Source organism: Uranotaenia lowii, chromosome 3 (genome assembly GCF_029784155.1).
Source record: "Uranotaenia lowii strain MFRU-FL chromosome 3, ASM2978415v1, whole genome shotgun sequence".
Lineage (NCBI taxonomy): Eukaryota > Metazoa > Arthropoda > Insecta > Diptera > Culicidae > Uranotaenia > Uranotaenia lowii.
In genome coordinates this window covers 152,803,672-152,930,439 of record NC_073693.1, presented here as the reverse complement: position 1 = coordinate 152,930,439, position 126,768 = coordinate 152,803,672, and the positions used below count along the sequence as shown (strand labels likewise).

The 126,768-nt window shown below is 36.8% G+C and overlaps 3 protein-coding genes across 3 annotated transcripts; 2 read left to right on the top strand and 1 right to left on the bottom strand.

Annotated features, from left to right (window-relative positions):
• The first annotated feature begins 9,085 nt into the window (after positions 1-9,085).
• LOC129757434 (uncharacterized) lies at positions 9,086-88,819 on the top strand. The gene is made up of 4 exons (XM_055754657.1): positions 9,086-10,178; positions 69,207-69,549; positions 79,298-79,469; positions 88,060-88,819. The coding sequence occupies exons 1-4, from the start codon at positions 10,146-10,148 to the stop codon at positions 88,247-88,249; spliced, it is 738 nt and encodes a 245-aa protein (XP_055610632.1). The 5' UTR covers positions 9,086-10,145; the 3' UTR covers positions 88,250-88,819.
• Positions 88,820-101,065: 12,246 nt separating this feature from the next.
• Positions 101,066-107,933, bottom strand: LOC129754647 (serine/arginine repetitive matrix protein 1). Its single transcript, XM_055750823.1, has 6 exons — positions 107,568-107,933; positions 105,665-106,596; positions 105,531-105,604; positions 105,239-105,425; positions 104,614-105,177; positions 101,066-103,210 (listed from the first exon to the last, which is right to left on the bottom strand). Exons 1-6 carry the CDS (start codon positions 107,580-107,582, stop codon positions 101,584-101,586), a joined length of 3,399 nt encoding a protein of 1,132 aa, XP_055606798.1. The 5' UTR covers positions 107,583-107,933; the 3' UTR covers positions 101,066-101,583.
• A 4,487-nt stretch (positions 107,934-112,420) lies between these two features.
• On the top strand, positions 112,421-114,603 carry LOC129753951 (40S ribosomal protein S4). The gene is made up of 4 exons (XM_055749803.1): positions 112,421-112,559; positions 113,006-113,264; positions 113,778-113,875; positions 114,011-114,603. Exons 1-4 carry the CDS (start codon positions 112,557-112,559, stop codon positions 114,437-114,439), a joined length of 789 nt encoding a protein of 262 aa, XP_055605778.1. The 5' UTR covers positions 112,421-112,556; the 3' UTR covers positions 114,440-114,603.
• The last annotated feature ends 12,165 nt before the right edge of the window (positions 114,604-126,768 follow it).

The following is a 126,768-nucleotide window of genomic DNA, read 5'->3' as shown; positions in this document are numbered from 1 at the left end:
TTAAATTTTTTATTATATTTATTGATGGGTTGGAGTTAGGATTTAAAATATTATCATGCATGCAGAAAAAATTCTAACTATGAGCGCTAATAATCAAAAACGAAAAAAATCATTGCCCACTGCTGTTTACGATTCTCGCCTAGGATACATAAACATCCTGGCAAGTGACGTAGGCTTTGTTTACCTTTGTACTTCTTGAATAACGAGTTCTGTATTAGTGTGCGTGTTTCTTCATCACCTTCTTTCCACCACATTGGGATACATGGAGCATGCGATTGATGGCCTAAGGAAAATGTACCGTAAATAACAACAACTATTCTGTTTGGTGCTATACACATAATTTAAACAGCAAGCTTAAGACAACGGCGTATTCAAATTCGAACACGTGGTGGACTGCGGAAAAGTAGGCGAAAAGCAAAACGCACATGGGTTGGGCGGCTTGCGTACGCTTAGGACGCAACGCCGCACACGCGTTCTGGTAGAACGCATAGCCGAAGTTTCTTGGTCAGGAAAGCCTCCACCAAGCCTCTTGGTCTCCGGTTGTGAACGAGTTCAGACGTGCCCAGTAAAAGCTCGAAAATAGCAACTGATCTCAAAGCGAACCGAAAATCCTAGCCGGTGGTGGTCCGAGATGATTCGTGGTGAAACGATACCGATAACGGAGGTGAGCCCAGACAAGCCGTGCACAAGCTTGTAAGTGGTCACCATCGTTTGATTTTTTTCGAAGACATCCACAACACATCGTTCGTGACAATCATGGAGAGCGCAATCGTTTGATCGGAGAGCAAAAAATTGTCAAAATTTGATGTCAAATGAAATGGCCCGTGTAAGGGCAACAAAGCCAAAATCCATTCGAAAAACCTGTGCGTGCAATCCCAAGCAGCGTGTTTCTTGGTGGGATTAGCCAACAACGCCAACGTACCGAACCCGATCAGCCTTGTGTGCATGACATTGGACTCTGCAGGCTTTGATCAGTTGCAAGATCGCTTTACCTGTTTTTCCCGATATTGAAGCTGTGCGAATGTTGGACAACATAGTTGATCGGGTTGTAACAATTAGTTGATAATGCATGTATTAAAGAGAATAAAAACATCGATCATAAGTTTGGAACCAAAACACACCACACGAATCCCCTCAGTGTGGACACACTTATTCCGAATTCCCCTCGTTTGACGAAAACGTCAAAAACAAGTACGAGTTATGAGAGTAAAATTTGATTCAGTGTGGAGAAAAAACGAAAAAACCAGTGACGTGAGCAGCTTGGATTCGACCGGAAAAAACGCGGCAGCCTCCGACGCAGAAAATCCCGGAAGGCAACCGAATTGGCGAGTTCGTCTAGCGTTATTGATTTGCCAGTGTGGCGCATCTGAAGTCGGCCGTTGTGATTCAGGGCACGCGTGGGCGTGCACTTGTAGTCGTCGTAATCAATCATACGTCTCACCCGAGAGAGATCGTCGAGGGAAGCGCTGCCCATACTGAGAGCAGGGAAAATTACTTGCAGTTGTCGCGAGTCAATAAGGAGGGCTGAGAATTTAGCATGAACGGGGTGTCTACGACATTCATCAAGTTTGCCTAAATGACCAACACAATTCCTACGGTCGTCGGGCAGCATCAGGATCCGTTCGTGACACAAAACATCGCTAGTGTTGACATGCAGCATGCAGCGAGGCAGCATTCCGAGCGCGGGCGCTCTTCGAACCCGTGTCAGCTGATGACAACTAGGATCAAGTGAGTTTACCAAATCTCTTTAATGGAATACATGCGAAAATGAAAGTCTAAATTTTGTTTTGTTGTGGCCCATTTCATTATTAGTGCGAGGCTAGCCCGGTTCCTCTTGGCACTTTCTGCGAACATTACTATCGACTTAAGAAAATCTATTACAGGGTACGGATATATTTTCTTTGTTTCATTCATAAGTAATCTTCACTACCACTGTCGATGTCATCATGCATTGCAATGTTCCTTAGGAATCATGTCAATTAACGCGATATCAATTAATAATCAACCCAAAAGAAGGAGGTTCAAATCTCAGTTTTTGTTAACATTGAATCAAACATGATGACAAAATCGAGTCGAAAAAGGTGACAAAATTGGAGGTAGACAAAATAGGGGGGCAGATATAATCGGTGCGTGACAAAATCTGGGATTCACTGTAATAGAGTTAAGCTATTTTACTTTTTCATACAATGATGTATACATACATGGGTTTTGAGTGACGAGCAATTGATTGCAGGTCCATCTCATCGAAGCACAGTACCAGGCATTTTCGTGTAATGTCTTGTCCGATCCAATCCCGGTAACTACTGGAGTGAGACAAGGATGTATTCCATCACCGCTGCTTTTTCTTATCGTAATGGATGAGATCTTGACTGTAGATCAAACCGAGGATTGTCGTGGAATCGTTTGACATTGAAGCAACTAAACGACCTTGACCTGGCAGACGATATTGTTTTGGTCGCCCAAAGACAACAAGACATGCAGAGCAAACTCGACGACCTCACCGAAAGATCCAAGGCAGCAGGTCTTTAAATCAATGTCGGAAAGACCAAGTTGATGGAAATCAACACAGAAAATCCTTCCAATTTTGTGGTAGCTGGGCAACAAGTTGAGAAAGTGGAGTGCATCCAGTATCTTGGTAGACAGATAACGCCTGATGTTGGTACCAGGAAAGACATCGAGACCCGGATCAGAAAAGGCGGATTTGCGTTTGCGAGTCTCCGGCGGTCACGCCAGATCTATCTACGAACGAAAATCCGAATCTTCAATTCAAACGTAAAATCTGTATTGTTGTACGGGTGTGAAACTTGGTGCACATATGCGGTGACGACGCGAAAACTGCAAGTATTTGTTAATCGCTGCCTGCGGAGTACCATCCGCGCTTGGTGGCCTGGCAACTGGATCTCAAATGAGGAATTACATCGCCAGTGTCATCTAAGGGCGCTAGAAATCGAGCTTCAGGAAAGTAAGTGGAGATTGATTGGGCACACGCTGCGAAGAGATGAGAATGAGATTTGCAGAGATGCGCTTGAATTGAATCCAGAAGGACATCGAAGAAGAGGCAGACACAGAAAGTCGTGGCGGCGAAGTCTAGCGGCCGAAACTGTCGACGAGAATCTTGACTGGGACCAAGTAAAGACGCTGGCAACATGTAGTCAACAGTGGAGGTCTTTTACCACGGCCCTATACGCCGTTGAATTGACGCAGGATCATTAAGTAAGATAAGGCTATGATCATTTAGAATCCGGCAGTCACAAACGTGTGTATTTTGAAAACTATTAATTTGATCGAAAAACTTTCTATGGAGGAAATGAAGGTGTTAATATGATATTTAATGTATTGTCAATTGCATGAATTTTTAGACTATTGAGAGAATCTGATTTGACAGATAACAATTCCGCACTCACTAACACCATCACATTCTTTATATAAACTATCATGTGCTAAAAGTTGAAAAGGGACTATATGAAAAAAGGACCAACATCAGAGTTCAGTTACCTCAAATTATTTCTACCAAAAAATCAACTTTCATATGCACCGTTGCCGTCTTTAACAAACTGCGCTGATTGCACCTATTTAGACCCACGTGCAAATAATTTGCGCGCAGTAAAATCTGCTCACAGACCTATACATAGACAATGACACATATCGATATTCTTTACATCTTTGTATAAAATTGAATTAAAAACAATTGCGACTGGTGTGTCAGTAAAAATTGTCAGTGAATCCATATTTTTTGGCTAATTTTTCAGTAATTCGAACAACGCCCGAAATGCATGATTTATTTGTTCCACTTACATTCTTGTACCCAAATGTACAGAATGAATTCTGTTTTCTGTTCGTTTCTTTTCATTTGTTGATCGGTCAATTTTCGTTATTAAACTCCTTGGTTAGCATTTCAATTTTCGCCAGAACAATAACGATTATGCCGTTTGGAAATGTGATTCGAAAATCAGAAGCGAGCAACGGCAGATTTGAAAAACTGACACAGGTTGTCTATGTGTGCGTCAGTGCGAAAATATTTCTGCGTGGAAATTATTTGCACAGGAGTCTAAATAGGTGCAATTTCCGCAATAAAAATATTAAAAAAAATAGTTTATCGTTGATTACAAGAAATACTCTTACTTTATCATAAGATCTCTTTTTAATCTTTGAACACTTTTTTCATTATATTGATCTATTATTTTCACCATAGGAACAAAACCTTTGCAAAATCATGATATTTTTAACAAATTTAACTGGAAAAACCAATGGAAATCACTTTTAGTTATTTACTTGGTGTTCACTAGTCAGGCAACACCTTTTGTCTGCCGGAAATGGATTTACTGCATAGTTGAGAGGTCTGCATTCAGTTATCTCCAATAACCATAGACTTTTTACCATAGTTGAGATCAAGAGTTCCACTCCGATGTTTGGTTTAAACTTCGCGAGCATCCTCAGGTGGCTCCTTACTTTTAAACCTTTTGAGCCTAAAAAAATTCAGAAAAAATCAGAAATTACCTGTTGGTAATGAGTTTTCAAGTAAAAAATGAAGAATTTCCGAGGCGATTGTGCAAAATTATTTTTACCATGTCTTTTTGCATCGAAAATATCTTAAACAAACGTTAACTTAAAAATCTTAAAAAAAATAGGCAAGATAATCCTTTTCATAACCAACACCACGTTGCTAAAGTTTGGAAAAACCGAGCTCTAGTAACGTAGCTATCACCGAAATAAAGTTCCCGGATACTAAATGATCATTTGCTTTAAGTAATCAAATTTTGTGTAAGGGTCAGAAAAAGGCGTCGTCCATATAAAATTTCCAATGTTTTTGCGATATTGACGTTATTTTAAATCGGATTGAGATGAAAATTTGCACATGAGTGTTTTGATGGACGAACAATTGATTTTCGGTATTGATTTTTGGGTCAAGGGTCGGCAAAAGGGTTCTTATTAACTGTTTTGCGATATCGACGTTATGATACATCGGATTTTAATGAAAATATCTATAAGCTTGTACGAAAATTTACACGTGGGAGTTTTACAGCACGGGTAGTTGATATCAGGTGACTCATTTTATGCAAGGGATCGGTAAAAGGGGTCATCCACATTAATTGCAAATGCAAATCCTGATTGCAAATTTTGTATTAGATGACAGAAAGATATGGGTCGTCCATATTAACTGTTTAATGTTTTTAAAATAAGGCTGGAACAAATATCAATTTCTCCTTTGTCACCAAGACCCCCCCCCCCCCCCCTTCGAAATAACCAAAAAACTCGAAGGGGGAAATAAATAAAGTTTGAACAATTTTATGTAAATTTCGAAAAAAAATCAAATATCCGAAAGATTACAGTACCAAACAACAAATTTTGGAAGATGGGAGTTATGTCACCTTTTGTATCCTTGATTTTATTGAATTTTTCGATAATTTTTTCTAGATTTATATATTTTGTGCAATGATACAGTATGCAATTTTGTTGTATAAAAGCTTTCGTGCAATTTATTCCAATTTATTTATTATTCGCGCCCCCTCGCGATGTTCCAACTCCGAGTGACAAAAGAAGGATTTGGAATTTGTTCCAGCCCAATTGCTTTACTATGCATGGGATCGAGACGAAAATTCATGCACGGGAATTTTACAGAACCTACAATCGATTGCTGGATTCGAATTTTGAATCAAACGACAGAAAAAGAAATAGCCCACACTCTAATTCTCCGTGACTCAGATTTGAAGGAAAACAATTCAAAATGCGCCAAAACTGGGAAAACTCAAATTTTGATTAGAACGGCAAAACTCAGAAATGAATAATAGGGGTTTTCGCGAATTCTGAGTTGTTTTTGTTCAGGCTTGCACGGGGGATGACTATGGGTCGACTGAATGAAAATAACTCAACATTTTATGAAATTTTACAGCAATTTCGCATGGAATGTCGCATTTTAATGAGAAATTCAATATTGTACGGTGTAGTCATGTTTTGTTTCATTTATTTTTTTTTCAAAAATTACAATTTGATGTCCGATGTGGAAAAAAAAAAACCGAGAAATTTTCCTCACGGTGGGTGGGAAGTGATTTGAATGCTTCACTTTTACTTCGAAGCTCCTTTTTGACGGTCATCAGATCCATCATCTTCTTGACCCGCTTGAGACACTCCTTTTTGCTCCGGTTCGGCATGCATTCCGCAATCCGATCCCAATGATCCGCGGTACACTCCCTCGGTCATCGGTCGCATCGAATCTGCAATTGAAAAAAAAAAATTCAAAATTAAATTTTCTATTGGACGTTCCGCTAAAACTAACCTTATTTTTTCAGTCCCAGCTCCATGAATGGCTCTCCTTTTTTAAGCCACCAGCACTTCCTGCTGTTCGATGAGGTACACATATTCCCGATGACATAATCGGTCCTGGTTTAGCCGATACCTACGCATATTCCAGTGGTAAAAGTTGCCCGCACGCAGTGGGAACCAACCTAGAGGGGATCAAAATTTGTAAATACAAATTAATTAAACTAATTTGAAAATTTTACCCGTCGCCGTCCGACCAAAAACGTTTGTTTTCAACCGTTTACGAAACGCTCTGAGTTGTTTTCATCTATTTTGCTCGAAGAAGTGTGCGTCTTTGCTAAGTCCAAGGATTTGGAACTCGCTAGATGAAAACAACTCAAAATTTTGAAGGTTTCTCACTCAGTTGTTTTCATCTTCATATATGGTGCGACTCCTGAACCAAAACAACTCAGTCTCTGAATAATTCAAAATTACCGTGCATATTAACGTTTAAATGTTCTGCGATAATTGTGTTACTATGCATCGAATACATATTGACGAAAATACATACACGGGGGTTTTGCGGGAAGGTCGATCTATTCCTGATTTAAAATTTTGTATTGTACGTATTTAGACGTTTTTTTTGATTTTTAGTTTGATAGACAAACAAAAGTGTTCGCATTCGCATAAACAGTTGCCTAAAACATCGGTTGGTGCTACTCGTCAACACCTCGTTTTATGAAATAACAGTCTTTGTGAATTGCACCACCTTCTTTTCTAGAAGACACTTCCTGACTTGAAAATTCAAAAGAAGCAAGTTTCGTTGCCTCAAACTATAGAATCTCTTAAATTGAAAAACTTGCCCCCACAGAATGTAGAAGGTGCCCTGGCCGAACCCTGCGGACTGTGTAGGAAGAGGGAAGGGTATATTAGTCGCTTTAAGTGACTTACGTTTACTTAAACGGTAGATGCAGAGATCTCTACGATCCACTCATAAACGTGGGGAGGTTTAAGAAAGGTAAAGTTGGGGAAGGCAAACCCTGGGAGATGCCAGGTCAGCATTACGGGCAGAGGTGCCAGGTTTCCTGATTTATCAGGATTTGTCCTGATTTTCGAGAGACCGTCCTGATTTTCCAAAAACTCTTGAGTTGTCCTGATTTTTGAAAATTGGTACCTAAAATGTCCTGATTTGTCCTGATTTTCATAAAAACTTCTCAAATACAATCGAATTTGTAGTTTAACTATGAGAACATCGAATAAATAGGTAATAAAATAGCTTAACCCATTCAACAGATGGTAATCTTCGGTTCAGATGATATTTAATTGGTGTTTTTCAATATAAACTACGCAGGCCTGCAAACTGTTGTTGCATAAATCAAGGCGTTTACAGCACCTGAATTACGCCTTTATTTATGCAATCTAAGCAGAAATCCTTATTATTTCATGAATCAAGAAGTGTCCTGAAAAATCCTGATTTTTAGCTTCACGTTGTCCTGATTTTTGACGAAACCACCTGGCACCCCTGATTACGGGTGATGAGTTTTGATAGACAAACAACTCGCTAACTTTCAGCTACTCAGTTCAGAGTGACGGCTACTCAGTTGTCACCAAAACCGCATCTACTCAGTTCTGACTAAACGGCTTTTACTCAGAACTGACTAACAGCCTTTTTAGCGACAACTGAGTCATGGTTACTCAGAATGCGCGAAGATTCTGAAGCGGTTTTTGGCCGCCTTTTTCATGCTAGAATAGTTAAAACCTGTGTTATTTCTTAGACAAATGATGGATTTGTTGATTTGGTGAATAACAAAAGTCAAAATTTTGTGCATATCCATTTATTTTTTAAAAAATCCACAAACTTATTGTTTTTTTCGCCCGTCGGGTTTCGTCTCCCGGGCTGGGACCCTTTATGCCGTACAAGATTAAGTAATGGAAAATTTATTCGGACCATCATCAAAGAACCCTGTAATAAAAATAATATCGGATTAATAGCCAGAAATTTTCTTTAAAATTAATTTTCACCATGTATTTTTTTATCTTTTGCTCCACGAAACAACCAAGTCCGACCGCCTCGCACAAACTGATCAACATTTACTCAGTTGTCGCATTCAAGCACTCGAGTTCTCTGAGTGCCGAATTTTCTGACGTCTGAGTAATTTTTCCGCTGATTTTTGAGTTCATTAAGATCAGCCGTCGGCTGCTTCATATATGTGGCGACGTCTGAGTAAAAGGTAGGCGGGCTCTGAGTATTTCAAATTTAGCGAGAAAAGTGTTGTTCATTAATTATTGTTTATTTATTTAAGCAATACATATTGTCATGAAAATGCAACTCAAAAACCATTCAATCACAAACTCCTCATCATTCCCCATCTTCTCCTAGGACTAGTCTGGGTCTATGACATGTAACGCAACAACATAAGCGAACATTCGTCACTCACATGATCTTTGTTGCAGATGAACCCGATGATCGCGATGATCATCACAACTTAGCTTCTTCGGGAGCATGAACGCGAATGGACTTACCTGTTCGCCGCTAATAAATGAAGTGTGTACGGAAGTGTGGGGTAGCAAAACTTTCTAAAAAGAATATTAAGCTGTAGAATGATTGAAGGTTATTTGTGATTATTTTAAATCAAAACGCAAACGTCTTCCGAGATGCTTCAAGTCAGGTTTTATGAATGAGATATCTGTTTTGCCCCGCTATCTCCTATCGGACACACTTCATCGATTCGGATTTAGAGAATGGAAGGCAATCGGATTCTTTCTCCTTTGAGTTTACTCATCTTTGGATTTACTTGCGGTTTTGGGCTGTCCGGGATCAGGTTGGTCGAAGTTTGCTTGAGCCGTGGTTCATCAGTCGTTACCTGGCGGTCGCACTGGTAGGACGCGTGCATCTCTTCATTTCTCCGGAGCTTCTCAACGAATCAACGAAGCTAGTTTCTCCTTGATCTTCGCAGCGGGAATCACCTTTTTTTTTGTTTCATTGCGTTGCGTGTCTACCTGTAAAGTTTGATCACCTGTTTTTGACCTGACTCGTTCAGTAGTTGTATTCCTGTTTGCACTTCTGTGCTTAGACAAGAGCCTAGATCGGCTCTCCGTTCGTTGGCTTTGTCCCTGTTCTGTGCTGGAGGTGTTCGAATCTCGAGGTGCATTACACTCCTACAACTTTGCATTCCTACAAGCCAGGATCTTTCGGTGTCGATGAAGTTCAAATCCAGGGCAGTTATTACTGGTGTAGCCAAGTGGAACATGCGCTATTAACCAGACTTGGCTAATTGTGGTAACAGATTTATGACCTCCAACAATTATCGCTGCTTGCATCACCATCATCTTCATCACATCGATCGTGTTTCGAACAGGAAGATCTCGTCTTCAGGTTACATAAGAAACCGCCTTCAGCCAACAGAAGTTATAAAAAACTGCCAATCAGAAAACAGTGTTTGTGCGATTTTATGTTTTATTGATTCGAGTGTTCGGGTTAGAAAACTCCAGGAAAAATAAGCGCGCTATCTGGCAAATTAACTCCCAAAAATCGCGGCCCGTGTTTCGAAGCCAAATCATAAAAAAGTGAACGAAACCCGGAGAAACCTCATCAGGAGAAATTGCTGATGCTGAAAGTATTTTCGATTGTTCGTTGCTAATTAAAGTGCTAAAATTGCTGTTTTCGAATTTTGACCATTTTCAACCAGTTTCTGACGGAATAGAGTGGAGTAGAGCGTGTGCTGTGAGGGGTGAGCAATTTTTCGAACGATCAACTCCTGGGCCGGTCTTGTCAAGTTCTTTAACATCTCTAGCTATAGCTGCTTAGCCCTCCAGAAGTAAAGCAACTTATAAGAAGGAAAAAAAAGTTGCGGTATTTGTTTGCAGATATTTCCCGACGAGAGTCAAACGCCAGAAGCTGCTGCAAGATGGAACACCGGTGGATCTATCAGGCGGTACAGGTATGTGGCACATTTTTTATCGCTCCATTAGCCAAGGAGGGTTACTTCCTACTGATTTGATGATTTCTTCATTGATGGAACTGAACAAATTGAGTGGAAGCCTTGATTCATGGTTTCCATCCATTCGTTATTCTTTTTCATCCAGCGTACGTTAAGTGATTTTGAGCTTTTTATCATAATTCAGTTTTATCGCTATGTAATTTAGTGTACACTCGTTGAGTTCGTCTGTATCAAATATCGTTTTTTTAATGGAACATATATTATTTATATGACCTACTAGCTGACCTGGTGGCAAGACGAAAAAAATAAATGAAATTTGTAAAAAATATTGAAATTTTGATTTTTTGTTGGGCATAGTGTAATCTAACTGTCCGAAACTTAATCTCTGAATTAAGTTTCAAGATCTGAATTTTTTACTTTATTTTTATACTTTTCATGATTTCTTTAATTATGCCAATGCCAATGCAAGTATTTTATTTGAATGAATTCTCCCCATCCCCTCTTTTTAAGCGGAAAGGATTCACGAACTATCATACGAAATATTTTCAGCGTCTAAATAACGTCACATGCCACATTTGACTGCATTAGTTTGTAAAGTTTGCGAGTTATGCCAAATGAAATTTAAATTAAAATCTGCTTTCCGATTCCGCACTGAAAAAAGGCAGCGTTATAGTTCGTGAGCAAACAATCTCTCTTATAAAATGTGTTCCCTTTTGCTTGATAAGCCCTCGATTTATGCTAAAAAAAACTTAATGGGAGCTTTCCTTTTCTCTCCCCATCCTCCACTGCTGGAAGGAGGTAGGTGTATCAAATTATCAAACCCATTTGCTTGATTAGTTCTCGAGCAAAAAAAATGTAAGCAAGCCCCCTTCCCCTTCCATTTCTCTAGTAAAAGAAGGGAAGGGTGCCTAATTTCCCTACAACACAGTAAACGAAAATTATTGAAAAGTTTGGTAATTTTTTTTGAAATCCTAACATGTGGAATTCGGTTATTCGTTTGGTTTTTTTTCATGGTAGAGAAGTGACAGCTGTCAAATATTACAGACTTTTTTCGGTAAAAAATTACTGAAACTCGTCTGAAATCATCTGTCAAAATATTGACAGTTCTCAATGTCACAGCTCGTTGAATAACCGAACAACCCGGTAGTTTTCGGTCAAATTTAACGAAAAAACTATAAACGCACGGTAATAGATACCGAGCAACCGGTAGAGTTTACCGAAAAACTGTTAAAGGTTGGTAATATTTACCGAATGACCGGTCTATTTTACCGAAATACGCGTAATAATTACCGAAATGCCGCTAAACGTTACCAAAATGTGCGAAATGATTACCGAAAAACTCTGAAACTAAAGTCGTTGATTTTTACCGAAATAAATGTGTTTCGGAAGGATTTGATTATTCATTGGATTCATTGGATTCATTGGATTTGCAGCGGCGTCTTCTTCAGGCTTGACGCATTTCACCAACCGGTCTAAAAAAAGTCAGCTTGCTTGCATCCGCCATCTGTAAAAAAGTAAAATGTTATGGAAAAAATCGACAAAAAATTTTATAATAAGGTTTACTTACATATTATGTTGCTGAATTTTCTACTTTGCTGACGATAACATTTGGGATTTACAATCGAATATTTCGATTTTTCTACTATTTTTCAGTAGACGTTTTTCATGCGAAGGATAGAGAGATTTTTCATCAGTAGGGGAAAGAGTTTCTAAATGCGCCTAGCGGGTTAAATACGTCTACGGCCGTTCGAAGAAATGGCTGACAAGACAACATGTCTAATCAATGAATTGTGAGCGTGAAACGCTTTGAACATAAGGCAAGAAAGAATTTTATGAATTTATCAACTCCTAAAACTAAAAAATTCATACAAGGGTTTGTTATCTTTTAATAAAATAGTTTGACTTTTCTAAATTATACATTAAAAAGGCTCGAAACAAAATCTTGAGTGGTTTTTGTTTTTTATTCAAATGAACAGTGCAATTCACAATCTTCTCGACCGATTTTCATTCTGAAAATTGCATTGAATTCCTTACAAAAAGTTTGAAAAGACTCAATTTTCGACACGATGTAACGTTTATATGAATCATGAATTGAAAAACAGTAAAGCGTAAACTTGCAGTGATTATTCTGTCATGCTTCAAAGATGGCTTTTTAACATACATAAATGTGCAATAATTTATTTCAAACAGCTAGATTTTTAACCAAGTTATGTTTCAAATTAAGAATAATTGTTAAAATAAATTTATTTTCATACCCAAATTTTTTAAATTCAATGAGAATCTTTTAATGGAAAATGATCCCTGCTCACAAAAAAAAAGGAAAAAAAAGCTTACGAGATCAACAAAAACGATTTAACTTTTAGAATTTCAACGTCTTTTTCACTTTTTAGAACGTCCAAGATCCGTTAGTTTACAAAACATGGTAGAAAATTCTAAAAATTGAAAAAATTAGCAAACTACATGATTTTGAGAAATATTCTTGTTTTGGTCAATTCATTGCATTGTATGCTGTCAGAAATTTTTTTTATCGAGTATTTCTGACTTACAGTCGCGTTCAAAAAACAATGAAATCGCCTAGGATTTTATGTTAAAAATCATTCTAAACTCGCCAAAATATGCTTTTTATGGGTATGTTTTATCACGGCCCATGTGCTCGATATAACGCGCGAATTCTCAACACAGTTTAGTTATGTGGCTTTTGATAAGGTTTTTAAAGATTGAGCTTTTGAAGCAGTTAAGTGAATTTAAGTACCTAAATAGTGAAAAATTATTGCCATTTGTAGAAAACAGTATAATTGGCTTACAAAGTCAGTCAGATTTTGAACTGTTACCTGTGAAAATTGAACCCCATTCCATAAAAAATGTGATGAAATTATGGAATACTAAAAATTGAAAGAAATCTCGAGTATGAAGCTACCGGAAATAAAAGTTATAAGCTTTTAATTTTCAAATGCAGAGTCGAATTCTTTAAATGAAAATGGGAAATAGCGGAGCAGCGTTTCCAATTTCGGTTTAAAATTTAAACGTTGTTTTTAACAACCGAGTCACGTGTAAGTCGACCGAGCATAGAGTGCACGCAAGCCATTTGGTAGGATTGGAAAGTGGCAATAGGTGAATGAAAAATCTATCAAAGGTCAATGCATACATTAAAATTGCATCACGAAGGAACCACCAACAGAAGAATGGATATTATAGCACATTCACTGTCCGCCGAAAATGCCATCACCTCACAACACAGAGCGCTGTTTCGGTTTCACCGGTCGGTCGGTCGGTCACCACAACAACCAGGAAAGCCGAAGAAAGAAAGAAAGTCGTCGGAGTCGGGTCGAAAGAAAGTACCTACCCAATAAAACCATCGCTATTCCACATGCAAAACATATACAGAAGGGTCGTAAATGACGTTCAAGTTGCGGGGGACGACAATCCGGCAACAGGAGGGAGACTCTGCTTAGGGTACGTTGGTCTCGGAAGTAAGTGGCGCGATGGGCTTCGATTTTTTGGCGGCGGTGAATTAGAGAACATCGATTCGTACCTGGTTTTTAAAGTTGATTTTTTTCGACAGGAAGTTCGAACAATTGTCGTGATGTATGTTGAAACAGTTTGATTAGGAAAAAAGTTGTACGAATGCATTTCCTACACTAAAGATACATTCACCATTGAGCCGGATAAAAAGGTCGGAAAAATAATACAAAATCATCCTGCAATCCAAGTCAATGATTAACCCTCATCCGCATTAGAGTGTCATTTTGACAATATTGCAGGTTTGAAAGCTTGTAACTTTTTTCAGAAGCTTCAATAAACAAAAAAATTTTCGGGGACCCTAAATGAATTCAAAGGTTTTTTAGTACTGCATCTTTCCTTTTTTTTATGGACGAACCCTGGAAGCCTGGACAAAAAAACTCCCTTTTCCGACTTAGAGTGTCAATTTGATACTCCAAAAGTAAAATCTATCTAAGTCGTTTGAATTATGTTTAATTTCGTATAAATCTTATATCAATAGAAACCTTGTAATGTCAGTAAAATATGTTTAGAACATTATATATAGCTAAAGCTACTAGTTTTCTCGTTATTCAGCATGAAAGGAAAAAAAAATCCGAAAAAACATGCCTCAGGAAAACTGCTGTAGTTCATATATTACACGTCCAAAAAACAATTTGTCTTATGCTTATGAAAGCTGAAGTTAATGTCTACATCATGGAGCCAAGAAATATAAAAGCGCCGATGTGGTCTAGCGGATAGGCTGGCGCGAGTCTAATTTTGGTATGCCAGGCGTTCTGGGTTCGATTCCCGGTATCGGCAAGAAATCTTTTGGGTTGTGTTTCCTTATATAACTAACTATATAATAAGAATGTTCAATCACTTGCCAGCTGGCCAGGTATATACACGGATGCCGGAATACCTGTAAGTAAACTAGCCCACCTGATTGACTCGTTCTTCCAAAATAATACCTTACATCAACACAATACATTCACTCCACGAAGCCATGGGGTCCGGGTATATAGTGTTTGCGTTGCATTGGAGATTCGCCGAACTTAATAATCTAAAGAATGCACTTGAACACATACTTAGGCAGAATCTGCGGTGAATCCGTGCACCCATGGTGGATAACCAACATACATGCATACATACATACATCATGGAGCCAAGAAATATTTTTTTAAATTTTTTTTAATGAAAGGGTCACAAAAAGTTAAAAAAAAAGTGGTCTGAAAAACCTACTTTTCATTCGATTGCTAGTAAAAACTGTTTGAGCGATGGTAGAGTTTTTGAAAAAATATGAATACAAAATTTATTCTAATTCTAACATTTTTTTGTCTTTAGATTTTTCATGCAGCAAAAATGGAATTTACTGGAATTTTTCAAAGTTGAGTACTTTGCGCGATTTTTTTACAAATTGAAATTTCATCTATTTTTGTGGTCCACCGTCAGGTTGTACCCGGATTTTCAGTGCTTTTACTTAGTTTGGACCAATCAAAAGTATATTCATTGGAAAGGAAATTTAATCTACATTCTAGTGAGGTGCAACAATTCACGCTGTAAGTCACGCAAAAATATGAAAATTATAAACGTAAAATCATTCCTGAATTTCTAGAACCACAAGCAGCACGTCCAGCAAAACGTGTTTGTTTGCTCTCCGAGTAGGTACGGTGGGTGGGATTTGGGCAGAGAGCCTACCTGAGAGCCGAACTAATGATGCGTGTCGTGCGTTTCTTGGTAGGAATTTTTCTATTGATAATAGTTCACGTTTGCTTGTGACGATACGCATCATTATTTCGGCTCTCGGCTTGGCTCTCTGCCCAAATCACCACCCACCGTACCTACTCGGAGTGCAAAAACAAACACGTTCTGCTGGACATGCTGCTTCTGTTTCTAGAAAGCATTTAGGGGGAAGTGTTCCTAAATGCGCATGTTGGGTAAAATGCGCATACAGCCGATTGATGATATGGCTGGAGATTCATCATATCTAATCAGTGCAGTTTGAGGGTAATACGCTTTAAACGCATGGCATGAAAAAATTAAATTGTTATATACAGTCGAAAAAATTTAAAAATTCAAACAAGATTTTTATCAGTTTTGTTAGAATATATTGAACTTTAATTATCGTGCGTACAGATTCTGTGAATAAAAGTTTTAACGGTTTTTCTTTCTTATTCATCTGGATATCGGAAATTCAAAAAATTGATGCTTTTGGCAAAGTTGTGAATGATAAGATATTGGATAAAGAGACAGGTTCTGAATGCCCATATCAAGGCAGGTTAAATGCCTATATTAAGAAAAATAGAATAGTCTTATAATTTTTTAACTTTTCATCACTTAAACATTAAATCTACGCTCAAATCACGATCTTACAGCGAAAAAAGAAGAACTTCATACTGATCCGATAAAAATACGATATGAACAAAATATTACCATGAAATATGGCCAAATGGCATACTCAACTATGTTTCATGCAAAAAAATTAGTGATGTTGAAAATTTCACCAAAATTTCAGCCTTGACGTATGCTTAACATTCGTTTTTACCATTTTCAATTGAATAATATCAAAATATTGCAAGTGTTAATGAAATATAGCTGAAAACATAAATATGCGCATTTAGCCCGCCAGTTTCGGAAATCGGCTATTTTGACTTCTTTTATTATAAAATTATTTTCACAAAAACTGTAAGAGATTTTAACAGAAAAATTGCTCTAACGTATGCAAAACAGATGTCCGCTCATGTGTATATAGTTTTCAGACTCCTATCTTTTGGAATATGGGAGAAAATGAGTGCTTTCCTTAATATGCGCATATAGCCCGCCTCTCCCCTATGCATTTGAACCATTTATGAATTGGCACAAAAACCATAAGCAGGCTCGTTTCCACAGAAAAAAATGATGTTGATTTTCCAGAACAAAATATTCAATTTTCCCATATAAACTCAAAGTTCAAATTCACTCATGTAAACGTGACTTAAAAATTCTGCTAAAATCATGGATCAGTTTTGAACCAAAACGACTTCAGAGTATGAGAAATTAAAAAATTACCCAAAATCGACTCTGTTTATTATTGCAGATACAGTTCTTTCAAATCGGTGAGATTGTGGAAGTTTTCTGAACAGCTTATAAAGAAGTCATATTGACAAACTTTAAATAGCAATTGGTTCAAAACATGATGATATGTGAAAACATGTTAATTTTGTTCCCATACTTATAGAATAAACGACATAACAAGACCTCATCGAAATATAAAAAAAAGGTTTTTATATTCAAAAGGATTATGGCGAACCCAACTTTTGTTTATGACTTTGTACGCATGATGATTTGGCTTCAAATTCAACTGTTTTCCGCATCAAATTCAACTATTTTCCGCAAAAAAATATGTTGCTAGTCTGATACAACGAGACTTTAAACCTAGGTGTATACAAAGGTACCTGGCGCTTTATAAGGATATATTGATAGTTCGGCAAGAAAACCACCTTAACAAAGAGCCTCAGCCCTAACCCAAACCATACATGCTTATGATCAATTTTTGTAAAGGGCGGACGTAAGATGTAATTTGCTCATACAATTCGCGATAATACGCGTTTTACATTGTTGTTAATAGAACTTATATGAAATCCAATTTTCCAATTTCTATTTCCCCGTTGAAAGGTGAAGCCGAGTCTCAAAATTTAATAGTCAGAGAAACATTTTAGGAACTGATAAAATTTTTCTCAACATTCTATCGCACGCCGTAAAACCAAAGAAGCTCTCGACATGAAACGAGAATGAAATCCATTGAATCATCCCGTAGCTAATTTCTTTATTTGAAACGGCTCATACCTTGAGGCTTTAGACGAAGATCAATAGCTTTTAGGGAAAGGTATGTTAGGCTATGATCATTTAGTATCCGGGCAGTTACAAACGTGTGTATTTTAAAAACTATTCATTTTTTCGAAAAACTTTCTATGGAGGAAATGAAGGTGTTGATATGACATTTAATATAAAAATATAAAAAATATTATTTTTCAATGATTTCAAGAAATACTCTTACTTTTTCATAAAATCTCTTTTTTATCTTTGCACACTTTTTTCAGTCATGTATTGATCTATTATTTTTACCACAGAAGCGAAACCTTTGCAAAATCATGATATTTTACACAAACTCACCTAGAAAAACCAATTGGATTCTAGTTGGAACCTTTTCATGAGTAGGCATCTCGAAGAATTTGATCTCTTAAACGCGGTTTTAACATAAATTTCTTCGTTCATCAGGACACATCTGTCACATTGCTTAAAAACCAGTTGCACAGATTGCGATCTAAGGAACTGCTCACTATTAGTTATTTACTTGGTGTCTACTAATTAGTCTGCATTCAGTTATCCCCAATAACCATTGACTTTTTACCATATTTAAGATCAAGGGTTCCATTTCGATGCTTAATTTGAACTTCGTGTGGATCCTAGCGTGGCTCCTTATACTTCTTAACCATTTCGTCCAAAAAAGAATCAGAAAAAAATCAACAGTTTATGAGTTTCCAAGTCGACAATAAAGAATTTTCGAGGCGCAAAATGCGCTAAAGGCGCAAAATGCGCTAAAGGCGCAAATTGTGCAAAATTATTTTTACCATGTCTTTTTGCATCGTAAATATCTCCACATTAACTTTAAAATCTGGCAAAAATAGAAAAGGTAGTCCTTTTTATAACCAACACAACGCTGTTAAAGTTTTGCATATCCGATCTCTAGTAATGTAGCTATCACCGAAATGAAGTGCCCGGATACTAAATGATTATAGCCTTATATTTCGAACATGTAGTCAAAGTTCATCACAGCTAACACATCCCTTGCTGGAACGTCGAGTTGGTTTCCTCGGGTTCGAAGAGCCTCTATGAAGTTCGTTCTGGCGACAAGGTGGTCGTCACACGACCAGGCTTCCGAAAAGTACAGCTTTGCTATGACAGCCTTTTTCTTGTCGAACAAACTGTCTCGGTTTTCCTTACCACTCGGTTGCTGCTGTACCGTCGGTAACGAATCGAAACGCTTCGGCTACATCACACACATGCGGGAACGCAGGCTGTATCTGAACAATCGGCTCAAAGCTTGCGTTGTTGTGCTTTAAGCTGTTGAGCTTTAAGCTGTAGCGACCCAACCGACAGTTCGGTTTTCATCCCTTCAGGCCTCCTGTTTCTAAAATAATTTCATCTGACTGTCGGCTGCAGCTCGTGACAGTTTTGGGCAGGACTGTCACGGTTGACTGTCGTGCCCATACCGTACCCATGCCCGGCCGTATGCGCTGCTGCTCGGTTCGAATAGATCGAACGAGCCATCGAGCAGGAGCATACGACCGAGGCGAAACGCGATGTGTGGTGCCGGTGCAGGTTAGGCGATATGATTACCTTCTATCCTATGGGGTCCTATGAGGAGGGTGATCGTGGTGATCACCCCCCCCCCGCCCCCTTAAGCGAGAAAGAAATTCATACCTACGCTCGTTCGAAATTAACTCGGCCCGAGCGTGGATGATAATCCAAAGCGAATCTCGGCTACAGTCGGACGGAGTAGGTAGTACTGTCATGCGAAATTCAACGCATTGAAAACTGTTACGACGATTTTCCCAAAAATTTCACGAAGCCTAAAAAACTTTCATACCCACGAACAAACTTTCGCATGAGGTAAAACGAGGCCTCGCTGTACATCGCACGACCGCTCCTTTTAGAACTGTCTGGGAAGAAATCTTCGGAAAGCTTTCATCGAGGTGCACGTGCGACGTTCGCAAGAATACTGTCGTTCGCTAGTACTTTTCGGAAGCCTGCACACGACCACTGCAGGGTTTGTGATATAGCTTAGTTGGCAAGTCAGTTGCCTTCTGAGCCGAGTCTGCGAGTGCGATCCCAAGAGTAAACATCGAACACATTTGTACCGGATGAGTTTTTCAATAGCTGTCCACAAGCTGCTTTGATATAAAATCGGGAACGCTAAAAAAATGAGCTGCAAATGAGTTGGTACACGGAAAAAAATGTGTTACTATTCCAAAGACGTTGTCATGATAATTTAACCATTTCTGCGTTATAGTATTTTCAACCACGCAAAATATAACATCAATTTTGTACAAGTGCGCATGAAACATTATTGAAATTACTAGGTACCTGGTAATTTCCGATAACTGTCAATGTTTGTTGTCGATAATACTATGGTCATGATGATTTCATCCTTATTTCTATTACAACTAGTGTCCGCATAGTAATTTAGATATTGTGGCACCAATTCATATCAACAAAATACTACGCACATGGTACTTTTGATAACAAAACATATTTGACTCAAAAACATCAGTGCGTATGATAATTTTACTATGGTTAACATTCTTGTTGTTCAAACTAATTCAGGATCATTAATCATTAAACTCGTTTCATAACTTTCAAAATCTTTCCAGAGCATCGGAAGAACTCACGAACATTGATCGACGTGTGTCAGAAGTGTGAATTTTAATGTTTTAAATAATGTTATAATGCATGCATGCAAATAAACAAACAAACATACATAGTAATTTTATTATTTAAATCAAGCTCCTCGCGCATACTAATCTTTATCATAACAAATACTATGGTTTGCCTGTTGTTCAAATAGCTATGCGTAAAGTATTATAAAAAATAAAACATATTTGACTCAAAAATATGGTTTGCCTGTTGTTCATTTAAAACACGGATTTAGTAGTTTTACTCTGTTTTTTTTTGTGTATAGGTACGTAAGGTGTGTATTCGAAAAAAATGCAACACTTTGTTTTGTGAATAACTTTTAAATGTATGGATGGAAATGGATGGAAAACTTCACCTGAAGCTACCTAGTAATGTAATGTGTACGTGTACAAAATTGGTGACAATCTGTCAAGTTGTTTTTGAGATAGCGTCCAATACTGAAGTTCATTGACAATTTTCTTTAGCAGGATCGAGAAAAATCCATTTAAGTCCCATTGGGAGATCCAAAAACGGCTGGAAATTAACTATTCGATCAAAGTTCATATGGTAAAGTTCGTACCTTCAGAGACTACAATAAAATTTATATACCACTTTTGAATAGGGAACTTAATGCAATCGATTGGGGATTTTACAGTGTTGATGATACAAATATTTTAACAGATTATCTCAATCAAACATTAAAAAACTTATTTGAAACATGTGTTCCCTTAAGAAAATGTTCATCCGTAAGAGGTCACAACCCTTGGTTTGATGCCACTATAGCCAAAGCTATGGTCGACAGGAATATAGCTTTTAGTCAATGGAAATCATCTCGCAGGAATGAGCATTTTACACTTTACAAATTGGTTCGCAATAGAGTTAATACAATTGTACAAGCTGCAAAGAAAAGATATTTCAAAAGATTCCTTGATCCAAAACTACCGTCCAAAGTTCTGTGGCAGAGTTTAAAAACATCTAAAGTAAGCAAAGTAGGTGAACAACCTTTGAATAATTTTACAGCTGACGATATAAATGATACTTTTCTGAAATCATTCACTCGCAATACAACAATTGACTTGACAAGTCTACAATCTAGTTGGAACTCTTTTTCATTCACTCCGATTCAAGAAACCGATGCTATAGTAAGTCTGTCCGAAATCGATTCAAACGCTGTTGGATTAGATGAAATTCCTCTAAAGTTTATCAAAAAAATCATCCCTAGCATAATTCAACCACTTACTTACTTGTTCAACAAAATTATTACAACGAACAAATATCCAAAAAGTTGGAAAACATCAAAAATTCTTCCCATTAGGAAAAAGTCAACTCACAATACTATTGAGAACTTGCGACCAATTAGCATTCTAAGCGGGTTATCGAAGGTGTTCGAAAAAATTTTAAAGAAGCAAATCAGCAGTTACTTGATGGAAAACAAACTAATTAGTGATTTTCAATCTGGATACCGTCAAAACCATAGCACCAAAACTGCAATGATTAGTGTGTTTGATGACATAAGTGTTGAACTAGATAAATCCCATTCGGTTATTCTGATTTTATTAGACTTTTCCAAAGCTTTCGATTGCATAAGCCATAGTGTTTTACTTAAAAAACTTTCCAATAATTTCGGCTTTTCAACTTCCGCGATCAATTTAATCAGATCATATTTATCCAATCGATTTTTCAGTCAGTGTTCAATAATCAACAGTACTCTACCTTCTCACCAATCACATCAGGGGTACCTCAAGGTTCTATACTGGGTCCGATTCTCTTTACGATGTACATAAATGATTTACCAAATGTTCTAAAATATTGCAAAATCCACATTTTCGCAGATGACGTTCAACTATATTTCGAATGTTCTAATCTTAGTGAAGAAACTATCAATGTGCGATTAAATTTGGATTGGCAACATATTTTTGCTTGGTCTATGCGAAATGCCCTTCGTTTAAATGCTAGTAAAACACAAGCCTTGATATTGAACCGCAGTAATTTATCGAATATATCACTATCAATAAATAATACTCCCATTCAATCTGTACCCCAAGCTATCAGTTTAGGCTTCAAAATACAGTCAAATTTTAATTGGGATGCTCATGTTATGCAGCAATGTGGTAAAGTTTATGCTTCTCTAAAATCACTTAATTTAAAAGCTAATTTTCTTAGCACAGAATTGAAACTAAAACTTTTCAAAAGCTTAATTTTTCCGCATTTTATATCTTGCGATTTCTTACCTTTTCAAATTTCTCAAAACGCTTTGAACAGGCTTCGGGTAGCACTCAATTCCTGTGTTAGATTTGTTTATGATATTAACCGTTACGATCACGTGTCACACCCAGGCTTGTAAGTGGTCACCATCGTTTGAATTTTTCCGGAGACTACCACCCCACATCGTTCGTGACAATCGTGGAGAGCGCAATCGTTTGATCGGAGAGCAAAAAAATGTCAAATGAAATTTTGATCTTTTTTGTGGTTAGTCGTTTGACTTTCATCCCTCTTGCGTAGATAATCAAGATAATCATTCCACATTGTTCGACCAACACATCCAAACATCACCCGGCGCTGCAGAGTGACGAATTTTTTTTCAACAGGAGGGAGTGAATAGAAAAGATTGCATTTGCTTATTAAGTTTGTACGTTCTGCTGCGTGAAAGAGATAGGCGATGTCGTAAACTGTCGGGAATGATGGTCGTTTGACCATCAAATTATCCCTCTCGTGTACCAAGACACGAAATTTCGTTCGACAATCACACAAAGAAGAATGAATGTCGTTTCGTTTGATGGTAGTCGACTGTTCGGCAAGTTTCGGTCGCATTCGTTTGATGGCACGAACAATGATACTCATAAAAGCAGGCTGTGCGACTGTCAGAGAAAATGTCGATGGTTTACAAGTCTGGTCACACCTACAAACCCGCCTAATCGGTAGCTCGTTTGAAAATTTTCCTAAAGTAAGATGTTGTTTATTTCTGTTCAAGTTAATTCAAACTAAAGAGCCACAGTATTTATATAACAAATTAATCAAATTAAGAAGTACAAGGTTTATAAAATTTTTATTACCACGTCATCGGACTATACTGTATGGTCACAGCTTTTTTGTAAGGGTTGTAACCTACTGGAACTCTCTACCTAATTCACTAACTTTAGAAAAATCGAAAACATCCTTCAAAAATAAATTGATTGAGCACTTTAATTTAAGTTCTTAAATTTCACTTTTCATATGTTTTTTTCATTAAAAATTTATTATTACCACACGTCATGAAGACATCAGAATTAGTTCTACAAAAACAAAATGTAACAATTAAAAAGAATCTCATTCTTACGTTACTGAATAAAGTCAAAATAAATAAATAAAGTGTTTAGGAAGTATTAGAGGATCCAATAGTGAGCTGAGAATTGAATAAAAGTGAAGAAGTGATTGATTCCGTGAAGTTAATGAAGGGAGAGGTTTTTTCAAGCTCAATCCGTAAATATCAATAGAGAAAGTGATAAATAAAGACGAAATTTTCTAAACGGTACGTCTTACTGACTAGGATCATCACACTAGAAAAGCTGCCCACCGGTAAAATAAACAAAATACGGTGGTCAAATCGTGCGCAAAATATTTGGACTACTAGTGGAGAGATATTTTGAAAAATTTCGTAATGGACAGCAAAACGAACTCTTCAGCGGTCACCTGGCAGGTTTCCAACAAGAAACTTTTCGTTGACAAGTTTCGCATGTATTTCCCGGAGATAAACAAGGAGAAAAAAATGAAAATTTGAATGTCTAGTACTCGAGAACGCTAAAGATCTGTGGAAACTGCAAATCACTTAGTGTTTCATAACGATTGACACGATGAATAGATAAATATACAAATAAGACTGCCTCCAAATGCGACCGTTTTCCCTTCAAAGCACTTGAATAGATCCCACAAAGTTTAAACTGTGTTTAAGTCGGATCCTGCCATTACGCAAAAACTGTGGTGGAGTGGTAAAAAGTCAAATATGGAGTTTTTGTGCCGAAGGAGGACAATCGACTAAGTTTGTTATAACTTCGACCAAATACAATATTTTGAGTTATTCTGAAGGAACCAAAAAACTTTATCAAAAATAGCTATGAATTGAATAAAGGATGGTTAACAGTATGCACAGTATGACGCACGTGTTGCCTAAATATTAAAGACGAAAATCTCATTCATTTAACCATTTACCCAACAGACTCAGCTTGAGTATTTAGTTGGCAAAAAACGGCGGCTAAGTATATAGTAATTTGAGATGGGATTGTTGCTGGCATTTTTTTTTTTATCTGCGTAAACTCAAATTTTTGTCAGTAGTGATAGAACCTATGTAGTGATAAACTCAAGCCTTCATGTATTGTATACCATTTGTATGTGTATAGCATTTTTTGTCTCACTTAAACCCGCTTCTACTAAATGTTAATTAGGATTTTTTACCCCTTAATGATCTTTCAATGGTTACCATATTAAATAGGGTCGTTTATGACGGTGATTTTGCAGAAATTTAATGCTCCCTAAAAACGGTTGCCAACAATTGTCGACCCGATGAATGGAACTGAAAAATGCGTCAGTTTATTGAACCGTACCAGAGCCGAAGAAAAATATTCTCCGCCAATCGGACGTGTGAAGCTAGCAAAATTTGAACTCTCGAATCGAGTTGAACAAAGAAAAAAAAAATGGCAAGAAAAGAAAACGACAGTTCGGACTACTAATTTGGCAAGGCGCGCGGGCAGCGAAAAAAAAAATCGCTTTCACTGCCCGGCAGTCACTCTTCTTGATGTGATTAATCTGCATTCATAATCGGAATCGGAAAATTGGCCGAACAAAATTGAGCGCCAAAATGGTTCCGTCTGTTATCGTGTGGGTTGGTAGTAGGAAAGGAATATCTTTTTTCGGAAATGATATGCTACTTTAATGTAGACCAAAGTCCTCGACGACAACGACGGCTCGTTTGCCACCAACGAACTCGAGGAAGAGTCCGTCGATGTCTCGAAAGCTGCTACTTCATAACTAAATAAAAGCGATATAAACGAATCGTCTGTTGCGGTGAAATCGGGTTCCTCGTCTTGAGCGAGCCGAGATATGTGTATGCAATGTGAAACGCGTTCAAGTCTCCACCATTATAGTTGGTCGCTCTTCGCTAGCTGACCAATTCATTGGCCACTCTGGTTGGACTGCCGACTGGCCAGCGAATAGTCTCCAGCAACGACGTCGGTGGCGGATGAAGAAGATGCTGTTTTAGTACTTTTTTGTGGTTGTTTTTGTTTCAATGCGGAACACTGTACGACATGGGAAATGTGAGATTTACGCATGTTAATTTTCCAACAGTTTGGCTGCTGCTTTTGCTGCTGTAATGAAAGTTTGAATGGATGATGGGGCTCGTCTCGAGTATCATAGAAAATTTGATGGATATTAACTTCCAATACCGTAGTTTATGAGGAAATTAGGTGAACTTATTCGGCTTGGGAGTCGAGCCGCTGCTGTTTTAACTGTAGTTTCGAGATTTACAATTCATATAATCTTCCACCGGAGTAAACGATTGGTTTGTGAAATTTTTCTTTCTCTTGTCCGGTTTTTAAGGGTTAAGCTCTTGGTTTAAGGGGGGGGGGGGGGGGGGGGTAGGGTCTAACGGCTATAAAAAAACACCATTTTCACGATTTTTTTCTAGAGCTATCGTTCAAACAAATGTTTTCAAATTTTTTGCATTATACAAAGCATTGTTAAAAGAACATTTAGTAATTTTTTCGTAGAAAAATATTGAAAAATGAGCCGGTGACGGAGCACTTTCGAGGATGCCTTTTTAAAAACAGGATTTGCGGGGGACACTGTATCTCAGCACAGAATCATCTGAAGTCAAAATATCAGAGCAAAATATTTTCAATAGATGTTTTTCTAGACCCCAACGTTTTTATTTAACTTAAAATTTTCTTTATGAAATTTTTGTGGCTGTTTGAAGTAAAAAATACGATTTTTCACAAAAAAAATCCGCCATTTTTCACCTGTAAAATCTCCCCAAAGTAAAAAAAACAAAAAAGAAAAACGTTGGGGTCTGGTATTTTATATGTAGAAAATATGTTCCAAATTTGAAAAGAATCGGATAAGTTGTTTTCAAATGACGATGTCCACGGACTTTAAAAATGTGCTTTCGAGAAAAACGCGTTTGAAGTTTCTGCTCTTACTTTCTTGCAATATTAGATAGGAGGAGATAAAGGCCTATAATTTCTACAGTTTTGCTTCAATTGACTTGAAAATTTGACACAACATTCTTGAAATGTTTTACAATAAGAAAATAAAAAAATAAAAAAATCGATTTTTTGAAAGTGTTAGAAACTAGTGTTAGAAAGACGGATGTTGAAAATTTTATTTATAATATTTCTAATTTCTACAGGGACATTTTTTAATGTGGCATGATAATTCAAACAGACGTAACTTTAATTCTAAAACATTTCATTGGCAATTTGTGGTGTTTTATCGGGGATTTAATTAATGCTTTTCAGGACAGTTAAAAAACCTTTGCATCAAATTGCTGCTGCAATTGATCTAGAATAATAAGAAACTGGAGAGAATGGAAACATTTCTCTTTGTTACATTTGAAGACAAAGAGAACAAATGATTCCTGTTCGAAAACGCATAGAAAGTAAAAAAAGGGATAACACGGGATGTAATGTAGACATTTTTTCACATTTTTCCTTCAATTTATAATCAATAAACGCATTAAAATCAGTTATAAACGATAAACAGTCGATGATAAAAGTTAGTAACCAAGAAAAATTTGGAGTGTCTTTTCACTTATTTGTTCAATACAACAATGCTTAAGATGGATTATTTGAACATTCTATAACATGACGTGTACCTTTTCGTGAAGAAATTTGGTCAGCCACGTGAGAATTTTTTTTAATACAGTATTGAACAAAGGAAATCTCTCATGTTTTACGAAGGTGACTATGACATCCCTAAACGCCTTAAAATGCTTCCAAATCGTCAAATTTTAACTCCTTAGAGCACCTTCAGAGGCACATCAAGGAAGTTCTCAAAAAATTTGGTTTATCACTAAACATACCGACACTTTGTATATACCTATTTAATGGGGGTAGGGTCTAACACTTTCCAAAAAAATTTTTTTTTCTTTTTGTAAAACATTTCAAGAATGTTGTGTCAAATTTTCAAGTGAAGCAAAACTGTAGAAATTATAGGCCTTTATATCCTCCTATCTAAAACTGCAAGAAAGCAAGAGCAGAAACTTCAAACGCGTTTTTCTCGAAAGCACATTTTTAAAGTCCGTGGACATCGTCATTTGAAAACTACTTATCCGATTCTTTTCAAATTTGGAACATGTTTTCTACATATAAAATACCAGACCCCAACGTTTTTCTTTTTTTTTTACTTTGGGGAGATTTTACAGATAAAAAATGGCGGATTTTTTTGTGAAAAATTGTAGTTATTACTTCAAACAGCCACAAAAATTTCATAATTTTTTTTAAATTAAATAAAAACGTTGGGGTCCAGAAAAACATCTATTAAAAATATTTTGCTCTGATTTTTTGACTTCAGATGATTCTGTGCTGAGATACAGTGTCCACCGCAAATCCTGTTTTCTAAAAAGCATCCTCGAAAGTGCTCCGTCACCGGCTCATTTTTCAATATTTTTCTACGAAAAAATTACTAAATGTTCTTTTAACAATGCTTTGTATAGTGCAAAAAATTTGAATACATTTGTTTGAACGATAGCTCTAGAAAAAAAATCGTGAAAATCATGTTTTTTTTACCCGTTAGACCCTACACATTATAGGTAAACTAAGTAGTTTCACTGAAAATTTTATCGATTTTTATACACGCATTAAAATGTTGATCACAAAGGTATCAGAGAAGGGTTGGCTCAATAACGGCTCAAAAAAAAAACAAAGTGTTTCATTTTTTCAAGTGCAGTTCTTAAACACACAAGCTGAATTCCTCAAAAGAAGTTCCAGAATCTGCTTTAAGAAAGACTATCACTACCAAAAAATCAAACTAAATGTCATACTTGTCATCTTCCAAATATAAGATGCTACAGCAAAAATATTTTACATACATAAATATAAAATTATTTATCAAACAAATGGAAAAGTTAGCAAACACAAAACTTCAAAAGAAACTAAGGATCAGTTGATTAAACACGATTAAGCTAATAAACCGCTACCTACCTACTCTATTTGATCTCGCAATGATGGAAATTTATCTCATCACTTTTTTGTGTGTATCCCATTACTTTTTTCAATGATCGATTAAAAATAATTTATTCATTCAAAGAAATCCAAGTACGATTTTCAAGCGCCGCCCTTTGAGAGGTTATTGGCCGGCAAAAAAATAATTTCAACTATAAAGCATAATACCGCGGTGTGAACTAAAAAAGCCATTAAGCCATTCGATTCCGGCAGTAGATATCTACTTCTTTGCTGTCGTCATGCAAAGGAAGGAAGCCAGTCGGGGCAGGATTGCCTTTCCGATCGGCCCAATGTCGTCGGATGAAGAAGGGAAAAAAACTATTACCGTATAATGGAAGTTTTTCCCGTTACAGATCCAGTACGGTGTGTGGTTGAAATTAGCATGGCCTTGAACAGGTGTTTTGCATCTTGTAACGAATTAGAAAAACATCCTCACTATTTTCCTTCCATTATGATTCATTTGGTCTATATATATATATATATATATATATATATATATATATATATAATAGTGTTATGATTTATAAGTTTGATTGATTTTTGATAATTAGCTATTCCAGAATTGATTAGATCTGAAGAGAATTTCGAATACAGCCTAAACGCGTCCAAATTATGCTAAAAGCTGTTCACCTATTGAAACCTCATGAAATCTAACAAAAAATACAAATACGATACCGTTCACAAAATATGTTCTGCGTTAATCGTATCTTGAAAAACAAGTTTACAGTTTGTTAACCTGCCTAGACTATAGAACAAGTTCATGGAAACGATAAGTTTCGAAATTATAGACTAGCTATTCAGGTTTCCATTACTTCAATTGTTTAACGGTTCTTTATCATTTGCCATACCGTTTTTCGATGAAATTAAACTATTAATTTTCGAACAAAAAGTTTTTTTCTATCCTAAACATATTATTCTGGTTATTTGATTTGTTTTAAAATTTTCAAAAATTGCTTCTGAGAAGTAGAAGATTCATCATTTGGATGAAAAACATATACATAATAACTTAACGACTACTGCTGCATTTTATTTCGCGGTCCACTGCTTGGGAATGCATTTGTGAAACAGATGTTTTCCTGACAAGCTCTGAATAATTCACAGGAATTTGATTTACTTTCTTTAATTTGGAATCAAAAATGCACCCACCACGATGTATGTAATAAATTGAATTAACAAAAAGCTACCATATTTCATCGGGTTCGAAATTCATTCGTCATGCCTGGCCCGCGTTTTTTTCCGAACTGGGTTGGATGGGTGCCGTTTGATTTTTTTTCTCTTTAATGAAAAAAGCTTATTATACCAAGAGAAGTCGCCACCAAGGGGGTTGAATAGAAGGTGATTCGATCTGTCAAATTTCAGAATCAGCCATGTTGAATGTTTGGTTGCGTTTGTTTGCCTTTAATCAACAGCTGAGACCTAGGCTTGCCTTTTCATTTAAGCATATTACTAGTTTGTAAAGAAAGATAAGATTCTTTCCATTGAAGTGATTCAAACGTTTATTTTTCTTATGCAGCAGTTGAGGAATGAAAAATTGACGACCTGTCATACTGGCACTTAATTCATAGTTTAATTTTTCTGAAGTCTAAATGATTTCAGTACCACCATCTATTAAAAATAAAAAAGTTTTATAGAAATACGACAGATGGCATATTTGTATGTCTTTAGCGGAAAAATGCGCAGGAGGTGCGTAAATCGAGCCATTAATATGCAGGTTAGGGTGGCAACCAAATAGGTCATGTCGAATTTCGCAAACCGACATACACATTTTGTAGATTGGTCTTAAAAAACTGACCTGAGCAAATTTCAGCTCAATCGGACTAGATTTAGGGGTGCTTCAAAGCGCCCAAAGTTTCGATTTTGTTTGGGATAAATCATGAAAAGAGAAAAAAAAGTTTTGATTTTTTCACCCTCAAAAATCACCAAAGAAAATCGAAATAAGAAACTTTAATTTTTATGGCAAATGACTTAATAACGCATAAAACGTCAAAATCTGGTGTTACCTCGAAAAAAAAATTGTCAAAAAACGACTTTTGAATTTCAAAAATAACATAAGACAAAAGCCAGAACAAAAGAAATCCGGAAATCGAAAATTTTATTTTCATGCCAAATGACTTGGAAATGCATGAAAATTCGAGATTGTTATCCAGATTTTTTTTTTTCAAAAACCGACTTTTTGGGATTTTGCGTTTAGCGGAAATCCGACCGTTTTTCCGTCCCGGAAAGTCGATCATTTGAAAAAAAAAATTTCGAGATAAAACGTATGAAAATTCTATGACATTGGTAATGTGGATTGCCAATTTTCAAGTTAAAATACTAAATTTATGTATGGCATGACTTTTCGATATTATTCAAGAATATAGCTTCACAGATAATCTTTACAGAGTTTAAGGGTCAAATCTTATATGTACAGTTTTTGTTTATTCAAGAAGTCAAAATTTCGATGTGGAATTATGTCGATAAAAATTTGAAACGCTGACCGACCCATGCTTTACAATTATCAATTATCAAATTTATCAATATTTTAGAACAAAATTGTTTCTCTCGTAAATGGTTTCATTTATATTTGGCACTATTTAAGTGTTAACGGAATTTTTTTTGCTGAAGTTGATAAAATAGTCTGGCGAAGCTTAGCACGGTTTCAAAATAAATACATTAATATAAATTGAATGTACATAACTACAAGTCCTTAGCGCAGAAGTTGGGGATAAGATAAACGGAAAGCGAAAAACTCAATTTCTTGAAGAATGGATAAATATTATGTGGTAATAAAATTAAGAGCACAACTTCGAACCTGACACCCCGAAACATGATTAAGAACCGGCAGAAGGCAATGCAAATCCATAATATTCTTTTTTTGCATCAAGTTCCATCTCCTGTTCTTAAATTTAATTTCTCCAGTTCAACATTCGATTAACATATCATACTCAGCGCTGTCAGTGAACAACAATCAAGTTGGGGAACCGGTTCTCAAGAAATTAAAAGAAAACGAATCTCATAAAACGTTCTCAGAATTTTCATTTTCTTAAACGCTGAAAAAAAATTGCGAAGCAGTTCCCAATGACTTTATGATACCTCCGTTATTTGGACAGGTACATTATTTCGTTTGTTTATTAAAATCATTGACAAGCTACAGGTTTTGTATGCTTTAGTTGAAATGCCGAACGTACTGAAAATTGAAAAAAAAACATACAAACTTTTTTTAATGACACTCGATTTTTTTCATTTAAGTTAAATTTTTGGTTAAATTTTCATTACTAGCTGAGACACTGTCGCTTACTTTCTTCGGCGGATAGATCAAAGATAAGCAATAGCGTCCACCGGTAGCCTGGAAAAAGGGCAAAAGCACCTGTTCTACACGAGATGCACAAACTTTCCCTATAAGAGGGTTAGAAAACCCTCCAAGCAGAAGAGTTAATTTCAAAATATTTGGCCTTTTCTTCTTCATAGGAAAAAGCCGTTCAGTTTCAATACAATTCCTTTCCGAAAATTCCTAGCAAATTGTCGCTTCTGACCCATGTTACCCCATCCATTGATGGTGTGGTGAATTGGGCAGTCGCATTCCAAAAATACTGTCTTCCAGTATTACGTATCCGAAAACAAAAATCTGCTTTTGTGAAAGTACTTGAGAAAGGACAGTAACGTACCTACATACCAAAAATTACATCCTTTCTCCGAGGCCTAACTAACGGCCGCTCACTTTTTGCTCCGGTTTGTATAACTCATTTCTCTCGTTACCATAATTGATAAATGGATCGTACTGTGACGTGAGAAAAAAAAAGTGCCATATGCTGGTGGGTGAGTGGTTTTGTAACAGGACACACACACAAAAAAAACATTTTCCAAAATCGACCCCTTCAAAAAATTAAATATTTACACCCTGTGACTCGTCAATTTCCACAGCTAGTTTGGCGCCAGATACCTGCTTACTTTCTCGCAATTTTCACAATCGATTACTTTCACAATGAAACGCTTATCGGCTAATTTTTGCACATTAAAATTATTCAACCTGGACCCGGACGAAGGTGTGGGTTATAATAAATTATAAATTTAGCGTTCCGAGACGGCTTACCTAAAAATAAAAAGCTGTTCGTTACGAGTAAACTAAACCATTTGCTTCATCAGAAATGTTTAAATAAGCTGGTCTGCGAATCGAAAAAAAAGTCGCACCGGCGTTACTTACCTACCTGTGAAAATCGTTATAGGGTTTGTCCTAAGAAACTCGATGGTTTTATCGTATGTTATCAGACACAAATATCCAATTCGATTGGTGTTGGAAATAGCTCGTTTCATCTTACGGTCTTTGAAGCACTTATCTACTTAACACATTAAGAACCTCAAAAAATCTAAGCCCGAAACCTCTGAAATTTTTAAAAGGTATCACACTTGAGTTATGCTTCTCAGTTAAGCACACTGTAATGTGTTAAAATAACATCTAATTAATAAAAACTTAGTTTCCAAGATCTTCATTAGACTGGTTAAGATTGCTGCTTTTTTCGCAGTCAAACTGCACCAAGTAAAAAAATTATACCGAAAAAAACGATAGAAATTTTTATTGAAAATTCTGAAGAAAATCAGAAAAAATGTTTTTTTTTTAATTTCATTTTGAAGAAGAGTATAGTTTAAAAGTTATCTGCACACACAGAAGAAGATACAAAAATTCAATTCCGATCGGAATTAACTATATGCCTAAAGTTTGGACTCAATTGAATTTTCCAAATTCTTCTTTCAAAAACAAATATACTCAAAAGATGGACAATGTTGCTGCATACGTTTAGGGGCAAAAATTATAAATATTTCTCAATATTTTGTGGCCTCAAAAACAATGTTCATGCAATTCCCTAGATTCTCCCACTGTTCCCATGTTCTTTTTTCTTCAAACTCAACCATTTGATAGAGTTTAGGGTACCAACCAAAGATGATATGATTGAAAAGGTACTACTGGTATAATGACTCGAGCTCCCAAGCAAAATTATGCATGACCGCTACATTCAAACGAAACAAGAAAAATATTTTATGGAATTTTCATCCTATTGGATTGAAGTAAGGAAATGTTTTTTTTTTGCTTTTGTTACACAAGCACAGCGCTCGGTTTGCTGATTGCGTGGTGTTGGCCGGTATTTATTTCCATCCTTCTTCGTCTTGTGATGGGATAAGGAGGGATGTGAACACGTTTTTATATTGTTTCTTTCAGTTATACGCAATGCGATTGCCGGCTGTCTCAACTCGAATCGTCGCCGCTTGCGTTCTTCTCTTATGCCAATTGAGCTGTGTTATCGAGAACTCATGATTGGCGTAAAGGCTGAATTTTGGGTGCATCGATGTATAAAACATGATAATTGGTCATATCGAAACATAGATGTTAGCCAATCCCAAGCAACCAAAAGTCTCATAAAACAGGTACAAAAACGCTTACTCAGCCCTATCATTGATATGAAGTACGTTCTATGCAGCTCATAATTTAAGTTCTTATTGATATTTTCAAGTTTCAAAACAAGTCTTAATGATCTTCTATTCAGCTTCCAGCGGCCTTTTAATTCAGCTTCCAAAAAATCGTAAAATGCGCAAAAAATCTTTCTCTATCTCAACTACACCCTTGGCATCAGTTCATTTCACCTTCTCTTGATTATTTACTATGTTATTTACATAGTGCCGCCTTGATGCCACGCGCCGAATTCCAAACTCGACAAATTGCTCAATTCTTTCCTACATTTCCTACATATATCGCATCAGAATGGTCACTCAATTACCAAATTACGTATTGAGAAAAAAAAACTTGCTCGGCTTGGGCATCGAACCCCGACCTTCGTGATAAGAATCGAACATATGCTACCACAAGACCACGCCTAGATGTTGTTCTAAATGAAACTAAAACTCGAAGTGGTGATTTAATTTTAAAAGCACCTCAATGCACTTTATGTGACTTACCAAATCCCGTTTTGAGCACTTTTGTGCCCTTTACGCGATTTGAGTCCCTTACAAAGTACATATAAATCACTTTTGCAACTTTCAAGTTCATTAATGAGTACATATAGTTTGCTCCTGAGAATTGGACAAAATAAGTCATATACAACGTACATATTAATCACTTTTACAACTTTCAATTTCAATAATGAGTACATAAAGTTCACTCAAGGGAATTGGGCAGTTGATTCTCTTTGTCAGCCAATATGTAACTTTCAAAGCCTTCATTAAATAAATGTGTGACTTTTGGTTGCTTGGGATGTTTTCTAAGCTGTTTAATTTGGAGAAAAATTGAAATCTTTTAAATATAAATATTATATATACTAAAAAAACCATACAAGTTTTTATTTAAAATTATACAATAAATCCGAAAAAAGTCTTTTTAAATAATTTTTTTCCAACAAGAATCTCGCTCAAAAGCTATCTATCGATTGATGAAAATAAATCTATGTCAATCTATCAGGGTTGCTAGCGGTTTTTCGATTTGAAATTCCAAAGTTTTTCCCGGTTTTTTCCTGATGATGATTTACTCGCTTTTTAAATAAATTAGTAAAACGTCTTTTTTTCTTTTTTTCGGCGATTTTTTGTCACAACTGTTTCCCAAAATTTGCTAACCGGTATGAAATCTTTGCAAATACTTCGACGTACGTAGTCTTTTCGCATCAAATTTAAAGGTTTTCATAAAAATTTTAAGACTAATTCAACAAAATTGGCATGCGCCCCAAAATTACAGTTGCGTTCAAAAAAGAATGAAATCGCGTGAAGCTGCGCAGCCACTTCCAACTTTGACAAGCTGCCATTTCTCTCTCGGTTGATATTTTTTCATGAAAATTTCACACAATCTAGTTCAACTATCCAACTAACACTCCACAAAATTTGAAGTTTTTACAATGACGGAAAACAAAGATACAGCTATTCCCGTAAAAAAGGGTAATTTGGAGTTGCTTCACTAAATTTGCTGTATCTTTGACAATTTTCATTGAAAAATCTTGAAATTTGATCCAAAGATGTAAAAATGTTTGATCTAATACTAGGCCAAGTTTTGTCAAAATCGATGAACGTGATCAAAAATGGTGCTGGGTTGAAAATGAGGTTCATTATCGCTCAGCAGACGATTTCATTCTTTTTTGGACGGATGTTTATATGGAAAACATTGTAATCCATGTATTCTTGGTATTTTCTTTCACAAAACCAAAATTTATCACAAAGAATGTTGTAAATTGCTAAAAACTTCATTCGTTCTTTGTTTCGAAGGAGAAAATGTTTCAATAGAGTTCAAAATAAGAAGAACAGAGTTTCAGAAATGACCTGCTAATTATACCGATAAACAAATTTGATCCACAATTTAAGCGAATATTCTAGTCGCTCTTATGTTTCAATACCAGTTCTGTTGGAACAATGTCTGTTCTAAACAAAGCAAGAATAAAGTTCCTAACAATTTAAAACATTCTTTGTAAAAAAATTTGGTTTTGTGGAAGAAAATACCAAGAATACATGGATTACAATGTTTTCCATATAAACATCCGTCCAAAACAGAATGAAATCGTCTGCTGAGCGATAATGAACCTCATTTTCAACCCGGCACCATTTTTGATCACGTTCATCGATTTTGACAAAACTTGGCCTAGTATTAGATCAAACATTTTTACATCTTCGGACCAAATTTCAAGATTTTTCAATGAAAATTGTCAAAGATACAGAAAATTTAGTGAAGCAACTCCAAATTACCCTTTTTTACGGGAATAGCTGTATCTTTGTTTTCCGTCATTGTAAAGACTTCAAATTTTGTGGAGTGTTAGTTGGATAGTTGAACTAGATTGTGTGAAATTTTCATGAAAAAATATCAACCGAGAGAGAAATGGCAGCTTGTCAAAGTTGGAAGTGGCTGCGCAGCTTCACGCGATTTCATTCTTTTTTGAACGCAACTGTATGTAGCATTAGAAAATCACACAGTCAAAAGGAAAGCGATTTTTTATAAGCTATTGCTATTCTACAGAATTGCTTACAGAAACTCTATCCACACAGCTGATCGACGCACGATCAGCTGACGAGAGCAGTATTAAGAAATAGTGAAAGTGATCAGATCCGTATAACCAATAGAAGTAATTCAAAACGTTCAAGTCTAAGGAGTGTATTCGAAAAAAAAATGCAAAACTTAGTTATGTAAATAACTTTTGAATGCATGAATGTAAATTGATGAAATTTTCAGCGAAGTTACTTGGTTATGTAATGTTTACATATGCCAATTTTTGTGATGTTTTGTCTAGTGGTTTTTGAGATGGCGTCCAATGAAACATTTTTCGACTTTAATTCTTGTGCAACACGTGCGCCATCTATAATGCATATTTTGAACCACTTTTTTTCAAATCAAGGCTACTTGATCTCAAGGCTTGACCTTCAAAATAACTCAAAATTTTGAATTTGTTCGAAGTTATAACAAATGAAGTGCTTTGCAGAGAAAACGGTCGCCTTTGGACGCAGTCTTCTTTGTATTTTAAGCCGTTCATCGAGTCAATCGTTATGAAAGATTGAGTAATGTGTAGTGTCCACACATCGTTAGCCTACTCAAGTACGAAACATCAATTTTTCAATATTTTCTCCTCGTTTACCTTCCGGAAAATAAAGGGGGAATTGTTAACAAAAAGTTTCTGGTTGGAAATCTGCCAGGTGACCGCTAAAGAGTTTGTTTTGCTGTCCATTACATTAAGCTTTCCATTATTTTGCGTACGATTTGACCACCGTATTTTGTTTATTTTACCGGTGAGCTACTTTTTTACCTTGAAAAAATGAAGTCAGGCCTGTTTATAGGTCAGCTAAACGAACCAGTCCGAAAAATTTGACTTTTTATCACTTCGTCTATTAATATTTTCGGATTGAGCTTGAACAAACCTCCTCACATTCCTTTCACTTCATGGAATTAAATTATCGATTTACCATGTAAACTTAAGTCAAAAAGTTTATTTCCAGCTGTTTTTGGGTCTCTCATTGGGCCTCTTATGGATTTTCCTTGATCCTGCCCAAATAATGTTGTCAATGAACTTCAGTATTGGGCGCTATCTCAAAAACCACACCCACAGAAGAGGTTGCAAAAAAATACTAAATTTCAGCTCTCTAGGTCTTAAGACGGCTGAGCCTATTGAAGACAAAGACACAAACAAACGGAATTTGCTTTTTATATACAGATACACCCATAGAAGAGGTTGCGAAAATGCAATGCCTATTTAGCAAATCTCTGTGCCGTAATAGTGCTGAAATGTGCACTGTGCCGAAGATGGTATGTTTGAAAAAGCACTACTGGCACAAGGACTCGAGATCTCAACCAAAATGTTGCATGACCACTACATTCAAGCGAAACAAGAAAATCATTTTATGGGATTTCCTTCCTATTGGATAATTCATCCCAGATTAAAAAGGTCATATAATTTGCCACATTTTCGTATCTTAAGATTTTCAAAATACGAAACACAGATTTTTTGACGAATTTTCAAAGTAAGGTATCTGTTTTTTTTACTTTTTGTCAATTTTCAATTTCTCAGTTTTTTGTTTAGCTTAGCTTTTAGCTTGATTGACTACTCACATCCACCTTAAGTCATTGAACCCGAAATGACACCTTAAACTATTACTGAAACTGATTTGTTACTTTTGTGTTTGACTTTATTCCGTCATCATTTATACTTAAACATTTCGGATTCCATAACCGCAGGCATGGCTAAGTAGAACGAATTCCACATCGCCAATGGTTGCTACTCCGTGATTGACAGAGGCCATAAATTTTGTCCAGAGGTCAAAAGAATCGTGTCTGGGGTTGACAGCATACTCTCAATGAACAAAACTGATGCTCTCTCTTTATACATCAATAACGGCGCCGGCCACGTCCTAGTAGTCAAAAGATAGAGGAAAATAAGAGAAAAGGATGAAAGAAAATAAACTTATGCTTTAGGACCGAGGTCACCTCTGCATCCTAGCAAAACAATTTTGGTGTGGATGTTGGGAAAAGGGATATGATCAGGAGACACTTTTGACAAGTGTAAAGATCTTATTTTTGAAACCTATTTCCCTATGCTTCTATTGTTTACTATCAGAATCCTATTAATTGAAAACTCTGAAAAGAGTATGGCTGTCGCCATCTATCCAGATACCCGCCAAGTACGCCGAATGTTTAGAGAAAATGTAGTATAACATGGAAATCATTCTGACATGTGATAAAGTCGCATGAAATTTCTTCTCTCAATCTCCTAAGCTCTCTATTGAAATTTCTGTACATCTGAAGAGATCATATTTAAATTTATCAAGAAGTTTAGATATAGATATTTTTGGCATCAAATTCTTGTACTTAGGTAAAAAAAGTAATTACCTTTCGTTACCTTGAGATTTGGTTTGATCAATCAATACTTTTTGATAAAATTTGTTCATAAAAATGTAGATATTGCTTTTTCCAGCACAAAAATAGTGCCACATTCAATGGAAAATGGAATTTAGATGGTCTTATTTTTTCTTATCTACCGAACTGGCTTGGCTGCCTTTTTTAAAATCTTTTTTTAGACGTTGAAACTTCGAAAAAATAATCAATGTTTAGTAATTTACAAAATACTGAAGAAAATGATAATAATGAAAAACACTTATCTTAATGAGTCCTCCGAAGGTTGCCGTCTTTCACGAATGAATATGATCCAGGGACAGTCCGGAAGGCGTAGCGATAGTTTCCTAAACTTAGCTTAGCACAATTCTCAATTCTTCAAGAATGATTTCATTTTCGAGAGCACAAATTTGCAGCCGAAAAAAAACAGCCGTCATAAACGGCCACAGCCTACCAAGTCCTTTCAATTTCTCAGTTTTTTATTTGCAGTTAAATTCAACTTTGCACCGGATTTTGAGTTTATTAACGCAAGATTTTAGCAATTTTTTTTTTATATTTGTATTACGAGGTATTTGTAGTACGAGGTAAAAAAATCAGTTGGAAAACACGAAAGATATATTGGTTTTAGTCAGGCAGGAGTGTCAAATTGACTGTCCAGGAACTGTAACGGGTAAAAATTTCAGGGACGGAACTTTTACCCTCTGGCTGGCTTTAAGGAATCTATTCATTTCTTGAAGTATCAAAATAATTTCAAGAAAAAATATTCCTTTATTCACTATCGATTTGCTTCATTTTGCTACGGAATACGCGTCAATGAATCAACAATCTTGGAGTTTGATATCTCATTTATCAAATAACAAAAATTGAATAATTTTGTTGTACATTAATTCTTTCAACAGAAAATGCAATGAATAATAAAAGCTACATGCCTCAATTACAAAGCTCTGAATCTATTAACATTTAATATTTATAAATTATAATCAAGATTAGATTCAAACAATTTTCCATTGCTTGATTCATCTCTTTTAATGAATAAAAATTTTCTTTTTCATTCATCGATTTAAAAGATTTATTTTATCGAATGTAAATTCCATTACTTATATAGGGCGAATTGATTTCACGAATAACATTTGCTAAAGGAGCAGATACAAATAGTTCTAAATAAGAAGAAAGAAATTTGATTTAAGTTTATGAATTTCACAGAAAAAATAATGAATTAATGTTTTGAGCAAGCAAAAGTATTGTTGGATGAAATTTCATTAAATATTTCCTCATAAACTTCTTTTATGTAGTGTAGTGATTATATTTCATTCTATTCTACACTCTATTTACATATTAGATCCGAGTGATGTTGCAGCATCATCGACTGAATACCCCCGAACGTAGCATCATCATTTGTAAAGATGCAGCTCAACGACCCAAGCCTGGCCACAAGCACTGATGTAGAAGATGTTGGCCGGCTGGTTATTGGTTAGCCACAACCGCGGAAAAGATAAATTTACCGGTTTTCCACACGATTTCTTCACTTCGGATCTATGTTAATAGCGTATAGGTAAAGAAACACATGTTGAGCAAATTTCTTCAGTTCTTCCTTTCTCTGTGCTGATCCGATGGGTGGTGGCCGCGTTGAAAAACGGATATTGTGCTCGAGGCTATGCTGGACTTAACCAATCATAATAACATCATATACGCGATGCTTGAGTGGAGCTGTGCAAATAAAGCCGTAGTAGAAAAAAACGCACTGTTTGCCAGCTAGTTGCCAACACGAATTTGCATGTAACCTTCCCAAGAGTCAATAAATTAATCTTCCCAGCAGCTGCAGTACACAAATATATAGGTGGTACTCGGTCAGATGAGACCTTATTTCGGATCCGGATCTACAGCCTCTCAGAGGTGTTTTCTGGCGGTACTTAAGCCAGACACTTTAAAGCCAGAAGAGCAGCTTAACCTGCTCGGATTAAAGAGTTCCACATCCTGTAATTAATCATTAAAGTGTTGATTCAAATGGATTGAGCGTTATATGCCGATAATTGAGGTCGTTTATGAAGCAATTAGGTGGTAGCTGTTTGAAGTCGATGAAACCTGATTTCCACCGCGAGAAGAGGCATTACCGCTAATTTGTAATGCTGAACCCATTCATTTTATTGGGCTTTTTAAGATTTGATTTGAACACTTCGGTTTCTCGTTTTCAATTACCAACACAGGAACATAATTTAGTACATATTTTGAATTGGAATAACATGTTCAAACTTTAGAATAAGTGTTCGTATGAAACACACTGAGAGCTGATTCAAATTGAAGTATACTGTACTATTTATTTTTATACTTGATGTTCAGAGTTATATAGATATATATATAAGTTTTTTTCAGTTTAATTTTTACATTCCGAGTAAACATCTTCAATCAAAGAATGATATGAGGCCCTTCGGAGAAAAAAGGGGTATAAGTGCATGAAAGCTTATTTCGAGAAAACAGGCTTTTAAATTTTTGTGCTTGGCAATTTTCCATATATTTTTCGAAAATTTGAATTTTGCTTTGGAACGTAAAAGTATGTAAATAAAATTAAAAAAATCTGAAAAAATCATCAAATATAGTTTTAAATATGAAGAATCGTTTGGCATCATTAACTCAAAAAAAAAATCAACCATTATGTCAATTATACCCTTTGGCTCTGAGGGCCTCATATAATCGGTCAAGCATTTTAAGATTTATAAAACTATTTTAAAATCGGCCTAGTTACATATTTAACTGTTTGTGGAATTGGTTATTCATCAAATACTTTTCTATCAATATGAATTATCATTTTTTCAGGCTCGATCAGATCACGCCGAAATAGGGGAAGTTAGTAAAACACAGCTGATCGGCTTTCGAAGTCCAGAGGCTTCAATGGAAATGAGAAAACCGAATCACTCTCTTTTCTCCTATCCTATCCTCAAGGTGGTGCCTGATTGAGGGTCCATATCGAGTTTCTGTTTACAACAACACGTTTCGGTTTCCGCCTCCCTGTGTTTTGCATTCCACCGTGTATATTTATTTATTCACTTTTCTCATTCCAGTGACCCATATATGAGTGAGGTTGAAGATTTTTTTCTTCTTTCGTTTTCGAAAGCTTAAACTGCAATCATAAACGGAGAGACAGGTCGAACGTTGTCGCTGACTTTGGGCGAGATCGTTCTTCTGGGGAGAAGCTGACGAGAAGATGCTGTTTGAAACAGTCACCGCCCCCGAGAGTCGGTCATAATATTGATTTTAAATAAGCATTCAGTTTCAGGGCTTGTACGTGGATTTAGCATTGAGAATCAGTGCTATTTTTTTTTTTTCTAATTTCGATTGTAAATTATAAATTGAGTTTCTCGAGATTTTGTTATTTTTTGTCATTTTCGTCATATTTGCTATATTTGTTAGTTTTGTTCGATTTTTTTTTTCTAAAATGTGTTCGAAGTCTTTTAAAAACCAACGGCATCTTAGAATTTTGAGTTTTTAAATAAATGGTTGATTTTTTTTCGTCATGTAGGTATGGCTTCGTGCTTACTCACAGACATAAGTAAAGAGCACGGTTTATTGTACGAAAAAATGTTTAATTTGCAACGTTGTGTGATTCTTTATTTTTGTGTGCAGAATGTGGATTGCTCCAGTTTCAAATACATCCACAAATCAGACTCTTCTTCAATAATGAACTACCTTGGAGGTGGAATTATTGGTATACGATTCATTGCCGGACCGGCATTAATAAGCGTTCTTATAACTGGCAGCGAAATCGCATTGCATATCTCTGAAAGAAACCAAAGAGAACTTATGCCATATCCTATCACAAGACAAAACAGGATGGATTAAAAAATAACCCGATCAAACGTCAGACGGCCAATGCAGCGTGTTTTTTGGTAATCGGCGGTGGCAAGTAATATCAATAAACTTTCGATTGCTAACCGACTCTGATAGTGCACTGGGTAAGATATCGAACTGACAAGCCGAGATGAGATGTTGCAGTGTGTTCGATTCTCACTATAGTTTTTTTTGTTGATAGGATCCCATAAAATGTTTTTCTTGTTTCACTTGAATGACCACTATATGCAATAAATATTGGTCGTTTTTCTGCCACAAAAAGCAATTAAAAATTTTGGAAGCGATTCATCCAGTCCTGAAATAGCGCAAAGAGATTTAATTTTGATGAAAAAAAAAAACAAATTTATCATTCAAAAATCGCCAAAGATTCTGAAAAATATATTTTTGGATTTTAAATATTCCTTGATTCTTGCAGTACATATCATGTAAACAATTCTTAATCCGAACTATAACCCAAGAAATGTTATTCGATGTTATGCAAAAACATGTCAAAATGGCATTTTTGACTGCTCATTTAAAAGCTGTTTACCCGTAGGATAAAAAATAAACAATCGAAAAAGACTGCTTTGCATAGATACCTAATAAATTTGTTTATTCATTTAAGCTCAACAAGAACAAGTCATGAACTTGTGTAAGCTCAAGCCAGCAAAACCTGCTACTTTTGAATAATTTTCATTGAATTCAGACTTTTTTATTTTGAAATGTTTATAACTTTTTATTTTATTAAATACTTAGCTTCTTCTCGTGTTACCAAATAAAGAAGAAACTTAAGAATAGACAAAACCATTAATGAAAGACAAATTTCATTTCAATCTTTATTGAATTTTCTGGATGATTTAATACGCAAAAATTTTTTCTACCATACAAATTTCCATAAAAAATTGAAACGCGTTGCGCTGATTCAGGCATCATCCAAATCATCTCAAATTTTACACTGATTCTTGATGACCCAAAAGACATCGAAAAAATATATGGGAGCAAAAAGTCAATTTTTGCAGCGTACTAGTGACCACCTTGGGTTCAGATATCTTCAAGGCATTATTTGAACATTAAAACGATCGAAAATCGGTCAAAATTGAGCAAATGTCTACCCAATAGCTCAGTTAGGCATTTCAACCGACCCACAAATGCAGATCCAGCAACGAAAAGCTTCAGCAGATAATTTTTAAGGCAATAACGGCTCTATACTCAGGCAACAATACTCAGAGTTCCAAAAAACGTTAGATAACACAACTTACCGTTTACAGCACGATTTCAAGTTGTTTTCCAATGATCCGATAGAAAGTTGATGATTTTGCCGAATGATGTGCAAAATAAATTTGAATCGAGTGACGCTATTTTTTTCCAAATTTAAAAAAAAGTCACTTAGGCCGGAACAAATTTCAAATTCTTCTTTTGTCACTCGGAGTTGGAACATCGCAAGGGGGGGGGGGGGGGGGGGGACAATAAAAAATAATGCGAAAAACAAATAAATTGGAATAAATTGCACGAAAGCTTGTATGCAACCAAATTACATACTATATCATTGCATGAAACCTATAAATCAAGTATTTTTTTTAACGAAAAATTCAATAAAATCAAGAATACAAAATGTGTGTTGACTTCCGTTTTCCAAAATTTGTTGAGTTGTTAACTACAGCGTTTTCGGTAATCCCACGCAAGGTTGCCAGCCCTTTCCAAATTCTGATGAACTTCATGGCAGAGTTCTCAGAATCCATCCAGCTGACACTGGTCCCAGCCAAGGCCGTTGTCTCTTTCATGAACGATAAAGACGAATTAGCATCAGCTGTGTTCCGTTGAGTTATACGAATGGAAGAATTCTTCTTAATTTACTCAGAGTTGTTGAGGGCTAGGTTTCAAGGATGATGTTTATCCTTAAGCCGTCTCCATTTCGTGTTTTATGCTCCAAGTGAGCTTGTAGTCAGCGTTGTTGCTTAAATAGCTTGAAAAATAATCTGCTTTGATGTCTTTTGCGTGATAGCGTCCGCGTTATTCTCTCGAGACATCTTCCAACTCGTACAGATTCGCCCCTAGCACATTTGGAACAACTGCTGGCACGAACTTCAGATTCAGCTTCTGGTTGACATGATCTGCTTGCGAGGACAGATTGAACTTCCTTCTCCATACTACATCACCAACCTTGAAATCTACCGTCCGCTTCTTTAAGTTGAATCGCTGCTTGGAGTCTTCGTGACCTTCCTTGATCCTCTTCGTGACAAACTCTTGGATTCACTAGATTCCTGACAGCCGTAGATCCTGTGTGATCTTGGGATCATCCGATGCGTTTAAGTATTGCTGTGTGTAGAATCAAGTCACGGCCGAAGTTCGCGAAGTGCGGACTGACCCCAGTGACTTCGTGCTTCGAGCTGTTGATCGCTGGTAGATTCTCATCCCAGCAGCGATGATATTCGTCTAGCAGCGAGCGGATGCATGTGATAAAAACTCGGTTGGTGCGTTCGGTCTTTTTCACTTGAGGACAGTAGAAGGCATGTTGATAATTTGGTGACGACTGATTCGAACTGCTTGCCATTGAAGAAGACTCTGCCCTGTCCAACGCAATATTCAGGAAAAAAAAATCGATCGGAGGGTTTAGAACAAATTAATTATTTTGAAAATTTGCGAAGGGAATACACGAGCAAAATTTTCAAGTTTTAATTAATAATCTATCCCTAGAATTTCAAATTTTACATTTTTGAACTAGGATGTGTTAAGATTCCTTCGAAAATGAATCAAATATTTTGATAAAAATACGGTGCAACATTCCTGCAGAAAAGGCAGGGTCGACTTTCAGCATTTCTGTAGGGACGTTATCGATCCCAGGCGTTTTGTTGGATTTCATGTCTTTGATTGCCGCCTCTATTTCAGCCAGCGAGGGCGCTTCCGAGTTGACGACTTACTGTTGGCGCTTCGAACGGCGGGTTCTTTGGCCATCGTTATTCCTGACTCGGAATAGTTGTTCGAAATGCTCAGTCCAACGTTCGAGCTGATCTGTTCTGTCTGTCAACAGTTGACCTGCACAGTCTTTCATTCTAGCATTAGTCTTTGTACCGCTAAGGCGGCGAAAAATATCATAAAGTAATCGGATATCTCCATTGGCCGCGGCTCTTTCTCCCTCTTCGGCTAAGGAGTTTGTCCAGGCTCTCTTGTCTAGTCTACAAGCTCGTTTAACTGCCTTTTCCAGCTTCGCATATCGTAAATGGACGGCTGCTTTAGCTGACCCGGTACATGCCTGATCAACGACCATCCTCGTCGTGATAAACGCATTCTTGATTAGACACCACCGTTCTTCGACTTTTCCGTCTGTCGGCAGTTTCGCGGCTCGGAATTCAAGCTGTTCAACATGTGTCCTTTTCACCTGTAGATTCTGCAACCGGCGGACGTCGTATCGACATTCGACTTTCATCTTTCGCCGTTGGACATGCGCAACTCTCAGTCGTATCGCACCAAGGATGAGGTGATGATCAGCAGATGCAAAGTCTGCGCTTCATTTGTTGCGGACATCAAGGAGGCTTCTTCTCCATTTTTGGCTGATGTAGATGTGGTCAATTTGATCTTCTTTTCGGCCATTTTTTGATACCCAAGTGACTTCATATCCAAGCAACAAATTAAGTTTTATAACCGGCTACTAGACCAAGTTTAGGTTTCATAAGAGGCTTAAAGAGTCTTACAAAACAATCAGTGTTACTTGGGTATGCTGATCGATGAGGAGGAGTGATCCACCGATCACCATGTTGTTGTTGCCACAAAGTTCTATAAACAATTTTCTTTTTTTCTCTTTATTATATTGTGGTGAAAAAGCTTTTCTATCATTTCTTAGACGAAAAGTTCACTACAAAAATTTTAGGTCTTTCAAGCAGAAGGATTTATCAAATGTAAATGAAACTTGTAATTTTACACGATTAACATATCTCGCGTGAGCTTTCATTACGTCGTATGAAATGAAATGTAAACAAACAGTTTTATTACGAAAAAAATACAAAAACTGACATAAACTAGTCGCAACTTCTTTGCATTTAGAATATTTGTAGCCTGGACAACATGTTCTATATTTCTATGGCGGATGACTGTAAATATTTTGTTATGTTTCACTAACTTCCAAATAAATTTGAACTGAAAACCATCATATCCAAATTTGGGCAGAATGCCCGCAAGACCACTTGTTTTTCCGCTCAAATTTCTTATTCAAGTTTAAAAGGTGCACTAATATTTGATTCGAAAAAATCATCTGCCCCCATATTTGACTCGACATTAGCCAAGAAATTGAATTTCGTTGCCTACCTGAAGGCGTTTTGCCTATAAGGATATAAACAAATGTATATAATCAAAATAGAGTTTATTAGTTTTTTTCTTTTTAGTAAAACGTAAACCAGATTCCTGAATCTGATGCGTTTATGATTAACTGGTGCATTCTGTACAGTTTTCCCCTACAGTCAGATCTGTGATCCATCTCGACTTATTTTGTAGTTAGATTCGATTAAAAAAACCCAAACCAGCAACAGCTTAATGAATCACTCGGAATTCATTCCATCCGATAGTTTATTCCACGACGATGATTAACATTTGACACCGGCATAGTTTCGAGAAATTTAAATGCACAAAAAGGAAAAGGGAAATTCAGTTTTCTCCGAATCATTAAAACAGATCACATTATTCGGTAGCGCCAAACATTTTCCGACCGTGAAAATCGATTCGACTGGCTAGACCTTCACCTTTTTGTGTTTCATTGTTGGTTCGGCCCCAAAATCACCCGGTAATTCGGCTGTTATTTCTTTCTTTTTTTCTTAATCTTGTGCGATACCTACTATCGGCTTTGCTACTATTCATTCAAGTTATCATCTTTCAACACGGGCGAGTTTCACTATCAACAAGCTAACCTAAAGCAGTCCACAAAGCGTAGAATAATAATAAACTATGTGTATGGCCAGCCACAATGCAGCATCATCATCATCATCATCGTGGAATAGGATCGAGCCCACCACCAGTCAACCACCTGGTAATCTGCGGTCTGGTCGCCGACAACGGGTTCATTCCACCGCTTTTTTTTTGCTTAGCTGAAAATACGAAAAGATTGTTTGCTTCTTTCCCATGAAGAAGCCACTTCCAGCCTTTTTTCACAATATCGCACACCAAAATGCCTTTTTATGGAAACCTCGCTTGAATTCGAAACGCGAGGAAAATCGCGATGACTCAACAGGGCAGGGTTGAGGATCGCTCGTTTTTTTGGAAGATCATAGAGACTTTCCTGAGACTCTAATTAAGAAAGTTAAATCTATTTTCGAGTTTCACTCGTGTGTGTTTTTTTACGGATTTTTATAAGAAGAAGGTTTGGTTTTTTTTTTAGAATAATATTGTACGTACTTTTTTGCTGTCAGAATGGATATTTCAGTGACATTCAAAGGCACATGAAATACGATTCAAACCGCATCCCTGGCTTAAATGCTACTCTAGGATGTGGTTAGAGGAAATCAAAACCTTTGTCGTCTTTGCAGAATGTTGAACTATTCAAACTTATAAATTCAGTAGGAAATTTCTTCGGAAAAGAAAAGCGAATGTGTACAATATCCCGATGCTGGAAAAAAAGCAGCAATAGCTAGATGAAAACGAATTGTGCTTTCGGTTTTCATTGCACAAAAAACCTGTTTAGCCTATGAGCGACGTATCCCCCCTGAGCGCGAGACCCACGGATGCTTTGATACCTTTGTAAGGGATAATATGATGACCCCTATCGACGATTAGCGTTGGAGTTGTTCACAACGACAAAAAAACAATATCACATTTGAAAGTATTTTCTTTTCGTTCATAGATACTTATTAGGCATTTATCTTTTCACTCATTGAAGGGCAATTAACCAATAAGCCGATAGCGCTGAATGCAGTCAGCTATTATGGAGATTTCATTTAGGGGTTTGAGGCACCGCGAGGTGATGCAGATGACTTATTCGTGATGCTGCTTAATCACGAAGAAAAGGGCTTTTACTGAATACTGAAAGGTAGGCAAAAAAATGGAACTCATTGTAATTTCTTCTTTTTGCCATATTTGCTTTGCTAGCCTGTGCCGAGGAACGGCATTCCGTAAACTGCGGTGAAGCATTTTTCGCAATGTACAATAAATTATTCATATACATGCAAACTAAGCGAAGAAAGTTCTTATTATCGTGTGGCGCTGCTGATGGTGACTGGGAACCAATCGCCGCAGATGGGAAAAGTTCAAGCAGTGCCGTTTTTTTCTTTCTAGAGGGTGGTGGTGAGAGAAGAAAGTTCGTCGTTTCTTCAAATGGGGCGTTTGAGTCACTCAACTTTTCTTACATCAGATGAATGGTGCTTACTGTCTTTTTGCTCGAGCATGCCAATTGATCGTCGGTTTTAGAGGTAATTTCACGAAATTACGTCCGCCGAGAAGCAGATTACGTGTCGAAAACATGTTCACACATTGATGGTATAGCTATTCGAAACCATGCAGGCACATACATATAGTGAGGTGTGTTGCATATGTTGCTTGACGTGTTGTGATGATACCGTTTTATAATCTTATGGAATTTAACCCCTTGGTAACAGTAAATACATGAGAAAGACAGATTCAATAAAAAGAAGAGAAAGAAAGTGTGAGGATCATGAGAAAGCGTCACTTAAAAATTTGATAACGATTTCTTTTTGATAAAAAGTCATAAAATATGTCGAGTGCGATCGAGAATATTTACTTAACCTTCCCACGCCGTTCGGGTCAATATGACCCGAAGCGATCTTTAAAATCGTCATAAATTTAAAAAAAAAAAATCGGAAAAATATGAAAATTGGAACATATTACTAAAACCACAAGATATATAAATAATCGGTAGAAAAAGTAACTTCCGGTGAAATTTCAGTTGATTCAACTTATCTGAATGTCTCGTTTTGCTCCGAACGGGAAAAAAAAAACCCCAAAAATGATGTTATCTCAGAATTCCCAAATCTGTTAATCGCTTTGGCGTATTGAAATTGTTTTATAAGTTTTAAAATTGTGAAAAATAAATCTTTTCAAACATATATAAAAATTGAGGATCATATGGAAGTTTCCGCCGCTACCCTGGAATTTCCGAACAAAAAACTTCTCTGTCAAAATTTACAGTTCTGTGGATTATTTAACAGCATATCAAAGTTGAGGATAACAAAAAATTAAGATATTTCAAGATTTGTGATGCAAAAAGATGTGGATATCAAATTAGTGAAAAAGATACAGTTATTTGTTCAACATAATATTGAATTTTCCTCAACATATAATTTCAAGTGAGGTTCTCAGAAAGAAAATTTTTATAGGATTCTGCAAAATCAAACTAGACTAAAAACTAAAGATAAGGATTTATGCAAAAATTTAGTTGAACAGTGGGCAAACAAGGTGTCAAATTCAAAGGAACTCAAAAGTTTACAAGAATACGAGAATAAGAACTACTACCACTACTAAAATATAGAATTAACTTATTTAAAAAAAAACCTAATCCGAAATCTCAAAATTACAAAACATTCATTTCATTAAATTAAAAACTATGCATGAAATTTTTGTAGATCCGTTTATTTCCAAATAGGGTAAATGTACCCGACCTTGGCACCTAAGGCATGGTTTACCCTTTTTTTCAACATTCCAACCTTCCTGTTGAGTGCATCATAGAACATCCTTCGAAGAATTCACTTGCTAACTTGCTTAGAGTTCAACAAAAATATGTTTTCTCTATGGAACTTTCATTAATGTGAGCAAAATGCATGCAAAGTACCGTCAACTGGGGCAACATGCAACAATTTTCAACTTCAATGGCTTCTAAAAAACTTATGTTCACAGTTAATCGTATCCTTTATGCATCAAAAGTTTTAAGGATGCTGGGGCATCAAACTGGCGTAGTTGAAAAAATTATTGGTTTCTTCAGTTATTTTTAATTTTCTAAAAACATGCGATTTTCACACTCCTTAGAAAATGGGGTAACTTGCAACAAACTTTGTTTTTAATGAAAAATCTTATGAACACGTACGAAAATTCATAGTTTTTAATATATTTGCGATGCCTTAAAGACCATTACGCATGACAATACCAATTGCAGTAGTTTTTGGGTTTGTAAAAATAAATTTTCACATTTTTTCTGAAAATAAGGATGCTGCATACATTTAGGGGTTAAATAATACTACGAAAAATTCTACAAGCTGAAATCATAAAAATAAATGTTTGGATGAATGAAATTTAAATGTTTACAAATGCGTGATGCAAAACATTCATACTCCAGCACATGGAAACGAGATTTACAAGGTATTTCTTTGATTTGCATTTTGTTGCATTTAACCCCAGATACCTAACTGAATTTTAAAAATATTCATTTAAAAAAATTGGGTGATTGTTCGAAAAATATTTTTACACCAACAATGTTGGTATAACATGGGGAAACCTGTAAAAAGTTTGTAGGTAATTTTATCAAGCCGATCCGTCATACTGGGTAAAGTTTTTTTCGGCATCAAAAAATGTTAAAATTTGTACATTTATTGCTCGATTTTTCAAATTTTACATAAAAATAAAAAACTTAAGACAACTAGCTTAAGATGCGAGAAATTATGTCATCATCATTCTGTTATCATTAAAAGATAACTTTATTACAATACATTAAATTAAAAATTGATTCAATGTAGTGTTGTATAAATGTTGCATCGAACCCCGCTGTTGCATGATGCCCCGTTTGACGGTACTCACTGCGGTGCTCCAATTACTTGGCCGCCGTACCAATTGTTTGCCGTTTCGATGATCCAATTCTTGGCCACCAGCAATGTGCAATAGATCTTTACCAACAATGCTCAATTGACAGTTAACAGAATCGTTGGCTATTCTGAATATAAGGCCACTGACAGAATGACGTCAGCTGAGCGTAAAGTTCTATGCGACGATGGAACACCGGGCTTCACTCATACAACAAAACTGCTTTTGAAAACATTGATGAAATTTGGTTGGAAGGGAAGCACAAAATAAGCTTTTATTTCAAAAAGTCGGAAGTCCAGAATTTCCGCAATTCTTTTTTTAATTTTTAAAACTTTAACTTTTTACTCATTTAAACAAAGTGATGATTATAAGCACCTCAGGTTGTTTCAGAATATTTGTGTATGAACAAGAATCATTGGTTTATGAATGACAACCAATCCTTCATCAGGGGGACCGATTCAGAAACGAATTATGTCCGCGAGTGGGTTGAACTTTCTCTTTTTTTATGAACATTAAATCCCTTTGATGAAATCTAAACTTAGATTAATTAACTAACATGTTTTGTAAGCAAACTTTCTAAACTGAACACTTCAAAAAATTTCTCCAATATGTATACAGTTAGTTACTCATGAAGAACTGATAAAATCTGAATGAAGTCAATCAATCTAGGAAAAGTATTTCAGATGGCATGGGCTTATCTATGTAGACTAGCACAGGTTTTCAACGTAAAGTTTAAAAAAATAGTTGGTGTGGTCCAGCTGCCAGAAAATTGATGTAAAATATCGGTATCTGGCCCCGATTGATTCACATTCCTCGAAATTTTTCAAAGACATTTCACAGTTCATCATTTTTTGCGAAGTTTTTTGAGACAATGTCATCAAAATAAAAATCAAATACGACTTGAACGGGAGTGATACTGAAAGGTTTGAGCCGTGTCAAATAAACGAATAATTAAAAAAAAAAAACGACTTGAACGTGGTTGTTGTGAAAGTGGTATTGTAACGTCGAATTGAAATATCTTATTTTGAACTTTACTCATCGATTAGATTTTTCCAAATATTGGAAATATTGCTTAGATTTTCTCAGTTCTTTATGGAGAATTTCCTTACTAGAATGATAACTGGACAAATTCAGGAATGCTAAGCCTAACGACAGATTCATTTACGACATTTCTATGGTTCTGCATCATGATGTGTTGTAATTTATAAATCATTGTTTAAATTATTCCTTTTGAGTTTTATAGACCATAAGTTGATAGTAAAATACTCTAGGAGACTTGCGATTGCGACACATAGGGTTGGTTTCACTACCAAACAACTATCTTCATATTGTAGAGTTTGACTTCATAAAGTAAGAAATTGAAAAATTCCTTGAATGGTATTTATAAATTTTCCCTTTTGAATTTGTTAGCTGAGATTTTGAGCTTCTAGCAAGAGCCATCACGAATGCCCGGGGCGTTGCGCAGTGGTTTGACACGCCAAATAGATGTAAGAATGTAAACCTTGCTAAAACATTTTTTTTAATTCGACTCACATCTAATATTTAAGGAAAAATTGGAAAGAAAACGATATTTTTCATAACTTCCAACTTCTGTTTACAAGAAAAAAAAATTAGAACAAAAATCCAAAAAATTAAATCTGAGTATATGGTTCCCAAGCAATAGAAAACGATTCCAAAACTCAATAGATTAAGTGTTTTATATACTAAAGTCATAAATTTCCATCGATCTAACAGTTTTTAGATAAGAAAATCATCTTAAGTCTTGCGAGTTGGTTAATTTCACTTAGTTTTTTTTTTTATTTCGAACCACTGTGTTCTGTAGGAGACCACGTGCTCGGCAGACTGCAAAGCAAATGCTGTTCGCACGCATACCAATGTACCTTCGATTCATGGTTCCCAAATAGCGATTTTTGCATTTAAAATGCTTGGATATGACTTTTAGTTTGTCGAATGACTTAAGTTCTTCAATTTATTTCGAAGCTAAAGTTGATAAAAACGGTCTTATCATACAACCCAATTAGTATGAAAACATTTGTGCCTAGTTTTAAATGAATTTTTAGGGAAAACATCAGCCCAAAAATACCCCTTAAATGAACATGTATAATTTCCAGCTTCCAACACTGGTGGTGTATTTCGATTGAAGTTGCATGCCAAGAAAGGGAACAAAATTAGTTTTAAATTTTTATTCAAAACCTAAATAAATATTCATTCTTTTGTCTTTCTAGTATTTTTAGATTTTTTGCCGAGTTAGACTGGAGGCATGAGTATTTATTGTAAATTTTTCAAATGAATGTCCGCGTTTGAAATCGCATGTGAATTTAACAGTTGCACTATAAAAGTGAGTCCATCTGATTTTCATTCGGTGATTTCTAACATAATTGCCTCGGATGCAGATCGAAAAAAATTAACTACTTTAATAAAGTACATACAATCGAAAATTTCGATATGCACAGATTTGAAACAGATTATTTTCTTCGCAATGAAAACATATTCAATTTTTTTTTAGCTCAATTTAGACCTGAAAAACATGAAAAGACATGTTGGCATGCCAAGAAAAGGACCATGCCAAAATAGGGCTCACTTACCCTAGTTGTTCTCTAACCTAATTCGAAGAAGGTATGACCAAATAATAAACTTTTCACGATATTACTTTTCAAATTTATTCTGAGAGGCTCCGAAAATTTCAAGATTTATCAGGAACAATTGTGATACCGAAAATGACTGTTACATCAACAAGGAACTTGACGGAACTGGACGGTATTTTCAGCAAGGAAATGATGGAGGAATTTGGGGCTATCGAAACTTGATTATTCATGCCTGTCCCGATCCCTGGATTGGCCGATTTCGCTCCCGGAATGCTTTCCATAAGAAAAGCGGATAGCACAAAGCTAAGTACTTTTTTAAATTTTTAGTCTATTAAAGCGTTTTTGTATTTTTCCACTGGCACGGAGGCAGTAGCAAACTTCATAAACAAACAAAATCGCCACCCGGGACACGATGCATACATTATATGCATCGTTCAGGGTGAAAATTTTGTTCATTTATTAGGAAAAAGTGTGCCCCCGTACCAATGGTAATCAAACGAAAACGCTATATGTTAAGTCGGAATATGAAAAGTTACAGTTCACAACGAAACAGTTTTAGCGTTTTAGTGGAAATGGAAACTTTGACTTTCATTTTCGTCGGGTTAATAGAATTGTGTTGATCGTATTGTGTAGTTTGAGTTTCTGATTAACGGCCTTAAGAATCGTTATATTTCTTAATTGCAGTTACATATAATGTATACATTATTATAAAACTAGCTACCTTTTTCACAAAATTAGCTTTAAATAAACTACACAATTAATCGATGTTGAAGTGTATTCCAGAAAATTAAATATCTGCAGAAAGTTGCAGTTTTCATTTGAATTCCAATTTTGGTTGGATAATAAATCCTGGATTCTGATAAATAATTATTTTGGAAACATAATACTAATATTTTCATAAAGTAAAAGTTTTGACAAAATTTTAAAGGGCTTATCTGGTACATATTTTTAACATGATGTCAAAATTTTATATGTAAATGGTTAAAGAAAAAAATACAGTCAAGATTGTTTTACCACCAGATTTTTTTGCACTGATATCTTTTTTTTTTTTTCATTTTAATTCTTCAATATTGGAAGCTAATAGTATAAGAATATGATGTACTTTCAAACTTGCGAGTGTCGTTAGGAAAGAACAGGAGCGTATTACAATGCATAGGATTTTGTTCTTCACATAATTACACTAGTCAAAAGTGTATCCTGCTCATATCCTTTTCTCCCGAACCTCCAACCTTAAATTATTTTGCTAGGATGCAGAGGTGACCTCGGTCCTAATGCACAAAATTGATCTTTCATCCCTTTCTACCTTTTCCAATCTATCCATTGACTACTAGGACGTGGCGGGCACCGTTATTGATGTTAAAAGAGAGAGCATCTGTTTTGTGCATTGAGGATGAGCTGCTAATCCCAAGCACCATTCTTTTGACCTTTGAACAAAACTGATGGCCTCGGTCAATCACGGAGTAGCAACCATTGGCGATGTGGAACTCGTTCTACTGAGCCACGCCTGCGACAATGGAGTTCGAAGTGCTTTAAAAGTAATGTCTAAGCAATAATGGAATCACTTAATGATAAATAAATAAACCTTACTATTAAGGTAGAAATTTATGATGAAGTATTTCGGGTTCCATAGTTCAAGGTGGATGTGAGTAGTCAACCCAGCTAAAGTGTACAATCAGTATCAACACAAATTTGGTTTCAGATGAGACAAAAGTACCCAAGCAACCAAAAGTCTCGTTAAAAAGGTCGAACACAGCTTAATCAGCATAATCAATGTGCTGAAGTTCGTTTTATTCAGCAAATTAAATTTAAGTTCTTATGGAAACTTTGAAGTTCCATCACAGATTTGAACGGCCTTCTATTCAGCCCACAAGTAAACGTTTAATCAGCGAAAACAAAAAATAATTCTCCTCTCCTCTCTTATTTTGGTCACTACCAGCCCATGTGGTGCAGCCGGTTTCTCGGCATCCATCTTTATTCCTCCCATCACCTCCTCCAATTGATCTTATTTAATTGCTTTGTTTTTAACTTTGAGCGATACATGCCGGCACGCACGCCAGTTCTGCTACACAATTATTTGATTCGCTTACTCAAGCAATCAAACAACCTAATGGAAAAAATTTGTCCTGGTACCAGATTTGAACCCGATCCTCCGAGATGATAGCCAAACACGCTGCCACGACGCCACGCCTAGATGTTGCCTTGCCGGCAGCTAATATTCGAAGTGGTTATAAGCTTCCTAGAATACCCGCAAGAGCAGCCAGCGGCCAGCAGCAAAGACGCATGTTGATTATTACTAAGAAACATTACGAAACGGCATATAAATCAATCATCGATTATAATAATATCGGTTGAAAAAATGGAATTCCATGTTTATAACTGTTAAGCATAAAATTATACAAATTCTTGAGTTTAACTTGATATTTAATTAATGAATTGCTTCAATTGACTTTCTATGTGTGACAAATTCGTGGTAAGTAAATACAGTTGGACGAAATTTTATAAAGTCCAAATATTTACTCTTTTCAAAAACAATCATTTGCGAGTTAGCATTAAGTTGTTCTGAGTTGAAGTTTCAAAATAAAATATACATTTCAACAATTTCCAAGCTCCAAAAAATAATTTATTTATTATATGCCCTTTGGTGATGTTCGTTCACATTCCATATTCATGAAATGGCGGACATGTCTCAAAAAAGGCTGTTCGAGGAACTTTATAGAACTTGAAGTTCATAGAAGGCTATTTGAGGAATTTCTTGGAACTTGAAGTTCACAGAAGGCTATTTGAGACCTAATTTGTAACTTTTATACTGTGTGGATGCGATTTACATGTCACAAAAAAAGGTTATTTGAGAAACTTCTTGGAACTTGAAGTTCACAGCAGGTTATTTGAGGAACTTCTTGATACTTGAAGTTCACAGAAGGCTATTTGAGACCTAATGTGTAACTTTTATACTGTGTGGGTGCGATTGACATGTCACAAAAAAAGCTATTTGAGGAACTTCTTGGAACTTGAAGTTCAAAGAAGGCTATTTGAAACCTAATTTGTAACTTTTATACTGTGTGGATGCGATTGACATGTCACAAAAATAGCTATTTGAGGAACTTTTTGGAACTTCATGTCCATAGAAGGCTATTTGAGGAACCTTATGTAACTTTCATGTTCACATTCGAGAAAATTCGGTACCAATTCCCTATGGAACCTTTGTTCAGCGAAATTCGAACTTGGGAGGCACGAGTTTAAGTAGATATGAGACTTTTGGTTGCTTGGGTAGCTAATGCTTTTAATAAATTCTACCTTGATGTATGTAATGAAATTCCTGAACCATCAGAATCATTTGTTCGAGACAGAAATGTTCTAAATCCTACATTTAATTTTTCTTCTGTACTGCAAAGCCATATTTCCAAATTCATTGATGAACTTGATTGCAATGCAGCCACTGGCTTGGACAGAATTTCAACGAAGTTTATGAAAAAATACAAGATATTCTACCTTTCAAAGTATACGACTCTTATCAATGAATGTATAAGTACTTGTAATTTCCCTGATAACTTGAAACTTGCAAAAGTAATACCAGTTTATAAATCAGCTGATAAAACTGTTCTTGGCAATTACCGACCGATATCGGTACTAAATGCATTTTCCAAACCATTCGAGAAAACATTATATGCGCAAATACAAGATTTTTGTATAAGAAATAATTTTATTCACCCCAACCAATATGGGTTCGTACCGAAGTCTAATACCTTATCTGCTGCCATAAACCTAGTAGATGGAATCTCAAGTGGATTAGACAACACAAAATTTGTAGCATGTGTATTTATTGATGTTAAAAAAGCTTTCGACTCTGTTCACCATAAGTTACTGGTCAAAAAGCTCTCTGACATTGGTTTTTCTTATGATGCTCAGCTTTTCATACAATCCTATTTACATAATAGGAAACAAGCAGTAAAAATCAATAACATTACAAGTTCACTACAAACTATCAAACACGGGGTTCCTCAAGGATCCATTTTGGGACCGTTGTTGTTTATCATATATATCAATAGTATCTTCACGTTGCCTCTAGTAGGAAAACTGCAGCTTTATGCTGATGATGCTACAATCTTAAACACTTCTGAAGATTTGGCTACATCAAAACGAAGCATCGAACATGATCTTGGAATGTTAGCCGACTATTTCCTATCAAATCATATGGAAATGAACCTGAAAAAGACCAACTTTATACTATTCAATCTTCGAGGTAATTCCCAAACCCTACAGATCTCTGTACAAGGATCACTAGTGCAACATTTTTTTGACGTAGAATTACGTCTTACGGCAACACTATAGGGGGGCAAATTGAAATTCGCGAACGGATCTCGCGTCACGAAAAACGCCTCTTTCAAAGACATCTTTCTTAAAAGACATACCGAGCCTGCTCAACGTTGATTGGCTAATCGAAAGTGAAAGAAAATTAGGACGCCCCGCCCCTTCTTGAGTTTTGTTTTTTTTTCAGCCTTCGAAAGGTATAAAAGAAGGGGTCGGCTGACGGTTTGTTTCATTTTTTCAGAGAAATTCAAACCTGTCACATGGGCAGAGCAGAGCAGAGATGGTCAACAGCGGCGGGAGCAAGTAGTGATAGCTCAGATCACCCGCGACACCAATTACCCATCTACACCACCTAACATACACACACACACATACACACACACACACACACACACACACACACACGCACACACACACATACACACACACACACACACACACACACACACACACACACACACACACACACACACACACACACACACACACACACACACACACACACACACACACACACACACACACCTTCTATCGCCATGCTACACACACCTCCCGTCACTACCCATGGAACACCACCCGCCCACCGCAGCCTATTTCCCACCATTACCCACCGTACACCTCCCTACCACACTTCCCAACACCACCCACCCATCGCACACCACCACCACCCACTCACCCATCGCACACAACAAACACCCACCCTACCATCGCACACCACCACCACCACCCACTCACTCATCGCACACAACAAACACCCACCCAACCATCGCACCCCACCGACCCATCCATACCACCCCCCATCGCACTCTTTATCAATGAAAGTTAAACGAAAAGTCAAGACTCTCTCTTTTTAAGGTTTTGGCCCTGAAAAGGGCCGTTTTAGAAGTTTGATTGTATGAAAACATAGTTGATCCAACGATTGCTCCGGAACAGGGTTGCCAACATTTATTTTCAAAAATCAGGGACCTTGCGAAATAAAAATCAGGCAAAATCAGGCTACGTAAAAGTAACGGAAATTTCGCTAAAAGTGATGACCTTTTTTTTTTTTTTGGTCATCGCTCCACATTTTCACTCCAATGTGTGTTGTGAGCCTACTTAGTTGAATAATTCTGCTGCATCAAAGCAATCCCTTCAATTCTCTTTTTCACTAAGAATTAACGGGAATCTTTCGATTGCTTTGATTCAGCCACATTTTCACTTTTTCACTTCAGCTATGGTACCTACTCCAGTTCCTTACTACCCATTTTTCATGACATTCGAAAAAATCAGGCAAAATCAGGCATATTTTCAAAAATCAGGGAAAATCAATGGCTTATCAGGTTGTCAGGCAGAGTTTAGAAAAATCAGGCAACGCCTGAAAAATCAGGCACATTGGCAACTCTGCTCCGGAATCCTAGGTAAAAGCAACCTTTTTAGCTAGTGATTGCTACGTGATCTGAAGGGAAATAAAAACAAGATACTGATTCCAACGAGACGCATGAGGCTAAACAGTTTGAAAGCTTTTGCATTGAGTCAAGCGTTTAGATCAAAGCAGTCGTTGTAAACTTTTCTCGCAAGCGTTTGATACAAAACTCGTGTGTTGATCACATTACTTGCATAACTGCCGGGCGCAATCATTTCGACGGCATCTGCCTTGTTTCTGCTTATACTAATATTTAATTCGACTTTTGTTATGCAGTTGAAAATGCTGCATACTATCTTTATGGGTCATTTTAGATCATTAATAGGTATCAAACGACAATTTAGGGAAGAATGAATTTTCTTGAAGATAAATTCCTTTAACAAAAATTCGACATACTTTATTCTAGAATGCTAGTTTAAGACGAAAAGCACATTGACGCACAAAGACATTGTAATTCTACGTAAACTTCTCGGTCGTTTCTTATATACAACCTCCGTAACTTTTTTTTTCAGTTAACTCTGTAAGATATTTGGGTCTGTTTATTGACGAAAATATGAAATGGAATATTCAAACAAAAAAGATTTGCTCTAAAATAACGCCATATCTTTTTGCGCTGAAAAAAGTACGGCCAATAATAACTGAAAATACAGATTGGAAAATATATTTTGGCTATATCCACCCTCATATTGCCTACATGAACTCCATATGGGATAGCAGCGCTAGTATGAATTTGAATCCAATTCGTATATTGCAAAATAAAGCCATCAAGATCATAAGAAACCTACCTATACTACATCCAACTCTTCAGCTTCACGATTCCAGAGTGCTATCTCTTGATATGTTGATTATGCTCGAGTTATGTTTGTATATCTACAAAGTTTTGAATAACATCATTAAACACCAACTAGATCTTACACTTACATCAGAAATTCGTTCACACTACACAAGAAGTTCGGCTCATGTTGATCTCTTTACTCTTTAATCAATGCGAAAAGACATACCCCTGTTAAACAGCTAATAACTTTTTTCCTAATAAGATACGAAGTTACGGTCTTTGACAAAGTTGTCCAGTGGAAAATTTCCTTTGGGATTTTTTTAAATTGGCATAAAAATCATAAGCTGGTTCGGTGTCACAGACGAAACAAAATTGATGTTGATTTTTCAGTATAAAATATTCAATTTTACCATACAAACTTAAAAGTTCAAATTTACTCATGTAAACGTTACTTAAAAATTTTGCAAAAAATCATGGTTGAGTTTTGGACCGTGACGAAGCTTTTTAGACCCCAGGGTTTGAGAAATTCCAAAATGACCCCAAATCGACTCAGTCTACTAGTACAAGGTCTCATGCCAAATTTGGGCCAGATCGGATCACGGGAAGGGCCTGAAGTTTGTATGGGATTTTGGGACATTTTATTCGGGAGGAACACGAAAATCCAGTTTTTCATGAATAAATTTGGTCCGCTTTGGCCGATTTCTTTCGAAAACGGTTTTTCTTAAAGCCTAATCTATGACAAATATTCCATCCATAGACTGCATTTCGATTCAAGTTAAGACACAAAAGTTATTAAGTTTCAAAAAATAGTTATCTTTTTTAAGGGTGATATTCATCACTATTAATGAGAGACACTGCTTCGAACATTTCGACGCAGCATTAACAGTGATGAATATCACCCTGAAAAAAATTACCCCATTTTTGAAGTTAAATAACTTTTTTATTATAAGTCGAATGAAAATGCAGTCTTCGGATGAAATATTTGTCATAGTTTAGGTTTTAAGAAAAACCGTTTTCAAAAGAAATCTGCCGAAGGGGACCAAAGTTTTTCATGAAAAACTGGATTTTCATGTTCTTCCCAAACAAAATGTCTCAAAATCCCATACAAACTTTAAGCTCGTTGAGCGACCCTTTCCCGTGATCCGATCTGGCCCAAATTTGGCATGTGACCTTGTACTAGGCCTAGGATTAATTTAAGCCTTCAGCGCATAACATTTCCCTAGCTTGAAATTTCCCATAAAAATTTGGGTCAGTCTAGTGCATATCTTTATCTACAATTTTGCTCAAAAAACTGTAGAAAATATTCATAAAAGTTAACGTTTTATGAACTGAAAAATAGTGTAATTTGCAAAACATCAGAAATTTTCTGGTTTTTGTGTAAACTTGCCGAAGAAGCAAAAAGGAACTCTTTGATGGGATTGCAAAAAAAAACCTCTAGAGCAGTGGTTTTCAAACTTTTTTCACTCACCGCCCCCTTTTGCTAAATTTTCGATCTTAACGCCCCCCTGGGCAAATTTTTAGAAAATCTTAGAAAAAATGATGATCATGGATCATGGATGGATTGTAGAAAAATCATAAGCTTTTGGCTTTCTGTTGTTGTAAGCCGCCGACCGTGGCCTAGAGCAGGGGTTTTCAGATCGTGCTCCGCGGAGCACTTGGTGCTCCGCGAAGCTTTTGGAAGTGCTCCGCGACATACGCAACGAAAATCATAAACCACCTTTGAAAAACTTTTGATATTTTTTTATCGTTTCATTTTTACCGAAACATGAGGAAAAAAATTCAAAGTGCATATAGTACGAACGAATAAATTTTGTTTACTTGTTGAAGGACTGAGTGTGCAAAACACTCAATGAAAAGGCTGTTCTTGCGCCGTACTTGGCGAGCTACCGATTGGAAAAGCTGGAGAAGCGCATACTATTGCTGAAAACTTAATCAAACCTTGTATTCAAGAAGTCGTACGTATCATGGTTGATAATAAAACAGGTTTTCGGCGAATTTGTGACATGGCTGAAGATGTTGAAAGCGATTGAGAACTTCAAAATTCGACATGCAACTTGACGAATCCACAGATGTAGCAGGACTAGCAATTCTGATGATATTTGTTCGCTATCAAGGTTCTGAATGTTTCGAAGAAGATTTGTTCCTTTGCAAGCTTTGTCAACTTCCACGTCGGAGGCTGAAATTTTCAAGCTAAATAATTGATGATTATGTTACGGACAACAATTTAGTTGGAAATACTTCTGGAGTCGTTGTCAAGATAAAAAAAAAAAAAATAGACCAAAAGTTGCGGTAGTAGTCATTACATCCTTCATCGACATGCACTCGCTATGAAGAAATTATCATCATATTTGAAGGAAGTCTTGGACGAACGCATAAAAGTAATCAACTTTATTAAGGCTCGTCCGAAAAATTCAGGGTTATTCAAGGCGTTGTGCGAAGAGATGGTTAACGAATATTCCACGCTACTACTTCATACCGAAGATCGCTTGTTATCTCGTAGAAAAACGTTGTCTCGCCTGTTTGAATAAAGAAAGACTTCAGTCTTTCAATGCAAGTAAAGGAATGGTAAAGGAATAACAATCTTCGATTAAAACGGCAAAATCATGACTATCAAAAGAAAAATCTAATTTTGAGCAGAATCACTCAAAAAGCGCAACCTGGACAGCTTTCTGAATTTAAAAAGCATTCAATCAGAAATTACCTTGAAGTCATCATCCGAAAAATTCCAAGAATTATGACAATCACATCACTTTTTGTTGATAAATTTATTTTTGTATTCCTTGGTGTAAACTTAAACTAGCAGGCCCACGAATCTGATGAAGTCATTCACAATTACAATGTTATGCCGCAGGATTTCTTAAACAGCTTCCAGCAAAATTTCCCGAAGAATATCATAAAATAATAAAAAGATCGAAGACCTTAAATGCGTGGAACAGCCTATTTTTATGTCAAAGAAACCAGAATCATTAACATGGCAAGAATATGAATGCTTGATAGAGATGAAATCGGATTCAAAGTTTCAGGAAAGATTCGTATCCAAAAAGTCGTTGGAGGAGTATTGGTGTCAACTCAAAAATAAATTTAAAATTTTGTCCGATAAAGCAAAACTTATTCTTCTACCGTTTTCCACAACTTATCTATGTGAGTCTGGATTTTCCACATATATCTCAACGAAGACAAAATACCGATCAAAACTTAAGCAAACTTGTTACAGCTTGAAAAATCGAAGAAAGCGTATTTGTTCTATCGAAATCATTAATTTTTTATGACACATTTTTTTTTATAAAAACAAGACTCTTCAAAGAGTAACCATTCATTACTGATTTAATTGACTACGATGACAAGGCATATCTTATTTGAACGATAAGTACTATCAAGTTTCCAGAACTCGGGTTTCATTCTTTCAAAAATGTAGGTGCTCCGCCAAAATTTTTGGTTTTAAAAAGTGCTCCGCCGAGCAAATGATCTGAAAACTCCTGGCCTAGAGGATAACGTTCCAGTCTTCTAAGCCAGAGTCCATGAGATCGAATCTCGATCACGGCACACATAGTACTCTCTCTGTGGTCTGATGGTTTTAGCATTTGTAAGATGCTAGCCATAATATTGTCGTAATCTGAGGGATTTCCTGGTCCTGGTAGTTGGCCGTCTTCTCGTGGTTGCCTTCTCCCGTTTCCTTGGAGTGATGTTACTTTCCCAAATTCGTTTTAAGAATGACCCGATTTCCACAAGTGCCGTTCTATTTATAGGTAAAAGTTACCGCACAACAATGAACGCAATGAACATATTTTCCAATTGAAGTAGCCAGATTTTCTCTAATTCCGCATGTTGTTCATTTGTCTGTCAATCATTAGTGCGTGTTGAGAAATTCTGAATTATTAAATTAGGTTCATTTCTTCTAACATAAATTATTTGGTTTTATATTTTACATTATCTCATATCTATCCTACAATACTTCCCTTCTGTACTCTCCCAAGTATCGTGTCGTCAAATTATGATGATTCATAAATTTAAATTATTCGTATCATTTTTCTTATGCAAATATATATACTTTTTATCAGAATGGTATAAGCGATTTAATATAGTTTCTTTTTGCTTTTCAATCGGAAATGATTCTACTTCCAGTCGTCTTCCTTCCCATCGAAAACATGAATGATCTATAAACAAATGTTTTTTTTAATAGTTCCGGCCATTTAGTTTTTCAAACCAGTCTTCTGTTTCCTCATAGGAGACATAGCTAACCATTTTCTTTACCTTTACTCATACTTCGAGAGACTGTAAATTATTTGTTTTCATCATATTATTCATCATATTAATCTTTTCATTCGAATTCAACTTTCTATGTTCCGCTTTCTTAACGGGACAAAAATGTGCATTTCTGCACCCTCATATTTTCTATTTTATGTAAGACTTCAGCCTTCTCCATTAGACTTCTATCTTGGTCTTCTGCCTTCTTATCGAAGACACAAATGAGCCTTTCTACCTCTTATATTTTCGATTCTTTGTTAGAGTTTCTGCCTAATCCATCAGAACTCTATCTTGATCTCCCGCCTTCTCATCGGAGACACAATTGAGCCTTTTCTGCTCTTCATATATTCAATTCAATATAAGAGTTTCTGCCTTCTCTATCAGAACTCTATTGCAGACGTCCGCCTTATCATAGGAGTCATACATGTGATTTTCATGATTCTTCCTAGAGTTTCTGCCTTTTCCATCAGAACTCTATCTTGGTCTTCCGCCTTCTAATCGAAGACACAATTGAGCCTTTTTCATGATTCATCCTAGAAGTTCTGCCTTTTCCATCAGAACTCCACAAACTAATAACTTCGTCTTTCCTACCGAAGTTATTTGAACAAATACCGACTAAGTAAATTTCGTCTTTACTTTTGAAATTCACTTTTGGTGGTGTTCCATTCAAACTGAAAAGTTCAAAACATAACCCGAGAAAAGATTCAAACTCTTTTTTTAAGGTTGAGATTTCATCCTAAAAGACTTTTTTCAAGTCTTCTAGTTAGAAACCTATCGGATGGTAGATTCCTAGCGGCTGCCGACTGCGCCATTGTCGTAATCTGAGGGATTTCCTGGTCCTGGTAGTTGGCCGTCTTCTCGTGGTTGCCTTCTCCCGTTTCCTTGGAGTGATGTTACTTTCCCAAATTCGTTTTAAGAATGACCCGATTTCCACAAGTGCCGTTCTATTTATAGGTAAAAGTTACCGCACAACAATGAACGCAATGAACATATTTTCCAATCGAAGTAGCCAGATTTTCTCTAATTCCGCATGTTGTTCATTTGTCTGTCAATCATTAGTGCGTGTTGAGAAATTCTGAATTATTAAATTAGGTTCATTTCTTCTAACATAAATTATTTGGTTTTATATTTTACATTATCTCATATCTATCCTACAAATATCTATGAGAAATGTACGCCTTAGAGCTAAGTAAATTCGATCTCTTCAAAGAAACATGAAGTTTCACTGAGATCCTATATGTGTGTGTTCGTTTTCCTTTATCTAAAAAAAAACAAAAAGAAGACTTAATCTACAAATTTATTTTAGGGCCTCAGGGTCAAAGGGGTAGGGGGCATTATCAGTTTAAAAATGGTCGATTTTGATTGAATACTGCAAACGATTCATCATATTCCGAACTATATTTCGAGATTTATCAAATTTTAGAATTCTATTTACAACATATTTTGCTCAAAAGAAATATGCTAGTTTTCGAAAAATATATGGAAAACGACCAACTATAACAGTTTAAAAGCGTGTTTTCTCGAAATAAACTTTTATGCACGTTTGGCTCCAAGGGTCTCATGCAGCTTCAAACCTCCATAGAACACTCAGTTCAATGTAAAGTTTCCTGGACAATTGCTTAAACTGATTGATTAGTTTGTTTTAAAATAAAATCATGTATCTGAAATTTTGGTAGATAAAATTCTATATCCCCCAGAAATTTGCATTATTGAATACAAATTTATTACTGTCAAGCCCATGAAATAACGTAAAACAATTGTATTATTTCTTGATATCCAAAGTGTAGGCCTGTTCAAATTTATGCGGAATTCGCGAGTCTTAAAGTTTAAATTAGATTTAAAAACTGAAATCTGGCAATGTTAGTTTGAAAGTCCATGGCAAACGGTACAATTATTTTTTTCAATTGATTGAAATAAAAATGAACAAATAAGAACTTAGAATGAAAATTCTCTTACTTAAAATTTTTTTCATATTTTTTTTCCAAAAAATCAATCCCTAAATCTAGGATGACGCCTTTTAATACAGATTATGTTGAAGGTTTTTTTTCTGTTTTGCAGATTTTTTAAACAATACATTTTAGAGATTATCAAACATTGCCATCTAAAATGAGTATGTATTACCCAAAATCATCTTACAAAACAAGATCAACATGGAGAGCGTATACAAAATCTTTGATAATTTAAATTAATCTTTTAAATACATTTTTAGAAAAAAAAATAATTGGAACGCTCTCTGAAACTATAAATATTTTAATCTTAACCCTGATGTTCAGTAACCTAATCGTTTGTTTGTTTCGTGCTTTGTGAAAATGTGAATTACGACCTCACCGCCCCCCTAAGCCCTTCCAACGCCCCCCAAATTCCCAAATTCAGGTCACCGCCCCCTTGGAAGCTCTCAACGCCCCCAAGGGGGCGGTAGGGACCACTTTGAAAACCACTGCTCTAGAGGGTTTATTAGTTTTCACATGTACTTAAAAACCAGCGATGAGTGAGATTGTTTCTGATTTAAGTGTTGCACTGTGTAATGAAACAAACCCTGTTATTTTTTAAAATTCAAATATAAGGATTTTTTTCTTAAATACTCTACTCAAAACACGAATATTTATTTTGAGGGAAATACAGTGCATCGATGAATAATTGTATCATTTTTTAAATTTAAACCATTGCTTTCAATCTACAAAAACACACCATCTTTAGGAATCACCCTCATTTCAAGCTCTTGTAAATTCTTTACAGTGTTGCTAAAAATCCCTAAAGCTATTTCAAGTAAATTTGCATTGGAAATTTTATAATTTTCTTCAAATTTTGCCACGGATCAAGTTAGAAGTTTTTTTAGTTCATTCGTAATTTTCTAAATTTTCGTAATTTTCGAAAAAATTGTAACACACTTAAGCTTTAAAAATTGTAATTTGGAATTTTATGTATAAATTAAGACCACTTATTTGAATTTAAAAAAAAAGTGAATTTTGATAGCTCAGCTTAAAAATAGTGAATCTTTTTCACAACCAGTTCGTTTGATGACAGAAAGTTTTCTTTTTGTTGTTTTAAAGCTACAAAAAGACACAGTGCCGTACTTTAAAATGATTTAAGATTTATTTTAATTGCTTCATTGTCCTGTGTCGAGCTCTTGAACTAAACACTAAAAAAATTATGATCTGTTAAATTCTGACACGGAAAATTAGATTACCCTCCTGGATTTCGGTTTGACTTCCTGATCTTTGAATCAAAAATTAAATTTTACTACCATGTGTATTTTTCCCGGTTTTGGATCTTAATTCCCGGTTTTTCCCGGTTTTCCCGGTACGATTTTCAGTTCTTGTTCTTAAATAATTTAAAATATTTTTAAGAATCATCATTTTGCAAAATAATTTCGATGGCATCTTCTTTGATTTTTACTATTACATACATTTGACATTCTACATACTACTTTCACACAAGTGTGAATGTTTTCGATGTTGATTTCTGAAATGTTTCCAATACATACGTATTGAAATGAGATTTGCTGTTTATATTTCATCTATTGTATTCTTTCTAGGAAAGTAATATAATTTTCATCGCATTGAATTTTTGCTTTTTAATTGGATAAAAAATCTTGACTTCAGTTTTTTTTAACTATAAATAAAACCTGTACAATTTGAACTTAAGTTTATAAATTTATTAAAACAAATTCACACAAAAGGCTTACTCTGTCTTGATTCTTGAACATAATTTCAACTAAACATTATTATTTTGAGCACATAATAGTGCATGTGTGCATATTCATGGACGTATTGTTCCCATAATGTTATGCATGTCGAGCCTGATGTCATTCTTTGGGGGCCACAGACTTTACGGGCAATAAAACGCCACTCTTCGACAGTTCGACGCCTGCCAATCCCACGCTGCCAGACCGTGAAAATACTTTGGCGTTATGATTATGATTTGTCTGCCTGCACTTGAAAGGAAATAACAATCAATTTCCAGTGCACTTGAGGTGCTTTATTCACCTACATATGAGCCCATTGTTTCCCGGTGCGTTGTTGAATGCTTCAAACAAGCGAGGAGCACGCGAGATGCATATCGCATCTTGAAAATTTCAGTCACCGAGATGCCCGAAGTTAATTGGCTTGGGAATTGACGGTGAGTCTTGCTCTTGAGAGCCTTTTCTTTCAATTCACACACCGGCTCAGGCCGTTTCGGAGTCTTTCCCCACGCGCAGAGTGGCATCATCATGTGATCTTTTTGATTTTATCATTTCAAAATAAGGAAAATCAGCGGTAGAAAGAATCAAAAATGGGTCACCCGGTGGAACACGAACCGGTGAGAAATTGATTCGACCGGTCTACACGAAACGGAGGCAAACAGCAGGAAATCGGGTTTCAATCATTTTTCAATCGGTGGGGGCGCTTATGGCTCAATTTCATATGATAGCATAGAATGTTCTTTTTTTTTGGATAAGCTCATTGGTTTCAGGATTGAATTTAATTTTTTTTTTTTATTTCAATTTCTGAATCTGTACAATCACGAATACGTTTCGAAAAGTATTGGGCCACAACTCGTGGAGTAATCAGTTTTGTACACAATTCGTAAAATATAAAGCGAACGAACAGAGAAGACAAATCGTCGCATCCCAATTACCTGGATAAAGTTAATTTGGACCATGTTGGTCCGAACAATGATAAAGCTGATGATGTCACGAAACGGTTCTTTTGTTCGTTATCAATTAACCAACATCTCTATGTTACTTTCTTTTCTCCCTGCAGATATTGACACTGTTACTCACCTGCATACACCTGAGTCGGGCGGCTCAATCTCTGTGGCCACATTTATCAGCAGACAAATGTTCCGGTAGTGGGACTTTCAAGTACATCTCCGGCAATGCTCTAACGGACAGCCCCAATTGTGTAGGACCAAATAATGCTCCCTATCCGTCCGGGCTGGTGGCGCGAACATTCTCCAACAACTGGAATCCCAGCGGGTCGTCCCGGAGAGGCCGAATGAGTCAGCTGCCGACGGTGGACCCCAAGATCATGCAACGCACCCTGCTGCAGGTCTACGGCGACGCCAACGAAGTGACACAGCTGGAAGATGTTCGCTCAAGATACAGTGAGTATATTGAATACATTTTTATCTACTACATGTTTTCAAGATTTTATGTGAAAGCTATATGAAATGACTAAACAAAGAGGAGAAAAATATACAATAAATTAAACTTAACACGTTAAGTACCGCAAAAAAATCCAATTGAAAAAGTTTTAAGAATTCGATTTGTCAACCACTTTTTGAGGATTTAAAACCTTTATTCATCCCATAACCACTTTTATTTGAACCGATTGGTTTTGTAGAATATGTATTACTAAATTCATTGAACTTAAAAATTTATTCATAAACACCAAACTAGACATAATTTTCAAGACTGAGACATGGCTTAGTGAAGCCGTTAGTGATGCTGTAATAACGATAGAGGGTTTCTATTTGGTTAGAAGCGATCGCAACAGGCGCGGAGGTGGTGTTTGCATTCATTTCAGAAACAACATCAAGTGTAGAATTCTTTAGAAATCCGATAATAATGAAGTAAATTGCACTGACTTTATACTCACTGAATTTTTCATAAATGATCGCATACTACAAATAAATGATAAATAAATATAAATGATCGGCCTTTACTACAACCCTCCTAAAAAAGGTTGCTCTGATTTGCTTCTAGCTCATGCACAACAATTTGCCGTTACTTGTAATAGCGCTTTCTTCTTGGGGGAATTCAATACTGACCTTTTTAACAAAATGGAAGAATCCTGAACTTTAGGGATTTCCTGCACAGCACTAACTTTTCCTGCATTAATGAAGAACCTACATATTTCCACAATACCGGAAATTCCTTACTTGATTTGCTCTTATCCGATTCTCCCGATGCTGTAATCCGATTTAGCCAAATTTCATTACCGGGTGTTTTTCATCATTATCTTTCCCTAAAACTGTTCAAACAGATGGATATTGGTTCCGAAACTACAGAAATTTTGACCAAAATGCACTCCATGCTATTCTCAACGAAGTAGATTGGAACGTTTTCATGAGCATAGATGATCCAGATATACTTGTTCACCATTTTAATACATTTTTGTTAGAAATTCAATAGTCGATCTTTCCTCTGAAATTTTCATTTCGTTCAATCATGAAATAAATCACGCAAAAATCAATAGAAACTTAGCATATAATACTTGGAATCGTTCGAAGTCAGCTGACGATAAAAATAAGTACAAAACTCTGCGTAATAAAACGAATTCATTAATTTCTAAAGCAAAAACTATCCGATACAAGAATCGTATAAATCTTGATCTGCCCATTTTGGAATAATTTAAGGTAGTTTGGGTTGTCGAAATCTCCAGGAAACCTAGCTGTATCTAACTTTGAAGTTGAAGAAATAAATAACTACTTTTTATCAAACTTTACTAGTATCGACGTTGATGAATCTCATTATCCTTATAATCCACTAGGTTTAAAATTCAAGGATTTTGAAAACAGCGAAATTATTAACGCAGTTTATTCAATAAAATCAGATTAATTGGGAATGGATGAAATTACAATTAAACTAATTAAGATAACGTTGCCACACATTCTACCTGTTCTTAAACATATATTCAACATCATAATTAAAACCTCAAAATTTCCTTATCAATGGAAAGTTTCTAAAGTTATTCCTATTTCTAGGAAAATTAAAGCTCATGATTCATCGAACTTGAGACCAATAAGTCCCCCTTATTCTGCGCCGCGCATGAGGTGACGATAGTCGATTCGAGTCGGAATCACGTGAGTCTTGTCATGTTATTCCCGAAGCCGATGTGACAGAGGTTCATGCCCAGCTGACTAGATTAGGATAAGAACTCAAAAAGTTCATTCTCAAAGACGTTTCTCACCCAAAGCGACTACTGGAATCGGGTGACTATAGGGTGACTCGACAATCGTCACCTCACGCGCGGCGCAGAATAAGGGGGAGTATCTTGAGCGCAACTTCAAAAATCTTTGAAAAAATTGTCAAGTGTCAAGTAACAGAGTATTTGAATCAAGCCAATATATTATACGAATTTCAATCGGGTTTTCGCCCTTCACACAGTACAGAAACTGCGCTTATGAAGGTGCATAACGATATTGCCTATGCCTTAGATAAGAAAGGAATTGCTGTACTGTTGATGATAGACTTAGCTAAAGCCTTTGACCGTGTTTCGCATGCTATATTTGTCAACAAGTTGATTTCCAAATATAAGTTTTCGAGGCCAGCAGTTGAATTGGTCCAGTCATACTTGCAAGGCCGCTTACAAACCGTTTCATTTAATGATTGCTATTCTGAGTTTGCTCCTATCAAATCAGGTGTTCCTCAAGGATCAATTTTAGGACCTCTGTTTTTTCGCTCTTTATAAACGATCTACCTTCTGCGTTGCAGCACTGCTCTATACATCTTTTCGCTGATGATGTGCAGATATATCTTTGTGAAAAGCGAACTACAAACTTGAAAGCCTTCTTTGGTAAAATAAACCATGATCTCACTAAACTAACTGAATGGTCTAACACAAATCTCTTACCAATCAATCCCTCTAAAACAAAAGCTATGTTCTTCGGAAAACAACAATCATTTTCTGGCTATCCACAACTTACTTTAAATGATGACGTTATTCAATTTGTTGATTACGCCGAAAACCTTGGTATTACATATTTTCGATCGCGATCTCGCTTGGAATCGACATGTGAACGCTCAATGCGGCAAAATTTATGGTGCTTTTAAAAGACTAAACCGAACAACTAGACATCTAGATGTTATTATCAAACTAAACTTATTCAAAGCTTATGTTTTTCCTTTGTTTATTTATAATGATTTTATCTACTTGAACGCTTCAGAAAGATCTATAAGTAAACTACGAGTAGCCTATAATTCCTGTGTAAGATGTGCTTTCAATTTATCACGGTTTTCTCGAGTTTCCAAACTACAGAAACTTCTCATTGGCTATTCTTTAGATAACTTTTACAAGTATCGATCATGCATGATAATGCATAAAATTCTCAACTCAGGAAAGCCAGTTTACCTAAAAACATTGCTCTCTTCTCTGAGAAATTCACGCCCTCGAAATATTTTTTTTTGTGATGGTCCCATGAGGCCCATTTGGGTCCTCCCTCCACCCCATACGCATCTTTTGAAGTGGGAGGGACAATTTATCCTTTGGATACTTGTTCATACATTTCTTTGTCTTTTTCTGTACTACTTGGTCGTCTTATCAACTCCCACGCATGTCCATCACCGTACAGATTCTATGTCTGATAACGCATCAGATTGCCATCACATTATAAAGATCCCATTTGGGATTCTTGCTTATGTTAAAAGGTTCTCTTCACATATAGTATTGCCATTCTTTTGAAGCTGTTCATATTCGAATTATCTTTGATGTCTTGCAGCAGGTTATTATACATCTTCAAGCCGTTGTAGAATATAGATCGTTTTGTCATTTCTTTTTTAGCAATCGGAAGTCTAAAATCACAAGCTCTTCTCGTATTGTAACTGTGAATGCTGTTTCCGAACTGTAGGTCTCGAGCCAAATATGAAGGTAACATTCCTTTTTTCATTTTATGGACAAACAGCAGGCTGTTATAAGCAATACGTTGTTTCACAGATAACCATTTAAGCATGTCGAGCACAAGAGCACTAGGCGTGTATCGGTTGCAGCGTATCACAACTCTCATGATTTTATTTTGGATTTTCTGCAATCGCTTTATTTGTGTATCTGAAGCATTAAGTAGAATTGTCGAACAGTAATCGAAATGTGGCATAATAACCGACTTCACGTAAATGATTTTTGACCAGAAAGTCAAATATCTGTTTATCCGGCAAAGAATACCATATTTTTTGGCAATTTTTTTAATTGTATAGTCCACATGCTCTACAAAGTTTAGCTTATCATCAACTTGCACTCCTAGATATTTTGTTTGACGTACTTTTTCGATTACACATCCGCCAATAAACAGATTTGGGCAATTCACAATTTTGCGGTTGCCAATAATCATCCAGTTGGTTTTATCGAGATTCAAGCATAATTTTCGTTGTTTCAGAAACTCAGTAATGTTTTCCAAATCAGCATTTGCTTCATGCATTATGAGTTCTAAGTTTTTACCTGTCCAATAAGACACTGAATCATCAGCAAACAGTTTCAAGTGACCGTGCTGTAGGCACATTTTCAAGTTGTTGATGTATAAGATAAAAATAATTGGCCCCAGGACACTTCCTTGAGGGACACCCAACTAATTTTCTTTAAACTGAGAGTAAGACGAGCCAAACTTTGTCCGTTGCATTCTATTTTCCAAGTAACTTTTGAACCAGTAACCATGCCACTTAATCCAATTCTTGCTAACACCTCCAACAGTTTCAGTCGATCAATCGTTTCGAACGCTCTCTTAAAGTCAAGGAAAACGGCGCCTGTGTAATTCTCATTTTCAACATTCTCTTTCCATTTTCGAAGTATCGAATTTACCGCTGTTTCCGTGGAATGTTGTTTCCTGAATCCTGATTGTTCCTCAATCAAAATATTTTCCGACTCAATGAACTGTAGCAATTGCCGTTTGACTGCTAATTCTAGCACTTTTTCTTGTAACTCTAACATGTTAATAGGTCTGAATTAGGTGGATTCACGTGCATTGGGCTGTTTCGGTACAGGAATCACTGTTGAAAATTTCCATGTATTTGGCATAGTACCTAATTGCAGACTAGTGTTTATAATTTCCAATAGTGGATTTGCAAGTATTGTTAAAGAGTCCTTGAAAACTCTTAGTGATACATTGTCGATGCCCGCTGTAGATTTCAAGTTTTTTACTATTTCACAAAATTCTTGAACAGTAACGCTTTCGAAGGAGCTCCAGCTTCGATCATTGTAATCTATTTGTCCCAAGCTGATATTTGAACCCGCAACTATACTATCATGAATTTGCATGACACTGTCTACGAAATAATTATTGAATTTTTCCGCAATTTCCGATTCATTAGTAGTTTTAATACCATTAAAACGCACTGATTTAGATTTTAATTCCTCTGCATAATTCTGCTTATTACGGTAAATCATTTTTCGTTCGGGGTATTGTTAATTGGAACAATCTTCCCACAAGTTTAAAATTAATTACAAGGAAATCAGAGTTCAAAAGATGTTTGCTGGAAGAATACATAGAGTAACAACGACATAGATAAAATTAGGAGCAGAAATGGAACGATAAGTATTAGTAGATCCAACGGAATCAACCAAATTGTAACAACTTAAAAGATGTGTATCTTACGTTACATGAATTAATAAATAAATAAATAAAAATAAATAAATTGATATATACAGATTATAATTTTTTCCACACGCATAAAAAAATCTTCTGGAACCCATTATGAATTTATGAGATCTTTTATTTTGTATCATTATGTGTTTCGCGCTTCCTGAAAGCCCAGACGAAAAACTCCTTAATCAGAATTTTTATAACATAAATTTGACACCATGGCCGTAGGAAGAACCGACTCATGGGGGTGAGGGGGCTAGGGGGGTTTGGTTACTGATTTTTATCTATGATTTGTTGCCCAACATTGCATGAAAACGAACAAAATATGTTTGTAACTATGTTACAAACTTATGTAACTATGTAACTAAATTCTTAAAAGTTTTCGTATTAAATTGTAACTTTAGAAAAAATTGGTCCTAAACCTAAAAGGTGAGCTTAATTCGCTTTCATCGATGGTTAAAATCTTTGAATTTGTTTAAGAGTCTGGTAGAACTTAGTTAATTTCGGCATAAAATAAGCGATAAATACGAGATATCTCGTTTTTTCGCTTGCCGCTAGTATGCTAACCTAATACAAACCTCATTCTACAAAATGTTACACAACACAGTATTTTGTTCTGAAACATAAAATGACAAATTTTGATGCCCTGAACTAAGTTTTACAAATTAAGCATTTTTAAGTAACGACAAACGTTGTGTTCAATTTTGTCCACAAAGTTTAACACTTGAATTCAGTCCATTCGAGTTATACTTCGAAGTGTAGCACACTGTTGGCAAGTGAAAAACGATATTTTTCGTTTGGTACGCAATATGTTATGTTCATGATCTTTTGCATTGTTCAACAATTTATGTAGATTGGAAAATTCATATACAAGCTAAACCTTCTTCTGTATTTTGAATCTGAATTCTGAACTTGAATTCAAAAGTTGCGCATTAAATTTGTATCCGAATTTCCATACGATTTTTGAAATGTACAAAAAAAAATAGGATTTCCGAATCTTATTCCAGATTAGCATTTAATGAATAAAGAAAAATATTTTATTTGTTAGTTTTCAAGTGAATATCAACTTTCAGTTATTTCTGGGAATTGTTAGGTTTTCTGTTTTGAAAACAATACAGAAAAATATTGCTATTTCAATATGTTGTTTTCAACTTCCTCATCTTATTCGACACCTGAAATTGACTTTGCAGTCCAATAATCTGAACGTTAAAGTAAATTTATAGTAAATTTTAGTAGATTTTTAGTTCCCTTGCCTATTCAAGTGGATATAAATGAAAAGTTAATATACTTAATTATACAGTGTGACTTCTGATAACGATTTTACCGAGCGATGTTTGACAGCGTGTTTTACTCATCCTCAAACGATTTATATTAAACATTTTAATTATATTAGAAATTTTGAAAACTAATATCATTTCAAACAAATAATACTTATAAAAAAATTAAAAGCACTACGTTCAAGGGCAAAAAGAAAAATTTTCTCATGATCAAATTTTTTCAGAAAATAATCTCGAATCAAACAAATTTTGAACATGACAGCATACGTAAATTTACCGAAAATTAACAAAACGTCCATTGTAAACTAAAAAAATGATAATAAAAAACAACACTTATCTTAATTAGTCCTTCAAGGGTTACCGTCGTTCACTTAGGAAGATGATCCTGACCAGTCCGGAAGGCCTAGCGCTAGTCCTTTTGACTCAATTCAACACAAATCTCAATTTTTCAATTCACTTTCGGGAGTAAAAATTTGCAGCCGAAAAAAAAACACCCGTCATAAACGGTCACAGCCTACCAAGTCTCGATTGCCATTTTGAAGCTTAATTTTGTGTAAAAACTATGTTCAAGAATTTCGAATTTGAATATTAAACAAAATTTCTCTTTTTTCGTATTCGGAAAACTATTATCAAATTATTTAAAATGCATATCATCTCGAAAAACATGATTCAAATTTGATATGAAATGTAAAACCAAATTTGAACCAGGATTTCAAAGCAGCTTTTCATTTCCAATTTCTTATGATTATTCGAACTGAAAATCAACAGTCTTGAATTGGATACAGAATACAAAATTCGAAAAACTTTACGATTAATACAATCAATACGGAATTATGGAATCAGAACCTCCGAAATGAGTTTGATTTAATTCGAAATTCAATATTCAGACTAGAATTTCGATGAAAAAGTGAGGGACTTGGGTTGGGGTTTTGAAGTTTTTAGTCTAGATTGTTACTGTTGATTAACCTCACTCTATTATTATATCGCTTGCTGTTTTGAATCCCCTTTGGGGGAGGTTTAACCAAACTACATTAGTGGCTATAACTAAATGTTTGATACAAAACCAGATTTCATGTTTCGGGGTAACTTTGATCACTATGGTTTCAACGTATCTCAACATCTCCAAAATTATTGTTTGGATGCCAATTAGCACAGAAGGCTTAAAACATCAACAACAATAATTTTTTGTTTGGACTCAATTGAATTTTTCAACGTTTTCTTTCAAAAAAAAAAAAAAAAATACTCAAAAGATGGACAATGTTGCTGCATACATTTAGGGGCAAAATTATAAACATTTCTTAATATTTTTTGGCCTCAAAAACAAATGAAATTTTACCTCCATGTCATTCTCTAGGTTCTCCCACTGTTCCTATGTTCTTTTTTATTCAAACTTAGCCATTTGACAGGGTTTTCAGCCATTTGTTTTATACAGGCTTTCTCATAGAAAATGTCCATTTATTTAAATATCCGGAAAATATCATAGAATGACCATAAAAATAACTCTAAAACTATAGGGGAGAATGAGGATACTTGATCCCTGGGGATACTTGATTCCTTAGCTATATCTCGAAACTGGAATGTCTTACAAAGACCAAATGTTCTAGAAAAATGTGCCAAAATGAGCAAAATAACAATGCTTGTAGTTTAAATTTTTTTAACAAAATAATTGTTTGAGTAATTGATCTTTGTTTGAAATATTTAAAAAAATGTAACTTGAAGATCTTTTTGCATCACTTTAAAATGTTCCTTACATGGGAAAATTAAGAAAAAAATATTTGTTCCAATGTATCAATCGTTCGAGCGTAAAATGAATTTCATAATGCCATATTTTCAAAGCAATGGAAAACTCTCAACTTTTTTCAGAAAAAGTTTTCTAAAGTGTTGATTATGGGTACAATTGATCCCCTAGAGTTGGGTAGAATTGATCCCCCTTCCAAATGGCATATTCTTCTTCTGAATTGATCGTTATGATTGCTGATTACGAAATTACTAATATTTATCCAAAAACTAATATTTATCGAACAATTGTCTGAAGAAAAGAGCAAAAATAATTAATTTTCTCTTAACTATATAAAATAGCGCCTTGAAGTATGCAATGTTATTAGCGTTGAGACAAAGTTATAGTATTTTCTTCTTATGTCTGCTATAAATTGTGAAATGAGAACAAGCATGACCAAAATAGTCAATTAACATTCTATCTTGGGGTTTTGTTTGATTTTTATACAAGGATTAGGGCTTCCTGAATAAAAGATCAAGACTTGACTTAGTCTCCTTCAATAGGGGATCAAGTCTCCCCTAACTTCAGAAAAATCGCAATTTTTTTACTCCCACGAAAATGCTTCTAGTTCATCAACGGGCTCAAGTATCATTCTAATTTTTGGAGCATAGAAACTTGAAGTTACAAGCTGTCAGAAAATGTCAAAGACGGTGAGTTGCTAATTTTTTTCAAAAAGATATGGTGAAAATAAGAAAAGGGGATCAAGTATCCCCACTCTCCCCTACCTATACAAAACAAAAAAGTTTAACTTTCATATAAAACAACCCATGTGCTTCTAAATTCCATCATTTTATCAGGAGAGATGTTTGTTTGTGAGTTTTCGAAAAAAAAACAGATATTTTAAAACTACATTTTAAGTAATATACTAAATCTCCAACTGCAAACCAAATTTAGCCTATTTGAAACTCAATTTATGGGCTTTCAAACGTAGAAAACAATTTTCAGATCTGTAAATTTCAGACTTAATTAATGATGATTATCTGCAAAAATTTCATTTTGATCAAAGTTCCCTCAGTTAAAAGTTTGTATCAGGAATTTATAACTAGAAATATGATAACATTTTTTTTTAATTAAACGTGAGATTTAAAAATAATTGTTAAAAAATATTGAGTATCGTATGTCTACAATATTAGTAGAATCCTAAATTGGTTCTTATTAAAAAAAATTATTTTCCCCTCAAGTTTTATATTATTCAACTTGTTTTTGTTTTTAACAGCAATGCTTGAACTTGAAAACGTTATTGTGTTTAATACCGCGTTACTAATATGTACTTCAATGATTCTGAAAAAAGCATCACAAACGATTGGATATTACGATCTGCAAAACATATCCTGCATATTAACGACTTTAAAAAAATCTAAACGATAGAAAACGAAACCACGGAGCAGCATGAAATTATCATGCCGCTTACGTATCCACACATTGACGAACAACAACAAAAAAAAAAAAAACAATCCTACTCCGAACTATAATTTCGTATCCCTTTTTTTCTGCGTTTCGTTTGAAGGTCGCTCTCTGGACAGCATGCAGCAGTGCCGCGATACGCCCGCCCGGTTGTGCAAAACGCGCTATAACACTACCGCCCCCATGTATGGCGTGAGTCTCACTTCCGGCCAGCCCGTAACGATCGTGCAGAAATTCCCCGACCTCCTGCAGCAAGTCGTCTTTGAAGTTTGCGAGTGAGTATATGAACATACCTGTAATTTTCTTTCGCCTTTATTGATTTTTCAGTTTTGGTCGGTGTTTATCTTTGGCATCGTTTTGGCCTCGGACGTTTCGCGCCATTCCTCCTCCTATTGTTGTTTATTGTGATTCGAAAATTTCTCCAAACTTTAGGCTTGGAGCCATGCGAAATGTTTCACTTTCGATTGGTATGAGAGAGTGTTACGGGATAAAGAAAAAAAACGTTGGTTGCGTGCTGTCATTACATGGTGCCAAAATGAAACACTTCTATTGGCACATTATGCCATACCGATTTTAATGATCAACTTTAAAGTATATGCACATCACATTTCATCAATCGAAGTTAATGTGTTTCTTTTTATGAATCATTTTCCAGTGTTACAGTGTGTAGAGCGTTAATCAAAAAGAGTATCTCTCCATGCTTGCAATACTTGATCCTATACTTTTAAATTAACTTTTTTTTTTATAAGGGAAGAGTTACACGGAAAACAATGAAAAGGTAAAATTTGCCAAGATAAAAATATGCTCGTGAAATCCAAAAAGTTAACTTTTATCTCAATACTGATGTTATGAAATCGTTTTGGTACATCTTTGTACCTGAAAATAATCACATTTTCGTAGATGACGGAAAGAATTAAAGAAACATAAGCTATCAAAGAACGAAAGAACATAAGCCGTAAATATCATGAATTTTTCGAAAAAGATACAACGGCTCACCGGCAGGACTTGAACCTGCAATCTCCGCTTCAGTACAACGGCGCGTTCAGTATTGATTTCAACAGAGCAACACCTCCCTGTGTAACTGGTCTGCTCGGAACCTTGAGCAGCACTGATTGTTTCACATCTGACCGTAAGTTGCGGCAAACCCGAAGCAATCGACCATGTGCTCGCTCGGCTTAAATCCCGAGTCGATGGGTGGGGTTAGCGGTTAGATAAACAAGAGATATCAATAGCGGGAAAGATCACATGCGGGATATACATTGTGTTTTCGATAGAAGGTCCAGCAGTTGATCGGCAGAGCTCGATTGCTCGGGTTCGCCGGTTTCATCATGTTCACCGTGGTGAAATTGGCTAACGCGCCGTTGTACTGAAGCGGAGATTGCAGGTTCAAGTCCTGCCGGTGAGCCGTTGTATCTTTTTCGAAAAATTCATGATATTTACGGCTTATGTTCTTTCGTTCTTTGATAGCTTATGTTTCTTTAATTCTTTCCGTCATCTACGAAAATGGAACTTTTATCTCTCGATGAGAAACAACGAGGTAAAGTTTACCCAAATCGAGCTGAAAAAATGTACAATTCACCTCTAAAAAAGGTAAATTCAAGTAAGATAAAACTTACCTCGTATCAAGGTGAATTCTACCTGAATAGAGCCGAATAAAAAGGTACAATTCACCTAGAATAAACGTAAATCCAAGAAAGGTACTTCCTACCTCTTCGAGATAAAGCTAAGCTAGTAGCGAGGTGAAGTGGTTTGAGCTAAAAAAATTTGGAGGAGTTCTGTCTGTAGTTCACGTCTGTAATTTCCGAAAACGTTTATTGAGGTTGAGCTGTTTTTCATTCGTGCGCAAAATTTGAAAATTCGAGTAGAATGGTTAATTTTGTTGTGCTTGTTCTCATCATAAAACTTTACTATAACAGGCCCTGTTTCCCGGTTACTTTAACATTTTTTTTTAATTTCCCGTGTAGTACACTTGATCCCTAGGGTGATCTGATTCCTCTGCCACATCCGCTAACCGGAATTCCTAACAAAGGTTTAATCTTCTAGAAATTTGTGCCAAATTGAGCAAAACGATATTTTTACTATGTTTGTAAATTTTTATAAAACGTCACTAGATCTTTTCTCATAGTTTTCAAATTCTTAATGAAGACATTTTTTTTATATGTCTATCGTTAAAGAAGAATATAAAGCTTGAAACAACATATTTTCCACAATATTCCCTATAGGTTCAATTGATTCTCAAACTTCAAAGAGATTATTTTCTCGGTGATGGTTCTAGATCGGTGCTAGGCTAGGGTTATCATGTTCCGTTGCTAAACCATGCTAAAAAAAGTACAATTGTAATTTTTTCCCAAAACATCAAGGAAAACTTCATAAAATCAAAAAAAAAAAAGATGTAATTTAAAGTCATCCAAATACTGCCAATTTGTTGGAAGTAGTATAGGTATGACTAAGATTTCCAGATTGCCTATTTTAACTGGGCTTGCCCGGTTTTTCAAAGAAAAAAAAAGAAAAAGACCATTTTCATAAAGAAAAGCCTGGATTTCAGTCAGACCTGCCCGGAACGTGCCCGGTTTTTAACTGAAAATTTTAAAATCCAATGCCCCAACTAAGCCCAGAAAAAAAATCTGGAAGGCTTAGGTATGACGTACATGATAATTCAAAATTTTCTCTTAAAATTTTTTCAAATCATGAAAAAGAAAAATCGGAGGCTGAATATTCCTATTTGGATTATCGAAGGAAAAGTAGATTTGATGTTATGCTGACAACCCCCACAAAACACGATAAAATACTTGATTTCAAATAGAGATTTAAGGTGCGTATATTTCCTTTGAACAAACTATATGTTAAATTTGTACGCTACGAAGCACTTGCGTATTTTGGTTTTGTGCTATTTTATAACTGTTTGGAGATTTATTGCATACTCAAAGGCGCTCATTGTAAATAACGATTCAAAGATGTCTTCATGAATACGATGATATTAAGGTAAGGTATTGAAAGTTTTTGTACGTTGTATTTCTTCCGTATTTATTGTATAAGATGTGGAAAACATACTTCCATACTGAAACAAACAAGTTTATTTTTCTGATTAAATGGCTGTCATAAAAAAGTACATTTCGTAAAATTTCAAAAAAAGAAGAGTACGCCCATTTCTCGATTGAAAAAGAGTACATGTAGGGGAGAGGCGGGCTATATGCGCATATTAAGGAAAGGACTCATTTTCTCCCATATTCCAATAGAAATGAGTCTGAAAACTCTATACACATGAGCGGACATCTGTTTTACATACGTTAGAGCAATTTTTTTTATTAAAATCTCTTACAGTTTTTGTGAGAATAATTTTTTAATAAAAGAAGTCAAAATAGCCGATTTCCGAAACTGGCGGGCTAAATGCGCATATTTATGTTTTTAGCTATATTTCATTTACACTTGTAATATTTTGATATTATTTGATTGAAAATGGTAGAAACGGATGTTAAGCATACGTCAAAGCTGAAATTTTGGTAAAATTTCTTACATTAATAGTTCTTTTGCGAGAAACATAATAAGGTATGCCATATGGCCATATTTCATGGTAATATTTTGTACATATCGTATTTTTATCGAATCATTATGAAGTTCTTCTTTTTTCGCTGTATGATCGTGATTTGAGCGTAGATTTGATGTTTCAATGATGAAAAGTAAAAAATTTATAAGACTAATCTAGTTTTCTTGATATAGGCATCCTGCCTTAATATGGGCATTCAGAACCTATCTCTTATTCCAATATCTTATCATTTACAACCTTGCCAAAAGCTTCAATTTGTTGAATTTCCGATTTCCAGATGAAAAAGAAAGAAAAACCATCAAAATTTTTGTTCACAGAATCTGTACGCACGATAATTAAAGTTCAATATATTATAACAAAGCTGACAAAAATTTTGTTTGAATTTTCAAATTTTTTTGGCTTTATATAACAATCAAATTTTTTCATGCCATGTTTCAATAGCGTATAACCCTCAAACTACATTAATTAGATACGTTGAATCTCCAGCCATATCGCCAATCGGCTGTATGCGCATATTACCCAACATGCGCATTTAGGAACACTTCCCCCTACTGTTAAACGTATGCAAATACAGAACGAAATCGTCTCAATCACAGGAGAAAAGATTAAGTGTGTAAATATGTGCATGAAATTTCCTATACTTAACTCTTCTTCCATAAGAAGGAGATACTATTTAAAACAACAAAAATAACTAAACATGTCGAATATTTATCTCTATCAATGTATATTAGAGCACCTGTATCCGTGGTCCAAACAGCCGGTTTAGACCCAAATTCCGACCCGAGCAACCGCACTGGTGATCCATTATACCAGTTTCAACACAACTTTTTTTAGAGCTGGTATAAGGATTGATCCAAAACTGATGAGATTTGGATCCAATTTGACGCAGTTCTAAACCGTTTGACAGTTAATGGAACACGAGTGCAGTTGCCAGTTTTTTCATTGGATCGGATCTTATTTTTTTGGTTTAATTCTTGTATAAATTAGACCTTTTTTTATTAGTTGTTAACCCAGGTGGTAAATCCAATTTACGGATTGCATTCCAAGGCGCGGCGAGCCACCGCGTCCCCCCAGTTTGCTACTCTGGGTCCATGGGTGCAATTGGACGACTCATGATACAATGCTAAGGAACATTGTACCCCCTACGCCATAAAGTCCACCTGGGGCCACTGACCTTTGTTCCCACCTCGAACTGTTTGACACACTTTACTTCAATAGTGGGAAGTCAATTCGCGCTAGTGCGCTCCAAGGCAATACTCGTTTCCGAATCCTCTATCAGCAATACCTCATTCTAACACAACTCGATGCGCAATCCCTCCTCTGACGAGTTAAGGCAGAAACACAATACAGCGTCGGTCGTCGCGTCACGTCAGCGGTCAACGCTGTCGATAAGTACTAAAACGCGGACGCGACGCACCCGACGATTTTTGCATCACAATTCAGCGTCAAGAGACATCTAAGATGTCTCTTAAGGCTGAATTGTGATGCAAAAATCGTCGGGTGCGTCGCGTCCGCGTTTTAGTACTTATCGATAGCGTTGACCGCTGACGTGACGCGACGACCGACGCTGTATTGTGTTTCTGCCTTTAGGATCCGACATCTCATCGTGTGAATGAGGACCCCACCCAGCGCAACTACTAACTTTGTGAATCCAGTCCAAGATCCCACGAAACAATACTGATTTTACACTCAGAAAAATCCTATTATGTAGGCCATAAGATTCTCTTATGAAGTCGCGCCATAAGAAAAAATAATGAAATTCATAAGACTGTCTTATGATGGAATGATGAACACAGGTTTCAATGAGGGGTTGTTGCTTTTTATAAGATATTCTTATAGAAAAAGGAAATATCACATAAAATTAAAATAATTCAAGATTATTTTTCATTTCATTTTATTTTCTGCTTAATTCTATTGAAAAAAAAAATACATGGTGACAATCAGCTGCCTTTAACACCCGATTCTATAATAAAGTTTTACTGCACCTCGGACCTTTAACTTCGCGCTCGAGATCAAAATCGCATTTTTTAGTAAAAGTATCGAACCGAAGATGAAATACCTGGCTGATGAAATGAATGTGTTCATCATTTTTTTCGCAATGCCGTTTCTTCTATTTTTCATAAGAACTTCGAATGAGAATTGGAATAATTTCATAAGACCCTTATGAAAAACAAATGTACACTCTAAAAAGCGGTTCATAATAAGCATCTTATGAAAATTATAATAAGAATTTGCCTGAGTGTAGGCTTCTCTGAACGGACATTTTCTCGTATTATACCTGTTCCTATTAAAGCCCTACAGTAAAAGTGCGGCAGACTTAATTTCGCACCGATTCGGCAGCACTGAAAAAGCTTCTGTTATCCTTCAACACTGCCAATAACGAAAACATTCGCATGACTTCTTGTTGATGTGCAACTGTGTCGCAGATTGTGAAGTTGATTTTCGTTTTGAGAATATTATTTAATTTGTTCTCCGTTGTGTCAATTGTTAAAATAAAAATTAAGTGCTTCTTTCCGTTTTGCTCCAATGCATTTTCTCAGCATCCTTGATTAATTTCAATTCAAAAATTGAAAGTCACACAGATTGCAATACCGGCCACGAATTTGAAATGGTAAAAATGGTTATGCTCGATTGGAACGACTTTTGACAGTTCGATTGGAACTCCGCGATGACAGTCTGCCGCACTTTTATTTTAGGGCTTTAGTTCTTATCTGTTCCTAGAGCTTCATGCTAGTTTGAAGCAATTACAAATAGGGGAAAAGTTCATATAACGCCCCATGTGGCTAATACGCGCCACCCTTGTTTTGCAGATTCTGAAACATTTTAAGCCTGCAAAATATTACCAATTTGTTTTTTTAAAAAAGACATACACCGTCTTAGCCGATTTAGGCTTTACAGACTGAATAAATTACGTGGACAACTTAAGATTAACATTTAACACCCAGTACCGAGATGGGAATCGAACCCATGCCATCAGTGGACCAGCGATTACCGTGTTACCACGCTAACCATTCGACCACCGAGACGTACAAAGTTTATGTTTTAAATGCTGTGATACGCCATGGCAAGCATGAATTTATCCTTAAAATGCCCCTGAGTCGTGATAATTTCACAATTTAGGTTTTTCTTCATTTCGATCTAAATTTCAGAACACTTTCAATAAGGTATCACCAAGCAGAGAAAAACGAATAAGACAATATTTCCTGACACATCGATGGAGCAGAATCTAAACTATGATTTCATTCTTAAAAAATCATACAGAACTCGCAAAGGTATGCTTTTTATGGGTATGTTCTATCCTGGCCCATGCGCTCGTTATAACGCGCCAATCGTAGTAGGCTGAAAATAGCATAAATTTTTCAAAAAGACCAATTTTCATTGAAAATGAACAAAATGTCTAAAACCATATTTTGAGCGTTAATTCAGCCCAAAAAATCTAGTTTTCCATTTTTTTAAATTTTGATTAGTCCATTTTGGTTTTCTTTTCAGTCAAAGGTACGTCTCGGTGGTCGGGTGGTTAGCGTGGTAAGACGGTAATCGCTGGTCCACTGATGGCATGGGTTCGATTCCCATCTCGGTACTGGGTGTTAAATGTTATTCTTAAGTTGTCCACGTCATTTATTCAGTCTGTAAAGCCTAAATCGGCTAAGACGGTGTATGTCTTTAAAAAGTGTCTGCAAGTATTGGTGTGTTTTCGGTCTTCGGCTGCTTTCGGGTGTGTTCGGCTGCTAGGCGCGTATTGAATACACAGCGGCGCGTATTTGCAACACAGTTTTGTTCTGTGGATTTGAATATGGTTTTAAAAAATCAAGTTTTTGAAGCAATTATAGCAATTTGAGTAATAAAAAATCATAGGCATTTGTAGAAAACACTTTTCTTCAACGATTACACCCATTTTAAACACAATCTGTACGTATAATACATAGAAAATAAGCGATTCGCTTAGGTGGCGCATAATAGGGCATGTTCCCCTACACCTTAAAGCTAAAAATTACGCAAATCGTAAATGTGCTGCTAATCTTTAACATCAATTTGCTCGAAACTCGTCAAATAGTAATTCGACCTATTCATAACTGACTAATAGTTTGTTTTTTTTTGTTCACATTGCACTTTCTTCTTAACAGTTCTCTCTGGTGTCCTTGGAGACATGTAACGGCTCAACTAAAAACCATAAAATTAATTCAAAACAGTCGTTGGAACTTTATACACGTTTCAAGGCTTAGCTTATACATCTGTTCATCTGTGTTTTTAGGTCATTTGGCATCAAAACTAAAAATTCGCTTTAGTGATTTTTGGGGGTAAAAAATCCGTATACTTTGAACGCTTTAAGGCACCCCTAAATCAAGTCTGATTGAGCTTAAATTTTGCATGGGTCAGTTCAAGGTACAGTAAGGTACAGCAAACATACTTTAACTAATTTATTTGATTTTATTCGAATTTTTAAAAGAGTATTTGAGGAAAAGCGTGACGTGACGACAGAATTTTGCGCAGATGCATCTCGTAAACGGCTGAACTAGTAAACTGCATTGAAGCAATTTGAATATGGTTTGATTTGCCTCCTTAGGTAAAATTTGAAACTCATTCGACGGAAATGTTCACTTTGTTTAGAAACATTGAAATTTTTTTACACCTTATTTAAAGGGTAATCATTCAATGTAAAAACTATGAGAATGTTGTCGAATGCGTTAAATCATCCTTTTCAAAAAGAACAGGAAGTTGGACGATTCGCAGGATGGAATCGCGTGGAATGTGTTCAATAATGTCGCATTTTTTATGAAAACAATTTTAGGTTCGTTTCCATCGAAATGTAATTGAAGCTTCAGTGTAAAATTAGAATTACAACTTTTTTTTTTACTTTTTGCTAAAATTCTTCCTATTTTAGTTGATTGAATCGTTAGGCATCTTGACAAATAATTCAGAACCAATAAAAGAGGTGCATGAGCTTATCATGGATCTGTAGAAAAAAACATGTGATATACATTTTCTGCTCGAGGTTATTGTAAAGGGTATGTTAGGGTATAATGGATCTCTAACACAGTTCATTGTACATATGAGTCGACCGTTTTAAACACAGAAATGAACCTGAGAACGAGTCATGAACGGTGTACAGCAAACGAGCTTTGAAGACTTTCTTTGGACTCGTGAGAAGTGCAGTTCGTTGAATTCTTTTGACATGCAACTCAGTCTCCATTAGAAGTGTGAACAACTCAGAGCGGTTTACTTCAAATAATAATAATCATTATAATCATTATGGTACCTAAACGTCGATGTAAGCAATATGAGAATTTACAACGTTTTATTTCTTGCTTGTACACTTACAGATCTTCCGAGTGTGATGTCGTGCGAGGTGAATGTACCCAAACCTATGTTCCGTACCTTTTCTTAGTGATCCCGCTGGGACCCGTGACGCTAACTGGACAGGACTATGTGCTGGTGGAAAGTGGCTGCGTGTGCAAACCGAAATATGCGACCGAAAAACCCCGTGAATCCGGTGGAAATTTTATACCCTAGACGGTTTATCGACTATCGCAAAATTCGAAATTATCAACTTGTTTTATTGAGAGTCCATCGAATAAGAAACAAACCTTATCAGTAGAAAAGGGATATTGATAAACTATATTGTCTCATTATAGCGGTTCTATTGAACGGCTGCAATTTGTTGAACGAGTGTTACTTCCGTTAGTGGAGATGATTACAGTTAAGTGACTACGGTTCGATCTTACGCACGATCTTGAGCCAATAGCAAATAAATAGAAAATTTAAAACAAAAAAAAAACTAACTATAACGCGCTCTAGGCCAGCATTAAGATTATTTAAATACTAGGGTCCAGTTTCCTGCGAAGAAAATCCTGTTATTCTGTCCTTTGTAAATATGTTTCCTTTTTCTCATTTCATTTGACCGATGAAAATCGATCATTTTTTTTGCATTTGAATGAACTTCTATTAAAATACATAACCATTACTAGACTTCAATAGAGAATGATCGTGATTAAGTGAGCAAAACTTGGCTATCTATTTTGCATTTTGTAAAGTGCAAGAAGGAAAACTATTGAATAAATTATTTATTTTAATAATAAGAGATTTAATCGTTTTCATTAACAATCCGAAAATCTGTTCATTTTTAGAATCTAAAAGCAATCGGCAATTTAGAGTTTTGTTACACTTTTCGGTTAGATCAGGGGTGAGCAACCTTTTAAAGCAACGGGCCACTTTTGATTTGAAATTCTTTCGGCGGGCCGCACTAAAAATAACATATAGGTAAAAATAGTTTGCAAAGCTTTACGTATTTTTTTATAAAGACAAATTTTTACCAGAAATAAAACTGAAAAAGGATAAATAAAACGAATTCATGTACTTGCATAAACTTTTTTTTTAAGTATAAGCTGATTAGACCAATCGAAATTGAATAATCTTTAATCTTGATTAGAGATCTATATTGTTTGAATTGATTTGAAATGATAAGCGAAAATTCTTTTTGACAAAAGAAAAACATCATTTGCTTCCCTTTTATTTATTAAAAACCAGAAATGTTGAAAGTCTTTCTATGGTTCGTAAAAAGATTTGATTCGATTTCTGAGAAAACCCGGTTTTTGTTCGAACAAATGCAATTTTTCGACATCATTTCCATTTAAAAATTCATGAAGCTTAACCTGTAACCAGCCTTCTGCTGTTTACAATTTAAACTCTGCTGCTCAGGTCAACTGATTTTGATATTTACAAATATTGTTATGTTTTTTTTATTATTGTTCGTAAATTTCTAAATACAATCCTGTATTTAGCAGCTCTAGGTTGGTGTCGAAATTAGTTAGTTTAATTATATATCAATTTTCTTGTTTGTTCCTTTTTGTGTAGGAAATATTAAATTTATTTATTTTGTCTATGAATTTATTTGTTTTGTCATGCATTTATTTATTTATTTATTTAGGATAGGGTCTAGTTTTTCTATGTTTAAATTTATTAGGATACGCAATTTAATTATTCTATGGAACATCACATTCAAAAATTCAAATTCAAAAAGTGCTATAAAATGCCACAAAAACATCGAATAGAAAGACATCAACCATAATCAAAATTTTGTATTGATCCTGTCAACCAACGGACACGTCATCAATGGGGACTGGGACTTAAGCGGAAATGAGAGAGAGAGAAGATGAAGCTTAAAACCTATATATAGGTCGAAGGACCCCAAACAAGGTCTCTTCTTTATCAAAGTCTAGTCCGGGTGAGTGATGATTGCGACATCACACGCTACAAGTGATCGCGTTTCGAACCGTTAAGATCCGTATAACAACGGTAATCCGGATGCCTACACGAAAGTAATTTCCCGGGTTATCGGTTGGGTGAGCGCGAGTGTAGTGGACTAAAAGGCCATTTATCCCTCAGTGTCGTGAAGCACCAGGTACCTCGTGACACCGGTGATCTGTGTGGGTGCATCAAAGGTCGAGGGATTGTGAATAAACCTCCACTTCCGTTACAATTTTGGGAGGTTCTAAGTGCATTGGTGTGACCTGGGAGATACCTTTTAGTGACATTTCCGACCGACTCCGTTAAACGCTCACTCAATTGTCCGTGAGACACCCTACAGTGAAAAGTGCACATAAAACCACTCCCCGGACATTAAGAAACGCTGACCTCCGTCAACATAGGTCAATTTGTCGCATGGGACCGTTAAACTAACGGTTACCTACCTGGCCTCCGTCAACATAGGCCAATCTGTCGAAGCCGTCGGCTACGACGACAAATTCCGAACCGCATGCAACTTACCTGGAATCCTTCTGTTACTCCGTCGTCATCTCCGCCATTACCTACCTGTTCATCGAGGTCCCTCAACGAGCATCACGGCCGCAACGAGTCCAGCATCATCCTGAAAATAAAAGAAGAAACTAAAAGCGCAAGTACTTACGTTATTTCTTTTCATCTAACAGTGAATTGTACAAAAATGCAAAATCATGCATAAGTAAAATGATAACCTAAAACAAAAATCAAAAGTTTTCATGCAATAAGATCAAGTCAAATGATCTAAAAATTCAATAAAAATTAAAATGTATGGTCCAATTAAAATCAGTTGTTTGTGTGCTATTATTTTCATAAAGTGATGTTCCCTAAATTTACAGGTTGTTAAAATTCCAATCGAGACTAGTTTGCCTTTCAATACAGTCAGTTTTTGCACAATAGCTCCACCCGATCAGCAGAAGTTTGAGAAAAAAAAAGTTCCCCCAGCGAATTCTCCAGGAGATCAAAATTAGTAAACGCCCAGCCGGGCAATCAAAACGTAGAGTAGCTTTTCCTAGCCTTAACTAATTGGTACGTTTCAAACCATAGCGATTTTAATTTGTGCCCATTTTTGAAAATTTCCGCAATTTACATAAATTTTGTCGGGAAGCTTCAGTTTTTTTTCAAGAAACGGTGATTATTTTTTAATTTGAAGTTCCGTATGAATTCATTGCATTGAGATATTGAGCAAGGTTTAAAAATTATGAAAAATTCTTAATTTCACAGATTTTTATCCAGATTTGTTTGTCAATGTTGCTACAGTTTAAATTTTTGATTCTACAATTTTTTTACAGATTTTATAAATTTTCTCAGATAATTTAATTAAGATACCTCTGGGATAGGTCTTCTAAAGCTGAAACATGAAAATCTTATGACTTTGGTAATGTGGATTGCTAATTTTCAAGTAAAATGACTCAATTCAATCGATGTTTGTCATGGTTTGCCAATTAAATTTCATAAAATAGCACCACAACGAGCAGAACAACGAAATTCACATTTTTCCGAGGTGCAAGGAATCTCAGAATTGATTTTGACTTATTCCGGAGCGCTGAATCGAAATATTCAATGAGTTTTTTCGTCAGCTCGTGTTTTCAAAATAACAACAATGACAAAGCTGTAAAAAACAAATACTTTGGGTCAATAACAATAATCAACCTGCCTAAAGATCACGAGTAATTTTGAATTCTGAAAAAAAAGTCATGATGTTTTTTAATTGATTTACGATGTTTTTTAACGACTGTTACTTGAATTAAAGGTGATTTTTTCGTGTTTCAGTTATGGAAGTTTTCTTTTTGTTATTTTTTCCAAACCTGCAAAAACGGGAGTTTTGACGAAATTTCAAAGAAAAATTAAACTAAATATTTATTTCTAGATGAGATATTTTTAGAACCGTAAGTCAAATGATTTCGCTGCTTTCAACAAAGTTGTTGAATGAGTTAAAATCCTTAGTTTCAATAACTTTCTGAAATAAGGTCAGAAGAAATTGTAATCTTATTTTTTTGAATTTCTATAAATTGTAGCATTCAATTTTTTGAAAGCGTCATACAAAAAATATCTTGGCAATATCTTCTCAAGTCTCCCTTGATCGAATGAAGGATAGTAAATTGATTCAAAATCAGCTTTTGGTAATTATGGAGGTTTATTGGTTTATCAGTTATAAAAGATCGATTTCACTAAAAAACTGATCAATTTTAAAATTTATACACGCCGAACCACCGAAACCAGAAGTGATTGACCAAATCTGTGAAATGTTTTTAATTCAGGACGCCAAAATTTAACAAAATCAGTTATTGAAGCATAGGCACCAAAAATCCTGTTTTTCTGAGTAGTCGGTAAAAACTTTTTGGGTTAAATCACAGAACTACAGATATTGTTTTTGTCGAGAAATTCTACAAAAAAGTGAACAATCTGAATGATTAAGGGGCTAATTCAACTGCAAATAAGCGACGTGCATATTTGATCAAGTAATTAATACATTATGTTTAGTTCAGTAGGGACTGTTATTTAATGATAATAAACAATCTTTCGTAGGAAAAAAAACATTATATAAATATAATTTGAGATAAGCTTCGCGGGCCGCACAAACATGCCTCGAGGGCCGCATGCGGCCCGCGGGCCGCGGGTTGCTCATCCCTGGGTTAGATAACTCGACAAAGCAATCAGAAGAAGCCATGTTTTCGACCCACACTTTGTGATACGCATGCTTTATTCTTTCTTTATTCAAGGGGAAAAGGCCCATATGAAATAGATTGAATCCGTCTCAGAGGCGCGTAAAACCCTCATCATTTGCATCAACAGATTGCAATTTCACACGTCCATACAACATGATCGATGTCGTGGTAGCCATCAAGCCGGTAGTGATTTGACATGAGCCGAGAAATTAGGCGAATGAAGTCGCGACTTAAGTTAAAATGCTTAAACCATGCCTTCGTCGGCACCTAAGGGATAATAGTATGGAGCCAACGTCCCAGTGTGCCATCATCCCAGCTAGACTGCCAAGCATTAATCGCTAAAGTGCGAGGTATTGAAAAGTATTCATTATAAGTTATTATCCTCTCAAAGATTTCACCTTGTAACGCGCCCACCTTAGCCAATGAGTCCGCATTCTCATTGCCTTGAATTGTCATACGGGACGGGATCCAAGCTAAGGTAATCCTATACGAATTTTCGATCAGAACGCCCGATCTCCCTGAAATTTCTAGCAAGAAATGGGGAGAGCGCTCCATCAGTTTCATCGATCGAATTGCCTCAACGGAGCTGAGACTATCCGAATAGATGGAATGGTGATCTAAGGGCAGTGTGCGAATATGTTCTAAGGTGCAGTAAATAGCACCTAGTTCAGCAGTGGCAGCATGGCTCTCACACATGGTTGTCCATTCCTCCCCGAGCGGCTTGAAAAGTGCAACTCAGTGAACTTTTCGTTCTGAAACACTTGCCCTGCTCTGTTCAAACGCCAGGCGTACACCCAATCTAGGAGCAGAGAAGGCTTCGCCAGGGTGAGAGCAAGAGAAAAAAATCATCACATTAAGTGTAGGGGAGCAGCGCTAAAGCAACTCAGTAGGTTTGGTTCGTTCCCAACAAGAAAATGAAGAAGAAGAAGCAATATCGATTCGTACTGTTTGTTTGCCTACTGTGGTAGGAAGAGAAGGAAAAAATTGCACTTCAGTTGTGTGTTTCGGGATTTCTCCTTCTTACACAGTAGCGTTTCTATTGGGGCACCGGGTTTGCTCGGCACTTGGCTTCGGTTGTATTCGAAAACGAGTGTAGAGCATGTCGGAAAGAAGTGCGGTGCTCTACAAATCGTAGAAGATAACGGTGCGATTTACACAGCGCACTGTCTGATTTGAGAAGTGCGGACCAACCATGCTCTCACAGTTTGAACGAAGCTTCGAAGCCCTCATTATACACTGCGAAGCCAGTCGCGTTTTCGATTCTAGAACCATCACTAAAGAACATTTTTATAGGATCAATTTCACGTAATTTTGTAGCAAAGATTGAAGGAATGATGTTGGGTCGGACGTGATCTGGAATTCCACAGATGTCATGGACAGATCGAATTTTATCAAGGAACTGCTAATCGGGTAAAAGCAACTCGTGCCGAATTTAATAAAGAAGAATTTATTTCTAATTGACTAAAAGAATGATAATTGTTTACATATTTTACTTGCGGATTAATATTCATAAGCTTTTCCAGATTTTCTATCACCAAAGGGTTCATAGTTTCCCTTCGAATTAGGAAACGTAGCGATAAATCGAAGAAACGATTCTTCAACGGCATTACTCCCGCCATTACTTCGAGACTCATCGCATGCGTCGATTGCATACAACCCATGGCAATAGGCGAACAACGATACTGTATTCGTTCTAGTTTAATCAAGTGGGATTTCGCGGGGGACCCAAAGCAAAAGCTTCCGTATTCTATGACCAACAGTATCGTTGTTTGGTATAACCTGATAAGGTGCTATGGATGAGATCCCCACCAGGTTCCAGTAATCGTTCGAAACAAATTGATTCTCTTTAGGCATTTTTGAGTCAAGTACCTAATGTGTTTTCCCCAGAGGCATTTAGAGTCGAACCAGACACCCAAATATTTGAAACTAAGAGATTGAGTTAGAGTTCTACCCATCATAAGGAGCTCTATTTAGGGAGGGTAATGCTTCCTTGAAAAAAACTACTAACTCGGTTTTACTAGGTGAAAACTCGATACCTGATTCCTGGCCCAATGTGATAAGTTGTTTAAAGTTTCTTGCAACGGAGGTTTTATTTGAATGTCTGTTTTGCCTGTGATATGTACAACACAGTCATCCGCAAGCTGTCTAAGCGTGCAATTTTGTGCGATACAAGCATCGATTTCTCATAAAAGTTGTATAGCAGGGGGCTTAAACAAGAGCCTTGGGGTAGACCCATGTAACTCATTCGTTCAACTTTTGTTTCTTCATGGCTAAGATGCATGTTTTTTTTAGATAACAGGTTTTATAGAAAATTGTTCAAAATTGGTGAAAGTCTACAAGAGTTAAGATTCCTAGAAAGCACTTCTATGGACACCGAATCGAATGCTCCTTTGATGTCCAGAAATACTGCTCCCATCTGCCCTTTTTAGGCAAACACCAATTGAATGTCTGATGAAAGTAATGCTAGACAGTCGTTCGTACCCTTGCTTCTGCGGAATCCAAATTGTGTCCTTGACAACAGGTTGTTTGATTAAACCTATTTACCCAGCCGAAAGAAAATCATTTTTTCGAGCAATTTCCGGAGACACGGGAACTTAGCAATCGGCCTATACAAATTGTAATCAGAAGCTGGTTTTTGGTTGGCGATGACTTTCACTTGTCTCCAGTCATGCGGCACAATGTTCAGTTTCAGTTATTGAATAAATTCAATAAACGTTTTTTAGTGGAATCTCCTTCAACAAGTTGAATTTGATTCTGTCCAGTCCGGGAGCTGAATTGTTGCAGGACCAGAGCTCAAGTTAAAGTTCGACCATCGAGAATTTGTCCTCGGTTTCGGAGCTATTCTCTGTATCCCGAAATATTTTCAGAGCTGGTACTGCATCCGGGGAGACCTTTTTCGCGAACCTTTTTAGCCATCGGCTCGAACTTTCCACACTTTCGTTCGAGGAAGTGTGATTACGCATGTTTCGTGATGTTAACCAAAGTGTGCGCAGGGACGTTTCTCGAGATAACACATCCACGAATCGCCGCCAGTATCCACGTTTCTTGGCCTTGATTAAGTTCCAAAGCTAAGGAACTTCTTTGGAAATCCGGCTCTGCGAAACTCGACTAACGCCTTGCGCTTTCCATTCCCGCACGAGAACACGAGGTCTTTTCCGGATCGTTGAGTTTTAGTTTCGTCTGACCTGTGCCCCGATTGCACAGTCCACAATCGTCCCGGAGATGAAACCATACTCTACCATACTGTCTTCGGAGGCAGTTCATCCGTTGAGTTGATTGCGTCGCTAGCACCCGATGCATACTTTTCCAATCTATGTATATTCTTTGTGAGGTCATAAGGAATATTGATCTCTTCGGGTGGAATATGACCACTGGTGATAGAAATATGGATAGACGAATGATCGCTTCCATGAGGGTCTTGGATTACCTTCCACGTAAAATCCAAGCTAAGAAAGGAAGAAGCTAAAGAAAGGTCTTCTTCTTCTTCTTTCTGGTTTCAGCCGGGGTCTGCTGATGTATTATGGACCGATATCTCTGACCATATGTCCAGTATATCGTTTAAAGTCATTTGACTGTCTAAAATACTATGATCCATTAATTCGAGTCACTTCCTCATTGTTTATGACAGTCATGTTGAATGGTAATGATTAAAATTCCACAATTGCTTCACAAATCGCAACAATTTGCACATTTTTCTCGCAGTTTACTGCGAATATAAGTGAGAACCGCGACTACTCAAATTCACTTTTAAACCTATAGGACGAATAAAGCTTGATTCATTTAACAAAAAAATATCGACTCTAAACTTTGCGTGACCTTAGATCGATCGATGCACAGAATGTTTTGCGTGTTCCAAATGACAAAATTTACATGTATTTGACAGTCTGCAGTTCGCAGTAATCTGGAGCGCAGTTCAATTTAGTGCAATACGCAGAAGGTCACCGTAGTGCAGCGTTAGTATCCATAATCAAAATTTTAGATACAGATTTCAATACAGGTTTTTGAGATTTTATACAGATTAAAAAGATTTTTTGCCTCGAAAATACAGATTTAAATGTAGCAACGCTGCTCTTCGGTTACCACTCCGTCGATTTGCACGTTACGAGCGGGAACGTACACGCGGTACTCGATCGTAAACCTTTCGTCACAAGCAATGGCGGTTGTTCACACAACAATGGCGACTATTGTGTATGCCTTCTGCTGTTTTTTTTCCGAAGGATCACTGCGACTTCGCGGCACTTAATGTTTTCACAGCACACAATTCCGTAATCAACAACAAACTACACAATTTGGGAATACCGGGGTAACGGTTTATCGATAACTACTTGTTAGTTTTTCAGTGTATAAGTGGTCAGCTGCCGGTATTGTGTAAAAGTGCGTCTCGGTAATCGAGTGGTTAGCGTGGTAAGACGGTAATTGCTGGTCTATTGATGGCATGGGTTCGATTCCCATCTCGGTACTGGGTGTTGAATGTCAATCTTAAGTTCTCCACGTTTTATCCAGTCTTCAAAGCTTAAATCGGCTATGTATGTCTTTTAAGGATTGTATACCGATTGGCATAAAGTCATTTGGCATAGAGCCGTTTGGCATAAAGCCGTTTGGGGTCATTTGGTATAACGGCCGTTATTTTAATGCCAAACGGCCATTATGCCAAACGGCCATTATGCCAAACGGACATTATGCCAAATGACCATTATGCCAAATGACCATTATGCCAAATGATTTTATGCCAAACGACTTTTATGCCAAACGGCTTTATGCCAAATGACTTTAGGCCAAACGGCGTAGGACCCTTTTAACCTTCCAAAGTCGTTCGGGTCAATATGACCCGAAGCGCACATTCAAATCATCATAACTCTTCAAGAAAAAATCGCAAAAATTTGATTTTAAAAACCTCTCTGGGGAATCACGAAATACACAATCTGTAGTACCAGGCAACTTCCTGTGACCACCGGAAGTGCTCGCTCAAAAAAATCCGTAATTAGGCTGTTCGGGTCTATATGACCCGAGAGTTTGCGTAAGTTCCCCTGGCCGCAAATATTGACCGATTTCGATGAATTTTAATTCATTGTATAGATAATTTATTCTAGTTTCTCAATATTGAAAAAATAAGTCGAAATATTTTACGAGATCACCAGTAACTGATTCCGAATGAAAAAAGTCCCGAAAAAGAGCTCTTTTTAGAATGCTTATAACTTGTGACAGATTCCAAATGATTTTATAATATTTGGAATTGTCAAGAATAAATCTATCCATGGATGTATAATTTTTTGGTGGTCCAAAGAAAGTTTTGGCCGCTATCCCGGAACTTCCGGTAGAAAAAATTCTTACTTCAAAAAAGTCACTCAATTTTGGCTTTGCATTGCTGTTAGTATCTCGCTTACCAATGAAGCGATTCTCTAAATTTAAATTTTAGTTTTTTCTCGTTAACTTTATTATTATTTTCGTAGAACATAGTTGGTTCCTCAAAAATCTCCATTGTTCAGTATATTGTAATGAAAATCACATCTTTTTTGTCATTTTTCAAACTTCCCCTCATGTCGGTGGGTTTACGGGATTTTGTTAGCGTGATTTCTCTAAAATTTGAACTCAAATTGGGTACTCTTTATATACCTAAAGATTCATTAGAATCTCCTCTTTCGATGGACATACTTTTTGTGTGGTGTTTTGAAAATTTGTAGCAACGTTTTTCGAATTTACTGGAAGCTGTCAGATTTCAACCAGTTTGGCCCACATTTTCAGCAGGTTGGTGTACAAATCTCGCACCCCTCACGTAGCCGCGGGAGAAACAAATCCTTTAGCTCTCTTTTTGTCGCTCACCAAATCTACCACCCAACCCAGCAGCAGGAGGAACTGCCGTCTCGTCGCGTGTTTTCTTCTTCGGGTTTTGATGGCTAGGACAAATTTGCCCAGCTCGCCAGCCGCGTGGTTTTTAATTGATTGTGCTCATGCTGATACCTCTTTGCTTAGTAAATGTTTTGATTTTAAAATAGAGAAAGATTATTTCTCCAAATTGAAATAAACTTCTTTAATCTTTTTAGATATTTTATCATTTGAATTTTTCAGTGATACCTACATTTGTTTTGAATGTTATCATGGTTCTTTTCTTTTATTTCAAGAAGTGTCTACTGCAAGAGAAACAAAATCTATGATTTAAGTAACAAATATTCTGAAATTTAATTTAGAAACTTTAATCAGAAATAAGAATCTAAAATCTGAAATTGAACCTGATCTGAAATCTGGAATCTGAAATCAGAATCTGAATCTGAAATCTGAATCTTAAATCTGAATCTGAAATCTGAATCTGAAATCTGAATCTGAAATCTGAATCTGAAATCTGAATCTGAAATCTGAATCTGAAATCTGAATCTGAAATCTGAATCTGAAATCTGAAATCTGAATCTGAAATCTGAATCTGAAATCTGAATCTGAAATCTGAATCTGAAATCAGAATCTGAATCTGAAATCTGAATCTTAAATCTGAATCTGAAATCTGAATCTGAAATCTGAATCTGAAATCTGAATCTGAAATCTGAATCTGAAATCTGAATCTGAAATCTGAATCTGAAATCTGAATCTGAATCTGAATCTGAAATCTGGATCTAAAATCTGAAATCCAAAATCTGAAATCTGAAATCTGGAATCTGAAATCTGAAATCTGAATCTGAATCTGGAATCATGGGCGTGAACTTTAGAAATGTTGCTCATCCATTAAAATATTTATAATAGGTATATAATATCAAATAAGATTCAAGCAATACCTACATAATAAAACATTCATTTCGTTATCAGCATCAGCACAATCAATCAACAAACCACGCGGCGAGTCGGCAGTTTCTCCTGCTGCTGGGTTGGGTGGTAGATTTGGTGAGCGACAAAAAGAGAGCTAAAGGATTTCTTTCTCCCGCGGCTACGTGAGGGGTGCGAGATTTGTACATCAACCTGCTGATAATGTGGGCCAAACTGGTTGAAATCTGACAGCTTCCAGTAAATTCGAAAAACGTTGCTACAAATTTTCAAAACACCACACAAAAAGTATGTCCATCGAAAGAGGAGATTCTAATGAATCTTTAGGTATATAAAAAGTACCCAATTTGAGTTCAAATTTTAGAGAAATCACGCTAACAAAATCCCGTAAACCCACCGACATGAAGGGAAGTTTGAAAAATGACAAAAAAGATGTGATTTTCATTACAATATACTGAACAAAGGAGATTTTTGAGGAACCAACTATGTTCTACGAAAATAATAATAAAGTTAACGAGAAAAAACTAAAATTTAAATTTAGAGAATCGCTTCATTGGTAAGCGAGATACAGCAATGCAAAGCCAAAATTGGGTGACTTTTTTGAAGTAAGAATTTTTTCTACCGGAAGTTCCGGGATAGCGGCCAAAACTTCCTTTGGATCACCAAAAAATTATACATCCATGGATAGATTTATTCTTGACAATTCCAAATATTATAAATTCAGCGCAATATTTGGAATCTGTCACAAGTTATAAGCATTCTAAAATGAGCTCTTTTTCGGGACTTTTTTCATTCGGAATCAGATACTGGTGATCTCGTAAAATATTTCGACTTATTTTTTCAATATTGAGAAACTAGAATAAATTATCTATACAATGAATTAAAATTCATCGAAATCGGTCAATATTTGCGGCCAGGAGAACGTACGTAAACTACAGGTCAAATTTATCTAAAAAGGATTTGTCCGGAAATTTTGCGAACGGCTTTGGAAGGTTAAGTATCATCATAAACCGTGGTTGAATTCAAAGGATTCATTCGATTGTCGTATCGAGGTAGGTATTGTCTTGCCTTAGAGAACCCTAGAATTCAAAAGTTCATAAGGGTTTTTCAAAAATTAAACCTTTTTATGACCTTGTTTTCATGTAGTGATCATCAGACTAATGTTCACGTCACTGCCACGTAGAAGATGTCGTGTCTACCGCTTGGCCAGCTGAGTATTCTGTGGTTTCGAATGCATTCAAGTGTATCCTAAATATCGTTTTTGAGTTAAGAAAGAATTTGTTTACCGAAACGGATCACAAAATTTAAAAAAGTTGTCGAAGTTCGTGGAATGAAATGGTACATATTATGTTGTTGATTGTTTCTTTCGAAAATCTTACCTTTCGCAGTCCTCGCCGATAACCCTCGCTTAACGTCGGTGCAGAACAGGTGATGTTATCTTACATAAAAACAGTTAATTTCCATAAGCTCTTTTAAGAAGTTATCCTGGAAAACAAAAGCAAAATGACAAACAATGAGGTTGGTTTTACCTGGTCATTGGAATTGAATAAATTTCGACTCTTATTAGTTAACTGTTTTCGTGAATATAAAAAACGAACTCAATAGGACATTTCGGAATAATGAATCATACAAGACGTCTTGAGATTAATATTTATTTGATTAATTTTATACTGATAGTGTTTTTTATGTTTTTTTACATAATTGCGTATCCAAATTCGAAATATGTTTTCAAACGTCTATTTTAATATGATTATGCCAGTAGTATCTTGTTGACTGATGTTGTAAATTTTTTATGAAATGATCAACTTATACTGTTCAAAAGTCTTATCGAAATCATAGAAGGAACTAGGGACTGACAAAAATGGTAAACAGAAAGAATCAGACATTGCCATCGAATAACTCTGCCATATGCTAAACAGTACATATTAAGCACACTCAATGACAATATTTTATAAAATATGTTATTTAAGGTCGGTTAGAAACCTATCGGTCTATTTTATATTTTTTAAACGTTACAAAAAAAATTGTAACCGTACATCAAAAGCAAATTCAAACTGTCCTACAATATGTGATCATCTAAAATCTAAGCAATTATTTATGATAAAACTTTAGCTTACCAACGGTCCTGTCCTTCCACAACCGTTGAGGCCGGTCTCATTCGGAATTACTTTGCTGTTTCTTCATTGACTTTAGGGCACGTTCCCGCAGCTGTTTCTCCAGATCATCATTAACAGGTGGTCCTCGATGATCGTCGTCGTCGTCCGAGGAAGAGCTGCTGTCTCGCTGCTTGCTCTTGTTTTTCTTGTGCTTTTTGTGTTTCTTATGTTTCTTGGCATGCTTCTTGTGTTTCTTATGCTTCTTCTTCTTCAAACTGTCGGAATCAGAAGAACTATCATCCGATACATCTCGTTTCTTTTTGTCCTTGCGCCGTTTCTTCTTCGATCTTTCAGTATCGGAATCACTGGACGAGGATGAAGAGGGTTTTTCAATTTTCTTGACTTTGAGTTCCTTGGTGGAATTTTTCTTTTCCTCGACAGTTTTCGATTCAGAGCTTACGGTTCTTTTGCGTTTCTTCAAATTTTCTTCTCTAGCTTTCGCAGCATTTGCAGCGGCAGCAGCTGCAGCTGCAGCGGTTGCGGCGGCAGCAGCAGCAGCGGCGGCCGCCGCAGCTTCCTTTTCTTTTTCCAACTTAAGTGCATGACTTCTTTTGCGTTCCTCGAGAATAGCTGCTGCAGCATCCTGTTGCTTAGAGGACTTTTTAGGTGCATCTTCCTTGTCGCTATCGTCAGATGAATCATCATCGCTAGAAGAAGAAGACTGTTTTCTCTTTTTCGATGGCTTCTTTTTCAACTTCTTTTTGCGAGAAACTTTTTCCTCTTCCTCAGAATCACTGCTACTATCAGAGCTGTCGCTCTCGGTTGATTCTTTTTTGCTACTAGTGACTTTGGACTTTGTTTTGTTATGGGCCGCTACTACTTGATTTGCCTTCAAAGAGTGTTTATCTTCTTTTGGATCCTGAACTTTCGGAACCACAGCTGCGTTGTGTACGACAACGGTCAGGGAAGCAGCCGCAGCAGCACGTTCGTGTGGCTTGAGGAACGGTGACGGAGTTCTTGAAAGACTGCTACTATACCTAGATCGAATTATAGGTTTCTTTTCTTCAATTTTAACAGGTTCGATCTTGGTAGTCGGTTCCGGTTTCTTGACAAGTTCCTGCCGTTTGGAAACTTTCTTAGTCTCCTCCACAACAACGTCCGCCTTTTTCTCCTTGACTACTTTAGATTCGGAAACTACAGGTGCACTTCCTCCTTCATCCCATAGTTCGCCTGAATCCAAAGTATTTCCACCACTTTCCAATCTCGATCTGTCGTCCCAATTATTGCCACGTTGCATTCCTTGTGGAGGTCTTCTCCTATCTACTTCTGGTTTTTCGCGACTACCATCACGACCTCCTGGACCCGCACGGTTATTGTTGTTTTGACGCCGATCATCGAACCTAGTCTGCGGAGGACCCATTTGACCACGGTTCACAGTCTGTTGTTGCTGCTGCTGCTGTTGTTGTTGTTGATCATCCGAACGACGCCAGGAAGTTTGACCCGTAGGCGGACGTTCGCCGCGATCACGTTCACCACGGTCTCTTTCAGATCTGTCACGTTCACGAGAAGGCCGGCGGATAGACGAACTATTATCTCGGGATGCCCGTTCCGGGCTTCGGCCACGAGCCGCGCGTGGCGGAGAGCGGCGTCGACTCGAAGCTCTTTTGACGCTTGGTTTTGCATCGCTGGAACGAAAGTATAACAAGAAGCATTATTTTAACTGTTATAACATAAATTTTCACATTGGCAAATCAGAAATACAGAATATATTCTGGAATAGGAAAGAACTTAAATCGTAGCCGTCTGCGCTGAAATGAAAATGTTATTTCAAGGATAAAAAATAATTCACAGGTTACTAAATATCTATCAAATTTTTGATAACATACTTTTTATGAAAAGATCTTTTCAAATCTAATTGTCTTGTATGGATTTTAAAATTCAATTGATAGAAATATCAAAATTCTACTAATCATGTTACCAAAAAAGATGGATATCGGTAGCGTACGGTAGTAATATCTATAGACAGCAGAATTGATAGTTTATTTGTAAAATCCAAACGATTCCTCTCTGGTTGTCCATTATCTGTTCTAATGTTGTTCTATGCATCTACGCAAATTGCGTGGAATGACACCTTCGGTCGCACGATCTGTTCGAAGTGGTGGATTAAAGTATTGAAATAAAATCATTCCCATTCAGAGGGCTTATAACTTACGCGCCTACCTCTTCCACTTATCTCAACACACTTTCTCTTTCGTAAAAAGTGAACACGGAACAGATAGTGATCCCTCAGTGTCTGTGTGTGCTTCGAAACCTTCGAAACAAAGATGTGCGTATACCAGTAGACTTTGGTCATTATGGTTGTCATCTTGATCTGCTAAACGCGCTTTTCCATTGAGGCCAAGGCATCATGCACCAGATTGTTGAGGAAACCCGGATGATGAGGAATGGAAGCATTCGGATTTCGGATGTGTATGCGGTACCTCTTGAGGCCCATTAGAGGTGTCATCAAACAGCATACGGGTTGTCACCAAAGACCAGGCGTACCGGAGGACAAAGAGGTGACCGTATTGGTTCCACATTGTAGAGAAAGCCAACGCTTCCATATTTCGTACTTTGGATTGTTTTCGGATTGTTCCAGCTTTCCTGGTTAATGGATATGTTTTCCACAGCCAATTCAGACATGTCGGATTCATCCGCCACCGAGGGCCAATCCAGCGACTGCGAGTAGCATAGATGGACAGAAATGAACAGTTCGTCGTGCCATCGGAGGCAGATGGAAACCGGTAAGGTCATCAACAGCAGCAGTGCTTGCGAACGGGTTCCAGTCGACGAACCTGACACGGAACCCTTCACCAGAGCAAGGCAATTTCTTTTCTAACTGAGGAAATTGAGAGGGTCGCACATTTAAGGGAACACTTTTAAGAGAAAGAAAAATGAGGAGCAACATCAAATGATGGTTCATTTGGAAAATTCGTAAAACAAAATAAAACGCTTTAGATTCAAAGATTACTGCACACCAGTTAGTCTCATAAGTTATACCCGTTATAAGTTGAGTATGGTAAAAAGCATAGAAAACCAAAATACGTACCGGTTATTGCGACCTCGTCCGCCCTTGGGGGAGCGGGACCATCGTCTAGGTGACCGGGAGCGATTCCTTGAGCGAGAACGATTCTTCGAACGCGAACGATACCTAGATCGGGAACGATTGCGGGATCGTGAACGATCCTTGCGACCACGCGATCCGTTTCTTCGGCCACGGGAAGGCGAACGTCGCTCTCTTCCACGACCTTTCCGGGCTGGCCCTCCGCGACCTCCACGGTCCGAATCGGAATCGGATGAATCCTTATTCGATCGGTAATGGCGTTTTTTCTGCACACTGTTCTCTTTCTTCTGGATCTCAAAGTCTTCTTTCTTGGGAGGGCGTGATGATGATCGGCTGCTGCGTGAACGGCTCCGGGATCTTGACGTGTCACGGCGACTTCTGCTTCGACTGCGGCTCCGGCTGCGACTTTTACCATTTCGCTTTTTGCCACCTGCTGGACCACCGGTCTTTTTCTTGCGATCCCTGCTATGGTCGCTAGAAGACGAGCGAGATGAGACCGAGCTCCGCGAATGACGGGACTTTGAGCGAGATTTGCGGTCCTTTCGAGCCCTAGGAAAAAAAGAAATTGTGTCAGCTTAAACGAGCACATGCACACTTGTGAGATTATTACTTTGATCTTGAACGCGATTTCGATCGTGATCGTGAACGGCTCGGGCTACGTTTTTTTGTTGCTGGCGATCGCGAACGGGAACGTGATGTTGATCGGCTTCGGCGATGTTTGTTTGGGGCAGGCGATATTTTCTTACCCTCGGCCATATTTATTAATTTCGATTGCAATTTTGAAATTGAACCGTTGTCTGAAAACAATCAATTCGTGAATAAATAAATTAATCAGATTTAAATGAGTTCATCAGATTTTTGTCCCCTAATAAGTTTAACAGTACATAGAGAAAGTATATTACCCGAATTCTTTTCGTTTGTTTCCTGTTTCTTGGGCCTCGATGCGCTACGAGATCGTTTCCGTTCATTACGGTTTCTGTAAGAAATAAAAAATGTGAAATGACTGCAAAGAAAACTCATATTTACATAAGTTTACCTTCCACCATCTCGTTCACGTTTGTCTCTCGGCGAACGGCTGTTCCGCTTTTTGGATCTATCGGGGGATCGACGAGGAGATCTCGACCGTCGACGTTCTCTGGAAGATTTCCGATCTCGCGAAGAGCGTCGATCGCGCGATCGTCTACGATCACGTGAGCGGCTGCGTTCACGAGACGATTTCCGACGCGAGTTCCGATCGGAAGGTCCGTCCGAGACCTTGCTATGGCTGTTGGAATCCTTTGTCGATTTTTCAGGCGATTTTTTGTTGAAGGAGTTCCGTTCTGCTAGTTCTGTTGATTCTTTCACCGCAGGGGGCTTTTCTTCCTCGATCGGTTTCTTCGGTTCTTTATCTTTGGATATAGGAACGTCAGCTTCGATGAAGTCTTCAATCATTTTTTCCTCGTCATCTAAATATTCTTCCGGTTCCGGTTTGTACATCGGGCGCATTTCTTTCTTGGATTTCTTATGTTCGTCCCTTTCGCGACTACCCCGGCTGCGTGACCTTCTGGATCGACTATTGTCTTCCAAATATTTGGAGTCCTCTTCGCGCTTCATAATCTCCTCTTTTTTTTGCTCTATAAACTCTAGCGGTATTCCGGTATCCGACTCTTGAGCCGATAGAAGCAAAGCCCAGAGGTCTTCCATGAATACACGCGCATTTTTTCCGTTCAGGAACCCGGTCAAATTGATTTGCATTTTCTTCGGGCAAGGATACTTTTCCTCTTCCAGCTGATTGTAGACAAACTCCACTATGACATCGTCCTCGATATTGAGCATATCAGTTATTTTCTTACTTATCCAAGGTCGAAGGACATCCAGTTTAACCTTGGACATATCAACGCGTTTGTTTAGGTTATCTCCGAACTTCATCTGTTTCAACAACTTCTTCTCCTTATCGCTGAAGCGCGTATCCTGCTGCTGGTTTGTACCCTTTAAAAAATAAAGCACAAACAAATGTATACGCGATTTTTACCGAGTTTAATTTATTTTAAACATTTCGGTTACTGTCAAAAGCCCCATTTTCATAGTAATTCTCATTAATGCACGTGAACATAAATGAAACTAATGGTAGTAGGTAAATATAAAGGTAATATATTCTCCATTACATTTTTCCGTGCAAATTTACATGTTTATCTATCTGAACTAGCAGCGATATGTATGATTCTAAACTGAACACGAAGTAATCTCAATGACTGTGACAGAAATTCCTTGCATTACTCAAAAAAGGAGTCTGGTAAAAACTTTTAGGCCATATTCGTTTTCATCCTGGTGAAACACCGGTTGTGCACCAAGTGCTGTCAAAGCGTTTTTTTATATGAAGATGACAGACAGCAGTTGGTGCACAACCGGTTGGCCACCAGATGAAAACGAATACGGCATGAGAATCCTGGGATATTTTTCTGGTTTTAAACGCACAACTTTCCCGAATGTTTGGATAACGTGCCGCTAATAATTCTATCCCTTTTCTGATATATGTACGTTACTTTGAGTCGATTTCTAACACGTTTAAAATGTGTATTGATGACTGGATAACTTTACAGTTATAATGCATAATTTGTTGAACAATTTAAAAGTTTTTAACTTTGAGTTATTTATCATCTGTAGCTTCAAGCTAGTACAGAAGATGTTAAAGTTCAAAGTTCGATAATCACGTACACTTAACAAACAAATCATTAACTTTTATGTAGAAATTTCAATTTTAATAATATGAAAACCGCAAGAAAATGTTTCAAGTGATAAAAAAAATTTAACCAACAAAAATCTACCGTATTCGATTTAAATGTGTATAACACAATTCGTTCAGTGTATATTTTTGGAACAGCCCAATGAAAATCGCCACCCCCGTAAAAGCTTTGCGTAATAGTTTCCTGTTTAATAAACGAATAAAATAAATTACTTACTGTGAACATCATCATGAAAGCCGGTACTTTTTAAAAGTTCTTCCTGAACAAATGCAAATTAAGTGCAGCTTTCTAGATTATCGTACAATCCTACAGAGCAGACCACTGAAACACCACCAGAATTGATTCTCTACCCGATCGATGGGTCGCCCAATTTTCAATCTCGCAATACTGAACTAGTAACGGCAGAACCCGCAACTTTCCAACTCCTCCGCAAACGGAATAAACCTGCCAAGCACGATCGCACCACTTAGGCCACTTTCGATACCGATTTGTTGCTCTACAAAAACATTTTCACTCGGCCAATTTCACTTTGCGGCACATGCAAAATGGCGTTCCCCAGTTGAAGTCGAAAATGCAAAAACGGCAAAAACTTTTGTTGACGTTTTGCTTTCTGGCCTGTGACGAAAGACCTTTTGCGAACCGGCCGAAAGTACACGCAAAACAAAAACGTAAAAAGCCGAAAAAGCTTTTTCGTTTACACGCTAAGAAAGGATTATTCATTAGGAATGATATCAATACATCTTAAAATTTTCACATTTTAATCTGGACTGTCAAAAATATTAAATTTTTTTAATATCCCGCATGGAGCAGTATTATACAATGACTATTCTCATTATCTTCTTCCCGAGACACACAAAAGATTACTTTTATAGTTTTGGATTATTTATGTAAGATAAGGCTTATCATTTTTCCATGAAATGGAATCTTTTGGACGCACTTTACGATACCGCGGTATCTTGTATCACGATCGTGATACAGGATACCGCGGTATCGTAAAGTTCATCCATCATCCAATTCGATAAACTGGGAAATTCTGTGTACTATGCTGAAATATTGTGTATTACGGAAAATTGTCAAATGACCAGCTAAATCGTTTACTTTTCTCATGTTCGTGGTAAATGCTAAATTAAATTCATGTTATGATCAATGGAAGGATTGAAAAACTTAAGGCCGGTTCGTTGAATCATTTTTTTGTTTATACCTATATGGTTCTGTCGATTCTGCCTATTGAGTCATACTTGAATTTTTGACATTTCTCACCCACACTTGCGTGCACGGATGAGAAATGCGAAATAACCTCAAAAATTGTTACTCCGAGAAACTAGAAGCCATAGCTGACACACACAGTCGTTTTGAAGTTGTCAAATTTATTTTTCCTACAGTTGAAAATTTTTAAAGAATAATGTCAAGATAACAAAGACGCTGGTCATTGCCAAGGTGTGTATATACTCAGGAGGTGTTACCGAATATCGAATTCCCGATTCAGCCATTTTGGCTATGTAGGCTATGCAACTATGCGGAACTCATGAAGTTTGTTTACCAACAAACCACCGAAAAGCTGAGCAAAAAATAAACAAACTCATTGAGAGCGCGCTCACTCCTCGCCTACTTACTGTGAAAGTCGGAGAACCTAGTGTATCAAAAGACCTTGGCTATTGCTAAACGACCCCAATCCAATTTGGGTGGATAAACAATTCTATATAGACACTATAATTTCAGACTATATGAAATTAAAGTGTCTATAACAAATTCGAAGAAAGAAAAACGTGGACATTTTTACCTTTTTCTCGCGTGAGCTTTCATTACGTCGAATGAAACAAAATTTGAAAAACTGAGATATTCACTAAAAAAGCTTCATTATAACACCATCTACCTATATGATTGATAACACAATCAATTTAAACCCTTTTAATGTATAAAATTCAAGACTTTCAAAATGACGAATGAAACAAAACCTTGCTTGCCCATTTCAATGTTGCTTACGTCCCTTCTTCCAAACGGCGAATGTGCATAGGAAGAAAAACCTAGCACATTCGCTATGGATTCCATGAGCAAACAGTGTATACAGGAAGAGGTAATCATAATATCAACCTGGCAATATTATTTCAGATTCTTGTTTTCAGGCGTTCTTGAATCGATACTCAAGGCTTTCGAACGCTGTACAATAATGCAGCAAGGAAAAGAAACCGAACAGCAGCAGTAGCAGCAAACCTAACAACTAACAGCAGCAGGCTGATCGGCAGCAGCCTGCTGCTGTTAGTTACCCAATCACCCGATTCACACTTTTATTACGCATTCACTAATAAATTTACCGCTACACTCGATAACTCGCTAAGTTAACATTCACTATGCCAAAAAAAATTGAAAATTTACCGGTAATTGCCTCAGAAACATTTGGGCGTAAGTGCAAGTTGAACGAATCAAAGGACGAATGAGACAAATTTCCCCTCCAGCTGATCAGCAACAGAAAGCTGATCAGCAGCAGCGAGTTGGTTTGATCGATGTCGCACCGGTCGCACCCGATTCACACATTTCATTATGCATTTACTCACCAATTTACCGCTACACCATTTATTAAACAGCCTCTACGCCGAGAAAATTGAAAATTTTCCATAGTATTTACATCAGAAACATTTGGGCGTATGTGCAAGTTGAACGAATCAAAGGACGAAAGAAAAGAGACGAATGAAACAAATTTCCCCTCCAAACGACGAATGTGTTCAGACGTATGAACGATTTATGATTGAATATGTCGTATGTTCTAATATGATTAAAAAAAAAGCTCTAAAAATTGCAAAAAAATAAATTCATCATGTGGAATATCTCCCGAATAGAACAGAACCATGGTATCACATTACTTTTCCATTGAATTTAAATGTGACCATGAACTTAATGGTAAAAAGAACATCCAGCGAGCGTAATTTTTTCAAGAATTTACATTTCCAAGTTTATCGTGTATGGGTGGTTTTTTGACAGCCGCACACAGCAAAAAAATTCTAAAAGTATACGCAATCTAAAACACGGGTGATCTATTTTTTCAGCAGTGTAATCCAAAAAAGATGTAATTTTAAACTCTTTTTGATCTATTTTTGGTTCGTTGGTATAAAATTAATTTATATGATGTAAGTTTACATGCCGTGATCTAAAATTTATTTCTTAATATAAAATTACATTGAAAACAATGTAAAACATGGCAGATATATTGTTTTCATTTTTTTCGTGGCATAAGTTTTTCTACTCTGACTCGAGATGGTGGTTTATTTTGCACGTAGCCAAAATTTCTCTTTCGCAGTTGAATAGTTGGACTAAAAAGTGGTAAGTTAGATAAATAAATTAAAAAAAAAAAGTGAAACTAAAAATTCTCTTTCGAATGCAGGAATGATAGATTATTGCAGTTACAAATTTTTTGGTGTTAAGGAGATTCCGGCTACTACGTTCATCTGGTAATGTTCGAGGAATAACGGCGATGATGGAATGCAAAACATCGCCGTACTGCGAATCATCGGATACAACAACAATTCCAGCCTGACGCTGCCCGTAATGAGGGTCATATTCTTGTGCATATTGTATCGGAAATATTAGTGAAATAAAATATGACTCATGTGGCGTATTTATTTATAGACAACACAAAAAATCCTAATATTTAACAAATATTTCTAATATTTACGGTAATAAATTTTTAAATTTACATCCCTGTATATTTTTACACGACGATTCAAGTCATCCGATTACGTGCATTTTTTTCGATATAAATTTACACGCCTCAAAAATTACATCCTCGAAAAAAATACATCGCAGTAGAAATTTAGATCAAAATCGATGTTCCGTTTTCGTGCATCGTTTTCAATCTAAAATTACACGATTTTTTCTAGCTGTGCAGAACAGCACGTTTTTTTCCAGTTTGCAATTATTTTCGGTCGGCAATCGGGGTTTCAAGGATTTTTTTTTAAATTATTCGAAGTGTTCGGAGATGGGCGAAACGGTGAGTCAATAAATATCCAATTTAACAAGTGACAATCATCTTTATAATATTTTTCTATCAATTCTAGCAAAATACGACCGAAACACTGCATCCGGCACAGGAGGCGATAGCCAATGGATACTGGGGGCGGCTACGGAATGCCGGAATTCGCATCAACACGACGGAATGCCGGAACCCGTCGCAGACCAGTCCAGTGAATGATGAAATGTGTGAGTAAAGTGTTAAAATTATGAGAATTAATAATAAATGTTGATAAATTCATTTGTTTTTTTTTTATTTAAACAAAATAAAGAAAATGATGACAGAAAAAAAACGAGAACAAAAAACCCACCATGAGCAAAAATTTTTATTACAGCGGTTTAACAATGAAAATCATCGGGTTTTCATAATTTTACTATGAAAAATTGGAAGATGCTACAACAATGAACTTCATATTTTTGGGCTTCTCAATGTATGGGAAATCGCCATTTTTTTCATGGTCACGCTGCATAACGATACCCCTTTTTCATGGTTATTTTCGCCGAAACGATGAAATGTATGGTCGTAAACTATGAATTCCAATGTGTATTCACGGTATCGTGGACGATTATAATCATGGTGTAAACCATACATGGTCAGTGAATATGGAATTCATGGTTTTTTCACGGTGCAATTCTATTCGGGCTGAAACAATTAGTTTCCATGAATATTGCGTATTTTTTGAAGGGTTATCGGCGAAGGAATAAAAATAGGATTTGAAAAACACTCTTCAAATTTCAGAAGCGTTTTTCTCGGTTCGGTGTTTCTGTTTCATTCGACGTAATGAACGCTCACGCGAGTTTTGTAAAAAGTTTCATTCCAAGATTTTTTTTATTGGTTTTACCTCTCCGCTCAATAATATTTCGGTATCAAATTTTGAATACGGCGAATGCGCCAACTGTAAACAAATCCAGATTATCACATAAATGCGTTAAACTCTTTATTTTACATCCGAAAATATGATCTTCTTTTAATTTTTCTTATTTTAGTGAAGTTAAATTTAATTTTTTTAAATAAGGCGAATAGCTTTTTTTTATGAGTGTGTAATCCCACAGTTCATTCAGCGTGCACAGAAGCGACGCGTCGAAAGAACTGTCAAGCGACGACTCCTCCCGGAACTCCGCTGAACTCGAATCTGACAGCTTCGTTTGACAACTTCCGGTTGTTTGTCGTTTGTAGTTTTCTTTTCGCCCTTAACTATCAAGATGGTAAGTAACGTGTCGGGCTAACCGGTGTAATAAATCGAAAATTCCGACTTCATTTGTTTCGATTCGGCTTAAATATTATCGCGAATGAGTTACCTATGATGGTAGCTATGTGATTTCAATAAAATAATGGTTCCTTGGACCGGAATTCCGTGTGAAATCGGCTGCTGAGTTTAGAGCTATCATCGGGAATGAAGCTTTTGTTGATGTTCGTGCGACTTCAGTGAATGCCTGGAAACCGAAGTAATGGTTGAGTGAAATTCAACGGCTGAAGAACAAACGGATTGTCATTTACGAAAACTTTCAATAGTTTTACATCAATTGAAAGAGTTTGTTTTAAACTTACCAACAACAAATAAACAGCTGAATGAGCAGAAGTCGGCCATCTGAAATGTATTGACCATGGCGAATGCAAGTTTTATTAAGGTTTTTATTTCTATCTACTGTAGGCTCGTGGACCGAAGAAACATTTGAAGCGCTTGAATGCCCCACGGGGATGGATGTTGGACAAGACGGGAGGTGCCTTTGCCCCGAGGCCCTCGACCGGTCCACACAAGCTGCGGGAGTCGCTTCCGTTGGTGATCTTCTTGCGCAACCGGCTGAAGTACGCCCTGACCAACGATGAGGTTACCCGTATTGTGATGCAGCGTCACATCAAGATCGACGGCAAAGTGCGTACCGATGCCAACTACCCGGCCGGATTCATGGGTAAGTTTCTATAAACAGTCGCGAGTTCTTGTCATTATTCCAATTAAAGTGGCCACATCGAAGCAAGATTTTTGCGACATCAACGCAATTTCTTGTCATTAATAGAGCCTAGAGTAAAACTATTCCGTCGACGGTCATTGGGTGCATTTCTATTGTGGCACTCCAATAACATATTGATGGAAGACATTGCCTGTCTCAACTATTTTATTTTTTGGTTTGATAACTCAAGTAAGCTGAAAGATAATTGAATAGAATAGGCTATCAATCGTAAAACTAGAAAATATGTAAATCAACGAAAACCAGATTCTTAGAGCGATAATATGAACCAGTATATTTAGTACATATTTCAGTTCCTTTTACTTCATTAAGTCCTCAATCATGCATTGTAAAACAAATTGAGTTAAACTTTTGGGAGCTGGCAAGATTTTGTTCATCTAGAAACAACATAAATCAACCCACAAACCTAATGAATTGAATAAATTTTAACTTAATTTTTCTATTGTCTTTCTTCAGATGTTATCACCATCGATAAGACCAGCGAGAATTTCCGTCTGATCTACGATGTCAAGGGTCGTTTCACCGTTCATCGTATCACTCCGGAAGAAGCTAAGGTAATTTAAGAAACTAAAGTAAGGTCACATTTTCTTTGATGATAGGATAGGAAGAACCTTACATAAACTATTCGATCAATAGAAAACTTAGTATACAACCAACTGTAATCTATTTTTTTCCTTTCGTTTCTACAGTACAAGCTCCTGAAGGTGAAGCGTGTGCAGATCGGCCCCAAGAAGGTTCCATACATTCTGACCCACGACGGACGCACCATCCGCTACCCGGATCCCTTCATCCACCAGAACGATTCGATCCAGTACGATATCGCGACCGGTAAAGTGATGGATGTGCTCAAGTTTGAACCCGGAAATCTGTGCATGATCACCGGAGGAAGGAATTTGGGTCGTTGCGGTACGGTCATCCAGCGTGAGAAGCATCCGGGATCGTTCGAAATCGTGCACATCAAGGACGCCACCGGCCATGTGTTCGCCACCCGTTTGACCAATGTGTTCATCATTGGCAAGGGCACCAAGGCGTTCATCTCGTTGCCGAAGGGCAAGGGTGTGAAGCTGACCATTGCCGAGGAGCGCGACCGACGGTTGGCAAGCAAGGCTGCCCACTAAGATGAGTCTGGGGATTGATAACACCACGAGAGGGCGTGAGCGAAAACAATTCCGCGATAAATAAGGCAAGTTATGTATTTTTAATATACATCGACAGAAGAAAAAATACATTCGTTTGCATATCGAATGTATTTGATAAATGAGAATACAAACGGTAAAAATTACACAGGTTTGAAAATTATTACATGATGACTTCATTTATCAGGGTGGCTACTCATTTGGGAACAAGTCGGGATTGAAAATCTATCGAGAAAAGTAAGGAAATCCTCCAGGAAATCGGAAATTTTGAGCTCAGCTGCTCAGTGCATATATTTCTTGCCACAACCGAGAAGGCGCTAAATGAACATACATGAAACAAAACAAAACTGATTTCGATTCAATACTTTTGTTTTTTTTTTCAACCAAACTCATGTTTTATTTTAATCAAAGAATCTTGTTTTTGAACCAAAAAAAATTTTTTTTTCAAAGAAAGAATTTATTATTTGAATCTTTGGACTTTCATCATTCTGAGTGTACTGTCGGGAGGCATCGCGTGATAACGTGATCAGCCTGTGTAGTGAAATTTCACTACAGAAGAAGAGATTTATTCCTTGTTGACGATTTATTTGAATCAGTTGAATAATTTCTAAAGAAGCCATTGTTCCAATTTTATTATACTTGCTCTTCACGAAAACTGAGTGACCATCCTCTATTGAGTGCTCCTTTGAGGGGTTCTTAACCCTATAGTGATACCCTTTCTCCTGTTAGAGCAAGTCCAATGGTGTTGGGAAAAAGTGGTAGGAATTTCGACAGCTGTAGCACAGATGGGAATTTTTGTATCGTGAAAAATAGACCAAAAATGTTGGCCGTCCACCGGTGTGATAGAAACAAAGGTATACAATTAAAAGCAACCAGCGATGCCAAGTCCATTTGCTTTTCAGTATTTTTACTGATTTTTTTGTATTTTGTATTGATCGTTTGAAAATTTAAATAAAGTTCACTTTTTCCTATCATCAACCTAAAATAAGATTTCAAACAGGTAGATATGAAAGTTATAACAACATCGCAAATAATCTTTTTTATTACACAAGGAAATTATTATAAATCAATTGAATTAAGAAAAATATTTCGTTAAATGCATACCCCTACGTCAAATTATCATTCCTTTTTTAAGATAATGATTGTTGTTTAAAGAACAATATAATGGATTTAAATATTTATTTATTTACTTTTTAAAGTATACAATCACATTCACGATTCTTTAATAACTCGTCGGGTACTCTGCAGTTTGACCTACAAATATCTGACTGCGGTTATTTTGAGTTTCTTCATAGGAAATATCATGAAATTTTGCACTGCGATTTAGAAATTAATTCTTGTCTTCATCGACTTGTTTTGCTCCGGATGATTTCTTAACTTTCCAAAACCATTCGAAATGAACTAGAGGATAATTTTTCAGATCCCTCGCTTTACTTTGGGGACGGATGTGCCACGATGATCCCAAAGCGGAGTTAGGAATCGATCTATTTATCAGCATGCGATTGTTGATTACTTGGTGAGAATCATCTACCACCGAGTGCTTGCTTCCTGTCCAATCAGTTAGCTTCGTTGAGTGTACCCGTTCAGGTGAATCATGGTTCAGTACGATTTCCACCATTCCACGTAGAAATTATTTCCATCTGAATAGTAGAGAATTCCATCGTGTCTAAAAATTACAGACTCGATGCATCCTGGTCATCCTACTACTTCCGGATACTAGCCTTGCGTGTCGAGTTCCTTATTTAAGTGCTTGCGGGCTTTACCAGCTCCTGCAACCATATTTTGTATAGGTTTCCTTAACCATCCTGGCCATCGCTGAAGTTTAATCTTCCTGCTGTTCATGATAATTCGTTTCTCAACATCATCAAGCCTGGAAATGAAATAATACGATCCATTACAAGATTGAAATATAAAGATAAGGGTACTTACCATTCCTATATTCGTTTTCCTGCAAGCCAAATAATAACATTATACGGGATCCTTTGGAATACAAAATTCTTAAAAAAAAATCTGTCTTAACTTTCGTAAACAATTGATACGCATTGGAAAATTTTGGCATCTCTGTGACTCGTGTTGACAGAAAAAAAAAACTATGACGAAAACTATTGGCTCTGATTACACGAAATTTGGATGTAAGTTGGGAGAGTTTATAACATGAAATTTTGGTTTCTTAGAAATCCTGCTAATTTAACCGATGAAACTAATTGTTTAAGCAAGAAAATAATACGTTGCGAAAAAGTTTAAAATTGTTCAATATTTCATTTCGTATACCAAATAGTGTTTTATCAAGGTTTTAAACATATGGAAGGTGGCAGCACCGAAGCGTTCTACGCACGGATACTGTTTTGCAACGCAGGCTCTATCACTCCGTTCGGTGCAACATGTTGCAAATTTACGTGTTTTTCTATCACCCTCAGCCAAAAAGTGTTATACGATACAAATTTTGCAGCGCGAAACTGTTCGAATATCAGATTTTCCCAACACCGGTGGACGGCAAATGTGTTGTGATGTGATGTAAACCATCGAAATTTCCAACTCCATCTCAACCAGTGAACTTGCTCTGCTTAGAAGATAAACAAACTTACGTTGCAGAACTAGCCGCAATTTATTGTACCTTGGAACATATTCGCACACTGTCCGTAGACCACTATTTCATCTATTCGGATAGTCTCAGCTCCGTTGAGGCGATTCGATCGATGAAACTCATGAAGCGCTCTTCCCATTTCTTGCTGTAAATTTCAGGGATATTGGGCGCTCTGATCGAAAATTCGATCGAAGGATTACCTTAGCTAGGATCCCGTCTCATTGTCTTATTCAAGGCAATGAGAATGCGGACTCATTGGCTAAGGTGGGCGTGTTACAAGGTGAAATCTATGAGAGGATAATAACTTACAATGAATATTTTTCAATACCTCGCACTTTAGCGATTCAAGCTTGGCAGTCTAGCTGGGATAATGGCACACTGGGACGTTGGCTACATACGATTATCCCTAAGGTTCCGACGAAGGCATGGTTTAAGCATTTTAACTTGAGTCGCGACTTCATTTGCGTGATTTCTCGGCTCATGTCAAATCACTAACGGCTTGACGCGCATTTGTTTCGTATACAACTAGTTACAAGCAATGTTTGTGTTTGTGGGGATGGCTACCAAGACATTGATCATATTGTGTGGACGTGTGAACGGTTTGCGTTTGATCGATCGAGGGCTTGGCTACTGGATACCCTTAGGGCCCGAAGTAAACTACCAGGTGTTCCAATTCGAGACATCTTGGCAAACTTAGATCTTGAATATTTGTACCCTATATACAAATATCTTAAAATGTCTGACTTGGTCGTTTAGTCCTCTTCCCCTCTGTCTTTACTCTATCAATGCTCTTTTCGTCTATTCATTAAAACAACCTCTCGTCCGACCGGTTCGATAACACCGGAAAGAAGGCTGGCCAATATCTGCGGTAGCTTACGAAACCACGCTACAGGAAGCCACCACCGACCAAAGACGAAAATCTGTTCTCGAGAGCGACCCTACACAATCCTCTTTCCTTCCCTCTAGTTAAATTAATTAACAGTTGAGTAGCCGTGACGATTACGGTCCCCCTCTTACTAACATCACAGAAAAGTGAAAGTGAATACTCGGCACAAAAAAACTACTTGTAAATAAAAAAAGATAAACAAACCCGATTAAGTAGTACCGCAAAAGAAATAGAGAGGGCTTGTGATGTCCAATGGCAGGCACGAGCGCCGACCCTGCGCTAAAATCGCCAGATCCTGTGAGGGATCAACGAGTCCTAGGTGACAATCCAGTAAGAAGACTTCCAGGATGGATTGACCCTAAAGCAGGCTAGCTTATTCTTTTGAGCCTTTTAAGTCCACAAGAGAAGTTGAGCTTGGCAACCCAATGCAACTCCCTAAGAACCCTTTCTTGATAGCCAAGACTATAGAAAATGTAGTAGGAAGGATCGACGGTGCGCTGACAGAAGCCAAAGGAACCCAGTACATCCTAAAAGTCAGAAGCCCAGCCCAAGAAGAGAAGTTGAAAAAACGGAAAAAAATGATCGATGGTACCCCGATTATCATACAGGGTCCAGCAATTGAAGTGCTACATTGGAACTAGCAAATAATTTGATCAAAAAAAAAAAACGTTTTCTTTCAAATTTAATACGATTTACATAAAAACAGATTATATTTCCAAAATCCATTAGCGCCTTTCGATTTTTTTTTGTCCTTGAGCTTAACCACTCGCTACGTAGAGTGGTATTTTATCCCAGGACTCAACTAGATGGCGCTTCAGAACTTCCAACCCGTCATGTTTTCTGGAGTAGACTTCGGGCTTCTGTATACGCTAGATAGCCAAGTCCATAGGGTTCAGGTCCAGCGAACTCCCCGACCACTCCGTACTCGAAATTAACCCTAAAAAAAATCCATACTAAAATTTTGACCTCTTTCCTTGGTAAGCCAATGTGAAGTTCTGCTGAAAAACCACCAAGCAAAACCAAAATTGCGACGTGTCCTCAGTTCGAGGACATGCCGTAGAACTATTTTCTATACGTAAATTAATTGATCTACACCTCTTCAGGGTGTTCGGTTGATCTTCAACAGGAAAGTACGGGCGATTCCGAGCCAGACCTTTAAAAAGACAGATTTCTGTCGTCTTGTGGCCTTTAATACGTTTGCATAGATTCGTGATCTTTCTGGCAACCAAAATCTGTAGTTCTGTTTTTCACGAACCGCTGAACAGCGATGAATTCATCGGCAGAAAACACGATATTCTCCAATTTTTTCATGCGCGGACCGCGTAAGCTGCGCCTTCGCCCTTTCTACCCGCTCTTGCTTCTGTTCAAACGAGAGGTCTTGAAATCTTAGGATCTTGTAAGGCTGGGCCTAAAGATCATCTTCCAAGATCCGACGGCGATTTTGATCCGGTGTTTTAAAATCTATCGCCAATTTGGTGTTACTACGCCAAGAAATTCTCTCAGGGTGCATCTTGATGATTTTCACCATGGTAGGTGTCGCCACTGTAGCTTGACGATCCCCACCATACTATACTTGGGTACTTCTGATCTCCACCCGAATAGAAAAACATTATGAAAAAACCATGAGTTTCATTTTCACTCTACTGTGGATTTTATGGTGGATACCATGAATATCACGGTACATCGAACCATGATATCACTGTCAAACTCATTGTTTTTGACCATGGTATTTATGGTTTTGGCCAAAACTACCATGAAAAAAGGGGGTTGTTAAGCAACTTAACAATGAAATAATGAACTTTTTTCCATACAATTTAGAACGCAAAACTATGAATTTTATGGTCATTTCAGCTTCCAAATTTTCTCGAGGAAACGGTAATATTCATCGTTTTTTATTGTGTTTATATTGTTTTAACGAAGATGAACTTCAATGTTTATTCGTAATATTTAAAACCCCTCGAGACCGTGAAATTTCATGGTTTGAATTTGTTTTTATAAATTATTTACTTTTCGGAAAGATAAAAAAACTCATTTTTGATTTGCTTTCAAAACCATTTTATTTTTGGACTTTCTTGGCACTGTGATAAAGTTACAAGGAGTACTCACACTTGTACACCATTTCACTGCGAAACGGGCGGCACGGTGGACCTCCTGCGCCTGGGAGACGGCTCCGGCACAACTTCAAACACCATCCGTGGAATGTGTACGTTAGTACGGGTTGTGTTCCGGACCTCTTTCTGTTCCATATCAGGCATTTTGGCCCCGTCCAAAGCTCTAGCGGTGATTATTTTCTATTTGTGTGCTTCTGAAATTTAAGAATTTTGCAATTAGTTTATGAGTCTCATATATGAGCACCAAAATTACTCACCATCGACATCCGAGCCAGTGCCATCGCTTTCTGAATCGATCCCGGCTAATCCACCACGTAAAAATTGGTAATGAATCGCAATTCTCGAAACGAGAAAGGCGACCAAAATTGTCCAACCAAATGGCGCGCGTTGGATGAAATTTTCCTCTACACGAAAAATTACAAATAGGTTGATTCTTCTCTTTTTGGCAACTTTGAAATATTATGTATCAACTTTACATTTCATGGTTACTCTAAATATTGTGGTATTATCATATATAAAGTGGTAAATTAATAATATGAACTTACGTTGAAATTTATTGTTAAATTGAATATCAATGTACGGTTACTGTTTAACTATGGTCTTTGCTATTCGGGCAGGTATCTTCCAAGTGCGAGCCAAAATGAAAAGAAATACATACACTCATTGGACAACTCACGAAATATGTCTTCCTACCGTTTCACAGCCTGGAACTAGGCAATCAAAGCATTACGTTGAGGTTCGAGGACTATTTTTTACGAAAAACACTTGATTACAAAATTAACAAATATATCCTCTGACATCTTAGACATAATGTTAACAAGGTGACAAGGTGTCATCTAACTCGGTTTTGTATAATTCGTAATAATCACTCCTAAAGTTTTGTAGCAGTTCAATTGCCGGACCCTGTACAATCCCATACTAAGCTGAACCGCAGGCAGTATAAAGTTACTTGCGATGAAATCGATGGAATCAGCAATGAAATTTTACTAGAGGAGTTAAAATCGCAAAAAGTCATAGGCGTTAGAAGGATCTAGAGGAAGGAAGGCGCCAAAAAAGTCAATACTTCATTCATTGTTCTCACATTCGAAGGAACAGTTCTTCCCGCGTATTATATCTTTTTCGGGCTTATCCGTTCCATGGTTCAAATATACTACGACTCTCCGTTGCAATATCGCTTGTGTTACCAATACGTATATACTTTTTTTTTTCTTTGTAATGGGAGTGTAACACGGAGTGTCATTCTTCCCTATTTTCGCTTAAATTTTGGGCAGGAGGTTTGTACTTGCAAGGAAACTTATTAGCTTTTTCTCTTCGTCGGGGCAATTGGCAAGTATTTGCCTTAAGCTGCTAGCTAATTGATGCTCTGCTCTGTGCTCTTCGTATATAGAGCAATCAACAAGGATGTGTTTGACGGAGACAACACAACTGCACGAAGGGCAGATGGGAGGGTTGTCCCTGTCAAGAAGATAGGACTGAGTTAGCCTGGTGTGGCCAATCCGTAATCGGGTTAGGGCAGTTCTCTCTCTGGGGTTTTTCCGGTCGATCCATTTTCGGGGGCAGTTCTTCACTTCCCTGAGTTTGGCTGTCCGGTTGCTTGCCCAGTCTCTCTCCCAGGCTAGGGAAAGTTTGTTTGAGGTGTAACGATAGGCATCTTGTTGGGGGATAGATATTTGTGATGGGGTGAGATTGGCACCTATTGAGGCCAGCCGGTCTGCAGATTCGTTACCGGGTATGCCGGCGTGTCCAGGAATCCAAACTAGGGTTGCTCTTTTGTTTAAAGCTTCGCTTGCTATGGATGAAATCCAGGGGTGTTTAATATTGCCCTTGGATACGGCTTCCAGCACACTGGCTGAGTCGGAGAAGATGGTTAGAGGTGTTGAATGGTTTTGTTGGGTATTCTGGAGGGCGTTCAACACGGCATATGCTTCGGCGCTGAAAACGGAGCACTGGGTTGGTAAGGCGATGCTTCGTTTATCGGAGGGGTCATCAATGCCACAACCGACTCTGTCTTCAATAGTCTTAGAGCCGTCGGTGTATATGTGGGTGGTCGTCTTGTATTTTCTGTCGAGGAGTTGGTAGAAGTGGGGTAGGACTGTGCTAGAGTATTGACCGGCTTTGATATTAAGGGGCAGAGACAGATCGACGGATGGTGTTTTCTCGGTCCAATACCGAATGGCGGGGGTTCTTCTTTGGCAGATGGATGGAGGGGTAGAGTTAGTAAGTTCTAGGAGTAGAGTGTTGGTGCGAGATACTAATGGAGCATCGCTGTTACCTCCGATGGCGAGCCAGCGGAGAGATTTGGATGTTAGATGTTTGGCCACTAGATATCTGAAGGGAAGCTGGCCGCTTTCAGCCATAATAGATACAATTGGGCTTGTGACAAAGGCAGAACCAACTGTTCTGATGAATCCATTGTATAAGGGTTCGAGTTTATTATAGAGACGTGGGCCGGACCTACTGATGAAACCAAGTCCGTAGAGTACTGATGGGAGTATCCATCCATGGACAAATCTTAGGAGGGAGTCGCGGTTGGCATGACTTGGGGTTTTACTCAGGATACGAAGTATGTTGGTCTTGTTTTTTTGCGCTTTTTCTGACATGATTGAGATGAGTTGAGAAATTCAGTCGATCATCAATCCAAACACCCAAAAGTCGGATGGAGTGGACGAAGGGAATGGCTTGATTAAGTAGTTGAGCTTCTTTCTGTTAGGGCCCAGGTTGAGGAGTTTGGACTTGTCAGGAGAGAATTGGAAACCCGTTCTGGGTGCCCAGCTGGCTATTTTGTCCAGTGTTATTTGTAGTCTATTGCGTGCTAAGCGTGCGAAAGAAGATATCGAGACTAATGTGATATCGTCTGCGTAGACTAGGATCTTAGTGTGATCGGGGATGATTTTGAAGATAGAATTGATTGCGATAAGGAAGAGGGTGGGAGAGATTACTGATCCTTGTGGTACCCCTGTGAATATTGGCTTTGGGTTGGAAAGACAGTTATTGATAAGGACCTGGATAGTGCGGTTTGATAGGAAGCTTTTTATGTATTGGTATAGTCTACCGGCGAGTCCCCATTCTCTTAGTGCTGTAAGTATGGTAGTATGATCGACCCGATCAAACGCTTTGGATAAGTCCAAGGATAAGAGATCGATATGTTGGCTACGACTTAAGGCATCATGCAGAATGCATTCTAGGAGGCAAAGATAGTCGTCAGTTGATCGGCAGGGACGAAATGCGTATTGGCGGTCGTCTAAGAGGTGATTTTGTTCAAGAACAGTATTGAGGCGGTGGTTGACCAGCCTTTCCATAATCTTACCAGCACAGTCTATCAAGGTAATGGGGCGATAGCTATCGACATTGCTTGGATCTTTTTGAGGTTTGGGGATGGGAACTATTAGGCCGCGCTTCCAGATATCGGGTATAGATCCTTCATTCCATATGTGGTTAATTATACTTAAAAACTTTGTTTTACCAGATAGGGGCAAGTTTTTTAAGAACGGATATCCAATGTCATCGGGTCCGGAAGAGAGTCCTTTGACTTTACGTAGGGCAGTGTTAAGTTCTTCTAGGGTGAAGTCGGAATTGTAGGAGGAGTTAAGAGAAAGATTTTGAATAGGGAGTGGGGCTTCTTCGGATAGGGTTAGATTTGGTTGGATATTGCTGGTGGAAGAAAAGTGCTGGCAGAAAGCTTCAGCAAGGAGAAGTGGGTCGTTGGTATAGTTGTGGTTAAGGAGCAGGTGAAATTGATTTTTCCGGGGCTCTCCATTGAGGATTTTGATTTTACTCCAAAGGATTTTGGATGGGGTGTTGGGATTTATTTCTTCAGTGAACTTTAGCCAGCATTCGTTTTTTGCGGAGCGGACGGCGGGCCTTGCTGCTGCCCTGGCTTTTTTGAAGGCTATCAGAGCATTTTGTTTATTGGGATGGTCATTTGGAGTTCGTCTCAGGAGTCGCAGGGCCTTCCTTCGTTTTTTCAGAGCTTCTCGGACTTCAGGTCCCCACCATGGAACCGCTGTTTTCCCTGGTATCCCACTAGTGCGGGGAATGAATTGTGTACCCGCGTCCAACAGAATGTTATTGAATTGCTCGAGAGAAATGGATTCATGCATGGAGAGTAAGTTGTCGATATGTGATTGGTAATCTTCCCATTTGGCTTCATCATATCGCCAGCGAGGTCTTGTTGCGGCTATTGGGGAGGGGTGTTGTAGGTTGATTAGGAGGGGAAAGTGATCGCTTCCACCATTGTCTTCTAGGGCTTTCCAACCGAATTTAGGACCAAGAGTCCATGAGACCATGCTTAGGTCAATGGCTGATGTGTTGCCCGTGCGAGGGCATAAGCGTGTAGGGGAGCCATCATTCAAAATGGTAAGAAATTGTGTTTGGGCTAAGTCCTCAATAAACTCACCCTTTCGGTCAACGGTTTTACTACCCCATTCCGTAGAGTGGGCGTTGAAATCACCGAGTAGGATAAAAGGGGGCGGTATTTGGGGAATAAGGTCTTAAAAGTTTTTAGTGTAGTCTTCATAAGACAGTGATGGCGATGCATAAAGACATACTACGGAGATTTTGATGGGGGCATCAAGCCGTATACAAAAGACGTTGAGTAGGGAGTTAATGTTAACTGAGGAGTATGGGGTTCCGTTTTTTATTCCAATGCCTACGCCTCGGCTGTAGGGGTTCGAGGGATTTTTATGTGCCAAAAAGTGATATCTGTTTATTATATTTGTCTGAGTTGTTGAATGTGGGGAGAGGGTTTCTTGAAGGGCGAGAATTGAGAATTGAGAATTTTGAGACAAGGAGTTGTAGTTCGGGTAGCCGGGTTCTGAGACCAAATATATTCCACTGTAATGCAAAGTTGGTTATGGTTTTTCGGGTGGGGCTATTGCGACTGTTTTGGGCCATGATTATAGAAGGAAAAGTGGTAGATAGAAGTGTTCAGAAAAGTGGAAATAATTGGAAAGATTTTTAAATATGGAGTCTATGGTTGGTTTGACTTACCAGTCTTCAGAAAATAAGATGGGTTTACCGGTGGAGTAGGATGGGATTTTTGTTGGTTGGTGTTCGCAGTCAAGTTTTTAGTTGGAAGTGTAGTATAGTCCGGTCTGCGTTGACATTTCTGTTTGTGACCAAACCTATTGTATATAATGTGTGTTAAATTTCCTTTAATTATTTTCAATTATTGTAAATCGTAAAATATTGAACCATCCTAGTATAAGAAAAAAACATACCAGTGAGTTACCGAATGAACTGTTTTGACACGGTAACTCACCAACCAGCTGACCAAAGCAACAACAAAGTCAGCATAAATCAGTCTAAATAAATTCTCGAAGTGGCAACATCAGCTCCGTGCTCGTTGATTGTTTTGTTCCGTCGGTCGAGTTAAAGCTAATAAAGTGGTGTTTTATTTCTGTTAATCGGTCGTCTGTTTAGTGTTTCCAAAACGCATCCGAAACCCTTGTCAGCCAAACAAACTGCGTGCTGTGCGTTTGATGCGAACTGCGTTGTGTGTGAAACATTTTGGTGCAACGAAATCGGACCTCCCGACCTAGCAGCAGCGAACAAAACGACCCACCAGCGGTGGATTAATTAACGCTTTTTGGTGCTACCTTTCCGTCCCGTTGGCGAAGCAACGGAAAGTAAAGCCTCCGATCTTTGAACCTGTTAGGCTACCCCCTGAATCCTCAACATTGGTCCTTCGGCCGGATCGGAGGAATTCCCCACACGGAAGGTAGCGGTGAGTACACCATTTTCTTTATTCGACGCGCTGACTGCATCAAGTTGGGCCATTTTGCTTGCCTTTTGTACTGCTGTACATTGTTTTTCGAGCCAAGAAAGCGCAAAGTGAAGCCAAGCCAACAGCACAAAGCCACCAACAGCTGCTAATTTTGACCTGCTGCTATGTTTATGATCTACACCGGTCAGCAAAAATTTGGAAGTTTGGATTTGGTGATTTTTATTGGTTGGATTTTGGACTTGGAATTTTATTGGCGAATTCAGTCCTTTTGTACCTGCCCGCATACTAAAAAACCATATCTCAAACAGTTTATACGGTACATCTATGGTTTCAGAAATAGTGATTGTATATGTAAATGTAGCTGTTCTTCCAAACTTTACTTTGCCAACGATAAAAATGAAATATGAACGTTTATGTGAAAACGTGATGGTATCTGGAAAGGTTATTGAATGATATGAACGATTTCCTTCACTTTTTCTTTAATCGCAAAACCGAACTCGAACCGTTACACATACCGTTCATCCCTTCTGTCATAAATGAACGAAACGCCCTGTCAGAGATGCCAGATGGTTTTGTACAAAAATTTGTACACATTTACGAAAAAAGTTTCAATTTTTTTCATCTTTTATAATGGGGCCGTTCAGATACCACGTTGACAGAAAAATTAGATTTTGACCCCCTCCCCCCCCCTCCTCCCCCTCCGTGGACAAACGTGGACATTTGGCGAACACCTACCCGGATCCATGCGGACAGATTTGGATTGTTCTTTTTTCTAAATCTAATTTGACAGTTAGAAAACACTACTTTTTGGCTTTTTTGTTATTGAAATGGCTGATTCTGACGAAAAAAGAATAAGCATTTCCTGATATAGATAATTTTAAAAATAATAAATTTTTATAATAATTATTATATTTATTACTAATTATTTAAATTTAAACTGAAAAGCTTTGCAATATAAAGATTTTGATTTAAACATCTTAATATTTATTCACCTTATTAGCAAAT

Bases quoted from the DNA above. Each gene is read 5' to 3' on its own strand.
- LOC129753951 (XM_055749803.1), top strand. The intron at 113,265-113,777 runs GTAAGTTTCTAT...GTCTTTCTTCAG, and splicing joins CTACCCGGCCGGATTCATGG to ATGTTATCACCATCGATAAG. The intron at 113,876-114,010 runs GTAATTTAAGAA...TCGTTTCTACAG, and splicing joins TCACTCCGGAAGAAGCTAAG to TACAAGCTCCTGAAGGTGAA.
- LOC129757434 (XM_055754657.1), top strand. From the start codon at position 10,146: ATGGAACACCGGTGGATCTATCAGGCGGTACAG. The intron at 69,550-79,297 runs GTGAGTATATTG...TTTCGTTTGAAG, and splicing joins AGATGTTCGCTCAAGATACA to GTCGCTCTCTGGACAGCATG. The intron at 79,470-88,059 runs GTGAGTATATGA...GTACACTTACAG, and splicing joins GTCGTCTTTGAAGTTTGCGA to ATCTTCCGAGTGTGATGTCG.
- LOC129754647 (XM_055750823.1), bottom strand. The intron at 105,426-105,530 runs GTAATATACTTT...GATTGTTTTCAG, and splicing joins AACAAACGAAAAGAATTCGG to ACAACGGTTCAATTTCAAAA. The intron at 103,211-104,613 runs GTACGTATTTTG...CTTTCGTTCCAG, and splicing joins GGACGAGGTCGCAATAACCG to CGATGCAAAACCAAGCGTCA.